Here is a 144,179-nt window from a genome sequence, read left to right on the forward strand (position 1 = left end):
TTTCTCCACCATTATCTTTTTTCACCTCCTTTTCCCATCCCTCTGGAAGTTTCTTTGACAACAGACCTCTTCATTAGGTAGCTGTTCCTTTTGGAAAACAGGTACCACCACCTGGTGCTACTTGGGACTTTCCATCACAGGCCAAAAGGAACAAGAGAGAGCTTGAATGACACCAGGGCCCTATGAAGGCAGGTGCAAGACTATCCTTCCTCTTCGGTGGCCTGGGGTTAGGCGGAAGGGAGGAGAGGACAGGGGTGCAGGGGACGGTTCCAGGCTGGCAGGCAGGCAGGCGCTGCTACCCGGCCCCTGGGAAGACGGGCTTCGGGGGACTCCCGAGTTCCCAAACGTGCGTGTGTGTTGTGTGTTGGTGTGAAGGGGGTGATGAGCCCCGGAGTGCGAAGAGGGTAGGGAAGAGGGCCCTTCACGCTGGCCCCCGCGCCTCTTCGCTCCTAAGCTCCAACCGTCATCAACTTTGTGCTGCTCCCGTTAGATGGCGCCCAAGACTTTCTAACCACTTGTGAAAGCGCGCCTGGCCCTGAACAAAAAGAACCGCGGGTGTGAGTGTGCGTGTGTGTGACTGTCAGGGCGCGGCGTCACGCTGGCACCGTGCGTGGCCCCGTCACGGGTCGGCCGGCCCCCGCGGGGACGCACTCCCTGGCGGGCCCCCGCGCGGCCAGCCCAGAACTCTCGCCTTCGCCCTCCCTCTTCCCACTGGTGCTCGCGCCGGGGGCTCTGGCCGCGCTCCCCGGGGAGGAGCCGGGCGCGGGCTGCGGACAGGGGAAGCTGACTCCGCGGGAGTGAGGGCTCAGGGACGCGCCGCGCGAGAACTGGGGCACGGGCAGGAGCCTCGATACCGCGCTCGTTGCAGCTCCCTTTCCCGCCCTGACTTGCCGCCACAAACAGGGCTCACGTTTTGAGAGACGGGGACAGGTGAAGGAGTGGTTGTGGTTTTAATCGTTTAAATGAAACTGTTGTTCAGGGGAAGGATTGCTAAACTTAGGGCGTGTGTGGGTTCCAACGACTCAGGGCCAACTTTCTGGGGGCCGCCAATGTCGGTGGAGCCTGAGGGATGTCGGACAGGCTTCTTTTTAAAAACCAGAAAGCCCCTGGAGACCCTAGGGTGTACGATGCGAGCGCTAGTTTGAAAATGACTAGTGAGGGATCAGGGGGCAAGCTTTCTCTCCTCCGCCAGGTCCATCGCGCCTTCCACATCCTCCAAGAAAAGTCACGTAACGCTGAGACGATCCCGTCCTCTAGTCCTGTCCTCAATGTCCGTCCGAGCGGACACTGAGCGGAGAGGGGCCGCATCTCTCCCACCCCGGGAATCTGCAGGGACCGAGACCTTCCTTTGTGCGTCCCCTTGGCTGTGAACTTCCCCGCGCGGTAGATTCTCCTTTAAGAAAGTAGCGGTCTCGATGAATATTTAATACTGAGCGCGGCCCGGCGCGCGGGCGGAGGGGAGCCCCCCGGCCCCGGCCCCGCGCGAGCGCTGCGACACCCGCCGGGCCAGCGACCACCAGGGGCTGGCAGGGCCGCGGTCCGGGAGCCGGGCTCCGGGAGGGCGGCGTTGGAGGTCATTTCCATAAGAAAGCTGGAGTCGTGGTTGGCCTGAGGATTTCTAACCGCCCTCCCCCGGAGCCCGGTTTTCTGCAGGAAGCAGGCTCCGGAGCTCAGAGCCTGAAGTGTGCGCTCTTGGCTTGGGTGATGTTAATAAAAGGCAGTTTCAAATGGTGTCCCGACCGAAGCTGGTTTCCCGTCTGGGTGTGGAGTGGAAGGACCGCGCCAGGTGAGTCCAGAACGCGAGGCACCGGCAGGAGGAGCAGGGGGCGAGGAGAGGGAGGGCGAAGGCAAGAGGCGGACGGCACCCTGGCAGAGGAAGTTCTCCGGTAGGTTCCGAAAAGCGGTGCCAGGCTGGGAGGAACGCGGACGCCCAGCACAGAGGAGTCTGTGTGTTGGGCGGGGGGCGGGGGTTGATCGGGGCAGAGAGGTCGCACCACCCAGAGTCAGAGGGGCCGCAGGTGGGAAGGTCTGGCCAGCTTCGCCGTGTCCCTCTCTAAAGACCCGTGGAAACTTTGTCTCGCAACCGCTCACCCTCTTCCAGCGAAGGAATAAAGTGGACTTGCTCAGATACTCGATTCCACTAGCGATTCAGTTCTTTCTGCTTTCACATTGACTTTCTTTTCTGCTTTCCGTGTGAACAGCAGCCATGTGTCCTCAATTCTACAGCATATTAAAAAAAAAAAATCCTAGGTACTGTATGATCCCATCTGGATAAATTAAAACCCAGATCTGTAATGTTTATTCTTAGATAGTTTACAAAAAACAGGAAAAAAATGTGTGAGACACATGTCTGCAAATATAACAAAAGTACTTCCCCTTCTGGTGAACAAGTTGCCTGCAAATGCCTTCCCTTTACTGATTCTGAACCACCTGTACTTCCCCCTGAAACTAAATCGGGTCAGGAATAAATCCACAATCACATCAAGCAATTAAATACCAATTGTGACTATTAATGACTTTATTACTAATGATTGGAGTTGAGGACTCCAACAGTACTTACGGTAATCAAGCTGTTTTTAAATTCTGCTACCCAAGATTTTTATAGCACATCACCCCAATAAAGGAGGTAAGAAGATAAGATGAAGTTTTCAGAGAGTTTTCCAGTAGGTATCCCATAGTCAGTGTTGTTTATTTCTTGCAGTACAGTTTATTGCTACTTCTGGTAAATAATGGAATCTACATTTCTGGCGTGTCAAGTATGCAAAGTGTAATTAATGGTGGTGGTTACAACGTATTTGGTTTGGATGCAGAATTGGGGTGGGGAGGGTTCCTTTTCTCTCCAAGTAGTATGTTAATGCTGAAAACCCCAGAAGATTTTAAAGAAGTGTTTTAAACCTTCAGTTGGGGTATGGGTATCGGGATAGCTGGGAGGCAAGGCAGTGAGGCATGGTCAACTCAGGGGAGCAAAGGAAAAGTAGGAACTTGGTCTACACTTTTAAATGTCTTGTTTGCTTATGGGTTAAAATGGTTTTGGCCACTGGATGAGTGACTGAAAAGAAAAGGTTAGTGAATATAGTCCGTTGGTGTAAAGGTTACTGTGGCTGGATTTATTTATTAGTGAAGATGGTTTGCCACCCTGCACTGCTTCTTTATTAAAAAACCATCTTATTCCAAATGGAAATCCATGCTCACTGCTGGAATGGGAGGGGGAAGCAGGGAGGAAGAGAGGGAATGATCACTGTTGGGAGTCCTTAGCAAGAAGAGAGGAGAGGGCAGCTTGCAGGAGCTCTGGTCAGCCAACATGAAGCAGGCAGCGAAGGGCCCCAGCAGTTGGAGGACTGGCAATTGATCTGGGTGTAGGTCACCTCTGCTCAGTGCCCCATAGTTCAGCCGTTCACATTGACCTGTCAGGACACTGGGTAAGTTAGGGCAATGAATTTCAAGTCTGTTTTGTGGGGGACATCTCCCCAGAACCTCAGCTCCTGGGTGGACGCCCGCAGCAGCAGCAGCAGCAGCAGCAACAGCAGCAGCAGCAGCAGCAGCAGCACACATCTGGTTCTGATGTATTCACCAGGCTGGTATGGAAATGCCCAGGCTGCATGGCAGAAACCTGAGCTGCTTGGGACAAACAAACGTCTCTGCTAAGCAGTGTAAAAGTTTGGGTAGTTTTAGAGTGCTAAGTGGCCCCTTCTCTTGATGTGAAGCACATGCCACCCCCCCCCTCCATAATATTTTGTTAGAGTTAATTGCTCAACAGTGAGGGCATTTCACACCTCATCTAAGGAATACCGCAGAGAAGGAATCCTCCCCAGGTAACAGGATGACACAGGTAACAGTATCCTCACCTGAAAATCCTTACCTGAGTAAAATGGGCCTGGGGTATTCTCCCTGGGGTACTCAGTGGCTCCCCTAGATACAAGCCTCTTTGCCTGTTAGCAACCTACGTAAGACCCCGAGTCCTGACCAGAAAGCTACTACAGCTTCTTCGAGTGGGCAGCCAACCTCAGAGGCAGATATTATGAACCAGACAGCTTCAGATGTTAACAGCAAATTCCCTGCTGTCCCTAAGAACCCAGAGGCACCCTGAGAACAAATGCCTTGCAAACTCTGAGAACCCCATGAAAGAGAGGACCAGAGGCTGACACACAGCTCAGTTAACTCCCAGCACTTTGGCTCTGCCTACCACTAAGCCTGGCATCGGGGAGAGGGGCAGGGCTTGGGAACTGGGCTGAGAAAATCCACTGTTCCCTTTTCTTGGGTCAGCGGCAGACATGCCCAGGACAGCAAATACCTGTGAGGAGGGGCAGGGGTGGAGGGTGGAGCCGGCCCTGTGGTCCTCTTTGGCTGTCCTGGGGCAGGTCTCAGGGGCTGAGCTGAAACACCAGAGCTCTACTAAAGTGCACTGTGAACCTAGGGAGGTGGCCTAGGGCAGAACACCAGAAGCCTTTTGGTCCTTCAGCCCTACCACCACTCCCCTTCACCCCACCCCTTACCTTACTAAGGCCGGCATCACCACCTAGGTCTGAGAGACTTGCTTTCTGAGGAAACCCGGTGGGGAGATCTGGTGAGAGTTGGAGGCCAGTTTCCTGCACTTACAATTTGTTTGGAAATTGACATACAAAGGAAGAGGAGAGCCAGCACCCTAACCCAGATAGGGTCTACATGGTGTCAGAAAACCTCTTTCCTCCTGGTGAACTTCCTGAGACCCCTCCCCCCACCAAGCAGCCCTACACATTGTTCAACATGACAGGTAAGCTGGGAGATGGAGTTTGATCTGTCCCCTGCATCCAAGTAAATACAAATGAATTTTGTTTCTTAAAAAAAATGTGTTATGGCTTTAAACTTTTCCCAGCCAGAATCCACCTAGTTTTGTCAAGGTTTCTTGTCAGCAACCACAGCCCACCCCCACCTCTTTTTCGTTTCTACTTTGTGGCTTAAGTTCGCATTTTAGGAGGGTTTATAAACTGTTGTTTGTGTCAGCAAGCCGTCCTGTCCCCACTCTCACCCCATCTCCCTGGATGCAATTGCAGTTGGAAATCACACACAAAAAAAGCTCTTTTTTAAAATTTTTGCTATTCTTCCTGACAAGAAGAGTTGACAAGACATAGACACATTAAGTTGCATAAAATACAGTGGACTGATCAGCCAAAATGCATCTCATTTGCACTTGTATGTAGCCAGGGGTAGGCGCTTGTGTCACTCAAGGCCTCCAGCCCTCTTTGCCATGCTGGGCTGGCTGGCTGGAATTTCTGAGCAGGCCCCACGGAAGGGTCCATTTGTGAGGTGGCAGCCCCAGCCCAGCCCAGCCCAGGCCAGCAGGGGTGGGGGGAGTTGGGGAGGGCACTGCAGGCCTGGCCTGAGGGCTTGCACCGGCTTTGGCAGACTGTCTGCTCTGGGCAACTGGAGAGGGGGGTGGTGAAGGGGCTAGAAGGCCTGGCAGGGTGGCTGCAGGCTGTTGGATGCCTGGGTCTGCAGCAACTCTGAGGGGCTTGCCCTGGGCAGAATTAAAGAAAAGGGACTCTGTGAAGTAGAGCATTTAGTCATTGACCAGATTTTATATCCACTTCTACCCCATCCCAAAGTTTTGTCCTCTTCATCCGGTTTGTCACCAGCGGAAGGACACCTCTGCCTGATGGATTCCTCCACCTACTCCTAGCCCTGAACTGGCAGAGCCCCGAGCTTCTCACTTCCTGAAAGCCTGCACTGAGCCCCACTCCTGGGCCCTAAGTTCCCAGAGAAATACCTCTCCCATGAACTCAGAGAGGGAGGTGGGAGCTGCACCAGAGCCTTGGGGGAACCTATTGGGGCATTAGGGCGAAGTCATGGGTCATTATGGTGTGGCCCCTCACCACCCACGCACTCTCCTGCCTGGGTCTCAATTCTTCCTGTCCTCAGGTGTTAACAGTGCAATTCCTACCCACCGACTGGAGGCCGCACTCAGATGCGGGTCACCGCCAGGCTTCCCTGCCAGAGGAACTGAGGTCCTCCAAGAGCTCAGCGGGGGCGGCAGAAATGCCCCTGTAGCCGCTGTGAGCGCCCCAACAGTGCATCCCGGGGGCATCCTTTCCACAGTGTCCTGCTTGCTTTCCTTGCAAAAACCATGGTGACAGACCCCGCCATCCCCAACGTGCTTCCTCTCGCCCAGCAGGGAGGCCTGTGACGTGCTTCTGGGCCTCCATCTCCAGGCCCAGACTGCAGCCCACGACCTTTCCCCCGGCCAACCACAGGGGCTAGTATGCGGCCCCAAAAGACCACCGCCTCACCGGGCAGCTGCCTGAAGGACAGACAAGGCCGTGGACTCAGGCGCAGCCATGCACCCAAGCCCGCGGCCGCCGCAGGAGCACAGGGGCCGAGGCTGAGAGGCCTGCCAGCGAGCCCTGCACCATTGACAGCCCGGGCAAGTCTACGGAGTCCAGGGAAACAGTCAACGGACTTTATCCCCGGGAGCTGGGGACAGGCCTGTAAGGTGTGATCCTTTAAAGAGCTTTGGTACTACTTTTGCAGGAATCCTTTGTTACAGCTCTGTCAGCCTGCACGCCCTCAGCTGCTCCCCCTCTCGGGCCTCTCCACCACCCTCCCGTTTCCTCCTTCACTCCCCACTGCGGAGAGGGTCTGGTGCCCGGGATCTGCCCTAAGGAACTGCCCTGCTCAGATCCCCTCCTGCAAAATACTTCTCTCTTTGTTACCATCTCCCCTTCGTGCTTGGGGCAAATGAACTCAGTTTGCACCGCCTTCGCCTTTGGGACAGGTTCTCTTGGAAGAAAAGGCTTTCTAAATGTGACCTCTGGCTGCTGCAGCAGCGGACTCCTGCTGCTGGCTCTCTGGCCACCAGCAAGGGTGACTGGGTGGGCATCACAGGGCGCATGGGTAGGGGGTAACCTGCCCTCCCACAGTAAGGATCTGGGGATTCTGACGAAAAGAGAAGGGTGAGGATAACACAGCTCTGAACTCACTTGGCTTCTACTGGATACAGGGCAACCAGGTCCCACTTTTCGGGGCTACATTGCACATTTAGGTTTGACTCCTCTTAAACCCAAGTACAGCCCTAGGCAAGGTGTTTAACGGAGGCTGCTCTGGCGCACAGGAGGGGCGAGAACGGAGTGTTTTCATGCACAGAAGCTGACACGCATCATCACATATGGCTACACAGGTCCCCACAGTTTTTTCTTTTTATTTAATTTCTCTTCACTCCTTCTTTTTGGGCCATTCTCCCTGCACATAGTCATTAGGAGAAATATCAAATGCGAGCACCTCCCTGCAGAAGGCTCTGTATGTTATGTAACACACATAGGGAGTCCTCAAGTTACCATTTTGCTCCAAATCAGCCAGCACAAGGTTTTGTGACCCGGGTGGGGTGGGGGTGGGGTGTCAGGGTGATGCAAAAGGAGGTGAAGTATTCATTCCCTGGGCCGTTTTATTTCCCTCCTTGAAGCCCCAGCTCAAGGCCCAGGAACAAAGGGGATAGGTAACTGACCCATCTTTTGGTCTCTCTCCCCTCACTTCCATTTCTTCCTCTTTGATAAATAGGGGAAAGCCTGTGGGATCAGGTACCTAGGTAAATGGTGCTGCTCTCCGCTGGCCCCTCCTCACTGAGCAGCAGAAAGCCCATGTTAGGTGCAGGCAGCCTGGGCGTTTGAGAACCCACTACTTCCACTGCCCCAGACCTCACTGGACTCAAGGCTACTTACTCGCTTAGCAACCCTCCTGTTACATCCCTGACAACTATTAAATAGTTCTTGGGAGAGTTAAAGACATTTCTCAGGTTTGAAACATTTAAAGCCCTGTTTAGAAGAAATCATCGAGGAGTGCAAAGTATAACCAATAGGATTGCCTGAGAATGTTTTAAAGATTTCTCCCCCAAAATGTTCATTAAAAATAGTTTGTAGATGTTATTTTGTTCATGGATGGGTTTTTGCCTGCTGTAAGTTACAGATACTCGAGACCAAGCTAGTAAGACCTTTCTTTTCATTTTGGTAGTTTCTGGGTGATATTGTACTTTCTGATTAGTCCTATTTAATTAAAAAATATTTTTTAGGCTCTGCTGGAGGGTTTTCAGCCTTGGAAATATGATTCAAAAATAGATTCTCCACTGGAGATTCTTAAACGGTCTGAGTGGAACAAACCTGCCTGGCCCCTACTTCCACCTCGACGAAGTAGCCCTGGCTGAACTTGGGTAGACTGACAGTGGCAGGTTTTGGCATCTTTTATTTTAGTGCTGGCACAAGGTGAGCTCTTTGAAAATGAATATCTATTCTATTTCAGTGTGCGATGCTCCAGCCGGCTAAATGGGCTTGCCTTCTGTGGAGAGGCAGTCCTGGAGGACAGAACTTACGTGTGATTTCCCAGGAAGCTCCTCATCAGAACACCCATTGTCCTTTTGTTTTTGTATTAAAAAGATGTTTTTGCTTTCCTCTCAGTGTCCTTCCTGTTATTTTGTAGCTACAGCAATGAACTGTGGGGCAGCAGTTACCATTCTTTCTGTCCTTCGTAAACATGCCCTGCACTGGGAACTCACAAAGCCCGAGACATACTTCAGGTGTGTCCTGTGCTTCTGATGTTTACTTAGGACTCATTGGGTCACCTAGAGATTCACACCTGGTTCTGCCTTCCCCTGGACAGCTCTCTCCCAAACAACGCCCCTCTCTTCTTCTCTCCTAACTTGCAGGGGAAGGGGTTTCACTTAGAGAAATCTTCCAGAATTAAAAAAGACTAGACTCCGGTTCTCCAGGTAAGTGATACTGGCTTATACTGGTAACCAGGAAGCCAAGAGCTAGCATATAACTCCTGTCAGAAAGGAGGGAGGGCAGCAGGCACATTTCCACAGACGTTTCTAAAACTATGGCAACTAAGTGAGTTTTACAGCTAAAATTCTGGTATAGTCCCAGCCATCTCAAGTTATTTAAATGTAAGTTCTGTTCCCATGTTACAAACACACACACACACACACACACACACACCACAATACACACACACCAACTAAGGGTATATTACCAGCGCATTTCTGTCGGCCAACTCTGGTGACTGCAACCATGACCAACAAACTTATTTTCTGAAGAGTGAAAAAGAAAAAAAAAAACACCCCAAACCTCTCCATGTCTTGTAAATGGTTATTTTATACTGTTTAACATCCCCACAGACAGGAATTGGCCAGACACTCTCGCTCCTTTTTCTAGGAACAGGTAAATTAACCACTTTCCCTTCCCCTCCCCCAAGACCCAGCTATGTTTAAAAGCTAAAATTTCTCTTTCCAAACGGAGGAAAAAGAACAGATTCCATTAATGAATTACGTACATGGAATGCGGCTAGTCTAGGACAATTATATTTGTAAATAAATGGCTTCCTGTTTATTATGTCCGTTTTACCAAAAAACGAACTTGGATGCCTCTGGAGCACTTAATAAAACAAATATTCAACTTATGGTTTGATTTCCACTTTTTTTTTTTTTTTTTTTTTGGTACTCACTGGAAGGAAATCGAGTTAAATGGCATCAGTTGGGGCGGGGGAGGGGGTTCCATCGTTCTTCCCCTTCCAGGCTGAACGTCTAAAGTTCTCCCTTTTGCCAAAGTGTGAGCGAAGGGGGCAGGCTCCCTGGCAATGCTACTGGAATCAATCTGGAAAGTTTCACTTTTACCCGAGAATCTTTCTAAAGCTGACCACGGCCTCCTTTTGCAGCTTCAAAAGCGAGGCCGTGGCACGATCTTCTCGGCGCGTGCACCGGGCACCGACCAGCCGCCCGACACCCTCGCCTTCCCTGCCGCCCGCGCTGGCCCGCCACCGGCTCAGCGTCGCTGCGCACGCCGGGGGCCCGCAGTCCCTGGGCGGGGGCCGGGAGCGGGAGGGGAACGTGACGCGGCCGAGCGCTGACCGCCACCCCAGCGCTCGCGGGACGCCGGAGTTCGCCGTCGGCGGTCAGCAGAGGCGCGCGGGCCAGGTGCCTCGGGCTGCCCCAGACCTCCGCCCGGACTGCTCCGGCGCGCAGAGCACGCGGCCGAAACTTCACAAAGCCGCCGGCCTCCTCCCGCCCTGCCCCGGCTCCACGGGCCAGTTTCCGAAAGCTCCGCGCTCTCCTGAACAATGCGACCCACACGCACGCGAGGCCAGTCCTGCTTGACCCCTGCTCTCCCCTCCACCGCCACATTCGGGCACATGCTGAACCAGCACAACCCCTTCCCTGCGCTGCTCCCTTGGGGCTAGACTCAGATTGCCCCCCTTACGGAAATCCCAGGCTCCGGCGTGCAGGCTGCTCACGGTCTCTGAAGACTCAGAGGACCCAGCTCCATCTTGACTTTTGCTCCAGGACTCAGCGAGGAGGTGGAGCTCAGAGGGTCGGGCAGCAGGCCCTGCACTCAGACCTTCTGATCTCCACGGTGCGAGGAGAGGGAGGCGGCAACTGGGTTCCCTGGTAGAGGAGGCTGGACCCCAGGACGCAAAGTCCGCCCGCGTCGAGCACAGGTCGACAGGCATTTCTGCCTTCGCTTCCCACCTGCGGTCACAGGGTGAGCGCCAGAACCTCTGGAACCCGAGTCCATCCAAGCCCAGCAACTCCCCCAACCTTCCAAGAAAACTTGCACAACTTTCTATTCTGTCGGTCCTCAATTTTTTAGGTTATCTGCAGCCACCGGCTTCTTGGATTGCTCTGCCAACCGGGAACCCTTTTAGTCTCTAGGGCTCCCAAGGCCAGAGTATTTCCAGAGTACTCATAATTGTTATTATTAGGCTGGGAACCCGAACAGGCTCAGAGAATAGTGCACTGAGGGGGAAGAGTAGAAATGTTGCTGAAAAGGTATATTTCCACCTGTGTTTAAAAAGGTTTCATCGGACAATTATCAGTAACCCCGACAGACAACTCTATCAAAAAATAAAATTTACTACTGCTCTTGAAAAGCCGTTATTTTTACATCGCTTTTAGGAAGATAGATGAACAAAACATTGCGTTTCAAGCCATTTTGATCTGTAATTAAATGGCAGGATCGGTTTGTATTCTCCTACAGCTTTTACAGAAGTTGCAGTGATCCAAAGTCGGGTTGCTGTGTCAGAGTGGCATTTTTATTAATGAGAATACAAAAAGCTTGCATATTCTTAGCCCCGCTTGAATTTAGTTGCTAAGCAACCGCTGTATGGTAATTCATCCGCGAAATTTAAATCTTTGAGAAAGGATCCTGCGTTTTCCTGAATGGTCGCCACGAGGAAAACAACTTGTGGGACTGGCCAGCTGTTAAGGCCTGGCCAGGCCAAGCAGGGATCGGGCCAACCCACCACCGCGCCCGCCACCTCCCCTCCTCGCCGCCGGGCCCTGCCCTGAGTCCCGACAGAAGCTGGGCTTCTGGCGGCCGTCGCCCCAGGTCCCTAGAACCACCCTCCTCTCCGCTCCTCTGATCTCCCATTTCCATGTGAGGCAGGCCCTGCACCTGAGCGAGCCCTCTGCGTCCCTAGGGCTTGAGAGACCAGGCTGCGACTTTCTGCAGCCCCCTGCCCTCACCTGCACACACAGGCGCGCGCGCTAGCACACACACACACACACACACACAGGCTCACACATCGTGTCACTGCAAGAAGGCCAGTTGCCCAGACCCCTCTGAGGTCACTTCCAGAGCCGGCTCTTCCTTGAGGAAGACCCGGCTCATAAAGAACTCAGCCCACAACCCTCCAGAAGGCCAGGAGGCCGCGCTGGCCGGCAGTGACATCATAGGCTCCTGCTCGCCACGCTCGCGCCCACATTTTAGGATACAGGAACAAACACGGATGTGAAATCAAGAATGAAAGAGTAATCTAATTAATAGGCCATGAGCCAGGCTAACAAAATCAAAGAATCTGATTACACAAGTACCCCTCTTGCTATCTCCGCTGCCCCCGCCCCCATCCATCTCTTCCAGCCTCCGCACGATTTCCTCTCCTAGACTGGAAAGTTCAGGAGGCAAACCCAGAGCCCTCTGATTTCCTTATTGAAATCAAGATCAAGCCCTTGGTGGGGCTGCGCGGCCGGGAGGTCACGTGGGTGACCTTCAGGCCCTCAGACCAGCCGCCTGAGGAACTGAGATGATCAAGAGACCTACAGAACTTGGAGAGCTGGACAGGTGGCCCTCGCACTTCGTACATATCACTCTGACACACATCACCACCTGTACTGACCGCTTCTGCTGTCAGGAACAGGACTAGTAGAAAGAGGTTCTTCACTCACAGCCATTTTAAGAGGACTATATTTTTTAAAACACACACACACACAAAACATAACACAACTCTTTTTTCTACATCACCTTGTTTCTTGGTCACTGATAACCTCAAAGTCTGAACTCTCTTTCAACACCCTTCCCGAGGATAGAAGTCTGAACACAGCCAGGTATTAAGTTTTATCACTGATACATAGCATCTGCTCTAATCGGTCCAGTCAGCCACGTGCATTTCATGAAAGAATTCTTTAATTTCTATCCTTCTGCCTTGAAAAAAACCAGGTCCACCTCCTAAATAATTAATTTCAAGCCTGCATGCAGTGCCAATACTTGTTGCATCCATTTTGGAGTGATTAATTACCCTGGAACTTGGGCAAACTAAACTCCATGTGGAGAGAATGTCTCTTCCTTCAATTTAGTTTTGAAAGCTACACGTTATTGATGGATCTTACTCTATTTACATACAAATTGGTGCAAATATGCCCATCTCTTAAAATGCATTTTGTATAAATATATAAAAATGTCATTTTTGATTTAGCTTGAAGAGGTTGATCATTTATTACAAAAATAAACGAATAAATACAACAGTATATTGTTGCTTCCAACAGGATAAATACTTTACAAATATATAATTTAAAAAACAAATTTAATTGTTAAAATTATTTAAAATAGTACACTTATTGATAAAACTATCAATCGTATATACTGCATTTAATATTAGAACCAATTATTCTCTGAATGTTGAAAACCATTCATACAAAACAGATTATGAGCATGGTAATGAGCAAACACTGGAGGCTACAGGGAAGCAGGGGGACTCCCTAAGATCGATAATGAACAGTTCTGTTTTGGAACAAAGAAGTAGTCCTTGGCTGAGTACTTAAAAAGGAAAAATAAAAGGCAGAGCAACAACAGCAAAGTGACTATTTTAAATACACCTTGAATGATTTATCGCCCAGACTTGCAGGGGAAGACCTTTGGGTGAATGGGATGACTGAGGCTTGGACAACGGATCAGGAGCCACAGGGGACCGACTACAAACTATAAATGGGCCTAGTTTGGGATTAGCCAGATTGATGGAACAGAACTTTGTCACTTTCCTTTGGGTTGGAAGGGGAGGAGGGGGGTGGATGGAAATGCAGGAAACAAATGGGCACTTTACGAAGCACAAGACACTTGCTCTGCAAAGGAACACAATGACCAAATTCATTAAAAAGATCTGGTGATATATAACAATATTTTCATTATTTACGTGTGTAACAGTATCAGCCTTAGCACAAAACCTCTCAGTTGTATCTGCTCTCTTTTGTTTTTAACCATGAATTTAATTTTGTAAATACATTCAAAGGGTTGATTTTAAAAAATATGGAGTGCAAGCATTAGCTCACTTTTAAAAATGCAAAATAATGAAATAAAATGGTCTTGCTTTCCCAGATTCCCCAATTAAAAGTTACTCTGTTACCCCTAAGTCAGGGCTTCTTCCAAAGTAATCAGCAAAGGTTCCTTTTTAATAGAAAACAGTGTGAAATCTAATGGTAGCTCTTTTGTCATCAGCCAAATCAAGTAAGCAAATAGCTCCTAGTATTTTAAATAGACCCATTCTCTGTCTAATCAACCACTACTATTCCTGTAGGGAAAACAGGAGTTCACCTCACATGCCAGTAGTATCCACCATATATATATAAAAAAAAACCACACCCAATCCTCAGCTTCCCAATAAGGCCTTCTTTGCTTGCCCCTGTAGACCTTCAAAAAATGATGAAGTTTGTCCCCACCCCACCCCCCACTCCAGGTTGTAAATTTGCTGGGCAGAGTGATTACAACAGCAAGAGAAATAGGGAAACAAGAAAGCCAAGAAAAGTAAATTGTGGTTTCTTGTTTTCATTTTTTTCTTCTCTATGTTTAATAAATATGGCCTTTTTCAGATTTCACAAATCAAAATGATTGTGATTTTTAGTACGATTTGGTGTTTAAAATAATGCAACCCAATACACGGCCATCTGGCTGGGCTTGATTTATGAAAGTGACACAGGGTCTGTCTGGAAGAAATAACTGTTCCTTGTTGCTCTCACAGTTTTCCGGGGTTTTTAACCCCTGCATCGATATCATAGGGAGAGGAAGTGGAGATGAGAGAAGGCAAAAAGGGAATGACAGCTAAATGAGATTAGGGGGAAATTAATCTACAAAAATCACTGCTTTATCACCCCAAAATACTTTTTTTAAAGTACAATATGAAAGGACCCAACGAAGCAGAGACTTTCGCATCTTCAGTACTCACAACCTGAGGCATCACACTTCCATTTTCCCACATTGTAAATATTGATACATTAACATGATAAATGTGACCACTCTGTAGGGTGTATCTAAGGAGTGATCCAAAAAGCTAAAACCCCCAGCACCATTAAAGAAATTACAGAATCACACTAGGGAAAGACCGAAACACAGAAATGTAGAATCTTATGTCTGAGCTGGTAATCACAGAGGGTTATGCAGTGTGGACCATATTCAGGATTTTAGAACTACATTCTTAATTACAGGAAAAGCAAACAAAACAAAAAAAACCCAAAACAGCTTAATAATTTAAACTTAATTACATATAGTTATTAATGGGAAGTAATCGATATAAAATATTTCATAGACTTGTAAGCTATTCTTCACAATTATTAGTCTTCAGAAAAAGAGGAAAGAGACATAGCAATATGGTGGGGGACGAGAAGATAAAGAGGCTGAACTTTGGGGGGGCTCTGTCTTAACTATTAATAAGGAGTTGGCACATTTTTACTGGTGACGTAGTCCAATCTTCTGATAAAGATGGTAAAGGACACAGGTATCCCCAAGAAAAGTACCAGTATTTAGACAATCTCCCCTAAAAACACTAAAAACACCCACTAAAATTAAGGGAGAGAAAAATATTGTGAAATTTACAGTTTACCAAGGAGTGACTACTAAGTTAAAGTACTAGCGGTTTCTGGAATGTCTGTCCTTTACTCTAGATTTCCAAATACACCTTAGGTGGAGAAGGCTCGACTTCACTTCCTCAGCACTATCACTTAAGGATTTGCATTAGTAAAAAAATATTTTCTAAAGAATTCTTTTCTTCCCACACAGTGTTTATGCATCAGACACAGACTATTTCATTCTAACAAATTTATTTTCTCGATCAGCTCTTACGGAATCACTACTCAAATTAAATTACAATCAAATGATCACATCAAAAGATACCCTTATTACCTAACAACTGTCCATATTTTCATTTCATTTTGATTTGTGCTCGTCTGAAAAAAACACGTAATACAAGATCTGGGGAAAAATAAATTACCGTTTTGCAGCAGTTCATAAGTATTCTGAATAAAATATTAAAAGAAGTCATTTAATGAAAATATAAAGCAAATATTTTTAGATCAACAACGGATCTAACAATTCTATATTGCCGTCTTTTGAAAAGTCTGTTTATTAAAACCTACCAAAAACACTGCTTGGAAATGGCAGTATTATATAATCACATCCACAGCACCCATTCAATCAAAGTTGGCAACAGATTGAGGAGCGAAGTCCAAGAAGTGCAGCGGCTGGTGCTCAGTCTTTCTAAATCCCTTTATCTGAGTCAGTCCAGAAATAAAAAATTAAAAATATTAATAAAAAAAATATTAGCGGTGGAATCTTTAGGCATCGCCACCCGAGTGACAGCCGTTGCAGCCGGGGTTGGTGGCCGGGCCTCGCTCCGTGCCCAGTTCACCCGCCAGCGCCCTGGCCCGGCCCGGCCTCTCTCACTGCTCGGCGGATGGACGGATGTCCCCTTCCCCTTGCTCATCCTTCTGCTCTTTCGTGATGCTATTATTTCCAGGGTTATTTGGAGAAAACATGTTTTTTCTTTTGGCTTTGCTCTTCAGTTTGTTAATTTCAGAAGCTGTGAATATTGTTTTTGCTGGAGACTGTACTTTTTTTTTTTCGCCTTCCCATTTCATAGTCAGTTTGTCCCCAAATGACTTTAATATGGCCAAGAAGAACAGGGTTCCGGAGCACAGAGTCATCCCTGATTAAACCCGGTGCCTGTGCTTTCTTTCAGGTGGCTCCCAGGAAAGAAAGTTCCGGTGGGTCACTTTAGGCAGCCCTTTGGAGGGAGGGGCGCTTTTTTCAGAGGAAAGGACGAGGCAGGTGCTAGGTGCTGTCCACCTTCGCCTTGTGGGACTTGTGAGGGTGGGAAAGACCTCCCGAGTGCAGGTTTGGTGCGCTGGGCCTCTTCACCCTTCTTTAAAAAACAAAAACAAGAACCAAAAACGAAACACCACCACAGTATAAACGAGATCTCGCGATCGCCCCCTTTTTCTCTTCCGGTTTTGTTTGTTATATATGTATCTAAAACCGTCTGGGTGTTTATTATGCTTGTTTGTTTTGCCCCTCCTTCCTTGGGTTTCAAAAAATGTCTCCTCGGCCCGTCTCTCTTTCTCTTTTTTTTTTTCCTTCAAAGGCCTGCGTGCCGGTCTTTGGGCTGCGGGGACGGTGGCGGTGGTGACAGCGGCAGCGGAAACGGCAGCGGCGGCCCTCTGGTCGCGGCGCCCCAGCCCTCACTGCACGCTAGTCTGCAGCCCGTGGTGCGGCGGCGGCGTGTCGGCGCTCACGGCGCCCACCTGCGAGTACACGTCGTCCGGCGTCTGCTGTTGGATCCCAGGCGGCGTCATGCGCTTTTCCTTTTGGCGCCGGTTGCAGAACCAGACCCGCACCACCTCCTTCTCGAGCTGCAGGCTGTCGGCCAGGTTGGTGATCTCCTGCGCGGAGGGCTTGGGGCACTTGAGGAAGTGGCTCTCGAGCGCGCCCTTGACGCTCACCTCAATGGAGGTCCGCTTCTTGCGCTTGCGGCCCTGCGCCGCGATCTTGTCGATGCTCGTGGGGCTGCCGGTGCTCGAGTCCGCTTCCTCCAGCCACTTGTTCAGCAGCGGCTTGAGCTTGCACATGTTCTTGAAGCTCAGCTGTAGGGCCTCGAAGCGGCATATGGTGGTCTGCGAGAACACGTTGCCATACAGCGTGCCCAGCGCCAGCCCCACGTCGGCCTGCGTGAAGCCCAGCTTGATGCGCCGCTGCTTGAACTGCTTGGCGAACTGCTCCAGGTCGTCCGACGTCGGCGTGTCCTCGTCCGAGTGCGCGTCGTGGCTGTTGAGCCCTGGCCCCGCGCCGCCGCCGTGGTGCGGGGGGCCCTGCGCGTGGTGCGGGTGCGGCGGGTGCGCGTGCGCGTGGTGGTGGTGGTGGTGGTGGTGTTCGGCCAGCTCGGGCGTGTCCCCGCGCACCAGCCCCGGGTGCACGAGGCTTTGGGCGCCGCCGGCAGCGCCGCCGCCGCCGCCGCCGGGCCCCGGGGGCGCGCTCAGCATGCCGTTCACCGTGAAGCCCCCGGGCTGCGAGTACAGCAGGCTCTGCGGCGGCGGCTGCTGGCCCGCGGCCATGGACGGGAGGTGCGCGGCGGCGGCGGCGGCAGCGGCGGCGGCAGCGGCGGCGGCGGCGGCGCCCCAGCCCCCGGGGTGGCCCTGGTGCGGCGGCGGCGGCGGCCCGAGGTGCGGGGGCCCGCGGTGGTGCAGCGCGGTGCCCGCGTGCAGCTCGTCGCGCCCGGCGCCGCTCTTCACGTCGGGGCCCTGCGGCGGCGGCGGCGGCGGCTGCTGGGGGCTGCCGGCCATGCCCACGGCGCTGCCGGACCACGGCGAGCTCGCCTCCACGGCGGCGGCGGCGGCGGCGGCGGCAGCAGCGGCGGCGTGCGGCAGGGCCGTGACCCACTGGTGCGCGTGGCTGAGCATATGGCCGCCGTTGCTGGCGGCCATGGCCCCCTGCATGAAGTCGCTCTGCACCATCTTGACGGAGGACGGGTCCCCTCGGTAGGCGCCCGAGGTCACGGCGGCGCTGCCGGGCTGCATGCCGCCGCCGCCGCCCCCCGCGCCGCCGCCGCCGCCGCCGCCGCCTCCGCCGCCGCCGCCGGCGCCCGCCGCGTCCGAATGGACGATGGAGCCGGCCGCCAGCAGGCCGTTCCCCGGCAGGTAGGGGTTAGAAGCCGCCGTGGCCATGCCGCTCCGCTCCCGCCACCCCACCGCCGCCACCACCGCCGCCGCCGCCGCCGCCGCGGCCCCCCGCCCCTCCCCCCACTCCCCCGCCCCGGGCCCCTGTCGGCCCCGCGCCTCCGCCGCCGCCGCCGCCGCCGCCGCGGCCCCGGCAGCAGCTGCAAGGCCACTCGGCAGGGCGCAGGGGTCGCCGGCCGGCCTCGGTCAGCAGCCGCGGCCGCAGCCGCAGCGCTCTGGGGAGGGGGGCTCGCTTCTCGGGGCGCGCTCCGTGGCCACCCCCTTCAGGGGGGGTCGTGGCCGCCCCCCAGCCCCGGCGCGTTCGGCTCGCTCCAGTGGGGCTCGGGGCCGGAGCGTCGGGTCCCGCTCCTGCTGAGGTCCCGGCGGGCAGGCGCGGACCGGCCCGGGCGTGGGGCTCGCTCCACCTGCTAAGCGGCGATCTCACGGGAGACAACAAAGAAAGACGCCGTCCCTCGCTTCCGGAACCAAACTGGGGACAGCCCGTAGCCGCCCGCTCCTTCCCCTGGCCGCTGTCCTTGTCCTCAGGAACACATTTTACGCGTTGTCCCTCGGAGTCGTAAAACTTTTCCCGTCCTTGAAGGCGTGGTGATGCTGGCTCCTGCTGTCCCCGTCCGGTCCCTTCAAGTTTTGTTGTGTCCTAGGAAAACTTCTTGCGACGGTGCATTTCTCTGAAGTTGCTATTGCCGGAGCTCTTGGTTACCTCTGCAACAAGAGTCCTTTTTCATTCTCCTCGCAACAGTCACAGTCTGAGGCGACATCTTTCCTTTTGGGCAGAAATGAGGAAACACATATAACAAGGAAAAAAAAATGGAACAGGAGAAAAATGAGGTCGAATGGCTCTGTTACCTTGTTGCTGAAGGTTGGGGTTGGTGTTTTATTTTTTTCCCAGCAGTTGTCTGGAGGAGGAGGAGGAGGAGGAGGAAGAAGAGTGCATTGGTGGAGATGGAGGGGTGTGTGTGCATATAGGGGATCCTGGATACACAACCAACTCCAGTGGGTACGTTGCGCGGCTCGTAGGGCGCGCGGACGGCGCTGGCGCGGGCCCTGCCGGAGCGGAGTTGCCGCGGGAGCTCGCTCGCAGCCCTCGTTCGCGCTCTCTCTTCCTCTCTCACTTTCCCTCTCCCTCCCTCTCTCTCTCCTCTCGCCCGCCCGCCGGCTCGCTCGCGCTCGGATCTGACAGCTCGCTCTCCGTCCCTCCCTCTCAGAGCGGGGACTGTCGAATGTTTACCCTCCGCCGCGAGCGCGCACCCACCACCACACTTTCCCAAATACAAGGAAGTCGAGCGCCAGGGCCCCCGCTGATTGGCTACCCGCTGGGTGATTGGCAGGCCCGGAATGACTGGCTCAGGACGCGAGGCCCCCCCTTCCGGCCGTTCCGATTGGTTGCTTTTTAATTTAGGCAGAGCATCGTAGATGCTGGAAATCTGTCGTCCCCCAGGCTCCCTCCCCCTCTCCACTTTCTCCTCCCTGCCCCTCCCCCGCCGCCCCTTTCGCCGCATCTTAACTCTTAGCGTCCGGCTGAGTCGTCGGCGTCCGCTCGGTGGTTCTGGGCGTTCACTTAGAGGTCTGGGAGGAGGGAAGGAAAGGGGAGAGGAAAGGTAGGGAGTGACGGAAGAAGTTGGGGGTGGGTGGGTGGTGAGAATCAGAAGGAAAACGAAGAGGGGAAAAAATCATGAAAAATAGTCACCTCCCCACTCTACCTAGGACTGCGTGGTGTCGCCGCCCTCCCCACCTCTCCATCCCAGAGATTTGTAAAGCGCGCGGCGAGGATGCACCATCCACGCTAATACCTATAGACAGAGGTGTCCCCAGTGGATTCAAAGTTTCCTTTTTCCTTCACCAGCAGGCCCCCATCTCTGTCTCGGCGGGGGTGGGAAGGGGGAGCTCGCCGCGCCAAGAGCTCGGGTCGTGAGCACGCTCCTTGGAAATCCGCCACCGCAACTTTCCGCAGCCGCCGCGCTCCCGCGGCGGCCCCCTTTGTCTAAGTTCTCGGATGCCATCATCTGGGAAACCTGCAGCCCCGGACCGGCGCGGTGCCCGCGCGTGCGAGACGGACCGCTAGCTGCGGCGGCTGCGCTCCCCCACCCCGCGGCCTCGCTCCCCCGCCTCCCTCCGCTCCCCCCTCCCTCCTCTCTCCTCGGGGATTCAGGCAAGTAGAGTGCGTGCCCTTGCGAGTTTGGAGGGTGCCGGTCCGCGGAGGCAGGCGATGTCTGTGAAACGCAATCAGGCCGACCTTTCCCCATACAGACATCGTAAGTGTATTCCGCCCCAGTGGCTTTAGGAATTCCCGTTCCAGCAGGAGCCCGCCTGAAGAACCGGGGTCCACACGCCGCGCCCTCCACGGTTCATTCTGTGTGTGTGTGTGTGTGTGTGTGTGTGTGGGTGTGTGTGTGTCTGTGCGCGCGCGCATACATATATATATATATTTTTTTTCAGTGTGGTTATTAGTGGTGGGGTTTGCTTGCTCTCTATTCTTAGGCACGGTGTGCTTTTTCTTTCTTTTCTGTCTCCATTGGGTTGATGGAGTGGATGAGGCTGGCGGCGACAAATGTTTTCTCAGCCCCAGCCCGGCTGAAAGAGTTAAGGGGGACGGGCGGGGGAGTGCGCGGGGCAGGCGGGAGAGGCGGGGGTGGGGGACGCGGCCAAGCGGAAACGCTGCACTGAGGAACCTCAGCGAACCAAGGAAAAAGAGAAAGTGGCAACGAAAACAAGGGCAAATTGAACCCTCCTCTGGGATTTCCAATGAACTAACCCAACTCGGACATTCAATAAATACATCGTTCCTAATGAGTGTGCGTGTGCTTGAACCCCGCACCCCGGCTGCGGTGCGGTGCGCCCGCCCGAGCCCCATCCCGCGACCGGCAGCCCCCAGCTCCCGCGGCCCGGGACGTGGATGCGGAGCCGCCGCCGCGCTTCGATTAAAATGTGAACCGGGCTGCCCTCCCCTCCCCTCCCCAGGAATAAGTCCTCTGCTGGGCGCACTTAGGTGAACTCAGGGAAAGCCGGAGAGCCCAGCCGCAGTTACGCAGCTTTTGCGTGATCTCCAGATGAACAGTAGACGCGTAGAATTTATGTAGAATCTTGTCCAGCTCCTGCTTGCCGGGGGAGAGAGCTCGTCGTAGGTAGGTTTTAACAAAACCATTATTGCTAAGGCAGAGATCTGAAAGGCAGCGGTAACCAAACCCCAAACAGCACGGATGTTTTCCTCTGGGTCCCTCTAAGGTCGCTTTTTATATTTATGTATGCGTATATGTATATATAAAAGATGGAACACAGATTTCATTGAATAAATCTTAACATCTCCAGGTGCAGACGTTTGAATAGTCTGTGCCCGCACCCCGTGTTTTCCTTTCCTGCCGATTTTGCTTGGATCCGGCTCAAAAACCGAGAGAGTCTCGTGGTTTTGTTTACACTGAATGGGGAGGATAGGAACAGAGCCATGGGGCCGTCTTTCATTAATATACAGTGAGGATTTTGTCTAAATTACTGCTATGAATTTCACAGTACACGCTTTCAAAAGCAGTCTCAGGTGGCCTGATGAAACGTGATAGCGCCTCTGCAAACAGATCCACTTTCTTTCTTTTCAAGGAGGGTGTGTGTGCGCGAATGGGAAGCCCCCCAAAACCCTGTGCTCCTCGGTAAGAGAAATGCACTTCTGTTCCGAGGTCTGTCCCCTTCGTACCCCCCTTTCCTCCTACTTAGTTCTCCAGTCGCTCCCCAGCCTCCCCCCAGCCCCACCCCACCCGCCCCCTCCCTTTGCGAGTGTGATTGTTTTGTCTGGAAAAAAAATCCAAAGTATATAACAAGGGGAGAACAGTTAGTGCTGATTTTCATTTGCATACATTTTCATATATTTTGGTGAAAATAATAGACTAGTGGAGAGCTGGGCTTAGAGGAGTCAGTGTAAAGGGAAGGCTAAGGAGACATCGTTTCTGGGGAGTCGAGAATATGCCTTCCCCCCCTCCAGTCACCTTATTAAAAAATAATAAAACGTCTTTATTTTAAAGTCTAACCCCGGAAGTTTGCTCGGTAAGTGTTTTTTTATTTTCTTTCCCTGCTTTCTCCCCCCCCCCTTTTCCCCGGTTTATGTATGGTCTTTTAGGTTTGGGAGCTTATTTTCATTGCTTGGGACAAGAGAGAGTTCACAGAGCAACCGTTTTGAAGGAAGGGAGGGAAAGTGTGTTGGGGGGAGAGTAAAACAAAACAAAACAAAACAACCCTGCTACAATATTACATAAAAAGATGGACTCACTCCAAAGCTCCCACAGAAAGGCACTTTTTGGGAGTGGGGGTTGGGGTGGGAAGGGGAACGCTATTAAATTTAATTGTTGATTGTGAGGGGGGAAAAGGCCCTCGAAAAGCAGTGATTAAAAAGCACACAGTATTACAAATATTTCTTGTTTGGGGAATTGAAAAAAAAATCAAGACCAGAGGGAAGAAACTCCCTTTCTGTAGCTAGTGCTGATGTGGTGAATGAACTGTGTGCGCCTGCCTGGGATCGGGGTGAGGGGATTCCTGCTGGGATCAGGGGGATGGAATGGGGGGGGGCTTGGCAAAGGGAGGGCAGAGAGCTGGAGATGCAGGAAGCAGGGAGGAAAGAAGAGGCAGGAAGTCTGTGCACCCCTGATTACTGTCCTTTCTGGGAACCCCGGTTAGTTGCAGCCTCCCAGCTTGGCAGTGAAAGCCCATCCGAAAGAGGGTGATCAATCAAAACTAACCAGGACATCCTACATTTTATTCTTAAAAGAGGCTGGAGCTTGAGCAACGCAAACTAGATTTTACTTTGTTTTCCATATTTGACAACCGGCCTTGCCCCCGCTCCTTACTGACTGCCCCTGGATTTTGCAAAAATTGAGGGTGCAGATCATTAGATAAATGTGGCTGCAGGAAATAGCTAGGCCAAGTCCAAGCCCGTGTGAGCACCTTACCTTCGAGAAATAGGCTGGAGAGGATTCTCAAAGCCTGGTTTTGTTCTTTTTAAAGGAAGCCGCGTCTGGGTGATGAGGGGGTAGACTCAAATGTCTGGAATTTTATTGCACTTTTGTATCCAGAACACCTTGCAATTTAAAATTTGTAATTTCTTTGGCAACAGTTGATGCCAAATCAATGAAATGGTTTGTAAGGAGGGAGGAAGAGGTTTCAGTTGGGGAGGGGGGTAAGAATCGCCAGTTTTCCACTCCTTGTTTACGGGCTTGGCAGACTCGCTTTTGACTGGGGTTAACTCTCTGTGCTCCTTTGGACCAGATGCCATATAGAGCTGCTCCCTGAAGATCATTTGTTTCCTTGATGGGGAACATTTCTGAGCAGAGCATATTGGTTGCCATAGAGAAAGAAATAAAAGGAAGAACACTAGTCACATTAAGCTATATGTTTGTGCACTGGGCTTTAGATAAAAGGACCTTGGTTCAGCCAAAGAGAAGAAGCCAAACTAGAGATTTCTAGCGCCACTAAAACTAGCTTTATTTTGTTTTGGACTTTTACAGTTGAAACATATAAGCTAATTTTGTTGGTTGTTAATTTTATATGACACGGTTTACTGAACAAAATAAACTTTGGAAGTGCTCGGGAGTCGCACTAGGGACTTGACAGCAGGGGGCGCAGTGACTCGCCTTAGCCGGTCCTGAGTAAAATGTAGCTGTTTCAAAAGCAAATCAGCTCCTCCAAACTTGCCAAAGGAACAAACCTTTCTGTGCAGATTCACGATGAAGAGTGAATTCGTTTCATGACGCAGGGTTTTAAGTATGAGGACAATGACTTTCTCATCTCCCACCCACCCTTGTCTGTGAAATGGCCCTGAAAGAAACAGTTCAGAAAAAGATTCGTCCGTTTCTCTCAGTGTAATTTATATAGGAAAACAGAATTGGCTGTGAAAGCAAAAAAAAAACAAAACAAAAAAAAAACAAAAAACAAAAAAAAAACCTTAAAAATATTAAGGTCATGTAATAAGATGCATAAAAGCTACCATTCAGGTTGTAATTTTTTGGGAAAAAGTTAAGAAAATAAAATGCATTCTAAGGTAGTATCTATTAAATAATGAATGTTTTTCAACTTAATACATGCTTTTACTTCTAAATAAAACTCGAGTTCCTGGAGGTTTAGTCAAGGCGTTCAGGATCTCTTTTACACCATTTGATATTTAATGGATACTTTAATTCTTGGTACCTCCTATGGCTGAAGAAAGGTTTTGGATTTATCCTTGAACGAAAGGCTTGTTAGGGAAGAGAAGATACAAAATAGCCATGGGTTAGAGGTAACTGTGGGTTTGAAACTTTGTAGCACAATATTACTTAACACAGTTGAAGAAAAGTTTTAATAGAGCACCAGGTTTCCGCCTCAGAGGTTTTTAGATACTGCCAATAGAGACTGAACTTCATTGTGGTAGAGGAGAAAAAAGATACCTGGAAAACTTCCTAAAATAGTGAAGGGCAAATCCTGACTGGTCCTGAGGAATTAGTTTGTTGCTAACAATTTTCCCAAGGATATTTAGAGAGCATGACTAAGAAAGGGAAGCCATGAGTGACTGGAAGTAAGAAGCTGGCTTCCACACGCTTCAGTAGTTCAACGCACCTGTGACTGTGTCACGGAGCCTGTTAGGAAGGAGCACATTACTTGACGCTCTACTGTTGCCCTGGAAGAAGGGGAGAGGCACCTTATTCTTTCTAACTCTACTCCAATGAACCAGCTTCCAGCCATGAGTTTTTCTTTAAAACTGGCTTTCAAAAGTCCAGGTTTGGCTTTAAATGGCATTTAATCTAGGAGAGTTGCAAGGTTATGGGACTAATGTAAGCAAAGGAGACATTCTGAAAAGCATTTTAATTCCGTGATTTTTGTCCGCAGGCTCTTACATTTAGAGTCAGGAAATGTACTGTCAGGTTTGTGCTAATAAAACAAAGTGGAGAATTGAGGAAACTGTGTAATTTGAGCCCAAACATTGCTTTTTCTTCAGCTCTGTGGACATTTCACACAAAAGACTTCTGGGGGAGATCCACATAAACTGGACAAATGCCTCAAAGCTCTAGCTTACTTTGCACATCAGGGCTTCTAGATGTGTTTAAAAATTATTAAGGAGAAAGAAGACATTTAGCCAGACATTTTGCAGAACACTAGTTAAGCTAAAATTGTACATATTTAGAGCATAATTTCTGTTCCACTTTTCATGAGATCTGTGATTGTATCTTGGCCATTATTTACTTTCCTTTTTTGCAAAGGTACTTAAAAAAATACCCGAAAGAGACAGAATGTTTTCTCCTCATGATATCTATAGTCTTAGGTTACTTAAAGTAGAAGAGACAAAAAATAATAATTCCGGGTAAAGCAACAAGTTAATTTGAGAACTGACACATTACAGAGACTGCGTTAGCATTCTGTAATGATTTGGAGGTGGACATGAACAAGCTGGATATATGAATTAAGATCCAAAATGCTGGGCAAAGCTACAGACTTTTAATTGTTGGGGATGGTGAAATTTGCTTTTGCCAAATGAGAGAATAAAGAACATTACCTGGGTCAAATGCACATAACACAAAGTGGGTATTTACTCATTTGCTTCCAGTTGAGAATGATAAGGTGCTGGGTACCGTAGCAGTGCAGAAACACACTTGCCATTAGCATTTACAAATTAAAATGTTAAGCATACTCACAGCCCACACTGTGTGCCATACACAAAGGAAAGGACTCTCCAGTGGTGGCTTTTGGGTGGAAATGAGTATGGGTCCTCTTGGCAGTGGATGAGTTGTTTCTTGGTCTTGCTAAGTGTTTTTGAAGCATGCGATGATTTCCCCCAGTTCTTTGTATCACTTTGATAACTGATTTATCTGATCTGTAGGGAAGGAGCAAGCACTTAGTTTTCTTAGATGGGTTTGAAGGAGCGATTATAAATTCAAAGGAGCGATTTTTTTACCCTAAAGTAAGAAGCTTTACTTATGATGCTTATAGGACAGCTTTAGACTCGCGGGCATTACAGATTGGGGAATCTAAATTAAGAAGGCATGATAAGTTGGTAATCGAGTGCATGCTTTTCAAACAACCCATTTCCAACAGTTTGCCCACTCTAGCTGCATGCGCACACCTGACAACTCTGGTAATGAAAGCTACCAATCGCTAGGGAAGCCATAGCTGACACAGTGTGATGGACTATTCTTGCCTGCCCCCCTCAGCTGCCCATCCACCCCTCAACGCAATGGTCTTCTTCGAATTTAAATTCACAGGGCTAGGTAATGTGGAGCCTGGCTGACTAATCGGAGTGAGGATGATGATTTAGTAACAAAAACATATGGGTATGTCCTAGGTAGAAAAATATTCCAAGGTCAACTTGAGGTGGGGTGTGTGTGTGTGTGTGTGTGTGTGTGTGTGTGTGTGTGTATTTGTGTCTGTGTTTTTAAAAACAAAACTCAGAAATATTAACTCTGCTTTGCCTGAGGAGTGGTTGGATTTTTTCAGTTTGTGGTCCTAACAGAACTGAACTCTCGTCTCCTTTGGTGACCTGCTCTTGCTACCCCAAACATTCCCTATACATTAAACAGTGTTTCCTATCTAGGTTGGAACCGAGTAGTCTCACGATGGATGATGCATTGTGGCACGTTGTGAAAAGACAACTCTTGCACTTTGGTTTTTTATTATTAGATTTTTAAATATTTGAACTTAGCTATTATCTCTGGAGCTGGGTGCAGATTGCAGTTGGCCAGGCTGAAGTCTGCTCTTTTGGGCAATTCCCTCAAATGGTGCTTCTGTGATTACTTCTCTCCGGTGAATGCTGAAGCTCCCACTTCACTGCCCTGCTTCTTCCCTAGGCCCACCCCAGATGGGTCAGCCTTAGGGGATCTTCAAAAGTGTGGCTGTTTTGTTCACTTTAAAAATACAGTACTAATATTCATGGATATTTGATGCTTCAAATATTCCATGGTTTGCAGCAATATAATTTCAGCCCTAAAATATCTGGCGAAGAGGCTTTGGTGGTAGAACTCAGTGACTTTGCTCACTGTAGCTTTATGCCCCTGGGGTTTGTTTGTACCAAGTTAAAAGTTTTGTGTCCCCTATTGCTTTGAATACTCACCCTCCTCCCAAATTTTCTGCAGGGAGCCTGGTTACTCAATGAAGCCCAAGGGGAGAATCCCAGGCTTCAGTGGTGCTTGACAGACGACAAATCTTAATTTAGTGTTATATCAGAGTGCAAAAATGCTCCAGAAGTCAAGGCGTGTATCGTCTAAATGGCGCAGATTGTGTTCTCTTAATTTTTAATCCACATCGCAAAAACAAACAAAACATCACTCAGAAAAACAGTAACTATTAAAGTATCCTAAGTTCGAAAACACTGTGATTTAATTGGAGGGTCTGGCAAGAGATTCCCTTCCAGGGTTATAAAGTCAGATTGGAACTTGCCCTAGAAAGGTTTGCCTTGGGGAACACCATCACTCACTCGAGTTCTCTATTCCACAGAGGTGGGGGGCCTACTACCCCACACCCCCGTTTATGGCCACCGTAAGCAACTTCTCCCGAATAGGCGGCAACTTGTGGGGGCCTAGGGCCCAGCTCCGCTTGCTTAGACTGCATTTCATTTTATTTAAAGCATAGTCTGCTAATAAAATTAAGAGGATCCCATTATTTCTCTTTTCTCCCTAAGCACCAAGGCACGCAGAGCGGCCTTCAGAAGTCGACTTAGCATCGTTTTTCTACGGAAAGAAAAAATGAAGAGAGATGTTTAGAAAGGGGGGCAAAGGGAGAAGGGTACAGTAAAAGGAGTGAGGTGGAGGAAAAAAGCAGGGAGAGATGGAGGAGACTGGGGACACAGGAGACAAGAGAAAGGAATACAGGGGTGCGGGGCAGCGAAGAGGTAAACGCTGAGTCACCCTAACAGGTCATTAAGTACACAGGAGCGAGATGCCGCAGCCCCGGAAAAGCCGAGTGCAAATAGCACCCCATCTTCTAGGCCTCCTTCGCGTCCCGCGGTAGGAGCGCGGACTTGGAGCTCGGCGCCGCCCGCTCGCCTTTGTCACTGCCTCGGTGCGCGGCCGCGGGCTCCCGCGGTGGGCTTTGTTCTGGCAGAGCAGGGCAGGACCCCTCGCACCAATGTGTCCCCGCCTTCCCCGAGCTGGGGACGGTGGGGGTGGGGACAGCGCGACAGGGACGGGGACCAGAGGAGCGTCGGCCGGCGCCTCCAAGCCTGAGATTTCGTTCCTTTGCTCCTTTTCGTAATTGAGACTTTTCCCCTTGGGGAGGAGGACAGGGTTGCGAGGGAGGAGGGACAGCAGGAAAGGGGACGGGGCTCTGAGCCCAAAGCAAGGACGAGGTACCGCTCTCGAGCCTGCGTCCGCGGATTTGTATTGTATGCAAGGATGAATGCAGGGCTGCATGAGGACAACCGCTGAATTTGGTCCCACGTTTCTGGCCGAGGTTTTGGCAGCTGCAGGGCGCCCAGGTCGGTGCCCGGTTATCCCCTAAGATCTGCTCTCGAGGTGCTTTGGGGCCGCGGGTGGGCGCTGTGGACGCACCCTGAGCCCGGGGGCTGCTCACCGAGAGCGCACAGATCCCGGTCGTGGAGGCCTGTGGCGGGGGACAAAGAGGCAGACACTAGGAGCAAGCAGAGGGCAGGCGCGCACATGCACCCACGCGCGCACCCCACCCAGGGCTCCTCCCCATGAGTCCCCGCGCCTGTGAACCTAGGGATGGATATGCGTCTCGAAAGTTCGCCCGTTGCAGAGCCCGCTCACTCCTCTCACCACTGCATTTACCAAACCGCGTGTGAACGTGTGTCACCTTCTCCCTGGCCACCCCCAAAGGTGTGGGCAGATTGCAAGAGTTGCTGCTCTGTTATTGTTTGTCAAACAGGCCCTTTCTCTGGGGAGAGGGTCGAGGGGCATGTGGCGGACCCCGGGCCAGGATTACATTAATCAAAGCATTATTTCCCCAGAGATGCCAAGCACAAATGAGAGTAAATCCTAATAAAATTGGATCGCGGAGAAATGGTACGCTTTAAGTAATCTGGGCTGCCTGATAAAAATCTCACATTTATAAGATGTGGGTCTTAAAAGAAAATATTCCGCACACCTTGGTTCGGCTGTTGGGTCCGGGTCAGGACGGGGGGTATAGTCACCACCCAAAGCTCAGCTGAACTTCTGGAGTGAGAAAGGGACATGGACACCCCGGAGTTCGAGGTTTCACAAAATCAGGTCGACTCCAAGGGCACTTCTGGCCCTGGGCGCCCCCCCTGGAGTATCTGCAGAGCCGCTGGGCCGGATCGAGTACCCTTCGGTGCCCTCTGGGATCGTGGTCCCCACTTTTCCTCCTCCAGCGAAACTGCAGGGTGCGCAAGTCCCCGAGGATGGGGGCGCAGAGCCCACCGAGCGGGAAAGCGCTGCGCTAGCTGGGCAGGGCCGGGCGCCAGGGCGCCGCGAGCACAACGGATTCCTGGTTCTTCTCGGGCCCCCAGCCCAGGGCTCGCCGCGTCCGCGCGGCCGTGTCTTAGGCGGCCTCGGCTACCCTCGGCCAGGGAAGGGGCTTGCATTTGAGGGTGACTGCTGGGGAGGCCGAGGGCGCAGCCCGCCGGTGAGACTCGTGATACTTTCGGGTCGTCCCAGCCAGGAGTCAAGGCTCGCACTCCATTCGCCTTCGTCCCCCAAGTGGTAGGAAACTCCCCAACGCAGTGAGGGGCTCTGCGAGCACAGAAAAGCAAAGCTCCCCCCCCAACCTCCCCCGCCCCCCCCCGCTCCCGACCCCAGAGCAGTGATTAACCCAAGCAACCCGGAGGCAAACTCCCCGGCAGCTCGAGGCCTCCTGCAGCTGCCGAGGCCGGAAAGCGGACTGCGACGCCTCGCGGCCCCTCATTGGTGACAAGTGTGACAACCTTGTCCCAATCCTGCGGCTGAGCACCAGCCTCAGGATTCCGCCCGACCTTTCGGAGAGGCGCGGAGGCAACCGGCTTCCGTCGGGGTCCTCCACCGGCCCCTCCTCCGCGCCGGGGGCTGGCGGCTGCGTCCCGGCGGGGTGCGAGCGCGCGGGCGCCCCCTGCAGGCCAGCGCCGGAGGAGCCCGCGCGCCGCCCCGGGCGGTGCCAGGCTGCCTGGGGTCCGCGCACCGCCCACGTCCTGGCCCAGCGGGCGCGCACACGCACCCGGCGCCGCGTGCTTTTCCAAACGCGAACTCCCCGCCGCGAAGGAGCGGCGGGCGGAGGCTGAGGGCACCGAGGCTGGCGCGGAGAGGGGTGCAGCGGCGTCAGCCCTCCCCGAATCCCGCCCAACCCAGGTCTGCCGCTCCGCTCCCGCTTCCTCTCCGGTCCGCGCCGTGCATCCCCAGCTGGTGCCGGCGGCTGCGCGCCTCGGTCCCCGCCTGCGGGCTTCGGAGCTCGGAGAGCCGCGCTGTGCGCTCGGCGGTGCTGGGCCGCCTCACCTCATGCAAGCGCGCCTCGGAGGCGCCGCTTCCCCGGCAGTGTGGCGAGGAGAGCGGCTTGGAGCAGTGTGCGTGTGCGAGTGTGGGCGAGGGCGGGTGTGCGGGTGAGTGCGGTGCGCGCGCAGGGCAGGGCAGGAGGCGTTACGGCGTGCTCTGGTGCGAGCGTAACCTTTTCAGCCTTGAGATCTAAATCTGCAACCCTAGATCTCATCCCCCCCCGCCCCCCCATTCTCTACACGTGCGTCTACTTCTTTCGCCTCCATCCCATCTGATTCCCAAAGAGATCCCTCTTGTGGTCCAGGGATATTCACGGACACCCTGACCCAAGTGAGCGAGTGTTAGGCTGAGAGGGACAGTGTTCGCTGAGAAATGCCACGGAGAGCTTTTCCATCGTCCAGCCTGTTCTTTAGACTGAATTTTTCCCTCTGGGAAGCCACGTTTCAGGGGCTTGTGAATCTTCGTCCTCTCTGTCTTGGCTTTAAAAATCGCTTGCGTGGAAGTTGTTTTTATTTTTGGAGGCATAAGGAGGCGGCAGAAATCAACTGAAAAATCACTTTTTGGGTGTTCTGTTATGTACCACTGTCCTCAGCCCCTTTACAATGTACTGGCTTCTTTCCAGTGATGAGAATTTTTTTTGGGGGGGAGGGGTAGAAGTGAAGACACCCACACCTTTTCAGTTTTAAAATAATGACTGCCTTTTCCTCCAGTCTGTGATTTCCATAATTTCATTACAAAACAGGGCTGTCAGTTATCTCTCATTAGAAAAGAGGAAAGCAGACTAGCAGAAGAAAACTTGGGCCAAATGACACTCCCCCTCCTGAAAACATTAACCAGTCCCATCCAGACTGTTCAACTCTCAAGGGAAAAACAGGACAGAGAGAATTCAGAAAAAGGCGAAATGTTTCTCTCTGTCACTGAGAATATGAACCCAATTGCCAAACTGTATTTTTGATAACATGAGATTCAGAGTATCCTAAAAAAAAACTTTATGAATACTTTTAGTTGTCCTCTTTTGGCCCTAATGTTGCTTTCAATAATTTAGAAATTGTGGTGTATATTTTTTGTGTCTTGGATTTATTAATATTCAGTGGTTTTACTATAAGTCATAATTCTTTATAAGCCCTCCTGTCTGGGAGAAAGGTTCGCAGTAAAATTTGCACACATTTAACTCAAGAGAACCTCACCAGCCAGTATCTTGATACAATTTTCACCACTCCTTTTCATAAGAGAATTTGTAGACAGCTAAATTTTAATAAAGAACGTTAATGGTAAAATGTTAATGTTAAAATAGATGAGCTTTTGTCTTTAGAATCAAAGTTCAGCTTTTCTTTGAATTATTTATCAAGCTGTTTGCCCACAGGCCTTCCTAAGAGAAGGGAAAGGTGAAGGGGAGGGTATCACTCATTGATTTAAAGCATATGTGGGCATAAGGTTATAAAACTAGCCTTTTGGAAAACAATAAATAAGTAAACCACATCTATAAACACCCACCTTTGGGACTGTGAAAAAAAGAAAACCTAATTACTTTCATAGAATACAGCACTTGGTTAACAGTTAAGTAGAATATTGTATGGCAGTCCTTAGAAACTCCTCCTACTTCGGTATAGAACCCTTGGTAATGCACACATATTTATACATGATGTAAATATACATATGCACATGAGTAGATGTTTATGTACATAATGTAACAAAATATATACATACCCCAAGTGAATACATTTGCATATAACAAGCCCATGTGTAGTATACCAAGCTTCTGCGATTAACAATGCATTCTGTGACAGATAGTCTTAAAATAAGAGGAAGAGTGAGTAAATCTTAATGCTATTAAAAACAAATTCTAAATTTTGTTTTGAAATCTGAATTGTGCCAATTGTACATGACACCACAGAAATCTATAACTAACACATGCACAGTATTAATATTTTACACACACCCCATTTAAAAGTAAAAGTGTTATGAACTTTTATTTTACATAAAATAAAAAAATACTTCAGAATGCACATTTAAAATATAAACGTTCTATCTGAATTCACTTATTTTTTTGTCTCCACCCCCTCCCCCACCTGCAAATTAAATACTGTTGTCTTGGAACAAAAATTATATCCTGGACACAATGAAAGAGAACGTTAGTTTTGTTTTCCATTCTACTGTAAAGAAAACATTTTTAAGTAGTTTAGTTTTGTGGGCTTTTATATCATTAAAAGACTTTGAGTGGTCTAGTGATAATGCAAAGTGTAAAAGCAAATGTGAAGCATATATTTATACTTGAAATGATTTGTATAATATGGGATGACATGTTACTTATTTGCTTCTTGTTAGATAGTATTTTGAATCTTTGCATTTTCAAAGGCTTTTTGGGGGGTTAAAATTAGAATTGCACTTAAAATGAATACATTGGCAAGAACCCAATGCTCATTTGTGCTGAGCAAATGTAAAGAAATGTTACACTTTAACAGTTATTTGTCCTAGTTGATAAAGGAATCAAAAATAAAATTTTGAAATTTTCTTGAAGCCCATGATAGAAGGAGATCTCTCATGTAATGAGAGTTATTTTTACTAACGTTATAAAATATTTTGTTGGCTTTTCTATGTTTATGTAAATGTATATTTCTTTACTGAAAACATATATGATGTTTATGATGGCATTTATTCCCACATGGAATTTATTGCTTATTTATTTCAGAGAGAATGTTTCAAAGACTGGTGTCTCATGGGTGGTGTCTAAATATTAGTATGAGCTTTAGTAATGAAAATTAAAATCAGTTTTGTCCAACTGCCTTTTCAGTTTTTTTTTTCCCTTCATCTCTTAAAAAGTTTGAAGTTACAAGTGAAATTTTCTAAAAAGAGTATTTCTCGGAAAGAGGTACATTTAACTTGAGATGGGGTTTAAAATCAACTGCAAAAATAGGTCTTTTATTTTAGAAAGTTTTCTATCTGATGGTGTGCTGTGACATAAGGAAGCATAAGCTATAAATGATTTTAAAAAGAACAATGTTCATGCAAAAAATTGGATGAAGAGTTATTCTATACAAAAATGTAAAATAATCTTTTTTGTTGATTTAATTAATGAAGTGGGTAAAGGACTATTTTAGTAGGCTCAAGTTACACACATAGAAAGATTTGTACAAATAAATATTTTGGCATCCTGTGGCCTAAAAGCAGACTCAACTATAATATAGCAAATAAAACTCTCCAGAATGTAGACATCCAAGATTCAATTTCATTAAAAATTTGGCAGTTAAAGAAAAGAAGAAAAAATGCTTATTGAGTCAGGGCAACTATAAAATGTTGACAGACCTTAAGTTTCATATCTAACTAGGCTCTTAGAAAACTGCTAGGATATTGGTGAAGTACACAGGTTATTCTGTCAAACAATTTTACATAGTGAATTATCTTTTCAGTACCTTCAAATTTAAACTCCCCATTTTATAGACTACCCATTTCCAACCAACTTCCCCTCCCTCCCTCCTTTTCTCTTTCTTTCTTTTTCAAGTCTATAAGCAGTTGGGTGAGGTTAATTTAGTAAGGTTCAGAGATACCCAAGGGGGATTTAAGGTATTCAGCCTCAATGTTTAGACATTATCAATGACACACATTGAGGTAAGATGTATCTGTGTTCTCTCAAAACATTTATTTTCTTTCCTCAACCAACTACCAGCGTCTTTTAAAGAGAGAACCAGGCAACGTCTACTGAAGGCAAAATAAATCGGAGAATTGAATTAATTATCTGGAGAATTCAGGCATTGCTGCTTTCCCTTCCACCTACCTATTAAGAAAAGAAAAAAAAAGACATAGTGAAATTTGAACAATCTAGATTGGCTATCTATAGTGATTCAAATTGTAAGATAGCAGCTATTTCTATAAGCTATTGCTTGACTCCTTAGTCTCTCAGTGTTCCCAGAGATGGAGCACACACCTGAATGGACCTTCAGTTGAGACATTTACCAGATTTAAATAAAGAGAGTTAAGGGGCCTGACTTGCCAGGTTTGGCTGAGAACATTGATTGAAGTTATTAGATAATTGTTCACCTTTCTACTTAGCCCCATGAGAGGAGACACACACATATATTATAAAATACTTTAAATTAATATTAAATAGTCCAACTGGGATTGCTAGAGTTATTTACATTTAGCAATGGATTAAAATGTTAACATCATACATTTAATGAATTAGAATCTTAGTCTCCTTGTATGCCCTGACTTGGGGAAATGTTAGCTGAACACATTTTCAAGGATCTTTTAGGGAGAACAATTTTCTCAGTTTAATTTGGTGAATTGAAAGGTACAACCCCTTTACTTCCTGTGGGGGACAAAAATCAAGAGAATAAGAGAGGACAATGTTATATATTGTAGATGGTAATTAGACCCATAGACTATTTTAAAGTAGTTTTTTGTAGAGTAGGATAAGATTGAGCATGATTTGGGTTTAGTCTAAATACAATTTGTAAACATTAATTACAGGGGATTTTAAAAAAAAGGTATCTAATCACAAATATTATTTAAAAAATAGTGCCTTTTTCAAATATTTCTGGGAAATTATGTCACTGCATTTCACATTCATCTAATTAAACAACTGAAGTATTTTTCTAACCCATAAAGCGTGAATACTCCAAGAACAAATAGAAATGTATGATAGATAAAAAAAAAATGTTGCTAATTTCATATTTGCTGTAATTCAAGGAGGGGGTAACCAGGTGAAAATGATGGGCTGGTAATGCTTTATAAAGTCATTTTATTACATTAACAGTAATTATGTTTTTTGTATTAACCTTAGAAAAAGTGTGATAACCTATCAAAATTTTTAATGATTCCTATTCCTAGACGCATATAAAAACAGGGAAGTACTTGATAGCTTTAATATCTGCACAGAAATTAAACATATAGAAAGATTTAATGAATAAATGAATGAAGGATGTTTAACAACAGGGCAGTTAGACCTCAGATTGTACTTTTGCTGATTGTAACTTAGTCATCCTATGCTATTTTCCCCCTTGAGCCTCCAAAAACGTATGCAATGTGAAATTGTTACAGAATTACTAATTATTTCTCACTCCAGACCGTTTTCAATAAAGTGATGCCATTCACTGAAGATTTATGGTAAAACAAGACAATAGATTTATTAGGAAGTTCTCCTGTCATAAGAATTTACAAGAATTTTTGGAAATAATAAATACCTAGAGGAATATTTTCTTTTTTGCTTCTTCCTTTCTTCATTTTAAAGTTAGGGCCTTATTCTCAATGTTGGCCGTTGATCACGGTGGAGGCTGTTGAGAGGTAGCCATGTAATTTCTTTATCTTTCACCTGCAAATTACACACATTATTTTGCAGCTCAAAATAAGCATTCGCAATGAGTTGGATTCAGTAAATGTCTTTCACAGCATTAGTACAGAACCGAGGTACAAAAGAATATTAATCTAATACATTCCAAAATTCAAATACTTGTGATTAATAAGCATTATTATCTATAAATAAGGCCCTAATGATACTTTGGCAGTGTTGTAAACACAAGAATCAGAGGCAATTATTGTCATTATTGTTCGGCAAGTACTTCCCATGAATACCAAATGGGTATTGCTGTCCAGCTACTTGGCAAGTAAGGTTCCTATAAAGAAACAGATGTTGGCCAATCAGGACTGGCTGCTATTAACTGCCCTTAGCCCTAAAGGCAGTCCCGAAACAGAGAGAGAGAGAGAGAGAGAGAGAGAGAAAGAGAGAGAGAGAGAGAACGACAGCCCAAGATATTAAAACAGTGTTAACACGATTTAAAAAAAAACACACCCTTTATATTAAATATAAAGGCATCTTGAAAAATAATGCTGTTCTCCAACACTGAGTTTGGTGAATTGGCTGTATTAGCAGCCATTGTGTGGCCGAAGGAAGTAAAGATCTCATTTGTGAGGCTCTAGACCCAGTATGATGAGGTGCCCTTGAAGTCTAATCAGTGGACAACAAAAAATAAACTGCAACTACAGGAATAACCCTTCAAAGAGCATAGATGTGACCACGTCTTTATCATTTTTCCCTTCCTGAGGCCACACAGAGCTGACTCCCTTCTATTAGGCAGACTAGCCCACCAGGCCCAGTTCCAACACCGTGTGTGTGTGTGTGTGTGTGTGTGTGTGTGTGTGGTGTGTGTGGTGTGGGGGGAAGCTGCTGCAGTACACGTTAAAGCAAGTTGCTCACACTCAGACAACTCGACACAGGCCCCTAGCCACACATTTGCTCTGCTCTCTGGGTCTTAGAAGTCAAGGCAGAGCCGGCTTTGGCTGGGTCAATGAGCTGATTTTAGCTTGCAGTCCTAGTAAATTCAGTGGTGTTGGGTAACAGCTAAAGTGGTTTTTGTGGAGAAGAGGAAAAGCATGTTGTGTACATTTTCCTAAGGGATAGGTGCATGAAGCATCAAATATAGATTTGTTGTCTATTTTCAAATCTTGTGCCAAGCCTTATGCTTTAAAGATGTTACAGATCTGCATGGCGGGGGTTGAGAAAGTGTCGAATTGGTTCCCCAAGGCGTGGGAGAAACTTAGAGAGGAGTGGGGTGGCAGTGCGGTAGGTGATGTTGCCAAGAAGCACCCTTTTTGCCAACCGTTGTTGTTGGCTGTCAGTTCTAGCGGGCGTGTTCTTTATGGAGAAGGCATTGTTGAATGGGGTGAGTGAGGTTGTTCAGTGTGGACCCCCCCATCCCCCGACCCCAACCTGCGACAGACACCCTCTTTATCATCACTGCACGCTTGATCAGATTCCCCCTTCTTGCCCTCAGGGAATCGAAACGGAAGGGATTTCATTACTCTCACAATAAACTGGCAGGGGAACAAGGGTGATGGTCAATCTCTGAAATTTTCCTCCAGTTCCTTCTGAAAATGTCCTTGCCACCCTCAGCTGGGACAGTCATGGGAGCATGGTGGCTGCACGTAGCTGGGCTCCAAAGCCATGGCTGACAGAGGCTGTGAGGTTGTTGCTTGGGTCCTGGGCACTTTCTCCTTCCATTTTCAACCCCTCTGAGTGGGCAGGAGGGAGAATGTCCACCAGAATTTAGCAGCCTGTGTTCAGTCTCTGCAGTCTCTGCGTATGGGGAGATGAGAAAAGGTGAACTCTTCCGAGCAAGTCTTCCCTCGTTTCCATGCATAATGACTCAAACGAGAATCTCTATAATGACAACAACAATAATAATGACACAATTTTACTAAGCTCTTAGCAGGTAGTGAGTATCAAAACATGCACCTTATGGTCATTGTCCTGTTTAAGCCTCTGAACACCCTTTGAAGTACAGCTGAAGTACAGGTTTGACAGATGAGTCCACTGCGGCATATGGGGCTGAGTCACTGCCAAGGTCACGTGGTGCAGGTACCCAGTTGTGAAGGTCAGTCATGTCTCTTAGAGACAGTGTGCTTTTCACAGCACTGCTTTACTGCTTCCAAACTCTTGGAGACCCTTCTGCTTTCTCCCTTTCTTGGAGTTCCCCAGATGTCTCCCCTTTGGGGCCACCTCTGTGCTAGCTTTCGAAGCAGTCCTATGACATTGTGAGTGCAGCCGCCCTACCAGTGTCTTATCAAAACAAACATGTACAGGCTCTTTAAGGCTTCCTTCACACCGTTACTACAGTCAGCCACATCTCCCAGCCCTATGTGATCATGAGAACAGAGGAAGGCTTGCCATAGTAACCTGAAATGATTTGGTTTGGGTGGTCCATTTATACTGAAGTATAGCCAGTTATGATAAGGGTCTCTGAAAGTGCATATGTGTACATCTGTGAACTCTTGCATTAAATGCACATATAGTGACATGTCAGTCTCTCTCTATATGAGCACTCTGGGGAAGAAAATAACCCACTGATGGGAAGCAACGTCCCTAAACATGATGGTGACTATTGACTCTGGTGATTGTCCTTACTTCCAGACTGGGACTGCTGTGGCTGGTTCTGTTCTTTACTGTGCTCCGCTCACGAACACCTTTGCAGCGACAGTGTGGAGACCTCACAGCCACAGGCAGAGCCACTGTCTTAAACCTCCTCACTGGTCTTGGTGTCTTTTGGGAGACAGTGGAGCTGTTTCAGGAGAGCCCAGGATAAAAGAGTGAGGGTGGATTCTGTGTTCCACGGGAGCTGTGAAGCTGGGCATTGCTCCTCCATCCACTGACCCGGGAGTTGAGCAAACGCTGGTTCCCGGCTAGAGGGAAAGAATGTGGTTTTTTGTTTGGGGTCTAAGAGGGAATAATCAGCTATGGAACTTTGAGAAACACTGGTACTCCACTCACAGCAACTGTGACATAAAGATTGAAAAAAAACCTTAATAATGATTTCATTCTAAATGAAATCATTGCTGCCACTGGCCCCCAAAGGTCAAAATGTTATTTGGAAAGGTCAAAGTGAAAAGGTCACTCGGCTCTCAGAAAATAACTTTCCCCCATCAATTAATTAGTTATTAATTAGTTAATATTCTGCTTCATTCCAGGAAATAATTTTAAGCAGTTTATAAAAAAATACATGACAGAAAGAAACTACCGTGGAAAAAGTGAGCCAGGGTAAAATCAGAATAAACTGCTGCGTACCCTCAAATGTTGCACGTGGCTTAGAAATGTTAGAAAGTCACACACAATGAACTGAGATGGGGTTTGCTTTCTCTGTAGCAAAAAATATATTAAAAATTTAAAAAGAGCTTTATAATAAGCTATTCATCTGTTAACTTTTATTTAAAAAGACACTGTTTTCAAGATGAACTATCAGTTTACATCTGACTTGAATATACTTCCTAAACATCTTTGACGTATTTAACCTCAAAGAAAATGTTCTAAGCGGAATTTACTACGATATCTTTTGTATTAACAGTAAAAACGTCAATCTTGAGTCCATTAGAATTTTATATTGGAGAAATAGCATGATGATTTTTTTTTGGACAATTTTTAATGCTAGCAATTGGCATTTTACTTCTTATATTTGCTTCCCATAAGATAATTTGACAGTTTGCAAAATATAGATCACGTCTGTTTCTTCCCAGTACATCCCAGGGAATCAATAAATGATATATATTTTACTGTTTCTTCTTCTTCTTCTTCTACTGTCTTTGTTTTTGTGTTTTTGTTTAGGTAGTCAAGAGGCAGGTAATATAAAGAGCTCAGTAAATGTCCTAGCATTCAGGAATATATAAATTCATGCACTAAGCCACAACTAGTGTAGTGACTTGGTTGTCTCGTATAACACTTTTGGTATCAGTTTTCTCGTCTGTTAAATCAGGGTATGGGATTTAGTTGATCTTTAAGTTGCCTTTTAGTTATAAAATTCTGTGTTTTGAGTTTTCTGTCATCTAGAGAATCCATTAATGTAAGTGCACTTTTTAAATATCTAGTTCTGTTTCAATTGAGGTAGAACTTGCATGTAAAGAAGAACAGAGGGCATTCTATTATGCAGTGTAAATCAAGAAAATGAAAATGTATCCATTGACAACATTTGTATTTTTACCTGTTACAGACCTGTGCCATCTCTTTGAATACAATACACTTTTATGCCCCATTAAAGCATGCTTGACATAGCTTTCAACTACTTGCAAATGCTGAGAAGTTGAAAAACATAACATTTACAAAAGATACATCTGGTGCATATTTATATGACTTGGAATAGGGAATCATTTAAATACTGCTGAGCCATCTCCATATTAGGAGAAAAGATATTGCATGTCCATATGTGAAATCGGTAGTAAAATACATGTAGGTTCAAATTTTTCTTATGCATTTTTTTTACTTGACACATGTTAAAAATGTGGAAATATTGATTAGGGTGTAATTTATCTATTTGAGTTGTTGGAATCGATTCTTCCCTGAAGTGAATAGATTACATCATTAAATCTAGTTTAGATTCTAGAGGAAATAAGTTTTGAAAGGGGTTAAAAGTAGCACTTTCTAGTCAGAAAAGTGGCTTTTTCATGGGCGGGAGTTCTTAATCTGGGTTCCTGAACCCATTAAGCGTCCAGAGGTGATCTTCAGGGATTTTGTGAACCTCCTGAGTTTATATGCAAACATTTGTGTGTATATATATGCATGTGATCTTTTTTTAATCATTATTTTTAATTGAATTTATTGGGGTGACAATGGTTGGTAAAATTACGTAAGTTTCGAGTGTGTGTTTCTATAATACATCATCTATATATCACATTGTGTGCTTACCACCCAGAGGATCTTCCCCCCCAACCCCCGGAAAAAATTTAACTTACGTCAGTATCTCAAAGAGGTTTATGACCCTGGTGTAGTGGAAAGACTTGGAATCATAAGAAATACTTGGGGGTTTCCCTGACTCGTTGTTTAACCTGCCTTCCATAGCCACCTACTTTCTGCAGACCTTATCTGTAAAATAAAAGGGTTGCACTAGGAAATCTCAGATGCCCTTCCCAACAACGAGCAGTCTGTGGTTCTGAGTCAGAAACTTGCCTCCATTTACCTAAATACTTAAGCTATGCCCTCAGTATTTGTTCTCCACTGCATTCATTTGTAGGTTGTTATTGTGGAGTTTCTGTGTAGAATACAGGCGAGGTTATGCTGAAGAGTGAGTAGGGCTGCATACATATTAAGCTGGGAAAAAGCACACCTAAAAATTGTACAGCTCTTCTAGAATGCCATGTGGTGCAGCATATGAAATAGAACTTGTACCCTCCAGCTCACACACACTTTAATTAATGTTATGGGCTGTGCTTTAAACTGAGAAAGTGAGAAAATCAAGGTTAAGGACGCTCTGTTTCTTACTATGTAGAAGGAAAAAAAGAGACAGCTATGTAAATTAAGGAGTTCGTATCTCCTTGTCAATGTCTTATCTGTTGTCAGTTTGAATGATTTCTAAATCAGAAAAATGCTGAAGATCTGTTTTCCCATCACTTTTGAGCCTAAGGAATTTGGAGTTGGAGTTCTGAGCCAGGAAGCAGTCCTGTTTTGAATTCAGAGGCTCCACTGCTGAGCACAGATGCCAAACTGATGATAAATTCCAAAAGGTTCAGCTTGATATTTCAACTCCAGAGGTCAGAGAAGAATTCCTGGGAGTGGGCAGATGAAAAATAGCAAAGGTGGCCAGGGAGTCTCCAGTGGTAATACCAGGAGAATAGCATCTCAACAGGCTTTGGCGACGTGATCAGCCAGGAGAGACCCACCTTTACTAAGTAGAACATTGTTGTAGTGGGCACTGGTGGCCTCAGGCTATAAGGTACCTCTAAATTTCTGTACATTTGTCGTGGTGCAGCTCCAACATCCTCAAGGCTTTCTGAATTTTTCACTCTATAGTTAGTATGGGGTTACATAGACCCAACTTCCAAAGCTGATAGGATCTATTGTGAAAAAAAAATCCTTAATTTGAGGGGTATTAATTGGACATATTTCCCCAGGTTTTTCTTTTCTTTTCAAGCCCTTATGATCAGTCTTACCAGGGTAGCAGCTGTGAGTGTGGACTAACCCCACATTCACCCGACAAACCAGATTCCAACCTCAGAGGCAGGCACCCACCCCCACCGTTCTTTCCTTCTCTTTCCTCAGATACTTTTCTACATTGCAGATGTGTTAAAACTCTTTCAATATAACAAGAGATGGTAACTTTTTCTGAGTTCAAATCCCCACGGAGACTATTTTTCTGGGAGGATGGCTTGAAAGGGTCGCGCAGAGCTGAGATGTCAGCAGTCAGGAACTTCATAAGAAATCTGACTTAAATCACATATAGTGATGTATATTGATGACATTAAGAAATTTGAGAAGATTGGGATTTATTTATTATTAATTCATACTTCTAATAGTTAACAGAACTTTTTATGACCAATTGAAATGACAAAAAAGGACACAATGAAGGACTGAAATATCAAAGACCGAATTTGGATGAGGAATGAAACAAAAGTTTTTTTTTTTTAAATGACCATCACTCTCGTGTTCTAAAGCCTTATCCAAACCAGAAATACATCCTGCACTGAATATTTCCTTAGGTGATTAAGTTATTGATCTGCCTCTTCCTGTGATTTACCCTGATGCAAAGATACTCAACCCCAGTGTCGAGAAATCTCAAAAGGTGGGCGATCAGAGTAAATCTGGCTAATCATGTTGTGTTTTCACCTTTGGAAGGAAGGAAGGAAGGAAGGAAAGGAAATAAAAGACTGCTAACTTTTGATGCCATTTTGTCTCCATTGGGAGAGATTTGAATGATGGGAGCAGTCCTGTCCAGTATTCTCCCCCCCCCCCCCTTTCTCCCAAGCCCCTCCCAGCAAGGTGCAGTGACTCTAGTGGTATGATAAACGAAGCTTGAGCTTTCTACCTAGGAATATTCTCGTGGGAAACTCTGAGCATATTAATAAAGCAGCCACAATAAAATTGAATGGCATGCCATCTATAACCTTAGCTGGTTTAGGTTTAACTATCACCCCTTCAGTCAACACTATATTTCTTTATTTATATGTGTATACATGGGGTTAATATTATTTGATGAAAGTATCATAATGACCTTGGAAACAGAAATGAAATAAACTGTGTCAAAAGCTCCTGAGGAAAAAAAAAACTGCCTTATGGGTCAAAAAAGTCCTGTTACCTTTACAGTGACTCAGTGTGGCTGGGCCGCTGGATATCATGACTTCCCTTGCAACGGAGGGTGATAGAGAAACAAACATACAAACAAAGGATCTCTGACATTCTTTTGCAATGCTCCTTACTCAGACTTTTTCAAGTCCCTTCCCTAAAGCCCTGGTATTCCCACTGTACTTGACATATATTATTTTGGTTTGCAAACACCATTTGTTTATTGTGATAATTTTTTTGGTTGGATAGTGTTATTCAGAACTGAGGGGTGAAACTCCACATTGGAGAGGTGATACGTGTGCATACATGAGAATTGGGACCCGTTAGCTTGATATCTAGTCTGGGGTCAGTCTAGAGAATCTTTTCTTATGTCTCTTGAACTTTTATATATTAATTTTATTAATCATTTAGGTGAAGTCCAGGATAATTTTGCTAAGTAAATATGAAATAGTAAATATGAATGGAAAAAAATCAAATATTCTGCTACCTCACTCCTCTTCAGTGAAGGCACTGAGACCAGACATCTAAATGAGTCTTCCATAGACACTATGTAGAAAATATAACCACGAAATTACAAAAAATGACCCAGGACAGTTAGGATACTATATTCTTACGTTCTGGGCTGGAAAGTATTATTTTAAATACAGAAACTTTTTTTTTCTTTTCTTTTTTTACTAGTAGTTCTAAGCCTAGTATAAAAGGTCTTAAATTTCTTATTTTCCTCATATTACCAACCAGGAAGATTTTTGTGATGGAAAAGATTACTAAAAGATAAGGGCATGTGACTTTTAAAGGTATGATTCTCCATAAGAAAGGCATGGGCAACTAAATTATCCAAATAAAGTGGCATGAGTTATAAAATTATCACTTTAACTTTGGGAATTTATGGGTGAATATTCAATATGAACGTTCATATTGCAGATCCAGAATTTAAGAAAAGCCGTTTTGCTAATAATGTGCCATGAGGAAGCAGTGCAAATTAATTAATATTGAGGAAAGCCCATATGTGTCTATATCTTAAAAATGTTGGCCTGTTTGCACTGAAATGAGTGACAATTCAGCTATAAATTCCAGTGAAGTCCGTGAACCAGTGAACTCAGTAAACAAATTAAGTAGGGCTAAAATTTTTTAAAAAATGTATGGTTCAAGTATGAAAATCAAAGCATTCTATGAAGGAATATGGACCAAGGAATATCCCCCAAGATGAGGAATTTCTTGTGATACCATTTACAAAGCAGTGAAGTAAGAGATTGCAAACTTTTTTTTGGGGGGGGTAATTATTTGGGTGTGACTTTGGGTATGTAAAATAGGAAAATAACTGGGGAAAAAGATTTCACTAAAAATCCGGAAGTTTGCAACAAAAATATTGTTTAGAAACCTGATATTTTTAAACGTTAAAAGGCTTTTCTTTTTCTTATTTTGGCTATGCCTTTTGAAGTAGCTAATATATTTATCAGAATTCTTAACCTGAGTCAGATGATTTGGTCCTTTGTAAATTTTCTAGGGTTTCTGGTGCCTATTTCAGCTGGTTTTCTAAGGAGACTGTATGTATTTACTTTCTGCAGAAATAATGTTGACCATTTCAAACCGCTATTTTGCTATTTGGATATTCTTCCCTTTCATTGTTTAAAGTCAATCTCCCAGAAATCTTTCCACATTTGCTTTTCTTTGCTTTACTCTATGGTCCCCTTCTTTCCCAGTGGTATAGCACTGGGATTTTTTTCTCTGCCCCACCATTGAATTTCCCTGTCAATGTTCCTTATGCGTCTACCTACGACTATCCTTTATCCATAACACCCTTATCTCTGGCTGTTCTTTGCTTTTCTGGCTATTAGATGTTGTTTCTTCCTATAGAGATTTCCTAAGCTGTTGGAAATTTCAAACCAATATATGTTAATGGACAACTAACTAACTTTTCATGTAGTTTACATTAAACTTTGAATTGGACTTGCTCCCTAATTTCTTTTTCACAGTTGCTCAGTCTTGCCCTCTCTTCCAGATGGGCACAGGCCGTCTTTTTGTCCTCACTCGCCTGTCCAGATCCTTCTTTGTCTGGTAAGCCATGGTTACATTGAAGAAACTCTAGGTTGAGCGTTCTGCCTAGCCAGCTTAACATGGCAGTTTAGTACATTCTTCTCATCAGCTAAGTAGAGAACACCACCGCATGCATCCTTTTCGGAACAGACTTGGCTAGTAGCAGGAAGACCCCTCAGATGGGAGGTGGTACTGTGTGTGTTTTGAGTCAACGGACAGAGAGGGTTCTGACGAGGGCTCTCCACGTACCCCAGTTTGTGTCACCCTGGGTAAACTGCTAAATTCTCTTCACCTCTCTTCATTTTTAGAGATAATAACACCCAACTCGTAGGGTTTTTCTGTGAATTTTGTACTTGGTGTAGTTCCAGTAAGTGTTAGTTCCCTCTGTACTTACCTGTGCAGAGACCTCAGAAAACTTAAAGCGGTAGAAGGTACACACAACAGACACAGTGGATGAGGTGGAAGCAACGCGTGGAAAAAATAATGCCATTAACACTTTGAGTGTTTTAAAGCACACTTATATCATCGATTTCATTTTATCTTTACAATGACCTGAGGTCTGGTGAGGATCCAAGCGCCTCCGTAGGGAACTGGGGTGTCTCTTTGGGCCACTGACGCAATGAGATTAATTTAGGAGGAAAGAAATGCCCACTAAAAAGCCACATGGATATTATGAAGGTAATGGCTAGTAAGAGATCATCTTGAGTGTGGAAAATCAGAGCCATTCAGCCTCGTAGAAAAGAGAAGTTTTATGTTTCATTTCCAAGTTCAGAGAAAAGAAAACCTTTCCTTTTCTTTCCTCTTTGTTGTTGTTGGCAAGGCTCCGTAAGACTGCAACTCACATATAAGACACACTGGGCCAAATTTTCAAAGAGCCTCTATACTTTGCATGTGTTAGATTTTCATGCATAGCTGCAGCTCTGGGTGGTGGTAGTTTGTGGGGCGGAGGGGGGTGGGCACAGATGGGCTTTTCACATTTGCCACCTCACTTTGAATGTGATAATGTACTAATTTTGTGAGATTTGGTTTTCTTTAAAAGTAGAGTTCCTTAAGGAGTCTTATATCTTGCGCAGTGCGGTCTTGAAGTGAACAGTTCTCAAAGCGATAAGGCATCTGAGTCCGTCTGCCTGGATAGTGGCAAGAAGGTGGTTTGTTGCTTGAAATAGAACTTAGTCAAAAGAAAGTTCCAAATTTTCCTGCAGTTTTGTGTGGGCTAGAGTGACTTTCAGTTGCTTGCAGGTCATGTTATACCTTTCTCCTAAGCACTTTTTGTATAGTCACTAGGCAGTGGTTAAATGTCTGAGTTAGTGATTAGATAAGAGAGAGGCTTGAGGGCTCAGTTTCTTCTTAGAAAGACAAATTTGTTCTTTCTGATGTGACCACCAGTGACTTTAAACCCCTTGTTTTAGCTAGTTGCCATCTGTATCTGTTAGGATAGAGATGGTTATGCTCTGGTAGCAAATCACCATTAAAACCTCAGTGGCTTCAAACAGCGAGTTTATTTCTTGATTCCATGGCGCGTGCACTGTGGGTCAGAAGGGGTGTCTGCCCGCTGTAGACATGTAGGGGCTTAGGATGATGGAGCTTCCTTTCTAAAACTGTTTCCACATTCACCGTAGTCAGAGAAGGGAGCATGGTGACCTTTGCCCTGTCTCTTAAAGCTTCTGTCCAGAAGTGACACCTGCCATTTCTCACATTTCATTGGTCAAAATAGTCACATGACCATGTGTAACTTCAAAGTCTTTGGGGACATTCAATCCTACTGTAAGCCTAGAAGGAGAAGAGAAATATTAATAAACTGCCTGTGACTTCCTCATCATCCATTAAACACAACCGCACTGGGAAAGGATTTCTCTGTGTTATTGGTAATTACCACCACTGGTAGTAGAATTTCTCTTCCCCAGACACTTTCGAGCATTAGTTTAAAAAAAAAAGAAAAAAAAAGTGTTGTCACATATCTCCACAATACTCCCCATGAAGTGAATGTTCTGCATCCTTAGAATCTTACAATGCAGCCGCTTCAAGGACTTTTGATACTTTGAAATACTTTTAGTGACAATGAATATGACGAAAATAATAGTGAAGAATCAAAACTCACCCACAGAGAGAAATACATCCCTTAAGCAGTTGCTTTAACTCTACTTTTCTCCCTTTCTTTCGAAAGTGCCTTTCAAGTCTTAATCAAAGAACATCTTTGTGATCAGAGTCATCAACATTTGGTGGATGAGGAAGTTAGGACTCAGAGAAGATGGGGAGAATAGACTTCTCAAGTCTCCGATGCATAAGTTAAAGTGTTTAATTCATTTGGGGGGGATTTGACTGTAAGTGCCACCAGCACTACCACCACCGTCAACACCACCACCATCACCATCACCACCATCACCATCACCAGTTCTTCCCTTACTGCCACCATCTATCATTATAAACACACACTTGTGTGACCCACATGTTTCTCTTCAGAGCATCATGGAAACCAGAAAATTAGGTAGGAATTTTAGCAATTAAGTTTGTTTTTTTCTACATATTGCATAATCCAGGAATTATTTAAAAGGTCATGGAAGAAAAGTGGCAACTCAGAACTGTCCTGGGGATTGGGTTTGAACCAAACCCATCTTTCTCATTCTTCAATTTGTCTTTTTTTTTTTTTTTTCATTTTGATTTCCTTCCTGTGGTACTTTCTCTCCTTCAAACTTGAAAGAGAACCAGAGCTATAAAAACAACATACTCCATGACCTTCAGGTCCCTGAAAGGGGCTATGTATTGCTGTAGCATGCCCTTTAACTCTTACCACATACGTCACTCAGGTTTACCCCTTTGAAGTGCACAGGTATGGCCAGGATTTCCAAAGTTGGGGCGGTTATTCCTGCCAAACTCTGCTCAATAATGGGCAGGGGGAAAGACCAGTCCAAAGTGAAGTGGCATAATTGCCCAGGGAAACAGAATGATTTGGGAGAATCATTGCAATCGACAGGTCTCACTTCGTGAATTCACCTGTCCGCTCTGATTTGGGTGTGATGTTCCAGGCCTCGGGAAACAGTATTCAGGGTGGGCTTTTTCTGGAGTAGATTTTTCACTGCCCACTGCGCTGTGGAGATCAAGGTTCTGTCATAATCTCTGGTTTATGTGGGAAAGATGGCATCTTGGACCCTTGCCCATGGCCTGTGTAGTTTTAACAACCCTTTGCAAAGCCTCCAGGCATTTGTGTCTGTAAACCCCCATGCTGGCTGAGGTAATGGTGAAGAGCAGAGAGATTCTGGCCCAAAGCTAAAGCTCTAGAGCTTTACCCCTCCCTCGCCAAATATTAACAAAACAAGGATGTTATTAAATTACCAATCCTGGCTCCAACTGAATATTTGCCAAGAATTCCATGCTTCTACTTCACATAATAGGTTTCCTTTTTCTTTTGGGGCTTTGTTTTCTGAATCAGTTTACTTCTTCGTGGTCCTATAATCACCAAATGGAATTCTCTCCATCTTTCATCCTTCATCATTAGGGGGAAAATACAGTATCATTTTCTGGCAAGAAATAAATATCTCAAAATGAAAGACAATATTTAGTGACCAAAACCCCCAAATCTCCCAAGAATACTATTTTTCTGATGAATCAGAACTGGAAGCGATTAAGGGCTCAGTGCATTAAAACAACGAGCGCTCACATCTATTCCTTCATTTTCATAAGAAAATCAAACATCGTCTTTTAAGTAAGTGGGGGGCTGCTTCACAAATCTTTTAAGTCAGCCATAGATAAGTGTATTGGCATGGTTTGAGGAAACATATAGAGGAAATTAAAAATGTTTATTTTATTGAACTAATATTCCCTGCTGGAGATTAAAGTAGCAAATTGAGCCCAAAACTCTAAGATAGATAAAATTCAACACTTTAGTTTTTATTTATTTAGTTCCTCCCTGTCAACTTGAACTTGAATAGAAGTTTTAAATTGTAACTTACTAAATGCTTATAAGAACGTTCCTTCGGTATAAAATGGGGCTGTCTCAGATTGTATTTTCAGATAAAAATGTGCTTAGTCTGATTTTATTTGAATTGGTCGATTTTTTTTAATAGATTTAGAACTTGAAATTCCTGAGAATCTTTAGGTTCACTAAAATTTTGGAATGTTGTTGACAATTATGATGTGAAGTTGTCAATTTTGTTGTATATTTTGATCATGGCAGTTTGGAAAGTTCTTCATGCCATTTTGTAATGTATTTCATAAGAAACCATTCTTAAAGGCATCATTTAGAAATCAGGACTGGCTATTTTCATTTTAGACTGTTATCTTCTTAGCTATTTTAATCATAGCGCGCTGTTTAAGCTTGGTTGTGGTAAGTGTAATCATCAGTGTCGTCTTCTTGGATGTAGATTAATTTTTATTTTACATTTATCAAGGAATGGATATCTAGAATACAGGCTAGATTCCACTGAGATAGCCATGTTTTTCTCAGGAGGTAGATAGTAGCTGCTGTAGTTAAGTTTCAATGAGTAGCTACTATGTTCTGGGCAACAGACTGAAGAATTTTCTGTCCATTATTTCATTAGATGTGGAGACAGTTACTGTTTTACATTTTACAGGTGAGGAAATTGACAACTCAAAGAAGGTGCCTAACTTTTCCAGAGGCCCCTCGCTGGCAAGTGGCAGAACTGGGGTGCTCCTGAAATACCAGGTTGGTTCATTCCACCAGATGTTGTGGGATTTCTCTTACAACAGGCAGAGATCTAAGTATTTAAAGATGGTTGTCAAAATCCTGGGGTGGAAGGTGGTAAGTGCAAAATGCAAGGCTCTATTCCCATCGTCTTCCACTTCATAGAAATTCTCCTGCAAAACAACCAGGCATTTCAAGCAGGCTTTTCCATGGAAAAGCTAGCGTGGGCACACATTCAATTCAATTCCCAGTGCGCTTTCTCATAGAGGTTCTTCCACAAGATTACAAAGACTGGGAACTTAGCCCATTACTCATATTTAAAAAAAAGTTATTCTGGGTTCTTTCAGGGCCATATCAGTTTCAAAGATCGCTGTCAGGGTGGGAGCAACTGAAGTTGAAATGGACTGAATGCTAAATGTAGCCTCAGAGCGGAAACTGTTCTGCAGAGTTGAAAAGTCGGTGGAATATTCATAGAAATGTAATCCGAGCACAGGATACTGAGTCAGTGTCAAAACTTTGTTCCAAACCATATTTGCTATTTGTAAAACTGGCTCCTCTGGCGTGTGCTGGGGATAAGGTAAGAGGGTGGAGTGGGGTGGGTTACAGCATGCCTGGAGCCAGGGCTGCGGGGCAGTGTGTGGGGGGGGTCTTCTCCCTAGGGAGGGAGGGTCTCTTTCCACAGGAATTAGGGTTCTGGGGGCAGGGATAGGTAATGGGGTCCAGCCGTTCCCACTCCAAGAGGGCCATCAATGCCTCAGATATGGAAACCTTTCCTTCATGTTGCCACCTAAATTTTGTGTTTGATTGCAAAATAGAAACTATGGAGTAATCTATACAAAAACCATGGTGCAGTGTTTTGCAAGTGCAGAAATGACAGCATTTGCTTTTTCCTTGCAAGTCTCCTGCTCAGGATTTGATTAAAAAAAATCATGGTGATGTAGATTCTGATGAGCATCATCTTCAGATGCTGGAATTATGTCTTAAATGTAACCAAAGGGATCATCTACTGATGACCCGAATTTCCTTTCAAGAATTAACAAATCTCTCTCATTTCTTCCCCCTAGGAACTCTACTCATCTGTAGTTAATCTAAGAATTAACATTTAGCAAATTATTGCTTCAGTGCCTTAAATGAGGTACGTGCCTGGTGGCTCAGTTGATTGGAAGCCTGTGCTAATGAGGTCACGAGTTCAGTCCCCAGGAGGGCCGGTTCACTTGACCATGGTCCCCCTTCGAACCTCAGCTAGGCCTCCAAATGAACACTGGTCACAAGTGGCCTTCTGGGGAAGAATCAACAGAAATTGTGGGAAAAAATTGTGGGAAAAAAACAACTCAAAGCAGATGCCTTGAGTTAACTTAGAATATGACAGTGTTCCCGTGGGGGAACAAAATGGTACCCTAGAGACTGCAAAGACTTCTTGCAGACTGTATGTGTGCCACACTTCCTGGAGGTGGCTTCTGTGCTGGGAAAACCGGCTTTGATGTGCGTGGGAGGTTCCAGTTGTGCAAGTTAAAGGGGAATATCATCCAGGAACTGTAGGAGGCTGGATGCTTATTCAAGAGGCACACTCAGAGTGGCTCTTTAGGGGAATTTCGTTGAGTTTTCACTGATCACTTATTTAAAAGATGGACCATTTGGGGCTTTACAATGAATATCTATAGTCATGTAACACATGGGACCATTTCTCCCACAGCCCAGGCCTCTCTAGCCATTTGTCTCAGGCTGGCAGGAGACACAGTAACCATGCGATTTAAGAGCACGGGTAAATCTCACTCTGCTTTCTCTCCATTGTCCACTCTCAGGAACCACCATTTTCAGGTCCAGGTCCAGTTCTGAGGCTACATCTCACCCAAGAGTGACCGGATCCATTGATATCCTCTGAGGCCATTTCTTGGGGTTAGGGAAGAGTAATGCCTAATGAGCTCCAGCTGTGCTCAGTGGCATTCACTGTTGAAACCAGCAACCCCCACTGGCTTTCTCCCATTTACCAAAAATCCCTTCTCCAGAGCAGTGGCCTCTTCTTCTTCTTCTTCTTCTTCTCCTCCTCCTCCTCCTCCTCCTCCTCCTCCTCCTCCTTCTTCTTCTTCTTCTTCTTCTTCTTTTAAAATTTTAGATGAACTTAATCACTGCATTCCTATCACTTAGCAGAATGTGTTGTATCTGGTAGGATTTCAACAACTATCTGTTGGAAGAATGAGTGGATGAAAGAATCAAATGTTGAACTGGTTCCATTGAGACAGGGCAACTTTTTTAATGTTATCATTTTCTTGTCTTTCTCTCTACAAAATTACACATGATTATTTAAAATAATTTAGAAAATAGTGATGAGCAGATATCAAGAAAATAAAATTACCCATAATGCCATCACTTGGAGATAACCTTTCTTGACATTTTGGGGTGTGTGATATTTATATCTACATGTATATCTACTATTATATGGAACTTAGATAATACATATTGTTGTGTAACTTTTTTTTTACCTACAGTAGAAAATTTTGCATGATATTTTACATTCTTTCACATTATTTTAAATTTTTTCAGAGCATTTTATTGCATGACTTCAACTGAATCGGTCACATATTAAAATATCCTTGTTGCTTAAACTTTCTGCCTCGCTTTGTTTATCTCCTTGGGATAAATGTTTATGAGAGCGATTGCAGGGCTCCATGGTTTTCTAACTCACTATGTGTTGGCAAGTTATCAGTCACAGAGGCATCACCGATATGTACTCCTGCCTGGAATAATCCAGTGCACTGCCTCTCTCCTCCTTTGCTGAACAGTCAGTATTATCATTCTTCTAAATATTTGCTAATTCACCAGTCAAAAGTACATCAATGTTTTTATGCTTTGCACTTCTTTTATTAAGAGTGAAACTGACTGTTTTTTTATGTGGCCATTTTAATGTCTTCTTTGCAAATTGCCTGCTAATGTCTTTTAAGACCCATATGTTTGGGGGGGGGCAGTGTACTTACTCCTTTCTATTTCCTAGGGCTATTGTAAGAATTAGTTGAAGTAATCTATTTGTGTATGTTTAAAACCTACAAAGCAACACACAAATGTGTTGATCAAATTTGCAATGTGGTAGGGTGAGGGTCAGTAGGAATAGTCACTTGCAGACAAATGGGCTGAGTAAATGGGTACAGAGCGAAGACTTAGGTAAGCTTTGAAGAGGAGGGATGGAGAGAGTGACACCTGTGGAGAAAGGGAAAGAGGCCTTGGCCCAGAGATTTGTTAGTTTGAGAAGGTCACTGGAAATAGACAAGGTCAGAAATAATAGAGGGGCTGTTGGCTCGAAATGTGAGCCAATTAGAAACAGAAGGAAGCTAGAGGGCCAAGGAGTGACGGGAAACCAGAGACTGTGCCCGGGGGTGGTCTGTGGTCTGGGGTTGGGGGTTGGGTGGGAGGGGGACAGGCATCTCCTCAAATGTCCCCCAACTAGCAACCGAGAAGAGAAAACACCAGCAGTGCCTCCTCTCTAAAGACTCACCTGAATTCCAATGTGACCAAGGCAGGTGCGTTTAAGGACAGAAAGGGAAACATGTGCTGCTGCACACAGGTGTGGTCCTCTGGCCAGAGCACACCTGTGCTCTCCACTAAGTGTCTGGAGTAACCACACCTGGGAAAGGCAAGTAAACTACATAAATGGCTGGTATTTAAAGAAAAAATGCTGCCCTAAAGTTCCCCTGGAATGTAAATGACGCCACTTATGTAAACTTATATGTAATATAATTATATATGAATATATCATTATATATAAGTATATTAAACAGAAATCATTCTATACATTGTGTATATATTACACTATATAATTATATAAGTAATTCATGAATATAGGCATGGTAAATGGGACAGGGCGAAAGAATTATCTTTGCTTTTATTCACATTTTTAAGGGTTGTGTCACTGGTTACAATTAGTATATATTCTTTAATTTGAAAATGATCCAATAAATAATATTTAAGACTAAAAAGGTGTGTGTGTTGAGTGTGGCTGGCCACTCTCCACTCTGCAGCACGGCAGGGAATTCATTTGGCAACAGGAGCTGAAGTTCTAGGCTGTCACTGGAGCCCGTGCTCACTCAGACAGAGGAGCCCCAGGAAGCACCTGAGAGTAACACCTGGGCCCCGCAGGGCACCGAACTCACTGCCATCTCACACTTTGATGACAGGGGGAAGCTGTGCCTCCTTGGCAGGCAGGACCCTGGCCAACAGGTAAGACATTTGCCAGGCTGGGAGTAAACACAGGCCTTCCTTCCAGATCAGGTGTGCAGCACTGTCTTGTAGGGAGGAGGCACAGATTAATTGCAGCAGAAAGAACTTGAGCTTGGTGGAGGAGGGAAAATGAGAACTTTTCTCCTTTAGTTCAAGGGCTGCCACTGCAGCCGATGCCACCAAGTACCTGACTGGGGTGTTATGTTATTTTACACCAGGTAGAGCTGCTTTATGGCATCACTGTTTCCTGTGTCCTGCATGTGCCAGACACTGCGCTGGGGCCTGGGGACAAAGTGAGGGAACGAGACTGAGCTGATCTCTGACTTTCTGGAGGTTGTAGTTGAGTTGGGGGAGATGAATGGCACATGAGGGGACAAACAGTCGGAGTGTCACACATGGTAGTGACTGCTCTGAAGGAAACCGAAAGGGGCAGGAAGATCAGGGCTGGGCCATGTTGAGTGTGGAGGTAATGGAAGGTCTCTTGGAAGAGAGGACATCTGAGCAGGAATGAAGAGATGGGGCCAGCAGGTGAATAACCAGTCCGGGGAGAGGGAGACCCAGGGGGCGGGACTCCAGCTCCGCTTCTTCAAAGTGTGTCTGAAGGGCAGTGAGCATGTGGAAGTTGGTCAACATGAGGTCTGAGAGGCCAGCAGGCGTCAGGTCCTGCCTGGCCTCAGACCTGTCCATGTTAAGGAGTTTGACTTTATCCTAAGTGCAAAGACCAGGTAAAGTGTGCTTAGAAACCCAACATAATAATGCAGAGCCTGAGCCTCAACTCAGCCTATGTAAGGATTTGTTGAGTGACTGCAAAATACATAAAAAGTGATGTTCCGTGCTCAGAAAACATCTTATTTTATTTTATGTTTAAACTTTGGTTCTGACTGTTATCACTTGAAACATCACTCCCGTTTAGATTTATTTTCGCTAAAAGACTGAGCCACAATGATGAGAATACATCAAAAAGTCTGATGTTGAGAAACGTGCCTGGAATTAAAGGAAAGGTTAATGAGACGCGGTCCCTGCAGCCTGGGTTGTATGAAGCGCTTTCATAGATGAGGTCCTGTCCCGTCTTTATCATCATCCAGCATGCTAGACTGAGCGGGCAGTACAAGTGTCTGCGTGGTGCACATGAGGAAGCAGCCTCAGAGAAGTGACAAAAGACTGGCTGTCCCTGTGAGCAGTCCCAGGAACAGTGTCTCTGTTTTAGTGAACTTTCTGTGAGCCCAGGGCAAACGGTGTCCACAGTGGGCACACAGGTTTCCTGGGCTCCTTCTGGTGGCCTCAGTGGCTCTTGCTGTAGGAGTCTGTAGGAACAGGAGGGAGCTCACCGGTGGTCATGGTCGGCTCCCGTTACCACTGAGGGACAGCTGGGGCCCCTGACTGGTATCTGCTCACCAGGTAGACAGGGACTAGGGCCCCTAATCTCACTCTGTGATCACTCAGTAGCCACATCCTACACCTCTTTAGGGCTCCCACATCTCGAGGTTAGGGAAAGGCACAAGGAGATCAATGGAAGATGCCACGTCTTCCTCCCATCCCAACACTTAATAATATGGAGCATGATGATTTGGGATGTGCTACCTACCTATAGATCAACACCTAGGTCCTCTGTCATCCTGGAGTCCTTCCTATCCTGCTCTTCATCCTTGGACTTGTGTCCAAGGAGTCTACTGTGATCACTAGAATCACTTTTGTTCTCTGAGGTTCAGAGAGGGACATCAACATTTTGGGACACACACATGTGGCATTCAGACTAGCTAGTGCAGATTGCCAGCTGCCTTGGATTCTGCATTTCCTGGCAGGATCCCAGAAGGAACTCTTTGGGGCAAAACGATTCTTTTGCAACTTAACCATCAACATGTGGCATACAGTATTCCCTGTCTGAGCTTGAATACAAGGAAACCCATCATCTTTGAGCTCTAGCTCTTCAGAAAAATGGCAGCTGCCGCCAGACATAAACATGACACTTGAAATTGGCAGACACCTGGGAGTTAGTGTGAGGTAGAGAAACAAACACAGGCTTTGGGGCTGGTAGATCTGGGTTCCAGATCAGCTCTGCACTTACTGTTGTGGGATCTTGGAATAGACAATTTGTATGATCTCTGTGAGGCCCCTTTCTCCATCTTTAAAATGGGGGTAATACAGTCTGCCTCATGATGTATTGGTGAGGATTAGAAGAGGAGAATTAAAATATCTGGCACACAAGAGACACTCAAGAAACTTTAGTGTCTCCGTTCCTTTACCCTCAATAATTTAATAAATCCTTCCAAAAATAGGACATTCTTTCAAGTAGAACCCTACCCATTTTTTTGTTGATGGGACATCCAAAAGGATATCAGATTCCTTTGTTTGGTTTGTGGTAAGTTGACTTTGCACTTTAAAAGGGAAAAAAAGGAAACCAGTAGTACCTCAAACAATGAGCCTTTTAAAAGTCTGCATTGGACTCCAATTTCAAAGAATATTCTTATTAACATACGTTTTTATAAATGGAGCACTGCTCATCAAATATTTATAAGTGGTAGCCTGAGAAGCCAGCGCAGTGCTTGGCAAGCCTAGGGACATTTCCCACATGCACTGTGGGATGGCATAGGCAGGGGAGACCGTTTAATTTGTGACATGGTTTGGGGGCTCCAGCGTGAGCTAGTCTTGGCATGGTTTCTCCCGGCTATGGGCCTGTTCTGGAGCCTTTCAGGACTCCCACACAGCCCATCCTTGCAGGAGACTCCCTTTGAAGTCCCCGGGAGTTCTTTGAATGGAAAACATACACAACGGGGTGTTGATGCAAATAAGAATCAGGCCTGATGTACGTGGGGAATAAAGGTGCTTCTTACCCCAAGTGTTAGCTCTTTAGCCCAGAACTAAGATTTGATTATTAAATAAAAGAGCCCCACCCACCCTGGCCACAATCTTCCACCCCAGGCCTACTATCCGTGTGCTCAGGAACTGATGAACCTGCTAATCACCTGCGAGTTTAATTAAGCAACAGGTATAGACAGTGCAGGGCTCTGTTTTTACTTTAAACATATCAACATGATAAACATTCTCAATTCTAGGGCAACTTGCTAAATAAAAAAAATAAACACTACCATCTTTTGAAATATCACTCATCAAGGGTGATGATTTAGAAAAGTATCTCTATTACAGATATTTTTGTGGTTGGAAATGCAATTGCCCATGGAACACAAAGCTGCAATTTGTAGACAGGTTAAGTAAATTAAATCACTCACTGTCTTTTTTTTTTTTTTCCTCCAATGGCTTTAAAAGTTAAAGTAATTTGGAAAGAAAATGCTCAGTTTGAATTGGTTTGTAATATCTGTTAATGATCTTTAAAAAAATCCACTTATTCACAATCTTGTCCCCGAGGGAATTCCAGCGTGCTATCAGAAAAATTTCTAAAGTCTGAAATGTCATTAGCTGGTGATTTCTTTGAAGTAGAAAGCCCTGAAAAAATAAATTATATAAGGTATACAAGTGCACAGGACAATCACTTTGATGAATAATATCTATGTTTTTCATACCTAAAAATGCAACAATTGAAATCCAAGCTGCTAACTGCAGCTGCTCCTTGCCAAGGAGCTGTCTTTGGAATTACCTCAGTGTACCGTGTTTCCCCGAAAATAAGACCTAGCCAGACAATCAGCTCTAATGCATCTTTTGGAGCAAAAATTAATGTTAAAACCTGGGCTTATTTTACTATAAGACTGGGTATAATATATAATATAATATAATATAATATAATATAATATAATATAATATAATATAATATAATACTGGGTCTTATATTAATTTTTGCTCCAAAAGACTCAGTAGAGCTGATTGTCTGGCTAGGTCTTATTTTCGGGGAAACATCCCTGCTCTGTTTATTCTGCACATATATTGAGATCTCCCCTATATTTCTAGATTGTTGTTGCAAAAACAGTAGTGTTAGGAACAATTTTGATGATATTCCTGTGTTTACCTTTTGGAAACACAAGGTGTTGCCTAAATACAGGCCTACAGGTGTTGTCACCCAGGATTAAAACAATGGCTTGTTTCAATGCAGCCTCCTGGGTCCCAAAGCCAGGTGCCGTGAGCGGAGGTGCAAGTACTACATAGCCCCTCCGATGGCTCCATATTAGATAACAGGACTGTGAAACGCTACACCGAAGGGAAAATTTTCTCCCTGACCCCAGCTGGCTATCAGTTTTTGCCTGGAAGCAGGGGAGTCTTTGTAATACAATATTAGTCAGTGTAACTGCAGAGGCTGGTTTGGCTGCTATAAATAACTTTTTTTTTTTGACGGAGGAGTTGGATTTTACTAAACTACTGGCTACAGGTTAATTATATGTTTCATAAGAAAGCATTTCCTTGTAGCCAGCCTAAATTTGTTACCTTTTAATCTTGCTTTATATAATATGGCTGGAATTATACAGGAGTCTCCAGCAGGCCCTACATTGTTGTCACTATTTTGTACATTGGGCCTTTAACGTTTTTTTTTTTTTTTTCCTCACCTCTTAGCTAAACTGCAAAGAGTCCCAGTTTTATTTGCTTTCCCTCAGGGAGAAGGCATTCTCTTTTCCTTAATTCAGCTGACCTCTGATCACGTGTGGTTCTTCTTTTCTGCTCTGTGACAGACATTAAAAGAGCAACCTGAACACAGGTAAGAACAAACGACTGATTGAGTTTATTAAACATATGCTATAAAATTTTCTGTGTTAGTCCCTCTTTTTACTTCACCCAAGAAATGGCAAACAGCATCTGAAACTTTATTTAAAGCTTTTTTGGGGTTCCACGTATGGAAGATTGCAAAGAGCAGAAGCGTGCAACTCGATGCATGACCCTGAGTAAACTCGTCCTATAACCACCTCCCTCCCCTCAAGATGAGAAAGAGAACATGGCCAATGTTTCTGATTGCCCCCTGATGAAACTCCCTTTTCCTCCACTGAGATAACCATTACCCTGACTTCTGACACCATTTGAACTTCGTATAAATGGAATAATATGGTAGGTGTTCAGTCTGGTTATGTTGTTGGGTGTAATTATAGTGTAGTTTCCTTCTGTTGTGTCAATAATATACCACAGTTTACCCATTTTACCCTTGATGAATATTTGGGTTGTTTTCAGTTTGGGGCTGTTTCAGAGAGTGCTGCTGTAAACTTTCCTGTCCACATCCCTTGTGGGTGTGTGCATACATTTCTGTTGGGTACATCGACTAAAGGGAAAGTTACTAAGTTGTACCTGGTGACTACACTCAGCTTTAATAATGTCAAAGAATTTTCCAAAGAAGCTGTACTAGTTCCCACTCCCACCAGCAATGGGTGAGGGTTATGTTTCTCTCCATCCTTGTTAACATTTGGTGTTCTTAGTCTTTTTGATTGTGGTCATTCTGGTGGTATGCAGTTCAATCTCACTGTGGTTATAATTTGATTTCTCAGATTATTGACAAGTTGAGCATCTTTTTTGGTCATTTGGCTATTTTGTGAATGGGCTTTTCAAGTGTCTGGTTAATTTTTCTATTGCATTGTTCATCTTTTCTGGTTGATTTGTGGGAGATATTTCTATATTCTTGATATGATCCCTTTTTGGTAATATATATTGCAAATATCATATACCACTCTGAGCTTAACTTTTCACTCTCTTCATGGTATCTTTGAATGAACAGAAGATTTTAATTTTAGTGCAGTCTAATTTATCAGTCTTTTCCTTTATAGTTAGTGCTCTCAATATCCTATTTACGAGAACTTTGATTACCTCAAGGCCATGTTTAAAAGATCCTTTTATATTATCTTCTGGAGCGTCATTGTTTCATCTTTTACATTTAGATCTATAACCCACATGGCATTGATTTTTTTTTTTTGTATATGGAGTGAGGTTGGGATCAAATTTATTTTTTCCTCCATGATATACACTTACCCGACACCGTTAAGGGAAAACACTTCCTTTACTCAGTGCTCTGCAGTGATGCTTTTGTCATAAATGAAGCACTCACTTATTTATAGAATGATGACATGACTTGTTTTTCCTTCTTTCTGTTAGTGTGGTGTATCATTCCATAGGTTTTTAAATGTTAAGCCAATCTTGCATTTTGGGCGAAGCCCAACTTGGTTAGGATGCATTATTTACTTTATGTATTGCTGCACGTTTTGATAATTTTTACAACAATGTATATGAGGTCGGACAATCAAGTTCGCGAACTCATCCTAGAAAAAGTGCTCCATCCCTCATTGCTGAATATCACTACGGTCACCTTCAAAGGACTCCCCTTAGGAAGCTATGCACCCCCTTCAGTGCCTAGTTCACCCTTCAAAGCAATTTTGGAACTCTTTTTTCTGGAATAACCATCAGAGCTGTCATCGTATTACCCTTGATGTCCTGAACGTCATCAAAATGTCTTCCTTTCAATATTTCCTTATCTTCAGGTAAAGAAAGAAGTCACTGGGGGCCAGATCAAGTGAGTAGGGAGGGTGTTCCAATACAGCTATTTGTTTACTGGCTATAAACTCCCTTACAGACAGTGCCATGTAAGCTGGTGCATTGTCGTGATGCAAGAGCCATGAATTGTTGGCAAAAAGTTCAGGTCGTCTAACTTTTTTATTTTTTTATTTTTTTTTTGTCTAACTTTTTCACGCAGCCTTTTCAGCACTTCCAAATAGTACACTTGATTAACTGTTTGTCCCATTGATACAAATTCATAATGAATATTTCTTCTGACATCAAAAAAAAGGTTAGCAACATCATTGCAACAAGTTCGCGAACTTAATTGTCAGGCCTCATATAAGTGAAAGTTACCGGTAATTTTCCTTTAGTGTGATGTCCTTGTCAGGTGTCTTATCAAGATTCAACTGGCTTGTAAAACAAGTTGAGAGATGTCTTCTTTACATTCTTTAAAAAACTAAAACACAATGAGTCTAATGTAAATATAGAAATTAAAATATATGTAGTTTGTCCTAAGTATATCATTCAGGCTTTTCAGAGAAACAGAACCAATAGGATATGTATAGGTAGACCTATATAAGAGGAGATTTATTATAGGAATTCGCTACCATAGTTATGGAGGCTGAGAAGTCCTGCGACCTGCCATCTGCAAGCTGGAGAACCAGGACAGGGATGGTGTGACTCAGTCTAAGTCTGAAAGCCAGAGAATAGCGGGGCAGCGGGGGAGGGATGGGGCTGGTGGTGTAAGTCCTGGTTGGATTTTGAAGTCCCAAGAACCAGAAGCTTTGATGTTCAAGGGCAGGAGAAGATGAATACCCCAGCTTAAGCGGAGAGAAAATTCACCCTATCTTGGCTTTTCTGTTCTATTCAGGCTTTCTGTGGATTGGATAATGCCCACTGCACTGGGAAGGGAGATCTTTCCTCAGTCTACCAATTCAAATGCTGATCTCCTCCATAAATACCCTCACAGACACACCCAGAAATAATCTTTTGCCAGCTACCTGGGCATTCCTGAACCCAGTCAGCCACCACAGTAAGTATTCACCACAGTTTCCTTTCATTCCAGGCTTCTATGTATTCTAACTTAGACGTGTGGCAGGAAACTCTTTTTGTGTGAATTTTGCATGAGTAAGTAAATAGAAGTTAGACTCTGTTCTAGGAGTTTTCACATGGTACGCAGCAGTATGCTCATGTGCCCAAGGCTGAAATTGGTTACTGCGTCTCAATTCCGGAATCCATGATCTAGGTCCATCCCGCGTTTAAGGGAGAACTTATGAGAGGACAAGGTTTTTGGATGTATGACAAGCATTCAGTTAAAACACCTACTCCCCACTGAGATTCTTCAAAGCCAATTTCATCTCCTACTTTTGACCCCTTCAGTCACTTAAAAAAAAAATCTCCTTCAATGCTGTATATCTCATACCTCACCCACCTCTCCATTCCTAGTTATGGTTGTCCTAGTTCAAGGCCTATCACCCCATCTGGGCTGTGGCATTTGGGACACCTAGTCTCCATTTCAGCATCTTCTCGACCATCCAAATGCTTGCTCTAAGATGGAAAGCTGTCCATGTTAGTCCATCATTGAAAACTGTTTGGTGGCTCTTCCTTGCTTTACAAGTTGAAGTCCAGGCTCAACAACATGGCACAAAAATTTTTTATGTGACCTGGCTCTTGCTTCCCTCGCCAGCCTGCTCTCTTGCTTCATGATCCAGCAGCTCTTGCAGTCTCCAGTATATCACCTGGGATTCTTTGTGTCCCAGCTTTTGCATATGCTAATCTTTCTCCATGGAATAGAGTGTCCATATCTTTCCTCTGGATAATCCATTCTTACCAGTCAGCTCAGGCCAGATACCCTTGACCCCACTTAGCTGGTACTGCATGGGCTCTTTTCTGCCAATGCCTCTGTCTCTGTGATTAGACTGTGACCTCTTTGCAGGCATGGGCTGGTCATCGATGGCTATCCATAACTCGCTGTGTGCTGGTGGGTAACAGGTGCTCAATAAACATTTATAGATTCAAATAGAAGGAACAACACTGACTATTTGACTATTTTGAGTTTCACTTCATCTCTTTTTGGAAGCCTGAGATGGAATAAAAAGACCAAAATGCCATTTTATTAAGTAAAATGATCAAAAGGGAGGCTGGGAGGCAAACACTATGGAAAATCTGCATACACAACCTCTTCCTGTATGATTAAATTCAGTTCAAATGATTAAAATTCTACTATGATGGAATCTGCTTTTTGTAGAATAGATGACTAACAGGGATATATATATATATATATATATATATATATATATATATATATATATATATATATATTCTCCCCCGCAAGAGGAACAAATCTAAACAATATACTCAAAAAATTTAAGTGAAAAAAAATCTATTTAAAAGGCAAATTCACTAATATTCTCCCCATTTCTCTTATTAATAAAAGGGTTTACACAGAAACTCTACAAGAAATTGTGTGAGATTCACAAGGATCGTTAAACTCTCTACTAGACATTCACTTTCACATTGTAAAATTAGTTATACACTCAGAATGGTATCACATAAAAATGGAGTTTCTGGGGCTCTTATATATGAATGGGTTTTAGTTGCACAGTGGTGCCATTCATGTTATTTGGCCCATTTATTGCAAGTACATTCTAAATTTGGCCTTAATTATTTTTCCTTTCACAAAAATATTTTGTGGGATCTTTTTGAGCCCTGACTACTTCCTTCTTGCCCCTTAAAACAGAATCCAGGAGCGTTATTTTTGTTCTCTTCTAATTAAAATAATTGCTTGGTTCCTTTTAACTAGATTCATGCAGTTATTAGCCTAACACATGGATGGGTGCCATGAGGTGCTTGAGAAACAAAATGCAAAGTGGTCATGTAGCTTCACATGAAAAAGACTCTGTGGTGCCAAGGAGCATTATTTCCTTTTAGCCGGCATTTTATAAGGGCCTTTAGTAAACCTGGCCCCCCATACCCTTACTAAAGGACTATTAAGTGAAAGAATAGTTCTATTTTCTTTATTAGGTATACAGCAAACGCAGTATAATTTGAAGAGGGGCACTTGATATGCTGGGTATGGCGCAAAGACCTGGGGTCTGGTTTTACTCTCTGCCCCTGCTTTGTCTTTCAGAATAACTGGAACTGAATGATAAATGCTCCAGGTCTCTCTTCCAGTTGGTCTTTTTCAGAGGGCAGTGGAGGCAGAGGGATGAAAGTGCCTGGATAGATGTGTTAATCAAGAGTTGTCAGGACCCTGACTCTGAAAGGAAGTGTTAAAATCATGTTTTTAACATCAAGACTGTTTTCAAAGTTGATGTAGTCCAAGGGTTTGGCAAACAAAGGCCCACAGGCTCAATCTGACCTGTTGCCTAGTTTTGTAAATAAATGTTTAAGGGAACACACCCATTTGTTCCTGTACTGTCCACTGCTGCTTTTGCACTTCAATATGGAGCAGTAGTGACAGAGGCCATGAAGCCTGAAAGATTTACTATTTGGTCCTTTACAGAAATTTTTTTGCTGATGCTTGATATAGTCTACCTAATTCACTGAGTATCTACTAAACACCCACTCCATGATGAGAAATATACTTGTAGGAATTTTTATAGTGGTCCTCATTTGGTGAAATGCTGAGGGCCTTGGTAATGTACTATGTTATGAATGTTTAGTATAGGTGTACAGATAGCAGAAAGTGAGAAGGATTTGGGGAAAGTAAGACGGATTTGGGGCAAGGAGTCATGGCTTGAGAAAAGGTTCTGCCATTATGGTCTTAGTGGCAAGTAACTGACCATGGCTGGGCTCTTCCCTTTGTCTGCTGCCTGGAAAAGAAGGTGTGGTCACAGCTGGAACTTCTGGCTTGAAGTGCACCTTTATTAATTATTCAAGATCGTCTAATCAACATTATGGACCTCTGCTTCCACGCCAGATGATTGGTACCCTTTGCCACCAGTTGGTGGTTGGGAAGGTCAAGTAAGAGAACATGAGCCCACGTATTTTCTAAACCATATGGTTCTATATTTGTGGCATAGATATTATCTATAAAAACATTAGAATAAGTGTTATTTCTCTTTGGCATGTGAGAAATGAGACTCAGATAGCCTACCCAAGATCAAAAGTAAGTCAGGAGAAGGGCTGAAAGCTAGGTCTCCTGGACTTAAGTCACTGCTCTTTTCAGCATATTACGTGCTTCTTTATTATCATGCTTCTTTCCATGGTTTCAGAAACGCTCCATTCTTTAGGACATTTCTTCATTCATTCGTTTACTATTCAACATTGTTTAAGAGCCTGCTGTGAACTGGAAAAAGAGCTGAATTTTTCAGAGAGAGTGATGACTATACAAAGAAAAGTTGGAAGACTTGTAGAACAATTTTGTTCTTGGACCCCATGACTGGAATCTGCAAAGGTACACAGATTCTTCTCTTGATTTCTCCTATGCTGCCCAAGGAGTTGGCCCTTATTTGTGATACTATGAAGAAAGAGAGAGCAGATGGGATGGGAAAGGGAGAACTATACTGTCACTCAACAAAATGTTGTCTGACTTGTTGTTTTATGTTGTGTGTGTGCCCTCACACGTGCACCCATCTATGTGTGCGTACATACCATGAAAAAAAAGAGAAAGAGGGATACTGAAATGTCGATAGCAGGTTGTACCACAAACTAAATGATAGAGACAATCTAGGTTTGGGAGATTTGGAAGTTAAGATTTTGTGCATAAAGTCCAAGAAAATTCTTTAAGGGGAATTTTCAGATATGAATTGTCCAATTGAGTGACGTGTAAAACATGCCTGTTGTGGACTTTACCATACTGTTAAAGACAATCTCCATTCAGGTTGTATTCATTCAATGGCTTGTCTTGTAATATTTGAAATGATAATTATCAAATGCACCTGGAGGAAGCAGCTTCCACCAAAATACTGAATTTGCCTTCTCATGGTAGGACAGCTGAAGTTCTTGAAAGTTTCTGTTTTTGGTACCTTGTCCCTTTAACAGGGAAGTTCACCAGTATTTTCCTCCTGTTCAATGTCGTTGGCTACTAGTTCTTTTCAGGTTTATCTGTGAACCTAAAAGTCACATGATTTTCTGAAACAAAGGTGCCAATGAAGTTGCCTCATAAAAATAGCAACCTTCTAGAATCTTCTGTTGTACAGTTGTCACCTGCAAAGACCTCTGAGAGTCACAGTAAAAAATCCTGCACATTCTCCTCTCTCCCCACCACATAAGTCAGTCCCAACCCTGCTGACTGAATTTGGAAGTGGTATCTGATTCTGCAATTCATCCGTAAAGCTGTGTTACTTCTTCGATATTCCCAGGACCCAGGACACTGCTGTTTTGATAACTGTAATTTGTTCAGCACACAAAAAGTATATTCATGGCAGGAGTTAGCAGTGATACAGATAACAGTTTTCATCTGTAAGAAATTTGTAAGCATTAACTAATTTATTTCACTTTCCTATAGTGGAGTGCATTTTCTTCCATTTGCTGTGGGGAAACCCTTCTTATTCTAATTCCAATCTTTTAGCAGGTATTCTACTGAAAAATTGTCACCAGGCTGGAAATGTTTTGTAGAGGGGAAATAAATCTTTCAACACAGTGTAAAATTCCACCAAAATAGATGACCTCTATTTCCTCAGTGTATAAGCTTATTTTTAAGTGATTAAGCAATGCTCTGGAAAAAAGTTAAATTTCTTTGAAAAGTATAGGAACTGTTACTGTATTACAACTTCTACTGTTACTGCCATTAGTGTGTACAGGTTTCCTAATGGTTTACATATATTGCTTGGTGTCCCCCAAAAAGGAGAGCTTGAGGGAAGCCTCATGGCTGTCTCTTTTGTGGAGAGTTCATTCCAAGAGTAGGAGGAGTTTGGGGGAACGAGATGAAAGGAGCAAATACAAGGGTGTTACTGATGTGTCCCCAACTTGTTATGAAGCGAAACTGATTGCTCAATTCTCTGGACTGCGGTAGGCTAAGTATTGACATCCACAGGAACACCTGTATCCTAATCCTGGAACCTGTGAATGTTATTTGCCAAAGAGTTTGCAGATATGATTAAGGATTTTGAGATGGAGATTACTTTGGATTATCTGGGTAGGTCCTAAATCCAATTGTAAACATCTTTATAAGACGGAGGCAGAGGCAAAGGCAGAGGAGGATTTGAATCACAGGGCAGTGTGGTCATGGAGGCAGAGGTTGGAGTGATGTGGTCACAGACCAAGGAATGTCGGTAGTCGCCCAAAGTTGCAAGAGACAAGGAAGGGACCCTTGAGCCTCTGGAGGGAGCACAGCCACTGCTGACATCATGATGTGGGCCCGTGACGCTGATGGCAAACTTCTGGACTCTAGAACTGTAAGATAATGCATTTCTGTGTTTTAAGCCCTCAAATTTGTGGCAATTTGGTAGAGCAGCACAGGAAATTAATACAGGGACCATCGTCTCAGAGCATAACCTACTAGGTCTCAGGACAGACTGACTGAGTGGAGGGAGAGGAAGGAAGGGAAAAGAATTTATTTTCAGAGACTAATCAGTCTCTGATTAGTCAACGATTTTCCTTATGGGACATCAATACCCCTTCACTTCCACTCTTACCTCCAGATTGAGCACTGAGTTTTGCTGGAGTGTCTCATGCTTCAGAGATAACAGGAAAGCCCAGGTAAGAGAGCAGAGGCTAGTCAAGAGGACACAAAAAGTTGTGCCCCATGAAATCTACTACATGGAAACTGTGGTGAAACAAGGAAGTGGCAGTGTGTGGCCAGAGCAGTGTCACCACCTGAGAGGTAGCATATAAGGAGGGTCTGAAGCAATTACTTCCTCAGTCCTCCTCACAACCCCATGTGGCAGGGAAGATATAATTTCTTCAGCAGGTCCTCTTCTTCCAATCTTGAATCCTGTTAGCTTTGGTGCTCACTGTCATTCAGGTCTGCACGTCTCACCTTCAGATGCAGTAACTGAAATCTCTTCCTTCAGTTGAGTCAAAACCCACCATCACATAGCACTTTACAGTTGGCTCTGGTTTTACTTCTTGACGCACATGACACAGGGCTAAGTGTTACATATGAAAGTGCTCTCCAAATATGTGAAGACAGTTTTTATCCTTTCTTCCCTCACGAGGCAAGGCACTCACTCTCCATTCCGTCAACTCCGGAGTTGTGAGGTTTGTGGCTGGTGGCTATGCCAGTTCCTCCTGTGGACATGTAGTTTGCCTCCTTGCTGCCTCACAGGGATGCTCACAGAATGCACTAGAACTCCAGGTATGGTCTGCTCAAGCACACAGGGGTCTTGCCTTCTTGGTTCCTACGTCACTAATGTAGCCAGAGATGGATTTTATTTTATTTAAAATTTTGGCAAGCACATCACTTTTAGTTGTACTACACACAGTGTTGATTAAAACGCCCTCTTCTTATGCTGGGTACAGACGACTGTATGGAAGCATATGTTAGTACTAAAGGTGACCTAAGAGCCCTAAGGAATTCATCAATTTGCAAGTGGTGTTACTGTAGAGCAAAGGTCAAGAGGGCAGCTCATGTATTGGCACATAAGTATCTATAGTTTTATGCAGAATAGAAGTCAGTCAGTGATTCTTACGGTCAGTACCAACCAGCCAGACTGAGGAGTGTTCTCAGCCAGCCTGCCCTACCACCACCCTTCTTCCTCACACCGACTGACCAACTAACCCCAGTTTGGAGCACCTTCCAGCCTGGAGGAAATCTCCCCAGGGCGAAGTGTTCCCTCTTCTTGTCTCTTAGCAGGCAGCACTGATTTGGGTTCTGTTTCTGGTCCAATCCAAGTAGAATCTTCTGCAAGAAGAGCAATTACCGTGGACTAAAAAGGCCAGTATGGACAGGCTCTTTACATCCATTATTTCTCATCTTCACAGCAACTCTGCAAGGTAGATATTACACTCTTCATTTTACAATAAAGAAATTAAGGCTTGGTTCAAAGTAACTTTTCCAAGGTCGTAGTGTAGCAGACATAAGGTTCTGACTCCAGCAGCTCAGACTTTCTGCTCTACCACGTGGTAGCCAAAATGATGTTGAAGCTGTAGGAAAGGGAATGGGGGAGGCGCCTTGGACCTCCGCAGGTGGACCAAACCTGGATCAGAGCCTTCTGGCCCGCTGAAGGAGCTGGATAGCAGAATTGGCATGAAATGGCTCAGCTTCTGTAGCTTCTCCCTTGTGACTGGGTCTTCTAGTGTCATATATGTTAGTGTCATATATGTCATATATGAAATGAAGCCCTGCCACATTCTGGCCCAGCATCTCCAGTTCATAAACATGGCTGTTTCTTTGACCCAATATCTAGTCACTAAGTGCCTTGTGGGTCTCTTGAGCCAAGACAGGATAGGATGGAAGGACAGAAGCCCTTGGTGTAGGTCGTGTAGCCTGTGAGTATGGGTTTGAATTAAAGGTCTTAAGTCTTTATTTGAATTAAAGTCTTAAGTTTGAATTAAAGGTCTTAATCTGGTCCTGCAGAGGAGCCAATGGCATTTGAACTTCCTCTGGGCTGCCTACCCAGACTAAGATGTTTTTGACTCATGAGGTGGGATAATATTTTATGAAACACCATCCAACATTTTGCCTCTATTTCCTTTTCACCTTTACCTCCTTCAAACAGCTAGGCCCGTGCCTACTCATTCTTTGGGGGAAGGAAGTGACATTTCTAAATGAGTCTTCTCCTGGTTGTGGCAGATTCTTTAGGTTGACACCCTCAGTCCCCTCTTTAACCCCTTTCTAACTGGTAATTACTTGCGAAGGAGGTTAGAAAGCTAAAAACTCACCTTTCCAGACCACCCTTCAAATTGGGGTAGACAGATGTCTCTAGTGTTGACCTGTGAAAAGCTATGGTCTGTTGTAGCCACTTCTTTCACTTCCAGCTTTTTCCTGCTTGGAGGGCATGTGATGCCCAGGGGACACCTGCCTTTGCTAAACAGTGGCCTTGTTGGAGGGTGGAAAGTGCCTGGTGTCTTGATTGCATCTTTGAGCACTGTGCCAGATTTTTCTGTTGTGTTCCATAATAAGTGTGTATTTGGTCAAGCCTCTCTTGTTGGATTTCTGTGATATTCATCCAAATGTAAGTGTTACCCAACATCTTGTTTTATTTTGCTACAGCCTTGATTCTTAGGGGAACAGAAAGGCCTTAGAGTCTACTTAAAGACTTGAGAGAACAAGTCTGTGGGGACATTTCTCATTCATGATAGTGGGGGTGTAGGGAGGAGATCTGTCCTTGCCATCTTGACACCTACAAAGGGGCCGTAAAGCTGGATGAAAACTGATGTCTGAGGACCAGGTGGGGGGACTGGGTGACATCGCAGAGGTTGCCTGGATGGACACATGGCATCAAACACCTGTGGCCTTTCTCCTACCAAGTCTTAGAACTAAAGAATCCCTAGAACTTAGCCATAACTTAAGTGAAGGTGAGGCTCCAAGACTGAGTTTTGGCCACCCTTGAAGAATAACACTTCCAAATAGAAACTAAATTAGTGAAAAATTATATTTTTGACTTAACTATGTACCGTGTTGAGTGGGTAGTAGACTTACTGGGGTTATCACTTTGTAAGTTATGTAAATATCTGATCACCATGTTGTTCTGTATGCCTGAAACTAATAAACATTTTTTTTTTAAAGGAACAAAAAGTGATTTTTATAACCTCCCGACGTTGTGGACCGAGGTTTGTATTAGGATGAGTAGAACACAGAGAAGCACTCTTGAAGAGGTTAATGGGATGAGTCCCGCTGGAGTGGGCCCTCAGGTCGGCCTGCCTTCCACGGCGTGGGAGCCAACAGAGGAGGCCACTGGACTGGAGGGTAGGGCAGGGCGGCCGCAGGTCACAGTTTCCTGGATCTGGGAGCCGACCTCTGTGACTGACCCCTTGTTCTCTCACAGTCTGTGACGTGCCCAGGACTCGTTCCATCATACAGGTGGATTCAAGGTGGAGATTTGGGGAGGGTGGGCAGACGGGATGTTTGTCTCTGTCCCCATGGACATGTTGCTGATCACTGCTGAGACAGGGGGGTACTCAGCCAATTGGCTTTAAATTTGGAGATGTTTATAATTAAGCCAAATCATTTCCTGCCTTCCTTTAAGCTCACCACTTTTTCTCCTTTCTATTCAATTCAATTCCGTTCACTTGAGCAGCAGCACCTCCTGGGTAGGCTGTCTGGCTCCCAGTTGCTCTCTAACACCTAAAAACTGTGTGACCTTGGGTAACGTACTTCACGTATGTCTGCATCATCTGTAACTCTGAGCCTACATCACACGGTTGTAGGAAGGGCAAAGGCCTCGGAACTGGCAGGCACACAGCTCACGGTCAGTGCATGTGTGAGTGTCACTTGGTGCTCTAACCCCAGGGACCCCGGTCAGGTGTCCCTGGGCAACCCCGCTGTGCCCTAGGAACCAATGGGCACACCACGATGAAAGAGCTACGTCACTAGCTACAGCTTTCCTTCTGGCAAGAGCAGTGAGCAACAAGTCCACGTTGACTGCCAGGGTGGCTGCTGAATAGCCTTCTTTTTTGCATTTTGTTTGAGAGGAGGACGTTTGCATTCACTCACTCCCCTTGTATTTCCTTGAAAATGGCATTACTGAACCCGGAGAAGGAGACCTTAGGCTCCCACCCTGTAGGGGCCTCCATTGGATTGTACCACCGGGTTAAACCCCCCATCAGAAAGTCAAGCACAGTTGGAGTAAGCCTTTGAAAATCAAACTCCTAACCGTATCATTTATAGTCACACTTTATGTCTTTGGCTCAGTTCTAATCGTTTTCCTACTGATGAGGATGATTCTCCTTCTCCTCCTAATGGGCATCGTCGGGGGATCCTACCCCAGCCCCTTACGCCCAGAAAGGGTTCTCAATGACGGTTGGTTTCACTCCAATGAGCTCCTCCCTTTCATTATGCTGAAATCATATTTCTAGGGGACAGAGATGAATGCTGTGTAGGTATCTGATTAAACTGCCTATTGTTTTAAATCTATTTTTACAGAGACTTTTCTTCCAATAGTCATTCAATGACACATCACTTTAAAAATTATATCTGTATTGGTGGTTTTGTCTATTGTGTTTATGTAACATGCGTGTGTGTGCCATGTGCGCACACACACGTGTGAGCATGTGTTAACCCAGGGATCCCTTGTCATGATGGATATGTCATTAACAATTATGAAAGAATTGCCACTTTACAAAAAGCAAAGCAGGGTACACATTTTACTGACCAGTTAAAAAAATTGCACAGTTGTGTAAAACACCAAATACACAAACTACACAAAAATGAAAAAGTACAAGGAAACGCTATTCAGCAAAGGCTTTCTCCCTGAGTGACAGGCGCTCCGTTGTCATGGGCACTTTAGCAGGGCTCTCTCCCAGGTCATTTTCCTAATATTTTGCTTTTCAGCAGGGTCGGGGAACAAGACTGCGAATGTGTCGCTCCTTGCCCACTGCCATTAGTCTTTAAGTTTCTTGCCCCCACTTTACCTAAAGAATAATGCCTCCCCCAGAATTACACAAAAATCAATGGCAGAGTTAATTGAAATAGGGATCTCTTAATGTTTTCCTCTTTCTTAAGTGATTGCTTGGTTTCTAAAAAGTGAAGTTTAACTCAAAGGATAGCTTTAATTGTGGGTGAGTGAATTGGTAAGAGAGAGAAAGTAGAGGCAGATAATTTTCCAAGTGACTGAAGGACAGTATTGACATTTAGGATTTCATTTCCTTTCCAGTTTTACATTGGGGCTTAAGGGATGAGAGGAATGACCAGGCCATTTCCATGGCAAAGCCCATGCTTGTTGTTTCCTTAAAGGGCTGGAAATGCTTTGAGAAACACAGATGCTTCCCTTTCCTCCCAGGGGGCCAGAGAGAGCAAGAGGGAAGAAGGAAAGAGGTAGAGGAGTCTCCGACCACTGGAAGGTGGCCAGCTTCTTCATTTTAATGATTCTACCTTTCTGATGATTGAGGTATTCATGTGATAGCTACTTGGGCCTGTCAGTGGCTTAGTACCAGCAATACTTTTTCTATGTAAGCTCTTTATAACATGCAAAGTAAACTCTACTTCACTGGATTGTCACATCAATTTGCTGAGGCAAATGGGACCAATATTTTCATGTCTATTTTGTAGAAAAAGAAGCTGAAGCTCCAATGGATTAGAATTTGCCGAAGATGACCCAACCTGTGACAGGTGGGATGTGTACAGGTTCAGGGTTTTAGGAGGAAGAGAGTGTGGGTTGAGGGCCAGGCACTCACCTTGATGGAATTCCCTGTGCTGGGGAGGGCAAGGCTCATCTTCAGGCAGTGGGGACCCACGGGACATCCCTAGAGTGCCCTCAGCTAGTGCCAATCCAGCCACTGGACACTGCAATTCAGAATGCTGCTTCCAACTCTTGTATCTGTAGCTTCCAAAATATTCAGACAAAGGACTCCAAAAGGCATCTGGTCAAACTTTGCTAGGGGAAAAAACTTATCCTCTGATTCCTAAAGCCCCAAGTCAGGGATTTGATTATGCTTATCATGATCTCAACTTCCACCGCTCCAAATGTGATTAGTTTTGTAATGAGTTAATGTCATTACCTGTCATCAAATCCAGACAACGTTGGTCTCTAAAACCTTCCGTGGCCGAGAAACCCACAACCTGACATCTTTCCACTGTTCAACACAGAGTTTCTTTAATAATCCTGGCAACTTTTCCCTCATTCCTAGACCACGGGTCTGAAAGTTGGGAGAAAGATGGATTTCTTGTATTTTTCTAAGGCAATTTAAAATTCTTCGGTCCGTTTCCCAAAATTTTCTTCACTCCAAGCAAAGCACAAATATAATCTTTTTAGCAAATCTTATACCCCACCATATTTTCCTTTATATATATATTGGCTATAGTTTGCTTTGGGCGGAATGGCCAAAATAAGAACCAGTTTATTGTGGGGAAATACCCCATTAAGGGCTATTTTTCACCTTATGTAAAATGTTGCTTATCTTATTATTACTGATTTGTTGTTAAATACTGGGCAAATTGTTTTTTTCTTTGCTCCTGTGCAGTCAATCAATACATATTCTCCGAGTGCCTATTGTGTGTAGGTACAAGGGACCCAGCAGGGGACAGACTAGCTAAGTCCCTGTCCTCCGGGAGCTTACATTCTAGTGGGGGCAGGTACAGCTAAGAGTAAAGTGTACAGTGTGTGGGCTGGATATTTTCCACTTGTCCCTCAGACCCCTCTCTCTCCTTTTGTGCCCTGCTATGTGGCGAACCCTGCGGAAGTAGGTCAGTATAGGTGGCATCAATGTCTTCCTTGCCCTCAGGGTCTGGCTGGGTTGGGAGCTGAGAACTGAGGAGTGAGACAGTGAAGTCAGGGTCCTGATTCTCCTGTCTCCACTGCTGGCCTGAGGGTGACACAATTGCTTTTCTGTCGGTAGAAATCACCCCTCTCCAATGCTGCTTCAAGCCTAGGGGTGGTAACTGCTCACCACAGTTTTGGTTTTCTTAACCCTAATGACACCTCTGTAAACAGAATCTTCACTAGCTGCCCCCAGTCACTCATGTGAATGGGCCATCTGTTTTCCTCTGGGATGCAGAATGCCACAGTAGGTTAGAAGGCAGTGCCATGGGAAAAAAATGTCATTTCTTCCATGCCCCAGTTCATCAGCAATACTGCTTACTGTCACCTGCATGCTTTTGGACTAAATGTCATCACACTTCAGGCTGCATTGCTCCCAGTGACTCAATTACTTCTTGATAAGCCACGTGATTCATCATCATTACACATCATAAAACAAGGTCACCTCCCTTGCAGGCCCTCTGAAGGCAGCAGTTGTGTTCCGTGATGACTGGCCAATCCTCAGCACCTCATGCAGGGTGAGGGCGACAGAGACCTGCTCATCTGTAGAGCAGTTCAGCAAGCTGACAGCAACCTACATACAGGAAGGGGTCCCAGCACCACAGGGGCCCCTGAAACCCATCCCACCAAGCTTACCCCTTGCCCTTTGAGCCCTGTCTTTGCTCTGTGCTCACTGGGCCACTTGTACGTCCCCAGCCCACCATGCATTTTATTCCACTGTAATAAAGACCCAGTTCAAAATCCCCTTGGAAGCCTCCACTAGTTTCATCAGTTTGAGGAAAGGGGACTTTATCCTTTTTTTCTAAATAGTTATATATTTTTATTTTTATTTATTATTATTTTTTATTTTCTTAATAATGAAAAAATGCGTGCTGACCAAAGGAAACATAAAATCCAGACGTTCAAAAGAGTCATCTTACTCTCATATCTAAGTACCACAAACATTTTGGATGTGTTCAGGGGGGCTTTATCTTTTGGGGGAAGCACATTTATACCTAATCAAGCCACCTCTGTTGACTGGTGCCTTTTTGTTTTCTAAAGAACTTTTATAGATTCTTGGCCTCCTTCGCCTGCCCAATTCACACTGGCCTGAATGGTCCACTTAAGCCAAACCAAGCATTTTCCTTGACTGCGTTTAAGCTTGTTGCTTAGGTTTGTGGAGTGAATCTGGGCTCTGTGCTCTGCCGTTCATGGCAGCTCCTCTCCTTGAAAAAAGGCTCCAAGGATTCAGATGGTCTGGAGTATGCCCCGTGTGTGTGGGTGGTTTATATACTTATCACTTTCCTCTGGAAACCCCTGATGGATGCCATCCGGTCAAGGAACTTTGCTTCTCTGTTGAAGATTTTCAGGTTACTCCAAAACTTCCCCCCTAGAGACTTCAGTGTGTATTAAGGCCACACTAAGTTTTCCTGTGCAAAAAGCCCTTGAAATAGGAAGTTCCCCATTTCTCTTGATGATAAAAGTGATGCAGAAAGAAAAGCAAACATAGCAGTTTCGTTACCTGATGGTACTTATTAGTTAGCTCTCCTCAGAAACATCACTGAGCGATTTCATGTGGATTTCAGTTATACTCTGGGGGAATCTGTCGACAAACCCACTGAGTGGACGCCATTCATGTGTACACTTTTTTCATCTGTAATAGATGAAATAAGGATAATATTCTTCATCTGATAATGCACTCAAGAATCATTCAATATAAGTTTAAAACTCTCAGTTTCCAGCAGCCTATTAAAGAAAAACCAACACAACACCAGTCTGGCTAAAAAATATCCTCAGGAAACCAGCCTGGAAGAACAGAGGGTGAAATATGAATGAGCTATTTAGCTTTTCTTGGAAAACGGCATAATTCTCAGAGGAATGAAAGGCTAAACATTCCCCAGATTTTTGTCAGGCACATGTGCCAGTCCACAAAGTGCTGGAACCCCAAACACAGAATCTGGATTGATTTCAACTTCAGTAATTCAGGTGTTTGTGGCATAGAATAAACACCACCCAGAAGGCAGCATCCTGAGTTACCAGAAGTTCCAGTGTGCAATATAATTTTAGGCAACATTTTCAGCTTCTACATAGGGATAGTGTGAGTTGGTCATACAGTCCACATAAGCAGATTATTATTGTTTTTTATTTTATTTTACTATTTAAAAAAGAAATATCAAGTCAACGAATGTTCGGGAGGACTAATTTGCTGAATTAATTTTATTTTCTAGAGTTGTGTAGACCTAACTTTAATCTGATATCTCCATTTCGATAACCAAATGGAGTGTTTGTTGAGCAGTCCCACTGTGTAGATGTGACAAGCTAAGGGAACACAACGTAGTGTCTACTACTTTCAGGTGTCTACTACTTGCAATCTAACCAAGGAGACTGGACAAATGCTTATGAAACAATCAGTTCAGGTTCTCAGAGACACCAAAGAGGTATGTCTGTCTCCCTCACTCTAAATTAGAGCAATGGGCACTGAGGTCAATTGCTTTTTGCATGTTTTTTTTTTGCATGGTGAGTGAAGAACTGAATGGGAAAATTTGGGTACAAAATCAAAAATGGGGGCAGCCGGATGGTTCAGTTGGTCAGAGCACATGCTCTTAACAACAAAAATGGGGGCAGCCAGATGGTTCAGTTGGTCAGAGCACATGCTTTTAACAACAAGGTTGCTGGTTTAATTCCTGCATGGGATGGTGGGCTGTGCCCCTGCAACCAGATTGAAAATGACGACTGAGCTCCGCCCTCCACAACTAGATTGAAGGACAATGACTTGACTTGGAGCTGATAGGTCCTGAAAAAAACACACTGTTACCCAATAAAACAAAACAAAACAAAACAAAAATGCATCTGGGTGTTTCTGAGTTTCAGAGCCAACGAGGAGGGAAAGGATTGAGCGTACTGGTATCTCAGTGGTTATGCTGGCTGTGGTAAGTGCACCCCTGAGGTCCTGCTGCCTCCTCCAGCTCCCATGAGTTCTTCAGTATGGTGAGAATCTTTGTCTTTCCATCATAGACAGTCCGCACACAGGCTCCGCTACCCTGGGGCATGTCCCAGGAAGTTTTCTACACAGAACGGAATCTAGGGACACGTGGCAGATGGCTGTTTCCCCCCAAATCCATTTTTTCCTTTCTCCCTGGACATGAAGTCAATCAGCTAGAGACTCTACCTCTCAACCTCCCTTTCAGGACATAGACTAAAGTATTGCCTATGAAATGTGAGAAGAAGTGATATGTGCAACTTCTGTTTCACGTCTTAACGGGAAATTGCTCTTCTTAGACTTCCCGTGAGCTGGAATCTGGATGAGCTGGCACCCCCATTAAACCAAGCAGGTGCATACTGCCCAGCAGAATAGAGGAACAACCATAGAGGAAGAATGTGGATCTCATCGTTACTGTGTGAAACAGGACATCCTGCCATCCTGGAGTGTCCAGCTCCAGAGTGTTATGTAAAAGAAAAGGCAATTCAATTTAGGGAGCCACTGTATTTCAGGGTCTATTTAATAGGAGAGCAGAGGTTTTTACCCTGAATAATACAGAACATTTGTGGGCTGGGAAGAAGAGTGTGGATTTCCAGGCAATACCTCGTCTTCCTTCATTCTTTCCTGTTTTCCTTCCTTCCACAAGTTTTTATTGGGCACCATCTCTGTGTAAGTAACATGCAAGTTGCTGGTGATGGTAAACAAAAGAGCCATGTCCCTCTCCTCCTGCAGCCTACATTCTAGTAAGATGGATAGATAAGCACACGTAGACAGACATAAAATTAAAAGACCTGCAGACTGGAATATGTGTTGTGATGGCTATAAACTTGGGTCTGGAGTAGAGATGGACGGGCGAGAGAAAGCTACTTGAGATAGCATGACCCAGGGGAGCCTCTGGGTGGAGGTGGTGTTTCAGTGGAGCCCTACTGGAAGACAAGAAGACAGGCCAGACATGCTTGGTGTGGAGCCCACAATTCCAAGTGGAAAGGAGCATGTGCAAAGGCCCTGGGACAAGGAAGAACTTTTAGAGCACAAGGACCTGAAGACAGGAATGAAGAGTAAAGAGAAGCACAATAGGAGATTGGCAATATGAGTGGCGGCTTGGTCTTGGTTTTACTCTCAGTGTATCAAAAAGCTATTGAAGATTAATGAAAAGAGTCTCTCTCTCTCTCTCTCTCTCTCTCTCTCTCTCTCTCTCTCTCTCACACACACACACTCTGTCTCTCTGTAATTCACTTAATTGCTGTTTAAGATCATTTTTACTGCTTTATGGAGAAAGAACTGTGAAAAGGTAACAATTTCTACAGTTGCCACAGGCTGTAGTAGTCCGGGCAGTGGAAGTTGGGAAAGGTTATTAAAAAAAATCACAGAAGAATGTCTCTAATCACATGATATTTGAATTCTGTTAAAAAAGAAGTCCAAGCCAGTGGTTTTAAGAGTTAAGTTAGAAGAGGGTTTCTTAGGCAGTATGCTGTCCAATTCCAAGCAGGCTAGGAAATGCTGGTTTAGAATTTAGTGGTGCTGTCATCTTGTCAGCATTTGTAGTTTTTGGTTGTGGGTGAGGCTGTTGAAAGGGGGTCTCCCTGGAGACACCGAGTACTGCTGTTTCTGTGGGCTGCAAGAGTTGTCGCGATGGGGCTTTGGAAAGCTTCTAAGGGGCTTGGCCTTTGGAATTTCTACGTCTGGTTTAGAGATAGTAAAGAATGCAATGGAAATATTTTAATTTATAAAACCTTCCCAGACTATCAAAGCCACCGATTTTTCTCAAGCAAGGGAGGCCAGTATTTAAGAACCACTATTTCCTTCAAATATTAATTTTCCTAAGTGAGATTTTGCCTCCTACAGAGCAATATCCTGACTCCTTTTGAAATAACTATTAACAAGTAAGTTATTTCAGGAAGGAAACGGTACAGTTTTCAGACTTGCAGATATCAATACAGTTATTCTTGGGTTTTCTTTCTAAGGCTTTATTTTCTCACAGCTTTACTGAGATATAATTGACATATAACACTGAAAGTTCAGGAGTGTAACGTGTGGATGTTATACATGTATATTGCAGATTTCTGAGGTTTTTAACACTGTCCTCAAAAATAGGAAATTGTTGCTCTCCCTCTCTCTCTCTCTCTCTCTCTCTCTCTCTCTCTCTCTCTCTCTCTCTTTTTTTTTTAAAGAGAAGTTATATCAGGGTCTGAAATAGTCTAAATTGGGTATATTACAAGAGATTCCCTTTTGTTGGGTTGTTTTCTGCATATCTAAGAAATCCACCAAGAAGTCCAAGTTTCAAATTTGCACATCAGGAAATGGTTAGTGTGCCCCAGTCTCGCCTTACAGACCTGCTGAGGAGGCAAACCTTCTTTTCTCTTCCCTTCCCCCAGCCCCTCCTGTCCATCTCTCACCCCAAAATGTTCTCTGGGAATCGGGGTATGCTTGACTGCCCCTGGAGAATGGCTGGCCATCATCACAGCTGCTGCCTTGAATCAGGCGGGGAGCAGGCTCTCCTGGGGGCGGGAGGAGGGAAGAGGGAAGTGTGGGGTCAGACATGGCTGGATTTCCTATGGCAAAGTTTCCTTGTGTGTCTTTCTTTCTCTGCTCCAAAAAGAGCCTGTGGAAGTGGCCTGGGGAGTCAGATCAAAGGTACTGGGCTAGAGCCAAAGCCTGACTTCTCCCGGCCAGGAACTCCACATTCTCCAGTCTCCATTTCTGTCCTGTTGAAAGTGATAGGGAAGGTTAATGAGATTAACATGGCCAAACACTGCACGCTTCCGAGAAGGACGGAGCCAGATACGTGCTGTTTACTGCTAAAATACTGGCCAGGCCATTCCAATTGGGGACGTTTTATTTATTTCCTCTAGGAAAACTTAATTGTTTTTATTTGACAATTCAAAATACTGTGTATTCAGGACTCGTCCCAGTAGTGACTGCTAAGGTAAATGCCTGCTGAGTCAATGAATGAATGTCCTTTTCTATTTTGCTTCCGACCTTTCACCAGTTTGGCCCAATGCTTGCCATTTTTCCAAATATATGGTGATTAATATTTTCTAAGATAGGCCTTGTTATTCAGAAAATAAGTATGATGAAATTGGTAAAATGAAGAAATAGTTAAGTACAAAGACTAAACCCTGTGCCAAGTTCAAAGATGAAGTATCTCTTTGGCTGGAGATTATCTGAATGAAACGTTTCTGAGAAAAATGAAGATGGAAACGTTTGTGTGTATGCATGTGGTTGTGTTTGCGAGTATTTTAGAATATGAAATATAAGCGGAAGGAAGAATAAATTTTGGTAAATCTATAAAATAGCCACTTTAAACTTTAGGAGAGTTTAAAAGGCAATTTCTTTTTAAGGGGCAATTCCTAATTCCCCACATAAAAGTATGGGAATTGAATGGTAAATCCTTCTCTTGCCGACGAGACCCCTGAAAAGAGGTATGAGAAAGAGTTACTGTTCCATTTCCATTCATGTCTCTTGAAAGCCCATGGATGTGAAACTGCCCTGGAACACGCAGCCCTGGGTTTCAAAGCTGCCCGGATGACTTTTCAGAAATGATCTATTGTGGCGCTTTGTTTTGTCCGGGTCGCCCTCGTTTTGTTCTGCTGTGGCTGTATCACTCTTCTGCCGCTGCCATTAATCCACCCTGTCTACTCCTTCTTATTCAGAGGCACATTGTACCCTTTGCTCTGCACAGGGAGCTGGGGGATGAGATGGCTGAAAGGCTCAGCATTGCTGCGGAGAGAGAGACCAAGAGAGACAAGGGGAGGGGAGCCACGAGTGGGGATACTGGGTGCACAGCCTCACCTGGATGGTGGGGAGCTTAGAAAGAAAAGAGCAGGGAATGGGGGGCGAGCAGAGCAAGTGATGTGAATAGGCTTTATCCATCTGTTGGGAGCCTGGGCAAGTTGGAAAGAAACCTTTCCTGTACACTTTATTTTAGCTCTCTGTCTGAGCTCTTTGGTGAGGCACTGGAATCAGCAGCTTGTGTCGCCTGCAAATGAGGCTGCCCTTATTTTTCCGTTTTGATTGGATTCACTCACTCTAGTTGGACATTTAGGCTCTGTGTGGCCCAAGCGTTGTCAGACTGGGATTAAATGGTAAAAGAGTAGAGTGAGTCGTCAACCAAGAAAATGAAATCTGGAATGTGTTGTTTGCTTAGTAACTCAAATTTGGTTTCCATCCTTATGTCCTCTTGGAAATTTTGTGATATTTAGTTATACTTTAAATAGGGAATAGCCTCCTTTTACACCTCCACTCTGTCCAATGCATCACTCAGTTTTAATAGTGCAAAGGGACTGTCCCGAAGTCCCGAAGTGTCCTGTGACATGCTGGGTTCTAAAGTAGTAAAAAAACATATCCCAAATATCAGTGGCTTAACATAATGGGCTGCTGTTCTCCCTGCACTTTCAGTGGGGCCAGCAGGGGCTGTGTTTAGCACTGTTGGTCAGAAGCCCCGAGCAACGGAGGGTTACTCTTTACACATGAGTCCATGATCTCCATGAGAGGAAGAAGGCACCTCTCAAGGCTGTCACACTGGCAATGAAATCTCTGGCTCAGGTGAGGACTCCCCTAAAACCTAGTTAGTTCAATGACTGCACCCGACTCCGATGTCCAGGAAGAAGAGAAGACCCAGCCGCCTGCCGGGATCTAACCTGTACATGTTTTCAGGGAGAAACTGAGGCTGCATGACAAACAACAAACACAGCAACAAAACATTTCCAAAATTTAGCTGAATCAGAAAAGTCAGGAATTAAGTGTCTGGAACACAATATGATTAGCTCCAGCCTCCACTGCCATTTGAGCTGCGGGACTTTAGGCAAATTACACAACATACTGCGTCTTCATTTCATTACTGATAAAGTGAATCAGTGGGTTTAGATCGGTGGTTCTCAAACCTGAGTGGGCTTTAGATCTCTGAGAGTACTCATTAAAGTGTTAGCTGCAGGGCCTCTGATGCTCTGAGTCCCCGGAGTCTCTGATCCTGCAGGTTTGGGGTTGGGTCCAAGACTGCGTATCTCACGGGTTCCCAGGGGACGCTGATACTGCTGGTCCAGCAACCCCACTCTGAAATGGTCTTTAGATCATCTCTAGGGTTGGTCTTTAGATGATCTCTATAGCTAGCAAAGTCAACTCTAGGGGATGAGGTGGAATTAGCTGATGAGTTGAGTAATAGCTATGGCAATGTTTTCATGTTGAAATTTGACTGGAAAATGATTCACCAGAGGGTCCTAACCCTTCACCTTCTTTGAAAGCACATTTGCATGTTGGGTTGACACACATAGTTTAAAGACACATCTCAATTACAAGATGTGGTCCAGACAGCTGCCCTTGTGGGGACAGAGACGGCCACTAAACTCTGAGCAATTACTTAAAATTAGACTTGTCAAATTTGTTTAGGGTGACCAGGTAAGTACATACATTGACCCAGTGTCAGTCTTCCTGGAGAGACGTTGTAATGATTTTGTATATCAGTCAAAGTATTCAAATACTAATGCTGCCTTCATGCCTTAATCACCATTCTAGTCAGATGTCATTTCTAGAAGCCCTTGGGGATTTGCCTCCCTTAATGATTCTTCAATACCCAAACCAAGCATTCTTTAATTGGTGTAAATTGAGCAGCGTTGCAGTGCAAACAAGGAGAGGTCACTCTGATCAATGATTCTGTGCATGTCTATTGAAAAGTCATTGCCATTAGATCAAGTAACAAATCCTTAACTCCGTTCATTTCAGTTCACGGAGATGGCAAAACTGTTCCTACTTAAGTCATCATGCTAGGGAAGCATGGAGTAAGTTGTGATTCCAAACTCCTAGCTTTTAGGGAAAGGGTTAAAAAATCCGTCATAAAAAATACTCTGTTCCGATGTCAGAAACCACATTCAGGAGCTTTTTTTGAGAACTCAACTAGATACATAAATGTCTAACCACTATGTTGTACACCTGAAACTAATATAATATTGTATGTCAACTATAATTGAAAAAAATTAAAAAAGAGAATGAGAACTCAAGTAGAAATGAAGTGATGAAGTGTTTCTATCCTCTGGCAATTTGGTGTCTGTCTGTCTTCCTATTTGTTAATTAGAAACAACATAAAATTTTGGTTAACTTGTCAAGCCATTTTTCCCATGATTTGTTTGTTTGTTTGTTTGTTTCTGATAGTGCGTGATCCATGTACTCATACATCCAAGCTGTGGTCAGGTAACATGAAACAGGTGTTCCTTCTCCTTTTAATGTGATTGAAAAACTCAAGGCACTATACTTAAGAAGCCAAGTAAAAATCCTTCTCATAAATGTGTCATTCTCGCTTTTCACTCTCTTGTCTTCCTATCAACTCTGTCAAATTGATTATTTATTATTAAGGTGAGAAGAAAAGGAAGCAACAGGCCCATCACACACTCCTGGCCCAGATCTGCCAGTCTCCTGCTCCCTTGGATGAGAAAACAGTGATGATACAAGGTGTAGTGGCGATGCGTGTTCATTTTAATCTATCCGGTCTTTGACAAAATGGGCTGGTTCTTGGGGGCAATCTTTCAAGTTCATTTAAGTTTGAGTTTTAGAACAGTCCAGGGCAGAACACTTAAAATGAGTAGAGAGGAAGAGTGAGGGAACTGTCAGCTTTCTTGACAACCTTTGTTCACAAGCTTGGATTTAAAGGGGAGCTTTTGTGGGGATGCTTGTTTGGGTAGCCTGTCCCCACAGAGTGTACTGTAATGTACACACATCTAGCAGAAAGTATATTGCTTCATTTTCAATGACCTGGCCAAAGGTTTTGAGGAATGTGGGGTAAACCTTATGAAGACCTTGGGGGCACGTTGGACTCAGGAGTTACTTATGGAGCCCAACTGGAGGGGTATAGGTGGAATGACAGCCCATAACCATCTTCCTGTTTCTCCTCAGTAGTCTCATGAAATGGAATAGCACCCTTAAAATAAAAGCACATTTGTGTTGGGAAGCCAAAGCTGATCAATATTTCTCCATTGGGATCAACTCTGAAAGAGCAGAGTTGAAAATGGTCTGCAGAAATGGTCTCTCTCCCACATTTTTGAGGGGCCGCTTAGAATCTGCAGTAGTGTGGCTCCCTATCCCTCCTGTTTCATTTCTGTCACCTTTTCTCTTATGGACACGATTAGCTGGCTTTCCTCAGCCCTGCAATGGGCACGTTGAACTTGAGAGTAAAATCCTTGGTTCTAATCCTGGCTTTTTCCCTTAGAAATCATGTTACCTCTCTGGGTTTTGTTTTCACCATCTGCAAAACGATGTGGTTGAATTAGGTGAACTCTAAGATCCCTTCAAAATTTAACAGCTGAACAGTTATTTTCTCCAACACCGACTCTCATGGAAATGAAGGGAAGAGAACCCACAGTATATTTCTTTGGAGTCCGTGGTCTGACTCACTCATAGAAATCAGCCTCTAAACCAGTGCTTCCCAGGTTTTAATGCGCATCCCAATTGCCTGGAATCATGAGAAAAGGAAGATGAAGAGTTCATGAGAAAATGAAGATTGTCATTCAGTGTGTCCGGGTTGGTGGCTGAGCTTCTGCTTTTCTGACAGCTGTCAGGTGATGCAGCATGACTTTGAGTAACAAGGTCTCAGTCAAGGAGCTCAGTGAAGCTGAGGGGTGGGTCCGCCTTGCTCGGCGCTGGACCCCTAGCTCAGCCTGTCTCAGAGTATAGTCACACCGTGTTTGAGAAAATGATGACTGGGGGGGATTCAGAGAGAAGGATAAGCAGTGGGCTACTGATCTTAGAGTCAGATATCATCCTCATCATCTCCCATTTGACTCCCACTGGATTGGAGGGCTCCATCACAGAACTGGCCCCTTGCTGTCCTGAGAGCAGTGGGTGGAGAGGTCAGAAACAGGGGAGGCTCTGGAGAGGAAAGCGGGGCCTCCACTCCCCAAGTGCCAGCTCCTGACTCATTACCCAGCGGCCACCGCTCTCAGGCACACACTTTTACATGCTATATTTTCCCCATTGATTTCTCTTTGATGTCCATTTCAACCAGAGCAAATTATTTGGCGGCAGTGAAGAGTTCCGCAGAGCACGACTGAGGCTAAGACATCACTGTATTATGGAAGGAGCACTGGTCTGGGACGCAAACTCTCTGGGTATAATTCTGGCTGGCCCACTGATTCGGGCAATGGATGACAGTCCATCAAATGCTCTGAGCTCTAGAGCTTTTCCAACCTAACTGTTCGCAGGAGATGATGTTTGTGAAGGGCCTGTGCAAATGCAACAGGTACGATGAACGTGAGTTTGAGTTTGTCTTTGCTGTACCAGGCATGGCCCTCTCGGGAGGCCAGAGTTCACACCTGCTGCTCCTCTTATCACCCAGGACCCTCTCAGGTGTGAACACAAATGAGGAAGTTCTCTCTCCCTCTGTCCCCACCCCGGTTCTTTGACACACACATGCACAGACACATACACAAACACACACAGACACACACACAGACACACATACTCACACACACGGAAATGTTTGCTTTTTGTATGTAATCTAGTTTTAGTGCCGAATTTCCCAAACTTTACTGATAAGAATAAATGTGGCCCCTTGTTAGTCTCCCGGAGTACCAGGCCTGTCCCCTGGGGTGGGAGCTGGGGTCAATCCTCCTGCCCATACTCTTTCTGTCTGTCTTTTTTTTCTTCCTGATTTTAAAAATTAGTTTCAGGTGCACAAGACAAAGTAATACTTAGACGTTTATCATTTATATCCCTCACACTGTGGACCCCCCTCCCCCCATCCACTATCTCTCTGACATCTCACCGAGCCATCACATTTCCACTGTCTCCACTCCCAATGCTGTACTCCACCTCTTGTAAGTATATATATATATATATATATATATATATATATATATATATATATGAATTATAGTCGGCATTCATTATTGTTCAGCTTCAGGTGTACATTGCAGTGATCAGGCATCTACATCTTCCCTGAGGTTGTCTCCCAAATGGGACACGTGTCCATTGGATACCCTACAAAATCTTCACAACATTATTGATTACGTTCCCCAAATTAATTTTCAAAACCCCGTGGTCATCTTGTGGTTACCGACTATGGAAAACAGTATGGAGGTATCTCGAAAATCTGAAAACGGAACTACCTTTTTGATCCAGCAATTCCACTCCTAGGTATCTATCCGGAGAAACCCAAAACTCCAATTCAAAAATCTTTATGCACTCCTATGTTTATTGCAGCACTATACACAATAGCCAAGACATGGAAACAACCGAAATGCTCATCAGTAGATGACTGGATTAAGAAACTGTGGTACATGTATACAATGGCATATTACTCAGCCATAAAGAAGAAAGAAATCTTACCATTTGCAACAACATGGATGGACCTAGAGAACATTATGTTAAGTGAAATAAGTCAGACAGAGAAAGACAAGTACCATATGATCTCACTTATATGCAGAATCTAAAGAAGAGAATAAGTGAATGAACTAATCAGAAACAGTTTAGGAGACAAAGAGGAAAAACTGAGGGTTGTTAGATGGACGGGGGGGGTGGGGATAAGGGGGAAGGTGAGGGGACTAGAAAACAGTCGGTAACCTCTTTGTCTTTTGAAAGAGCTCCAGTTGGTTTTTATTTTCAGAGATGTTTAGGAAACAGTATTTAGTGCAGAGTTCCCCACTTGGCTGCCCTTTGGATAACCTGGGGAGTTTTCAAAAGTCCCCGCATCCAGGCTACACCCCAGATCATAACATATGGGGAGGACACCGGCCAATGGTAATGTGTGATGCTCCCCAGAGTTCCCATGGGCAGTCAGGTTAAGAATCTCTGGTGTGATCCCCATGGACTCCTCTAGTCCAAGGAAGAAGTCGAGAAGCCCACCGACTTGTCTGTAGGCCAGTGACTCACTAACGTGAGCGCACATTAGAATCATCAGGCACCTTTGGAAAACTCGGTAGCTAGGTCACACTTCATACCAATTAAGTCAGAATGTCTGGGGGTGGGAGCCTGGAATCAGGATTTTTTAAAGATTCCAGGTGATGCCAACGTGTAACCCAGATGCTACTTGAGTGTAAGTGTTAGTGATGAAGCAAAGGACCCATGTCCTCATCTTTGCTGCTACTGAGGACGTGCTGCTTTTCACCCTTTCATCACCCCTATGTCTACGGGGGAATCCTCCCAGCCTTTGCAAAGACTTCTCAGCAGTGGGCCGCAACAAGTCCCCCCTTAGCACCAAGCAGGAGGCGCATCAGTCTACGAGGCTAGAAGACACCACATGCTGACCTACGAGAGCGGTTTTCCTAGCTTGTACAGTGTTTTTCTTACTGGAGGTAAAATTCACATAACATAAAATTAACCACTTTAAAGTGTACAATTCAGAGGCATTTTGTCCATTCACAATGATGTGCAACCACTACCCATGTCTCGTTTCAAAAGCTTTTCATTAACCCAGAAAAACACACCATAGTTATCAATTCCTCCCCATGTCCCTGCCCCCGCCCCAGCCCCACAACCACAAATCTGATTTTACTCTATATGGATACCTCTTCTGAGTATTTCATACACATGGACTCATACAATATGTGATCTTTAGTGTCCTCTTTCACTTCACATATGTTTTCAAGGTTCATCGTGTTGTAGCATGTTTCAGTACTTTATGCTTTTTCATGGCTGAGTAATACTCCATTTCAGTACTCCATGCCTTTTCATGGCTGAGTAATACACCTTTGCCTGTGTTTGTAAAAGTTTTTGTGGACACAACTATGCCCATCGATTCATCTCCTCTCCATGGATGCTTTCAGGCGTCAGTGCTGAAGTTGAGTAGTTGTGACCGAGAGCATATTCACTGTTTGGCTCTTCCCAGAAAAAACTTTTTGTTGATTCCTGTTCTAAATGCTATTGCTAGGGAACTTTATCATAATTCTAAGTATGGAAATTCTAAAGTTTCACCAGAATTTATTTTTTTATGACATAATATTAAAGCTCAGCTGGATGAACGGAAATGATAGAAAGGCTATGGAAATCTGGTAAAAGAAGAGTAGTTGGAGAAGACTTACCCTACAAGATAGGAAATATGTCACAAAGCTCTAATAGGCAAAGGACGTGGTGCTACTGCAGAAATAGGCAGGCCATGGAAAAGACTGGAAAGTGGAGAAAGGGCAAAAACATATGATAGAGGTGGTATTTCGTGCCAGTTGGGAAGAGATAGGTCACTCAGTAGAGAATGTTGGACAACTCTCATTGAGACTGCCCATTGAGACTGTAGAAATCATGAAGCTGGATTTCTCCTTTACTCCTTTGAAATAAATTCCAGAGGAATAAAATATTTAAATATGTAAGAAAGAAACTAAAAATATCAGAAGAATATATTGATGACTATCTAAACAATATTGTAATAGAGTCTTTTAAGCTTGACAAAAGACTATATAAAGCAACGAATTGATTAATTTGATAAGATTGGCTACAATGTGAAACTTTTGTACAGCAAAAGTACTATAAGTAAAGCTTAAAGATAAAAAAAAATTAGACTGGGAAAAGTATTTTTTCTTCTTTTTTTGTTATAGACAAATGGCTAATGTCTCAAATAGTAAAAATAAAACTCTGGTAAATGAATGAGAATCTGAACAGTACAAAATAAATAAGGGGGAAATATACGAACTAACAAGAATGCAATGAATGCAGATTGTCAGAAGGCATAATACTGTGGGTGTTCAACCTTGTAAGTAATTAATGTAATGTAAATTTAAACAAGACGTCATTTTTATTGTTGATTTGGTTGACAAAGATGAAAAAAATTGAGGATCTCCAGTGATGGTAAGTGTGGAGTAAAGGGCTGTCTAATATATTGATATATTCAATATTTTTGGAAGGAAATCTGGTGGTATAAATCACATTTTAAAATGTAGATACCTTTTGACCCAGCAAGCTGACACCTTGGACATCTGATGTATAGAAAATTAACATAAAGATGTTTCTTGTGGACCTCATGAGTGAAAACTAGCACCATAAACAACAGAAAAAAAAAGTTCCTTGCTGCAGTGAAAAGCTCAATTCTCACCAGTAGGTTTTTAAAAAATACAATTTATCGAGGTCTGATTGACGTGTAAAATCTGTACATATTTGATGTGTACAACTGCATGAGATGTATACCATGAAACCATTACCAACAACATCAAGACCATCGACATACCTATCACCTCCCAAAGTTTCCTCCCATCCCCTTTATTATTATGTCTCCTTCTTCTCCTTCTCTTTCTTTTTCTCTTTCTCCTCCTCCTCCTCCTCCTCCTCCTCCTCCTCCTCCTCCTCCTTCTTTTTCTTGTGGTCAGAACACTTACCTTAAGATCTACTCTCGCAGCACATTTTAAGTACACAATGAGAATTGTTAGCTGTAGGCATTATGCTGTACGGTAGATCTCCAGAACTGACCTCTCTGACATAACTGAAACTTTGCGTTCTTTGACCATTACCTCTTCATTCCTCCTGCCAGGCATGATTTGATAAAATAAGTTGTGATATGTCTATATGATGGGTTTCAAAGAAGCCTTGTAAATGAGGTAGAATTTTCAACCTGGATAGAGATTCTAAGTACTCTGCTTGTTCTTTAGCAAGTTTGTAATTATGTTTGTCTTCCTGGATCCATTAAGTGCAAAATAATGCACCCAGTTGTCAACCGCATGAAAATGATGGCTATTACATACTTTAAAAATTTTTACGTATTATTTATTACTAGTTAGAGACATTACATTTAACATTATAGCAATTAAGACTTGAAACATAAATCCATGTTTTAGAACCATGGACTTAAGTTTGTGTTTATGTGTATATGTGTTTGTGCATGTGCACATAGTTGTGTGCATGTGTGTGTGCATGCATGTGTGTGTGCATGCCTGTGCACTGTGTGCATGCATGCCTGTGAGTGTCAGGTCCCTGGGAAGCCTAACATCCGGCTGAGGCTGCTTTCACACCCCAGTCGCCAAGAGAAGTTGCTGTTCCTTTTAAGACGGATTCAGGGGAATTAATAAACCAAGTAAGGGCATGAACTCTGTGTCCCTGAGGATAAAACCTTTCTATTTGGAAGACGCCTTTACCTTCTGAATGGGATGTGAATGCCAAGGAAAACCACAGATAAGTCTGATAAAATTTGAAATTTGGCAACAGACTCCGCAATCATTACTCAACCTTTTGGAAATTCTTGCCTTCCTTTTCCTGTTATTCTGGAGCCGTGTCCACCTCTTCTGCTCTTTGGGAATCAGTTCCACCTGGTAACTCTGCTCCTGCCCGCCCACCCCACTCTCCACTTTACCTCCTTCCCTCTTGTTGGTCTGGTACAAAAGGCCATGGCTGTCCCCAAATGCATGGTGCTGCTGGTCCTCCTAACAGGTACAGGAGTTTATTAAAGGATAGGTTGTCTTCGAGCAGTAATCGCCAAGCTGTTATGGTTGCTCACCCTTATCACTAAAATATTTTGAGCATAAACTTCCAATATATACTCACTGATTGGTTGATGGGTTGATTGTACTAACAGATTATATACATTATAAAATAGACATGAGGGTGAAAATAAAAATGATGAGATTAAAAAATAAATAGATGTTCTAATCTTTTCTCTCCATATCCTACGGGGGTCCTTTGGTGACCAGTAGACCAGAGGTGGAAAAGGCTTTTCAAGTCTAACTTTTGGGGCATCAAGGGCACTGCAAACTCTTTACCTCTCCTCAAGGGCCACGCTTCTTTCCACCGTGATCTGCCATGTCCAAGCTGCCCACTGGGCTTCTGTGAACCGCAGGAAATAAGGTGCTCCAGCCAATGATCCGAACGATTGTTTCTCTCGCCGTTTCTTTCACCCTCGCCCCTCACTTGAAGGCATCATTGCTGCTCTTTGAGCTACACGTGTGTCCCCTTTCATGCGCCCTCTGTTTCTTGGTTAGGACTCATACTGGGCCAACTGAATCTTAAACCATGCAGGTAGTTCCAGCCCCCCTCCTCTCCTTCGTGGGCAGAGCTCCTGTTTGGGGGTATGCTGCTTCTTCAGCCATCTTGGACTTGGACTTTTTTGCCTAAAACTGTAGAAACACTGGCTTTAATCCATCTTGAGTTAATTTTTGTATATGTTGTATTAGGTTGGTGCAAAAGTAATTGCTGTTTAAAAGGTTAAAAATAATTACAAAAACTGCAATTACTTTTGCACCAACCTAATAAAATAAGGATCCAACTTCATTATTTTGCATGTGGGTATCTAGTTTTCTCATTACCATTTGTTGAAGAAACTGTGCTTACTCCATTGAGTGACCTTGGCAACATTTTTAAAAGTCATTTGACCATATATGTGAGAGTTTACTTCTGGGCTCTCTATTCTATTTTATTGGTTTATGCCTGTTTTTATGCCAGTATGACATTGTTTTGATTATCGTAACTTTGTAATATGTTTCTAAATCAGGAAGTGTGAGTCCTTAAAACTTTGTTCTTTTTCAAAATAGTTTTGGCTATTTGGGATCTATTGAGATTCCATATTGATTTTAGGATTTTTTTTCTATTTCTGCAACAAATGTCTTCGGGATTCTATAGGAATTGGATCGAAACTGTAAACTGCTTTGGATAGTGTTGACCTCTTACTAATATTGTCTTTCAATTCAACAATAAGACTTTCCATTTATTTGTGTCTTCTTTAATTTCTTTTAGCAATGTTTTGTAGTTTTCAGCACATAAGGCTTTCACCTACTTGGTTAGGTTTATTCCTAGGTATTTTATTCTTTTTTATGTTATTGTAAATGGAATTGTCTTCTTAATTGCATTTTTGGGTTGTTCATTGTTAGTGTATAGAAACACACTGATATTTGCATGTTAATTTTCTATCCTGATACTTTGCTGAATTCATTTATTAGTTCTAATAGTTCTTTTGTGTGTGTGTGTGTGGGGGGGGTGGTTTTGAGGGTTTTCTACATTTAAGATCATGTCATCTGTGAACAAAGGTAATTATACTTCTTCCTTTCTCATTTATATGCTTACTTTCTTTTTCTTGACTGACTGACCTGGTTAGCACTTTCAGTACTATGTTCAATACAAGTGGTAAGACTGGATATCCTTCTTTTGTTCCTGATCTGAGAGAAAACACGTTCAATACTTTGGGTCTTTAACCATAGCGTATGATGTTTGCTATGGGCTTTTCATATATGACCTTTTTACATTGAGGTAGTTTCCTTTTGTACATAGCTTGTTGGATTTTTCTTGTCATAAAAGAATGATGAATGTTTTCAATTTTTCTGCATTAGTTAAGAAAATCATGTAATTTTTGTTTTTCATTTGTCAATGTGGTATATGTCTCCCCTTCTTCACATGCTTTTTGGATCTCTTTAAATATTTCTTCCCAACTTTTAGCTCTCTGATAATACCCTCAGTTTTTAGCGAAACTGTGGGTAAGGATTTTTGTCAATATGTTATGTATGTTGTGATATATTAATTTTTAAAATGCATTTGATTTTTCCAGCGCTCGCTCTTCATTCTGAGCTTTAAGAGAACATGATTCTGTTCTTTTATGATCACCAAACTCTCTATTCACAAAACTTTTCTGTGAGTTTTCTTTGGACTCTTCTTTATTTTTAATCTCTTCTCAAGTCCCCAAGTAACCTCCTGTATGTCCCTCAAGAAATTCATCCTGAAATCTTTTTCTTTTCTGTGAAACGGTATGTTGACTTACCAGTGAGATGAATTAAAGCAACAGTAACTGAAGCTCAACATTCCCCTGCATGCCAATACCACCTCCTTATGTTGGGTGTTTTCTGAGTCTATACAACTTAGATGAAGGTCTTAAGCTTATCTCTGGTTACTAGTGAAAAAAAAAAGAAAAAGAAAGAAACAAAGAAACAAAACATAATAACTGGACCAAGCAGACATTTGGTAGGATAAAAGTTTTATTTTTAAGGTCAAACTATACTTTAAAACTTAAGGCTATTTTATCAAGGTTTTATTTATAGATATAATCAATTCCATTCAGAGAGAAATGCTTGATGAATTAGATCATGAATAAAAACAACAACAACATGGAACAAAATTGTAAGGACATAAAGCATGAGAAATGTCTTGTCCTTTCTGATATTTGTGATTCCCAAGTTCTGTTTCTTGGACAGGCTGTGAGTAGGCAGAGTTCAGGGTAAAATACAGGGGGAATAGCATAAGATTGATCATGAAATGCTGTCTTACCACAATTATTTTCTAAATACAGCCATAATTACACTTAACTGTTATTAGTATATATCACAGTGATGTTAATGAAAATGACATGTCTAATATGGAAAATTTACATAAAGCTGTCTCTTGGAGGGCGATGAAAGCTAGCTGAAAAGAAAATTCAAAACTTCAGCTTGGACATTTTCTAATTAGGTAATTGGCAATTGGATCTTATTTTACCTTTTTATGTTGAGAGGTAATGTTATTTTTTAGGATCAAAAGCCTTTCCGCTCTCATGAGTGTCAAAGTAATAAATAAGTTTCTGTCTAAAACTATTATTTTATGGGTAAAATAGATCAGTCTTTGTGCCAGTATTATAAAATTCTGGTTTTAATAATCTAAAATTATGAGGTCTACATAGAATTTCTGTGAGAAACACACACAGAAATCCAGTATCTTACAAAATTATTTATATTTCACTCATGTCTTAATTCTATTTTTAGTAAAACAATGATTAGTAGACACAAATTGTATTGTGAAGCCTTGGTCAGTATGTAATAAATGATTTATCATTACCTACAGCGCTAGAAATGCCTTATCCTGTGAAAACAGGGCTAGAAAAATGAGATATGCAGGACAGCCCCAAATTCCTGTGTTTTCTGAAATTGCCAAGCAAATAGGAACCATCCAGATCCTCTGAGGAACTATGTTTAACCCATTCAAATCTCCTGTATGAACTCAGGTTTTCTGCCCTTCAGACTCTGGTTATGACCGCTGAGGCCACTCAGGAGTTACAGGCATGACATAAGCTTATCATACTCTGTATTTTATGCAACTAAGCTATAGGAGTATCAAACTTACCTTCAAAATCTTGGCTTTGTGGTTTTAAAAATCCCAAACAATAATTCTTCTGGAACAGCTCTTTCAAGATCTTAGCTTGGACGGTCCAACTCCCAAGGGCGATTTGTGGCAGGATAATCTCTCATAAAGGTGTTAGGCTCTATCTTATTTCACGTTAGGTCCAAGCTCTTTTCTGGCAACACTGTTTCTGGGTACAGCCATGTGATTACATCCAAGGAATAGATGGAGTTAGGGACTGGTCGAAGAACAAACTTAAACTTATAGGTGTGATCCAAAGGGAGATAAAAAAGTGTCAGTGTCTGAAGAATCATAATAGATAATATGAGTATTAATTTAAAAAGTTACACTGACAACAAATAAAACAAGTATATGGAGCCCCGTAGTTACTGAAAACCATGATGCTGTAAAGCTCAGAAAGAGAAATAAGAGTCTCTGGGCCCACGCAAAGGATCCCCGAAGTCCTTGTCATGCTCTTGCCCAATATTTGTTCAATCAGTATCATCCTTTTAGGATTTCTGTTGACATAGGGAAGTAAGGGACTTTAGCTCCCTGCTGCTTCAGGAACTCTTGATCCACATGTCCCCTGACCATCACAGACAGGAACACAGTATACACCTAAGGCTTGGTCCATCACCAGTCAATTAACCCAGTTCAGGAACTGGTCAAGTGGCTTGGTAGGGGTGGCCAGTTGATATCCAGTCCTGTCCCACAGTGGATGTGACCATCTGTCTACCCTCTTCTCTGATAGCTGGGCTTCCAGAATGCAGATCTTGGGCCACCCCCTACCCCGACACACAGCGCTAAGTTTGCTTGGAATGGGGGACATCTGGGAAGTCTTCCTGTAGCAATCTCCAGAGGCTGACTGAGATAAACAGGCTTCACAAATTGGATTGACTAGACAATGAAATATTTATTGTAATTCCTCCTTTTTTTTTTTTTTTTGAAGTTCAGCATTCCTTGTCATCCCTGGGCTGAAGCCTGTGTACATGAGAGGAATTCACAATTAGATCAGAAGTGGCCTGCTCCCACTTACTGATGACCTCAACCTGCAGCAGGCAGAAGGCAAGTGATTGTATCTGCATACATGCAGATGTTTTTCACTTTCTAAAATTTTTAAAATAAAACAGGAAAGTCCATGAAACAAAAGGAAGCAACCCAGAAAACCAGCTTGTGTGATCGTCTTTCATTAATTCTTGGTGTATGAAGTATTTTCTGACATGGATGAAAACCGAGGCAAATAACTTTGATGTTGCTTTAAAATAGACGTTTGCTATGAATAATGTTTAGTTTTAAAGTAGTGATTTTTTTATTTACCTTGAATGTCTACTAAAAGCCAATGGAGAACTGTGGGATTATTCAGCTAATTCAGACCAAAACGCTGATTTCCCTTTAAATAGTGAAGTAATGGAAGAAAAATCTAGCTGTTATACATCTGACTTGTGTGATTAGTGAGCAAGGACTGTTTCTGTGTTCGTTGACAAAGTCTTTGTTGTATCGTCAAGTCAAGTCACATATCAGTGGAAAAGCATTGCAGACTTGTTATAAAAGAGGGTTTCAGCTTTCTGCCAAGAGTGGACAACTGTCTTCAATGCCCACGCTAATTAGTAATTTGGCTTCTAAATGTTTCAGTCAATCAGTAGTCAACACTGACAGAGAAAGATGAAGTTTCCTCATCTGGGTATAAGATGTCTCCTGTTTTGGGCAGTTCCAGCTCCTGCCATTCCCCAAGGGGTCCCACAGTTCAGTGAACCTCCTTGATATTCCCAAACCTGTCCGGATGGTTTCCTCCTCCATGATTTTCCATCTGCTGTGTGCTCCTTTCTTCTCTCTTAGGGCAACGTCTTGACGGGAACCCCCTATGGGAACCCCCTACTTCTATCCTCACCTCCTCCTTTTTGCCTTTCTGATCCATCCGACTTCTACCACATCCCACGCTGAGAAAGGCCTCTCTCCGTTGGGATCCAATTTCATCCTATTCCCGCCTTTAAAATATCACTTTTCTCCTTTCACCAGCCACACACATTTACTGAGAGCCTCCCTTGCTGTAGTTCCTGCTTGGGTGGTGAGAATTACAGACAGTCCCTGCCCTCACGGGGCTCATATTCTACTTGAGGAGAAAGATAATAAACACACATATGAAATGATGCCAGGTAATGCAATGACAAAAATATTGAGAGGTTTTTCTCGTCTGACTTTCCCAGAACACTGTGAACTCTGAGAGCAAGGACTGGTGAATCTAGCTGAGATGGAAATTCGCATATCAGATGTCAATAGATGGTGAATTAAAGGAGAATTTAGTGCACTTTTAACTATGTCCCCCCACATCTTCCCAGCACTGGAGGACGTAAAAGAAATAAAAGTTTGTTTTACTTTACAGTTGGAAAGTTTTCTCTTCTCAAGAAATATCTTTGTGACATTTTCAGAAATAATAAGGAATCTTCCATCTGACTAGGAAACAACAAGCAGTTTATATAGAAAGGCACATTGTTAGAAACATCTGCCTGTCAATTGATTCATCATTCACCCATGAGACATGTAAAAAATGATGGTTCTGTGCTACAGGTTTTTATTTCTATTAAATTCTGTGGCATACAATCTTGAAGAAACATTTGTAGTCAATATTTGGTAAAAAGTCCGATTCAATCAAGTAAATAAAGCATTAGAAAAAATTATTTCATTTCTTTGCTAAACTAAAGCCATTAAGACTAATACAAGTAGAATTGAGGAAAAGGATATTTAAAACAAAACAAAACAAAACAGTGAGATCCATTTCACATTTGCATTTTAAAATTAATTGCTGCCCTAATTATTCATCAGTAAAAGCATAAATTAAGCAAATATAACTTAGAGTAAGCTTTCAGACACCCACAGGATTCTCCCCTCAAGAGTAAATTGTCATAATGGTTCAGTGTGGTTTATTTTTGCTGTCTCTTCTATGATTGAGGAAAGAGAAAATTGGAAATGGAGTCTTATGGAAATGAAAAAGACCCTCCAGAGAAAGAGACAGACACAGGTAGGTACTTTCAATTTTCCCTTGAAGGTGTGAGAGGGTAACAACCAATAAAGAATGTTGGGGGCCAAGGAACTGCTTTGAAAGTACTGAAATTGCACTTCCATTAATATTAAGTGCAACTCCATGACCCCAATGTGCAACCAACAGGTGAAAAATGCAGTGAAGCAGGGGTGTTATTCATCTTGTTTTGGGTAGATACCGTGTTTCCCCGAAACTAAGACCTAGCTGGACCATCAGCTCTAATGTGTCTTTTGGAGCAAAAATTAATATAAGACCAGGTATTATATTATTATATTATATTATATTATATTATATTATATTATATTATATTATATTATATTATATTATATTATATTAATTATATTTATTATATTACATTATATTATACTATATTATATAAGACCGGGTCTGTGGGGACAGAGTCCCAGAGAGCAGTTTCCAGGCTCTCGGCCTCACGTGGAAAGGTGCTGGCTCAGGTAGTAAATGGCCATCAACTGTGATTGGATGGCCATCAGCCGTGGCTAGTTGGCCGTCAGCTGTAACCAGTGAGCCATTGGCCACTAATATAACTGCCGTGGTTACGCTAGCAGAAAGAAATGGGGGCTAGCAAGAAGATGGAGGCTGAGCTAGCAAGCACGGATTGCAGTTAGCACGGCGGATTATAGTTAGCAAATGGAGTTAAATGGAGTCAGTTGGTTGGCAGAAAAGCGGAGAGCAGGTCACACGTCATGTGAATTCAGACTCCAGTGGGACTGGAGGTGTGTGTATAGTGGTGTGACTCCCCTACCTATGGCTCCGTGGGTGTTCCTTTTTGGCCTCACCATATCCTGCGTTCTTATGTCGGGAGCGGGAGCAGAGATCCCACAGGCCGCCCTGCATGACAGAGTCTTATATTAGTTTTTGCTCCAAAAGATGCATTAGAGCTGATTATTAGGCTAGGTCTTATTTTTGGGGAAATATGGTAGGATTGACTGATTTGAGTCTTTGCTTTATTTGCTTTCCTTTATACCATGTCAGTGGAGCTCTAGGCATCTAGCACAGCTGGAATATTTTTTCTGTCACACAATCAGACATGTATTGTTGGCGAGCTCTCTCAAAAGCTTATAAAACAACACAATAATGTTAAATAACAAAAAGCTCCAACTCTCAATGACTTAAATAAACTGTCACTTATGCTCACGCTCCCTGGGCTATAGGTCAGCTGTGGCTTGGCTGATCTAGGCTGGGTTCAACTAGGCAACTCTTCTCCAGGTATGTGCTATAGGTGGGCCAGTTGGGACAACTCTGCTTTATTACTCTACCACAGGTTGAGCTCAGGTCTGTTGCACCTGTCTCTCATTCTGCAAGGATCATCTGAGGACATAGAACTATCTGACTCACGATCTTTTCAAGGCAGAAGTGGAAGCTCTCAGAGGAGTGGGTATAAACATACACCTTAAAGCCTAGGCTCCAAATCGGCATATGGGTGTGTCTGCCCACCTTTCATTGGAAGCCCCAAAGTCAAGGTGAATATCAGTGGGATGAGAAAGTAAATCCTTCCCATGAAGGGGAGTGTGTGTTTGTGTCGGGTGGGGAGAGAAGTAAAAAATAATTTTACTGAAAAATAATTTAATTTACCATAACTCTCCATCTTTAAAGGAAGACCTTCATTTTCTGATTTGGGCCTTTACACATGAATTATTTAAAGTTTGCCTTTTTCCCTCATGGGTTTGTTAATTATAAGTATGTTAGATTAGCCAGAACGATCTCTCAGTAAGACAGATACATGGAAGATTTAGAAAGCTCCATGGATGAACCTCTAGCAACAGCAGGCGGGTGCAGCCCAGAAGAATCTTCACCTTGCTGTTTGAAGAAGGGTCCATGGGATGTGGTTCTGCAGGTCTCACTTGGCTTCGGGGCTGCGCATTGAGCTGCCTGATACACACCAGACGAGCAGGAATTCTGCCTCAGCAGATGTGTGCATGACTTCACTGCTCCGATTTCAGCATCACCTCTCCCCTGTCACCAACAGGCAACCCACAGCAAAGGATGTTTTTTCTGATCATTTTGCACTCATTAAATGCAGCTGTCACAACAGTGGATGCGAGGATGCGTGCAAAAGTTTTCTGCCACGTCAACATAAAGCTGAAAAGCTTTTTAGAAAAGAGCCGAAACCTTTGAAGCCTATTCTCAAGGAATATTGGAAAGACTACCTTTTGTTGTTGACAATTGAAAGTGTTCCCTTGCAACACAAATTCAATCTTGGCCCAGACGAAAGAAGCATCAGCCATCAAAATTTTGCCGCAGAAAGCAGTTGGCCAACGAGTTGGGGTTCAATTGTACTATTCCTGCGTCTGAATGACCTAGAGGCTCCATACTTACCAGACTGGCTGATCTCTGCTAATGGTTTTAATGGGGCGGATTAGTTCCCTGACTCTCAAAGAAATGTTATGAGAATGAAATAAGCGGACACCAACAACATACCCCATTAGAGACGTAAAACAAACAAAGGGATTCTGGAGCCATAACACAAACCTACTGGATTAGCCTCTCTAGGTGGAGGTGACAGCCTTCTGCGATTTTAGTGCAGTCATCAGAATCCATTTCACTGATCCCCAGACCTGCATGGAAACCAGCAAAAGAACTATATTCAGTAATGTGTTTCTTGATGTAGCACCTCCTGAACTTTCCTGCTGTTTACTAAGTGTCAGTCGTAACCTCTTGACCAGCTAAAAAGTTGACCCTGGCTTTTGTTCCTCTGAGAAGCCTTCCATTGGTTCCCCCTGGGCCGGATAATGGGGCCATCAGCAGCGTTCCCTTCAGAGCCATTGCCCACCTCAATTGTGATCACAGTGGTGATCACTCTCTCCCTGTGATGGCATCATCTGTTCATGCGTCCTCACCAGACTGGGATTTTGAGAGTAAAGGCTGGGTTTATCATCATATGTGTTTGGCCTTAACAGTGTAACACGGGGTTCGGCCAAAAAAATGGTGAAGGACAGAAGGGAGGGAAGAAGGGAGGAAGGAGAGCAACAGCATCAGATGATTTCGAGGGGTGGGTGGGCACATCTTGCAGCCAGATGTTGCTTGTCCACATCAGGTAACACAGAGGCAGATGTTTCAGTCTCCCCGCCTCCAGCTCCTCTTACCTCTTGGCACACTTTGCAGGGTCCTGGGCACATGGCTGGTGATTATTGGTTAGGTAAGAAGAGAAGCCCTTATCTCCTGATGGAGTTTATTGTCAGGGTCCAGCCAGGAAAAATCTACCTCTCTAGATGCTTCGAAACCGGATATTTCCTAACTCTTGGTCTCCACCTTAGTTCCCCTTGGGACAAAGTCTAATAGGGGGCAGGGGAATGTTACCGGCCAAGTCCAGCCCCACAACCACAAGCAGAGAAGAGCAGGGACAGTGGCTTGGAGATCTGCACCGTGAGAACCAAGTGGCCGAGCTGTCTGCTGTTCGGTTTTCTCTCCCATCACAAGACGTAGTGCACATTGAAATGATTCAGAGCCAGCTGCACAAGCTATGGGTATGGTGACTCCATCCTCTTTGCTGTGCAGTCTTCTGACATGGGATGATATCACGGGTGACAGCAAGGCAATAAAAATATAAGAAATTGAGATGCTCTCTCCACCATGACACACCGGTGAGGACATTCAAAGACCAGAGAGAAAGGATGAATTTAAAGGCGCCGTGGAGGGAAACCTAGAATTCTCCAGTGTTTCAGTTCCTGTACTAGGCACTGACCGCGGAGCTGGAATGAGGTGTAAGGGAAACGGCTGAGGGGAAGAAAGTGCTGAGCCTGGAGTGTGTTTCACTGTGTTAGGTGAGACCAGGAGGGAGAAGGAGCCCATCGTCGACACCAGGCTCTACCGGCGCCTGCAAAAGAATTCACTTACTGGTTGCTTTGTTTACACACCAGTATGCGGTGACTAGATTTTCTTATTAATTTGAATTTATTTGATCTACTTTATAAGTTCTTTATCAGCAAGTCAGGAAGCCTTGGTAGTGTGTGTGCTGTGTGCAAGAAACCTCTGTCAGGAATGCCCTGCTGCCTGGTTGTTGCATGGTTGGCTCCTTCTCTTCATTCTACCACTCACCTTGAATGAATGTCCCCCTCCACAGAAGTGGTCCTTCATGATCCAATTTGCAGTTGGTCTCTTCTTCTCCATCCTTTCTTATCTTAGACCTTGTTATTTTCCCTGCCTACAACACTAATTATAATTCATAATTGGTTCATTTACTGTTTGATTATTTGCTTCCTCCTGAAGGTGTGGGCCTGTGTCTATATCCTGAGGCTAGCACAGTGCCTGGCATATCATAGAGATGACAAATGAGCATGACGAAATAAATATGCATAAAGCACATGAGGAGATGTGCTCTTTTCTTAAAGACTTCCTAATATTGGGAGGAGACATATATCCAATCAAGTAACAAAACAAGACATTGCAAGACAATTCCTTTTTAGAGGGACAACAATAGCTCTAATAGAAAGGGCAGTAGGTGATCTCAGCAATTGAGTCGGTAGGTTCCATTGTTCTTCAGTTTTGGAGAAGGATGAGCAGAGCAGCAGAGTGGGTTGGTGATAGTGGGTTTGTGGTAGAAAGAGGACCAGCATCCATCAACTTCTGCACAATTCTCTTCTTCCTCACTGTGACTTTTTGACCTCTAGTCAAAATGTATGTGTGTGTGTGGTCTCAACCTGACTCAGCAGATAATTTTGGTGTCATGCAAAACACGCATGATATTCAGTGAGCAGCACTGTACTGTATCTTCTGGTCTGTCTCATTTTGTTTCCGTCCCCAACGGTTGCTCCCTACAGCCAAGGGGACTGTGCTATGTCCTTCCTTATGCCTCTGTCAACCTCCTGGGTGACAGTATCTTACACCCATCCCATAGGTGACATAGACAGTATTTAACTATATTATTCGTTCCTTTCTTAGGAGTTCTGTATATATACCTTTAATTTTAATAAGGAAGCATTCACAGTTCAGTATAATTGGAAACATTTTTGAGTATTTCCTGAAAACTCTGGAGAATAATCCAGAGCACCTCGGGATGTGGTAAAACCAAGCCTGGATCTTAGAGTGCTAACAGTGCTTGCCTAGAAGGAGCCCCTGAACATGGGAGCTTACATGAAGGAAGTGCCCACGTCCTGGAGTTAGGGCGGGCAACCACCTAGCATGGTGAGGACCACCCCAGACTCAGGAGGCTTTACAACTTATTTTTTCATTAATGAATGCTTCAGAAAATACACTGTCCCTAATTCCCTTCTTTGAAAGATGGAAACTTTAATGTGCAGTTAATTAAATGTTGTGTTGATTTGCAAGCCCTGAGCTCTCAGAGGCCTCGGGGAGGTAAAGGCAAGTTTAGAAATCAAACAACTGGAGGACTGGCTGTCCCCGATCTGACCACAGAGCGAGCGGCATTGTTTGCTCCAGACGCCTGGGAGGCGTTCAAGGCGCCCCTGTGGCCCAGACCTGCGTTCTGGGCCTGGTGATGCCCATCCCGTGTGTTTACAGTGGAGAGGACCAGACCCGAGCTCTGAGCTCTGGGAGGAGGAGCCGGGCCCAACCCTACCTCTCTCTCTGTGCCGCCTTGCATTCAGAGGCATTCTTTTTTTCTTTTTTTCCCCCTAGTGCTTCAGCACTACTGTGTACTGAGAGGAGCTGTGTCATGCTGGAATTCTTTTCACAACAAACTAAAGAAGCCAGCTGTGGCACTGGATGCAGTCCACGAAGCTGCAGGTTTCTTATGCGCAGACACTTACAGGGGAGCAGTTCAGCGGTTACGGTGGGCTTGCTGTGTGAAAACCAGTCCCTGCTGGGCTGGGCGGCATGGGCATCCGAACAAGGGTGGGTGAAGGTGGACCCACACTGGAAACTGAGGGAGAAGATGGCTTGCTGGAAATTCAAGTACTCAGGATCAGAGGACGAGTGGGGAAGGGCCACAGAGCTTACCTTCCCTCACTCCCATTTTATAGACGGGGAAATGTCGTCAAGAAATTCAGTAGCTTGATTTTGCAAGAGGAAGTATGGTTTGCTCCAAATAACTCGCACCTGTTAACAGTGACAAACTTATCATCCATTTGGCCCTGGCTAAAGGCACAGCGTATGTAGTTACCAAATGACAACTTGCAGGGTTATCTGCCACCAGAGCACGTTTTCTTCAACTCCACGCCTGCCAAGAACAAAGTACCAATACCTGATTAAAATATGCTTGCTTATCATTTTGGCATCCGAGTTCCTTCCTTGTAACTCTTCTGTGTGGTCATCTTGTTTTGATGCCCTAAAGAGCTGGCAGATTCTCGGATTGACTTGGGAAAGTGTTGGCAGTGCTACTATATTCTTATTATGAATAAAAAATTTAAACCCAAGCTGATAAACATATTTTTTTTCACACTGAATTCATCAGGAATACATTAACATTTTCTAAAAGGTAAAGACAGAAAAAATAAAAGAATTGAAAGGAGAAAATTAGGATGTATTTGGCCATTAGGCTCCCTGTTTCCATCAGCTCCTGTTCGTGAGCCAGAACTTTACCCCATGTAACTAACACTCGGGGGATTAGCCTATGGAATAATTATCACCCCTGATGAACAGGATAAGAGTTTGTTCCCGTGTGTGTGCAGAGCCATTCATCCCAAGAAAGAAATCTGGAGTGAAAGCTCAGAGCATATTTTGCATAGGTCCTGTAAAAGGATCCAGGCAAAACAGGCTTTGCAACATTAGTTATGATCATATATGGAAAAAACAGTTACTTTATGTGGTGACATATGGCTGAGTTGGTACCATGCCCAGGAATCTCAATGGCCCCCCTTCCCCCGCCGGCCCCAGAAGGGTGAGCCCTGGCTTCGTCCTTCGCCCCCATCGTCACCGGGACCAACAGCACAGGCAGCTTGTGGAGAGATCACCGGTAAAGTGAAATCCCACCCACGTGTGCCAAGACCAAAGCTGCTGTTGGGCTCTGGCAGTTGGCAGGTGCTACTGTCCCCGTCTGTGATAATAATTATTCCTAAATCAGGGAAATTATGAATGGAGCCCAAACCCATCTGCTTAAAATTCAAGCACGGTAACATTTCATAGTAAACAACAATGACAAAAATGCAGGAACACTTTTATTGTAGGGTGATTCCATCCTTAAATTATGGAAATTTAACCTTGTTCGGATAATAGTCTATTACCAGTAAATGCATTTCCAAAATTTCTAACATGGCCCAGCAAATAAATTGAGTTTTGTTAGGGAAGAGACAGAGGACTGCGACCACTTGAGCGCATGATATTCATTCATCTACTCATTCGTTTATCTGACCAATATTTGATTCAATTAAACATCCCTGAGTACCAGCTCTGTACTCAGCATCAGGGACACAAAATAATCTTTACTTCCAAGGAGTCCAGTCTTGTGGGGAGGACAGAGACTTACAGCCAAGCTACTGAGTGGCACAAGCTTTAGCCATGAGGAGACCTCCAAGGGAGGAGTGAGAAACGCCTTGCGACTGGCCCATGAAGTTGGGGAGGACATACACCTAAGTGACACTGGGAGCTGGATGGAGGTGGGAGAGGGCAGTGCCTTTGAGACCCGCCCATCAAGTTGAGACTCTTGCCTCAGCTGCTTCCTATCTGTCTACAAATGATAGACTCTTTCAAGTCTTGGCTTCCTCACTCTTCAAACAAGGAGGGCAATGCATCCTGCAGTGATGTTGTGAGGGTTCACTGGGAAATTTTATGGAAAGAGCTTGGGCGAGGGGTGCCCTGGTGGCAGAGAGTACTCAGAGGGTGTAGTGTGGTATTACTGGGTGCCAGGCCTTGGAAGGCAGCCCCCCGCGGATGTGGCGGGTCTTCAGTAGGGGGAAGACACTCTTAGATTTGTGTTGCATAAAGAATACTTTAAAGACATTTTAGTAAATGGATTAGGGGAGAGACAGGTGGAGGGCAGTAAGGTGCAGGCTGCAAGACCACTAAGGTGGTGACTGAGGCGTGCTGGACAAGCAGTTCTAAAGGCCAGTCTTGAGCCAGGGAGAGGGATGGGAGAGGGAGGAATGAATTATGACACATTTGGAAAGTGTGAGAGTGAGAGTGAGAGCTACACAGAGACATAGAGCAAGATGGGGGGATGTCAGCGATGAGGTTGATGGTGATGACACTGAGGTGAAGAATAGGGCAAGGAGTGGACTGAATGAAAAGGGTGTGAAGAGGAGAGCCACCTCCCATTTCACAGAGCTCTGCTGCAGGTGCAGGAAGGCAGTGATGATCCAAACAGATGGGATTCCCGTCCTCATGCCGCTTCCCATCAGGAGAGGAGCTTTGGCGGACTAAAACCGTTTTCTCCAACTGTGGCCTGAGAGGTTTAATCTTTTGCTAGAGGCATTCCAGGCAGACAGGTGGATGCGATGTGAGTATAAGAGGCTCATCTTCCATATTGAAGCCACAGATGTTCTGCCTTCTGGTAGCACTTCTCTTGGCCTTGGCTATTCTCAGGAGACCAGCTCCAGGTTCTTCCACAAAAAACCTGCTCCTGGGGAAATGCAAAGAATGTGATTCGAAGAAGAGTTGCCATTTCTTACAGGTTAGTGCAGACTCTTCCGCAGTCCAAACCAATGATTTCTGTAATTAGTGTTGTGATTTTAGCCTATGTTCCTTCAGTATTTTGCAATGAACATTGATTGAGCACTCAGTATGGGGGAAGGGACTGGGCTGGAGGCCCGCAAGTGCTTTACTTTATCTAAACTCCACCATGACATGTTATGAGGGCAGATAGTATTTGAGAATCTTTGTGCTATAGGTGAGGGCAGCTGCAGCTCAGACAGGTTAAATAACTGGTTCCTGATCACACAGCTAGTCATGGCTGGAGATGGTTTTGGAGCCTTGATCCTTGGATTCTGAGAACAGAACTCATTATATTATAGCTTATTGTCTCCCATATTTCTTGATTTTCAGTGATGGTATTGTTCACCCTTGTTGGGCACTTCAGCAAAGGAATAGGAGTTTTGGGGGAAGCTCAAGGAAGAAGTACTACTAGGTGGAGAGAGAGGCTAGTACCAAGTTCATGGGCTATTTGTAAATCATAGTAGCCCTCTTCTCACATTCAAGTAGCATCCTCCATGCACTTGGAATTTTCCCCCTCTGAAACAGTGATGTGCAGCATGCAGTCCTTATGCTTTAGGAATACAACCCCTGATCTAAGAATTTCAGGAACAAAAAACTTCATTCAGATTGTCGACCCCTTGGAACATGCGCTCATTCAAGTTCAAGCTGTAGCTGGTCCTCTAGCAGTGGCTGACCCTGGCAGACAGGGGCCTAGGAACCCACCACCAGCCCAGAATGAGCTCTAGATGGGGGCTGACACCAGAGATATGACATCTAAGGCCATGTGCATGTAGCTGGTGTCCCAGTTTGGGGTCAAGAGTCAAAGAGACATAGATCTTGCCACACACAACCTCAAGGAAGAATCCATCAAGATGTTTGTTCCCTTTTCACTATTTTATAAGTAGTTAGTGGAGAAGGAAACTCACATAGAAAGCATTTTGAACTCTTCCTTCCCTGTGCTGTCATTCTCCTTGGGACACTTCTAAATCCCCACCCAAAGGATAGGTGTCCCTCTATCTCCTCCACAGCTTCAGCAACTAGAAATCAACCATGGATCTAACTTTTGTGTCCCTGTTCTCGCATTGAACTCTGGTGCTTATATATTTTTAATTAGTTTACTCTTTAATATTTAATGAGAGACCATTTCTCTCTAAGATCCTTCCGTTTATCCTCCGTTTTCACTAATCGTAGTGCATAAAAATGTGTTCAAAACATGAAAAATATGAAATTCTGCGTTTCTTGCTATTTTTGGCCATTTCCCCTCCCCTTGCTTGCCCCCCGACCCCCAAAACAGCCAATAAGTCCTTCATGAATAGGGCAGAAATAAAGGAGTGTTTGAGGCTTGAGGCTATTTTCAGATGCTGAAACATATTCTATATATGTGTATTATATATGTAACTCATTAAAATATGTGGATAATAAACATTTTTATTTTTTCTGAATTGTATTTCATGCAAAAATCACATCATACTTTAATTTTTTAATTAAAATTTATTGGGATGACAATGGTTAGTAAAATTATATAGGCTTCAAGTGTACAATTCTGTAATACCAAAGGAATAAGACAAACAAATAAAGAAACGAAAACTCATAGACACAGACAATAGTTTAGTGGTTCCAGAGGGTAACAGGGGAGAGGGGTGGTAGATGAGAGCAAAAGGGGTCAAATATATGGTGATGGAAGGAGAACTGATTCTGGGTGGTGAACACACAATATGATATATAGATGATGTATGACAGAATCACAGTTTAATTTTCTTTTTTTAAGCTAAAGGAGTTCATCAATACCAAGCCAGTATTCTTTCTTTCTTTCTTTCTTTCTTTTTTTTTTTTTTTAAGATTTTATGGGGCAGGGGAACAGGACTTTATTGGGAACAGTGTGTACTTCCAGGACTTTTTCCAAGTCAAGTTGTTGTCTTTTCAATCTTGGTTGTGGAAGGCAAAGCTCAGCTCCAGATCCAGTTGCTGTTGTTAGTTGCAGGGGGTACAGCCCACCATCCCTTGTGGGAGTCAAGGAGTCGAACAGGCACCCTTATGATTGAGAGCTCACTGGCCCATGTGGGAATCAAACTGGCAGCCTTGGTCATGAGGAGCACGGAGCTCCAACTGCCTGAGCCACCGGGCCGCCCCCATACTTTAAATTTTTAATGGCAAGTATGAGAAGAGCTACTGGTGAAGAAAGGTCACTTCAAATGGCCACCAGCTCTGGCAGAAGATGGTAGATTGTATTTGGATTCCAGGAAACAAGAGCTGCCTATGTCTATGGATTAGGAGGCAATAGGAAGATGACTCACCCCATCCAGCAGTGGAGGTGTGTCTCGTGCCTCCTGCCAATGAGAGAGGGTTCTTTGCCATCTCAGGGTCCTGGGCTTCAGATGACTGGAAGACAAGAGTGGTGGGAAAAGTGATGGTCAACAGAGACAACCTAGATGAGCTTCCTCCTTGGTTTCCTGCTCAAGAGGGCAGCGACAGGATTCTACTCCCTCCCTGGTCTGCATTCAGTGAATTCTCTTTCAGATACAATCTTAGCTCTAAGATTGTATCCCCAAAATATTCTTATAGGATGCACTTCTGCCTCCTTCTACCATTTCTGATAACTTTAGGTTAATAAACTGGGCCTGATATTATTAAATCAAATTCAAAGATAAGTGAATGATGATGAGAGACATACAGATATCATTCTCAGTGTGTGGCTTTCAGTTAGTTAACTAACGGGCTACTAAGAAGAAATATGGAAAGCATTCACAAGGGAAGTTGGTGGTGATGCTTGCTTGTGAGGTCTGGATTACTGGATTGGCCTTTGTTTCCAGTTAGATTTTGAGAGGTCGTTGTATCAGAGTTTGTCACGTGGGTCAGGAGCTAACTATGCTCCATCGTTCCCAGGTGTAAAGACCATCATGGTTTGGTAGGCTTCCTGCTTGAAGGAATGTTAGTGAGGGATTCGAGCCATGAGGTTGGTCAGGTGATGGTCACTGATGTGCTTAGCGTGAATGGCCCTCTGGGGGCTTTGGCCCTCTATATGGACAGACACTGAGTCTATGGCTGACTGGGGTCACTGCTCAAATGGATGCTGTGACTTTCTTAGTAAGAGCATGGGCTGAAGGGAATTGGTGAGAACTCACCGGTCACTAAAGATGGGCTGTGCCCTGCTTTGGCCTTTGAATTGCTTCTTTGTACAAGTTAACACAGTTCTTATATATGGAAAAAAAAATACAATTTAGACCCAAAGACCTGGAAACTTTGATATTAGCACCGCTGCAGGTTTTTAATCCCCTCAGAGGCAGGGATCATGACCTCCAATCTCTGTGTTTCATGTAGCATCTAATAAGGACCAGTGCTTGTAGGAGGCTCCACCCTAACAGGCATTTTCACACCCACTTTTACGCCAACCATCAGCCTGGGAGGAATGTGTGGTTGTTATTATCCTGTTTATTGTGTAGCTCAAAAACTGAGACAGAGTGCTTTTCAGTGGTTCTCTCAAGATCCCACAATTGGCAAGTGCAGAGCTGGCTTTTGGCCTTCGGCCTTTGAGAGCACACTCTACCCTCCTTCCCAAGACGACATTTCGGGGTCCTGGGGACAACGTGAGAGGTGGGGGGACTTGACTCATTGCTTTCCTCATAAGCGGATGCCTTTGAGAGGATGGCAAGCCACAGCCTGTGCAGAGAGATGACAATCTACAGAAATGGTGGAGCCTTCCACAGAAGGAAGCCACAGGCCTGCTAATGTCCTAATAATCCTTATCATCAGGACCTCCTTTCTTTCTATGGAACCTAAATCCTTCTCACTCAAGTTTAAGCCACTAGCTCCTCACATCCTACTAGATGGGGATAAAGAACAGCTGGTTGCAATATTCTATGTGTAAATCCACAGTTCTTTGAGAAATGAACACACACACCCACCCGTACACACCCTTCCCCACCCCCGAACAACCCAATTCCCCTGCACGCCTTCACTGCAGTAGTAAAAAGCTCAGAGTTCTGCTTTTAGGATTATTTTTTGTCCTTTGAAAAATATTCCTTAGATTAAATATAAATTAACTTTCAATTTCTCAAAAATAATATTTCCTAGATGATACAATTTCCATATATATATTTGACAGTGAAATAGTGGGTCCTTAAATTATGGGGTTTTGGAAGTCTTGCCAATAAACTTGAAATTAGGAATTAGAACATCTTCCTATAGAAAAGCAAAGTGTCCATGAACCTTTAGAGTTATGGTATATTGTCTCTCTGAATCTTAAAGCATTAAGAACTGGGTTTTTAGATTGGGAAAAACGTATACATCATAGCAGGTTGTACTAAGTAAGAGGATAAGCTGCAGTGCTTGGCTCTGTTCTATTATTATTTCCATTATGGATTCCTTTTGTTTGTTTGTATGAGATTCTATTCGGAAAGGAGCCAGGACTTTCTAAGTAAACAGTTGACTTCCAGTTGGACAATGCCCAGAGCAGTGGGCATGGGTGGGAAGAGGTGAGGAGAGGGCGGCCCCACAGCAGTAGGAACCACTGGGATTAGAACAAAACCTTCCTGCTTCTTCTTAGCTGCCCCAACTGCTTCTACTCCTGGCGCCAGTCTTTACTATTAATATCACAACTATCAGCGCGATGCAGAAACATGAGGAAATGAGAAAGCTTGTGGAGAGGCCCATAAGGTGAGTACAGATTTCTGGGGAAGGAAGTCACTTTGCTGCAAAGGAGAGAAGGTAAGAAGGATACAAAGGAGAGAAGAAAGGGAGAGAGGAACAGAGAAGAACAGAGAGAGAGGAAAGGTGTGAGAGGAAGGGGGAATGAGACAGGCAGGCATACAGCTGTCAGTTTCTGGGAAAAGAAGCATTTCTGCTTTTAACAGTGACAACTCAAGGCAGAAGCGCATGAGGGCTGCTGAAAATCTGCTCAGTGGATTCAGCCCCACCAAGAGTTGGCAGTTCGTACCCCATCCCACCCCTCTCACCTTGCTCTCTGCCTAGGTAATGAAGGTGGGAATGGGGTCGCACAGTAGACTGCGCTCGTCCATGTCCTTGATAGTTCCTACGTTCTCTCTCTCCATCCCTGTCCTGACAGAACTAGTTTAGGATCTCCTCAGCCTTCTCTCCCTCTAGCTCCATCCCACTTCTACTTCCTGTCCTCTGGGCCTTTGTAGCTGCTCCTGTCGCACAGACCAGGTGCCCCAAGCCTTTCATGCTCCAGCTTGTGGCCTATGCCTGCCTTGCCAGCTGCCCTTCCTGCCACGCTGACCTTGAACCTGGTGCTTTGGCCACCCAGAAGCATTGGTGGTTTCCCCAAACCAACCAATCTTCCTTAGGGGCATTCACATGCTATTTCCTCCATCTGGATGGACTAGGAGCTCACAGAAGCGCCAGGCATGCGCTATGCTTTAACCCTCTGAGGTGGGCCCCAGCATCATCTCCATTTTCTGGAGAACTAAACCAAAGCCTAGAAAGGTTCATGGGCTCAAGGAAGTCTTGCTCAGGTGGAAAACTGTATTAGGTAAGGAAAGCGAGAAAAAGACCCGACATACAGTTAGTGCCTACTATGTACCGGGCTACGCTAGGCACAGATACGCGTTCCAGATCTAAAATGCTGTGATCTGAGTGCCAAGCTGTCATATTTTTCTAGAATAGAGATTTCTGATCAATGTTTAGTTAGAGAAGAGACGTTCTGTCTTCTGCAGACTTTGTTTTTTAAGCCACAGCATTTTCTGGTGTGATAAATGAAGGAGTTTGTCTCGCCTGTCTCTTTTCCCATTGTCAGTCTTCTTTTTTGTTCCTTAGCTTGCAGCTGTTGTCTGTCTTTGAGTCACATGGAACCACTTGCAGGAAGAGCTCTAGAGAATTTGGGAAGAAAGAGGAGGGAGGAAAGACAAAAGGTGCATTTTTCTTTTTTTCAAAAAGCAGGAAAACATAAGGAAAATAAAGGTGTTCTCAAGTTAGTCGCCTGCAGCCTTGTCAGGTAACATTTCTTTAGATGGTTTTGTTTCCCCTTCCCTTAGCTGGCTGTTTGTCAGATTTTGACATCTTTTTGGGGACAGGGACATGAAAGTGAACTGCAGGTCAAAGCCAGGAATTAGGGATTCTAAGATTTTAGGGTTCTAGGAATTAGGGGTCCTTTGTCTGATAGCCTCACTTCTTTGTGTCTGTGCTTTTAGAGGGAGCAGGTAAGGCCGGTTTACCATTCCAGTCACATCGTCCTCCCCTGGATGACAGTATCACACCTTCATCCATCCATTTACATTTCAAACTGTTACCCACCTGCTCTTGATTAATTATTTAGTAATGTTGGTCACTTGTGAGTTTTTCTGAGCTCATATTTTACGTAAAAGGGCCAATCTTTTTTTATCCAAATCTTCTTTCCCTGAATCCTTGTATAGTTTTCTAAATGAAATGCTATGTATTCTGTCTGAGCCACTGGCACCTGAGCTATTAGCCTCCCTTCCTTGGAGCAGTGCACGTGGACGTGCAGTTCACAGGGTCTGAGTCCGTGTGCCTGGCTCCTTACCTACTTGCCTCTAAGCTTGGCCAACTTCTCATCACAGGAACTCCACTTTTTAATAAGTCAATGAAGGGGTTTGGAGCCTCGAGGCCTCTCCTATCTTTAATTATTGATGGAGTCTATGAAAAGCAGTGGAAGGTACAGGGGCTTTAGAATTCAAGAGAGTTGGGGTGTCTCCCCTGGCTCTGGCATTTATTAGTGAGACATGGAGTAAATTACCTAATCTGTCTGAGACTTACTTTCTTTACTTCCACAATGGGTATGAAAACAGATACGGGGCAGGGTGTTAAGTAGAATGCATGAAGCAACAGCAACAACACTTCCTGACTGTGGGCCCCGAGGTAGATGGTGTACCAAGGATTTAATCTTGACCCTCTCAAACAATGCAAGTAGAGAATTGGCACGGAAGCAACCCTCCAGAGCAGCAGGCAGTTTGTGATGGTGATATCTTCACCCCATGTAAAATTCTTACCAAGACTGATGTGGAATGGTGGGAGAACTCCACAGTAAAACAACCTCAGTTCTCTGAGATGGGAACCTGGGGTCTGTCCTTTGAACCATTGAATTCCAATTCTAACCCTTATTTGTTGTATGATTTTGAAAAAATTATTTAATTATCTCAGGCCTCCATTTCATCATCTCCAAAATGGTCCCGATACTGTAGAGAAAATTAAATACTAATGCAGTAAGCACCTGGCACATAGTAGGCAATCAATAAATGATTGTTCTTTCTTGACATCATAACAAATTAACATCCATTCATAAATCAGCTCTGATCAATTCTCACAAAAAAGAAAAAAGAAGGAAAGTTTAGATATTGCTATATTGTTACTCAAAGTCTTATTAACTTTTAAAGAAAAGAGAGTGCAGCCTTCATCACGTAAGAAAACTGGATCTACTGTTTTTTGGCAAGGAAAAACAAAAGCATGAAGACACTGACGTTGATTCCTTGTGCATATTGTATCTCATTTCCCTGTTTTACAGTTTTCAGACACCAAAAGTCCATCTGTTTCTAAAGACCTTTCTAGTTTCTACAAAAGAAAACACCGTCTAGCTATAGTGGTGCTGTTTCATTTGGCTGACTGAAGGCCCCTTTGTATGCTGTCCTGCTGGCGTGTGCACGAAGCCAGGATGCTGATTTATGGCTGCCTCTGCCCTGGCAGGTTAACCTCCATCACAGGTCGCCCTGCTCTGTTAATTTCATCACAACCTTCCCCTGGCTCCTCGGTGGTGAAATCACAACAGAGAAGAACACGTAGCTTGATGCCCATTGCTCATTTACGTGCACGTGAAAAGAACAGCCAAGATGTCCCGGACACTGGAGCCCTTCCTTCTTCAGTGTTTATTCAGTCCTGAATCCGTCTGCGAGCTACTGATCTAGAAGTCCACTGAATGCACAGCACACTCTATTACTTGATGGAGAGGCCTGTGCTTGAGAACATTAAAATTCTGACTTATTTTTCCAGCCCCAGCCTTTTTTTTGTTGTCTCCTTTTGTTGATTCATTCTAAACTACACACTTCCTATTTCAGTTCAAATGTTCCCTTACTCTTGAGAGGCAGAGAGAGTAAACTTTGTGCTTTTCAGCACCTGGGGAAGCCTTCTTCAGGCCTCCTTCCTCCAGGTTTGCATTGCAGCCCCCCAAACCCACCTCCCAGCTGTCCTTGGGTTAGGTCTCAGGTGCAGCTCAAATCTCTCTATGAGATGGCAGGCGCTTCAGTGATGGAAGTGTGGTTGGCACCTCTCAGGGCCTCCATTTCCTCAATGTGAAATACCAAGAATGATATCTTCTATGCCTACTTCCTAAGAGTTGTTATGAAGATGAAATGGAATACCTGTTAAGGCTGGTGAAAGAAGAAAAGAGCACAAACACACAGGTGTTGAAAGAAATCCCTGCCAACTAAATAATAGATGAGTTGGACTCCCAGACCCGAAGTGGTCACAGGAGGAGGTGTGGAGGCCTGACCTCTGTCCTCTGTCAAGTAACCTCCCATCCGTCATGGAAAATAATGGCAGGTGGAATGACCAGGGTCCCGAGTGCCACCTGGCTGGAACCACTTCCCTGCCCCTTCCATTCTTTTTCTCTGGCCTGGTCGGCAGCAGGATCCACTGTGCCAGCAGGCGGTATCTTCAAGACTTGGCATCTGAATGTGCAGGGTGGATGCTGCCAACCTGGGCCATTGTAAGCAGCCGTCGTGCATTCACTGATCACCTAAGGGTTTTTCTGATTCACGCTGGGTGAGCCATAGAGAATGCTGAGCTTGTGTTTGGGATAACTCTTCTGGATGAAGGGAGGCCAGAAGCCTTTTTCAAATACTAATAATTTTTTGTATGTATTTCCATGCTTCTTGGGGCAGATCAAGGCAAAATCGTGAAGCTTTGTCTTGGCTTCCATTTGTGTTTTTATTAAATCTGTGGGAACTGTTACAATATCCAGATAAGATGGACAGTAGTAGGACTGACATTCAATCTTCATTTTGATGAGCATTTAAATGGGAGTGAGATTCTAACACTGTTCAAATGAGATTAATGATGTAATAAATGCTAGCGTAATTGAGACAGAATATAATGAACAGCCAAGGCTTGTTGAAATGTCATCAAGGGCCACATAGGTAGTGTGAGTTAGTACTATTGAGGATTAAGTTTGACTCTGCATAAATGAGACCCAGAGTAAGTGTAGCTTCAGCAAGATAGAGGTTTATTTCCATTTTACATAAGAATCTGGAGGTAGATGGTCAAGGGTTCTGCTACTCTCCCCCTCCTCTCCTTTCTCTTTCTCCTCTGGAGTGACGGTGACTTTATTTGTGTAGCACACTAGCCTCCAGTGTTGTCCATTTTCCATCTGTTGCTCCTTCTTCTTTCTTGTGGTTTCATGTCAGCTTCCATTCCCAAGAAGACCTCTGGGTCCAAGATGACAACTCTAGAGCTGCCCATGGTATCTGCATTCTTTCCAGTAAGAAAAAGAGATGGAGATACGACGAAGGGTAGGTGCCTGTTGTTTATTAAGGAAGGTTCCCAGGAGCTCCTACACAACACTTTCACTTATATCCCATTTTGCCTGAGCCATAGTCACGTGGCCACACCTAGCTGTCTCTATTCTGCTGGCCAAGGACTATGGAAGAAGTGGTAAACATACTGGGGACCATTCATAGTCTCTGCCATTTCTCAGGGCTTCTGGGAAGTGCCTTTTGCCTTCCCTTCATCTCCACATCTCTACTCCACTAAGATTTCTCAACAGCATCAAGTCTTTCATCAAGACAAGTGGACTGTCTTATGCTGTGACTTTCTCCAGGTCACCTATAGCATTCCTTGTGCTAGTTCTTTCCCCCAAGTAATCCCCCAAGCCAGCCGAGCTGGAATCACAGTGATTCATCTCCCAGATACCATTTCTTTCTGGTGTCCATATTCACAGAGGGCTGTAACTATTATAGCAGCTAACATTTACTGAAGCTTACTACACACCAGGATAGCCCTAGGAGATAAGTGCTCTTAATAGAAATGAGAGACTGAAGCCAGGATACATGCTAGTGCGCGTGTACTGCCTAGCTCTGGGGCTAACCATTATGTAACACTGTCTCTCCTTTACCCCATGTGTTCTCTAGGTAGGACCAGTCACAATGATGATTCCTGTGGAGGAGGCACATTTCTCTGGGTCCTGGCTCTCAGAGTATGTGTGTATGAGACATGGTGATGAGGTGGAAGAAGCTAGACTAAATTCTCAAATGAACAGTAGGCAATCTGGTAAGTTCTATAAGAGGGGAAAGTAGTCGACTTTTGCTGTAGGCATCTAGGAGATGTAATGTGAAGGCTTTAGAAGGGGCACTATAAAATGAGTTAATTACTTTACCCCAGCTAGATCTTCTTTCCCGTGGCATAGCTGGAGGCTGTCACCAGCCCCATTCCAGTACACATAAAGTCATTTCCCTATGGTGGCCAAGTGTCAGTGGGGCTCCTGCCCTTAAAGATCTGGCCAGACTTGACTGGAATCCTCACTCCATGGTCTCACCAAACCCAGACCACTTCCTGCAATGGCTTTTTCTTCGCACCTGCTTCCTTAAGCCTCTTTTTTGCTTCAGTCCTGAATGCTACCTTCCTAGTCCACATCAATGTTTTTATCAAAGGTCACTCTTGCACATGTCACTTCCGAGTTTAGTCGTTTATCAAAGACAAAGGGGATTTCCCAGGCAGGTCCTATCTCAGGGAAGGAGGTCTGCTGTCCCACACAACTTGACATTTTCCTTCCTCCTCCAGAGAAACTTCAGCTTTATTTGTCTAACACACGATTCCTTCACATTTGTGAATTTATAGCCAACCTCTAATTAAAGTGTATTTCTTACCAATCACTGATTCATCATGCTATAAGAGATTCTGGAGAATTAAAGTTTCCTTCTCGTGCTGCTCTTGATTTTTTGGTGGCTATATTGATACAGCAGAAATTAATGTGTAACTTCGGGTAAAAAAGAGATCACAGGATACTCCTGGAAGCTGATAATGAAAAAGCCTTGGCCGCTCCAGTGGGTCTGAAAGACAGGGTCTTGGGATCACAGTGAGCTCATTGTCCTTGAAGTAGCAGGATTTTCTTCAATCTTCAGAAGTCGCACTCACTAACAGTTGTAAAGATGGTTGTAAGAGAAACCTCTCCACAGTGTAAGAGTTTGGACATTAGTGGAAGTGGTAGAGATGCCTAGTGCTTTCCATATCTGGTGTCTCTTCATTCCTGAGCATGCGAGAAGACTCAAGCAGCCCTGAAAGTAGTAGGAGACCATGAGACTCGTACTGCTCAATGGGCTCTGAGCGAAGAGATGGCTCATTTGTGGTCTGAAGCAGATGGCTCATTTTTGGTCCTGTGAGCCAGTTGTGGAAATGTTAGTATTGTAAGACTGGAGGAGCCTGGATCCCTGAGACACTAGATAGTTGAGCGACCTGCATTGACTTTGCATGCACAAGATATAAGCATCTATTAGGTGATGCATACTGAATGGAAACTCTGACAGAATAGCCCCTGCTATTTTGGCCTTTCTTTGTTACCATAGTATAGCACTGCATGTCCCAACAAATACAGATAACAATGAATGTATAGATTTTACTCAGCTCTACCACTGAGATGCTCTTGAAGGTCTAATAGATTCCAAAGGTTTGATGGTCAGGGAACGTTTGGGAATTAGAAGAAATTAAGGATTTTCTGTATCCTTTACTTATTTATTTATTTTTTCTTAAGTGTCCCGCATTTCAAAGAGACTGGGTGATAGGGTGACAGGTACTCAATAGAAACACCAATAAACAAAATTGGAGAGAAGCATTTGGTAGGATGATTACTCAACCCCCCTCGAGCCTCTGCTTGCCTAATTGATATGCTGTTCTGGAACAATTCTGCCTGACGTGGGTGCTCCATGGGCTAGGGAAAAGGAGAGTGTGGTGCTGAATCTGTGTACTACCATTCTACCTTTCACAGCAGCCAAGAATCCAGGTTTTGTTTCCATTAATAGTCATCAAACATAAAAATTAAACACATACCATACCAAACTAGAAAATCCCTGGAGGATACTCTGTGTCCATTCTCTTCAAGTCTGCAATATGTTATGAATATTGACAAAGTGGGACTACTGCTTAGAGAAGTAGGAGAGGGGCAGGTCACCCCATAGATGATTAGGGTAGCAGGGAATTCACATATTTTGCTCTTGGAAGCTTAAAGAATGCCAAATACAGTGTCTATTACAGCACTAAGTCAATATTTATTGATTAAATAGTGACTATGAGTTAAGAATGAACATGTCAATTACCAGTAGAGATTGTTGTTTAGAAACTTATTTGGGTTATGGAGAAAAAGGGCGTGAATCCCTGTCAATACTATCTCCTCCAGCACAGTTCACCCACTGCCACAGAGAATGGCAAGATCTGAGATGCCTCAGCCTACATACGTTGATGATCCCAGTTTAATTCTTTGTCCTGTATTCACTGTGCTATTCCTTTGGAGAGAGACAATGCAGCCACAGAGGAGCAGCTGGCTACATCTGCCTCCATCCTTTCTAGTGATGAGCCAATCTGCTGATGAAAGTGCATGTGAGCAATTCTAACCACATGTGCTGCTTCTAGAAAACCCCTTTATATAGGAGGAAGCATGAAAGTAACAATGGAATATAAGAGGATGTACTTCATTAAAAAGGAAACCTCTTTCTAACTGCCGGACAAAGAGCCAGAGGTTCCGTCTAAACACATTTCGCCCCTCTAATCTGACTTATGAAGTTTCATCTTCAGAGATGGAGAGGGCCCTCTTGAGCTGATAGCTCTCAGAGGGGGAAAGGTTTGCTCCCTCAACAAGGAGCTTTAGGTGCTGCCCGTGTGTTCAGTGTTCTTGTCTCTGGCAGGTGAATTCTCACAGGTTCCCAGGGCTATTATACCAGTTCTCCAGGTGGGTGAGCTGCCAACATTTACTTGGGTTATTGAGAAAGGAGAGAGTAAGTGAAATCATTCTACTTTTTTCTTCCGAGGATGCTCTCCAGGAAGATCCTAGTTAGCCTGACTCAGAGAGCAACAGCCTGTCATACGCCTGTAATATCTTGTGATGGTCACGTTTCCCACTACTGTGACTTCCTGTCTGCTTTTGAAATAAATGACTAGAATCTAAAGTTATTCTAGCATTGACTATAGGGGTCTCAGGATTTCCATGACTAGTTTTCTTAAAGATGAATACTGGGAAGAGTTTGGCAGCAAGCTAAGATGAGGAAGGAGCACTAGAATGGGAGTCCAAAGGAATTGTAAACTGGGGCAAGTTTTTCACCTTTCTGAACCTTATTCTCATCAACTCTAAATAAGAGAGTGGACTAAAGATTTTTCTAACTACCAAGTCCTATGAGTCTAAGAAACTGCTCCAGAGGTGAAAACACATACTGGCCAACGTGTGTTTGTACACTCCTCCCTCATGCTTTTGTAGACTAGTTTGAGAAAGTTCTGAGTTCATCTAGTAATTGCACTATCTTAATTTCATATTGAAGACACAATTTCAACAACTTAACCATAAGACTCACACACTGGCTGACTTCCAGACTTCTCCTAACAAAGCAGATTAATTAATCCAGACAATTACTGTCAAGCCTCCATATCACAAAGCAAAGGAGCAAGGCTGGAAATTCTCTGAGAAATTTGTTTTATTGTACAGCTGATATGGTTAATTTGAGAGACCTCAGTGGGATATTTTCATTAATGATTTCAGTAACTATTACATTTTGATACTGTTGGTTGGGTAGAAATCTATTAAAACTATTAAGTTTTGGTCAATTTACCAATAGGAAAGATGAGCATTAAGCATTATTCTAGCTTTTTTTTTCCTTCTAGAACTACAGCAATTAGAGAAATCATATCATGAGACTGGGAAAAATTAATCAGCCAATCCCAGCCCAAAAGTAGTCGAAAAACAAACCATTAATACACTTCAAATCAAACAGAGGCTTACTGATATGCAAAGTGTTATATAGTAAGGCTTAAGAAATGAAACAGACAGGATATAAAATTTCCACATACATATCTTTCAACAAGGACTTTTGCTCTGCATGGCTCCAGGACCTTCATAAAATTGAGAGGTGACCAGTAGCTCTATAAATAGAGCAAGTAGGGACAATTAGATTCTCAGGGCACATCCTCGTATCTCTTTCACTCACTTCAGACTCACAGTTATAGATTTTTCTCTTTATAATTTCATGTTTATCATCCACAGAGGAGGCTGAATACAGCATTTTGACAGAGGAATCTGAAATAGCTACTATTCTAGATTCTGTTCATTTTTCTTGACTATACAAATGCTTTAGTTTTTACTTTGATTACTGTCACATTGGTCAAGCTTTTTTTTTTTTAATGGAGTATATACATTTTGTTGAAAAGTCAATCACCAAATTCATGTTGCTGAGGTACCTTTCAAATGTTCAAGTTATAGATGGCTTAATTTATATACTTTACTCCAAAGTGAAAATTCTGGCATTCTCATTAGCTTTCTCACAAAACAAGCCTCCTCCCAAAAAAAACAAAGAAAGAAAAGAAAAAAAGAAAACAGCTTCCCCAACACACATGAAAACCAAATTTTATGAGGATCCAAGACCAGCCAGGAAACTTTAGCAAAGACTAGTTTTCAGAATGGCAAATCTTGGTTGTACAAAGGACATTGCTAAACTTCTGGGTTGGAAGGTATCCTGATCTACCTAATTCTATTTATGAAATTGCATATGTTCTTTGAAACTCCATTTAGCTCCAGCTCTTTCAGCTCGAGATGGAAACCATATGTGTATCTAAGGCCCGTATGTTTGGGCTTGGAGAGGAGAGCCTTAGATTTTGTTTTGATTTCCAACTCAGCAACCTTTTCAGATTTGGAGGCGTCCTGGGTACATCCTTGACGCTCTGTGTCACACAGCAATATTTTTATTATCTATTATTCTTCTTAGATGAATCCCATTTCCATATTCTTAAAAAGGTGTTGTGGCCTTCCATTTTCAAACGGTTGTTCTAAGGAAAACAGAGATTTGAAGTAACATTGGGGAAAATTCAGGCTTACAATCTTATACTACTTAAACAAAATAGTATTTTGTTTATTGTGTATTTGAATACATTAGGTCTTCTTTTTTCTTAGATTCATTATTTCTTTTGTGTAGTGTGGACTTTGGCTTTTTCTGAAGATGTATCCCAAAATTGTGGGTGTACCCCAGTGTGAAGATGGCTGGCTGTCCACCAAATATATTTCCCACTCTTTCAAGGTAATAATTTAGTTTTAGTTGGGCATGTGGCCTCTCAGCTAGGGACTATGTTTCAAGCCTCACTTACAGGCATGTGTTTAATTCTTGCCAATGAAATGTGAGCCAAAGTGATAGGAGACATTTCTAGGCCTACACATAACATTTCCCTTTGCTTGGTACTAAAATACAGAACAGCCCACAACTGGCTTTGAACATGAAGGTGATGGCAGTATCCTGGGGGATGGTGGAGAAACAGGATGGAAGGAACTTCAGCCCTTTAATGTCTGCAAGGAGCAGAGCTGCCTGCAGGCCCACCCTGGACCACTGGGTTAGAAATAAAACAAGTTTCTTTGTCCTTAAAATTAGCTTTTTACCCTAAAATATGTATAAACCTTTGAGCTCATGCATCATAATTTAAGGAAAAGAAATCCTTTTCTGCATGGAACCAAGAGAGGGTCTTTGGCTGTGCTGTCCTGTGTTCAACAGGAAATCAGTTTTCTGAGCAAACATATATATTGATCCATTCAGGAAAAAAATGGCACATCTGGTTACTTGGCCTCATGGTATTTAGAGTCAGAAGGAATGTTTATTCAATATAGAAACTCTTTATTCATGTTTTTTGTTGGGTGATTATTTAATCTCTATTCATGAAATCTCTATTCATGAAATTTCATCACTGTATGAAAGTATCTTTTTAATGAGAGTGCAGATAGATAAAAATGAGGAGCTAAGTGCATAAGATTTTCCTGGAAGCATGATGGACAGGGAGCTCTTCTCACTTGCTCACCTCTCTAGGGGGCGGGCTTTGGTACCCAACACCTGGGCTTTGGCACCCAACACCTGGGCTTTGGCAGGTGAAATCCCGTGGGACCTTGGTGTGTGTGTGAGATTTTACCTGGCTTCATCTCAGTTCCCTCAGCTATAAAATGGCAATGATGATGCCCACATCATTCACTTTTCTGCTTGATAGGTCATAGAAATAATATCTATATGTTATCTGACACAATAAATAATGATTTACATTCATTGGTTGATGGCAGGTTCTTACAGGTTCTCATTGCTGATGTCAGTTACCAGGTGTGGGTTGTGAGGGCAAAGATGAAGACCAGTGTTTCCATGAGAGTGAATGAGTCACAGCTGCACTTAAGATTGGCTTCCATCTGATTTAGTCAAGATTTAGAAGAACCAAGACGTGCCGTGGCTTTGAAAGATCTTGAAAAGTTAAGATGTTTTTCAGCATAACAGAAACAAAGTTCTCTGTCTCTATTTTTTCATTTTTCACATTATTCCAAGATTTTTTATTTGACTCTATGCATTGTATTTGATTGATATGATGTAGTTCAAGGAAACGTTTGAATAATCAAATACACTGTTCAGTGGGACTGTTAGTAGTGCTTGGGGGTTGTTTATAATGGTATTGAATATTGGAAAAAAAAGCACTGTTTGGGTGTTTTGTAGACAAATTTCACATGTCTTTGTTGTTGTTGTTGTTGCATTGTATAGTTTAATAGGTTGTGGAGTACAATAGAGGGCTTTTTGCAAAGCCTGGTAAGTAGTAAGAAACAATAACCTATGATGATAAAGATAGTTACTGCTGTGATGAAATTTCTATTTAGTCTTCCACGTACTTTGATTTTGAAGACAAATCATCATGATCGGGCTTAAGCCCATCTTAAACCTGCTTTTGGAATGGTTTTCAATTACAGTCTCTAGACCATCTGAGAACCTTGAGAATCACTCCTTTGGCCTGGAATTATGTCGGGTGTGGTTTTAGAAAATCAGTTGATTGAGAAGTTTGGCAATAGTTGAAATGAGCATCCTCAAATTATAGTGGGCTCAGTAATTGATTTGGGCAGTCAAATGATCAAGGTAGAAAAGTTGATGAATTGATTTACTACAGTAATCAGAGTGAATTAAAAAATTGAATGAAATGAATGAGTGGCTGGGCCCAGTTTGCTGGTTGTATGTAGATATTTCTACTTTGTGGTCGATTGTTTTCATGAATTTATACGTGAAATAGCTGTGTTTGTATACAAAAATAAAGTAGATGAAGTAATTACATGGAATTCAACTTCCCACTCTTTACCCATCACCTGACTAATTTACATTAATGATTCATAATAGTAAATAAAAATTGAGTACTGAATTATCTGAGTACAGAAATGAGTATATGAATTTGCAAAACTATATGTATGCACAGTGATGAATTTATTCATTTGGTAAGACTAAAGCAAACACTGTAGGTATATCCTGCATGGAGCAGTTGGTTTCTTTGACTCTGTGGATACCAGCTGTAACCAAAACCTGAGCAACCATCTGGTACTTGTCTGTCATTTGCCTTCAAGGAGGAATAGCAGTGTGGAAGAGAGGTAGATTGGTGCATTGCTATCATTATTCCAGGTAAGACAACTTGAGTTATATGCCCTTCTATTGTAGATCAAGAATGCCATCATCCTATCTGAAGGATATGTCTCTGAGTTTTTGTCCCATAGCTCAGGCTGCCCTCAGTTTCTCATCTCTTAAATGTTGGGTTTCATCATGATAGCTTCTGGGCCATTGGAATTTTTTCATTAGACTCCCATCCTAGGAAATCTCATCCATTCCTGTGGCTTGTGTTTCATTTAGTCTGCACAACTGCACCCTCCAGTGCAGACCTTTCTCCTAAACTTCAGATGCATCTTCAGATTCACTTATTTATTAACATCTCCATTTGAATGTCTCAGGGCCCCTCACATTCAAAATGTATAAATCTGACTTTCATTGCTTCCTCACCTTTCCTTCCTAAATCTGCATTTCCAACTCTATCTAGGTGCCCAAGATTCCCCTTCTCTTAACTCCTCCCTACAATCAATCAATCAATCAATCAATCAATCAATCAATCACTCTTCAGTCAAATATCCATCACCTCTGGCATCATTTTATTTCATGCCACCATCATTTCCCAACTGGCCTTTCAAATTTCCCATGTGTCCTCCTGCTGGAAGAGTCATGCAATTCTCCTGCTCATACTTGGCCTTCATTGATTTTACTGTATTTTGCCATGTATAATACACTCCTGTGTATAATGTGCACCAATGTTTTTGGGTCAAACTTTCAGGGAAAAAAAATCTTTCCTTTTAATATTCTAATTCAAAGTTTTATTTGTTTACATTTAGGTACTTGTTTTTTGTATTATAAAGGAATTTTAGCATTTATTTTCTAATATATTATGGTACAAGAAATTTTATGTGACAAATAATTACAAAACACAAGAACAGAAACAAGTACAAGAAATTTTATGCACCAGTAACAAATTTATGATATTTATACATCATAGAAGGCCAAGAACTCTTCGTTGTTGCAAGTTTATCATAAGGTCAACAAAATTGATTATCGTATTCTATAGTATTATTTTGCATATGGATATTGTTATTGATTTCTGGAATTATACTTTTAACTCATAAGCATAAATAAAATAATTAAAAACATTTATGTAGATATGGAATTAATACTACCCATACGCATCCTTATTTTTCCCTCACAAATTTGGGCAAAAATTGCACATCATACATGGCAAATTATGGTACCTTGGTTTGTAGTCCAGTTCTTGTCTGTGTGATGCTTGTCTCTTTCTGTAAATGTAGCTCCATGACAGCATGCACTGGGCCCATTTTTTGTTTGCACTGTCTGAATACCTAGCATAGAGTACAAATTCAGTTCATATTTATTAAATGAATAATTGATGCACCCTGGCTTCTTGTTACAGCCTCATCACCAATCTCTCTCGGGTCTTGCTCTTTACTCCATTTGCCATGTTGCAAAACAGAATGAACATTTTAAAGCACATCTCAGCATGCCATGTCCCTACATATCTTTCAATGCTTCGTAAAGTCTGAACCTCTCTATGTACCTCAACCTTTCATGATTTGGTACCCACCAATGTCTCCAATCTTATTTCTTTTATTTTTGCTGTTTGCCTCCCTCCTGTCTCTCATTTCCATCTTCCTCCTACTCCAAAACCTCCTAGCCTTGCTAACTCATCCTCATCCTTTAGATCTCAACTTAAATGTCACCTGTCAGGAATCTTTTTGTGACTCTCGAAGGTGCTTCATGACCCTGCTTTGTGCCTCTACAGTAATTTGCATGTGTAATAGCATCCTGAATTATACCCTGGGATTGTTAAATTCTCTCTCCACTGTACTCTAGAGGGTAGAGTTCAGTGCCTGGGACAAAGTAGGTGATCAACACTTGGGACTAAGTGTTCATAGCTCATAGCAAGAGGATGCTTGGTGCTTTTGTGGTCCAGGGCTCTGTTTCAGAGTGATGGCGAGTTAGGACTCGTGTAGACTTATGACCACCTTGGGTCAGTGTGTCCTAGAAAATTTCCTCTCAACCTAACTGGATTCTTCTGATCCTGTTGGGATGCCCACAGTAATAATTAATAAGAAAGAGGGTGAGAAGTAAGGGGAAAGTAATAGGGTACAATGAGGAAGGAGGAGTGAGGGTGAAGACTAGATAAACATATATAGCAACAGCACAAAAGACAGTGATAAAGAGCCAGCAGTGTTATCACTCATTATATTCTGAGAGATTTGTAATCTAAATCATTCCAGTGACAACATTACGGTGTGACAGAGTTCCCTGACTTTGTTTCATTGGGATGTGATTGCTATATGAAAATGGTAAAATTCTTTTGTACATTTGGGGATATTAATCTTTTCTTTTTTTAAAAGATTTTATTGGGGAAGGGGAACAGGACTTTATTGGGGAACAGTGTGTACTTCCAGGACTTTTTTTCAGTCAAGTTGTTGTCCTTTCAGTCTTAGTTGTGGAGGGCGCAGCTCAGCTCCAGGTCCAGTTGTCATTGCTAGTTGCATGGGGTGCAGCCCACCATCCCTTGTGTGAGTCGAACCGGCAACCTTGTGGTTGTGAGCCCGCGCTCCAACCAACTGAGCCATCCGGGAAGCAGCTCAGCTCAAGGTGCTGCTTTCAATCTTAGTTGCAGGGGGTGGAGCCCACCATCCCTTGCGGGACTCGAGGAATTGAACTGGCATCCTTGTGGTTGAGAGACCACTGGCCCATGTGGGAATCGAACCAGCAGCCTTAGGAGTTAGGAGCATGGAGCTTTAACTGCCTGAGCCACCGGGCTGGCCCAGGGATATTAATCTTAATTGTAATTATTTGTAATTCTTAATTCTAATTCTGGCAAATCACAGAACTGCCTGTTTCTGTTCTTTCATTTTTCTCACGCAGCTTAGTCAGAGTTGGGTTTTCAGTGATAACTTGCCCTTTTGGCACTCAGGTTAATTTTTAGAGAAGCTCAAGCTTGGTTAATATTTAAAAATTTGAAGTATAATGCACTAGGACTCCTTTTTTCACTTATTTTTAACTTTCAGGAAATTGTGCCACTTAACTGAAATTTCCATGCATAGTCAGAGCCTAAACTAAAACTGTTTTTAGGAACTTAATATGAACTAAAATGAGCTAACTCATTTCAGATACTATTCAGGATATTATTTGTAATTTATGAATAACATTTCAGAGTTTTTCTAGTTATTAGTAAATCAAAATACCTAAATCTAAAGGCCCAAAAATATGTGGATATAAAGGTAAGAGAATTTAAAAATATAGACAAACAAAAAAAGAAAATACTGTTAATCAGTCACTTGGTAATTGATGAATAAATTTTAATTCTGATCTTCTATATACTGAAGATTTATCTTTAGCCCCAGTAAGGCTATATCAACATTTAATAGTGAGGTATGCACTGAGACCAATAAAAGTTAATTGTATAATTAGTTCATTTTAGTCCAGTTCAACTGACACTTCTTTTAAAACAATGTTTGTGTAGTTTTCTAGTCAAGATGGTGGAGAAGGTAAATGTTGTGCTTGCCTCCTCTCATGACTACATCAAAATTACAACTAAACTATGGAACAACCATCATGGAGAATCACCCAAAGTCTAGGTGAACTAAAGTTTTACAATTAAGGACATACAGAAGCAGCCACCTTGAGACTGGTAGGAGGGGTGGAGACTGGAACAGGTTGGCCCTCCACTCACCTGTGGCTGTTAAAAATTGGGAGGGATTTCTTGGCTGTGGAGGTGCCCCCTGAAAAGCGAGGGGTCCCAGCCACACAACAGTCTCCCCAGTCCAGGGTCCCAGTGCTAGGGAGAGAAGTCCTCATAATTGCTAGCTGTGAAAACTAGTGGAGATTGTGGTTCAGTGAAATGGAGGGTTGCTCGATTCCCAGGTGTTCCTCTTAAAGAGCCTACACACAGACTTACTCACTGATGGACTCACTCTCTCTGAGCTCCAGTGCTGCAGCAGCAACTCAAATGGTGCCAGGGACATACAGGGAGGAACTGAATTGTCTGGTGACAGGGCGAGGGCTAGAGGGGCCGCTTTCTCCCAGACAGTAGGGCTGGCAGAGTCCAGTTTCTTTGTTCATCCCTCCCCATTCCTGGGGTATAGACACAGATGGCTACCATATCTGAGTCTCCATCAACCAGCTAACACCTTTGGTTCACTCCACCCTGGTGATTCCCTGGGATTCCACCTCACCCAAATTTTGGGTACACCCAGGCTACTTCTAGTGGCTTTCCCGTACAAATGGCCTGTCTTGGCTCATGCTTCAGACTTTCCTAAAATCTCTCAAACGTTCACAAAGCCCAAAGAAGCAGCATCTGGCTTCAGTGTGTCCTAAATCTCCTGCTGAGCAACCATAAGCCTGGCACTAGAGACAGCTGGCCTTGGTTCATGGCTTGGCCTCGCAAGGCACCCCAAAGCCCAGTGTGGGTTGTGGCAATCTGCAGATTGCTTTGTGGTTCATGCCAGGTGGCTTTAGGCATAGACTGCAGCTGAACTTGGTCTGTGGAGGGGCCCATCATAGGAGGTCCCGGGGCCAGTATGCCCATTGGCCAGCTTCTGAATGAGCTGGAGAATTACTTAGCCATCCCCAAGGATGACACACCCAAAGGGAAGACTAGGCAGGCACCAGAGCCCTGCTAAAGCAAATCCTGCTCTTTAGTATCAGCCCCTGCACAATAGCGCCTCCACTGTAGTCATAGCCTATCCTCACAATTAATCTGCCCAAGGGTCAATCTCTCTCACTGACATGCAAACAGCACCAAGGCTCAGCTACAATAGGAGGGCACTCACAACACACACAAGGGACACACCTGGAGCACCCAGCACTGGTGACCAGGTAGACTGTGCCACTGAGACCCACAGTACACCTACTACATAAGGCCACTCTAATAAGACCAGGAGGCATAGCAGCCTTGGCTAATACATAGAAACAAACACTGGGAGGGAGGCAGCCAAAATGCGGAGACAAAGAAACATGTCCCAAATAAAAGAACAGAACAAAGCTCCAGAAAAAGAACTAAACAAAATCGAGACAAGGAATTTACCAGATGCAGAGTTTAAAACATTGGTTATAAGGATGTTCAGAGATCTCAGGGAGAACTGCAACAAAGAGATAGGAAACATAAAAATGGAGATAGAAAACATGAAAAAAAAAACCAGTCAGAAATAAGGAATACAATAACTGAAACGAAGAATAAATTAGAGGGAATCAACAGTAAATTAGATGAAGCAGAGGACTGAATCAACTATTTAGAAGATATGGTAGCATAAAACATCCGATCAGAACAGCAAAAAGAAAAAAGAATCCAAAAACAGTGAGGATACTTTAAGGGGCCTCTAGGACAACATCAAGCATATCAACAGTCACAACATGGGGGTAATCAGAAGGGGAAGAGAGTGAGCAAGTAATTGAAAACGTATTTGAAGAAATAATGAAAGAAAACTTCCTTAACCTGGTACAGGAAATAGACGCTTCTATGCACAGAAGCATAGAGATTCCCAAACAAGTTGAAGCCAAACAGGCCCACACCAGGATATATCATAATTAAAATAGCAAATATTAAAGACAAAGTGAGAGACTTAAAAACAGCAAGAGAAAAGCAGTTAGTTACTGACAAGGGAGCACCCATAAGTCTGTCAGCTAATTTCTCAACAGAAGCTTTGCAGGCCAGAAGGGATTGGCATTAAACGTTCAAAGGGATGAAAAGCAAGGACTTACAAACATGATTACTCTACCTAGCAAAGCTATCATTTAGAATCAAAGGACAGATAAAGAGTTTCTCAGACAAGGAAAAGCTAAAGTAGTTCATCAACACCAAACTAGTATTACAAGGAATGTTAGAGGGATTTCTTTAAGATGAAAAAAATAGGAATAATAAAATGGTAATAACTACACACCTTTCAACAATTGCTTTAAATATAAATGGATTAAATGTTCCAGTCAAAAGAGAGGGTGGGTGAGTGGATTAGAAAACAAAACCCTTTCATATGCTGCCTATAAGAAATTTCAGACTGAAAGACACACACAGCCTGAAAGAAAAGTGATGAAAACAGATATTTCGTGAAAATAGAAATGAAGAAAAAAAACAAAAAACCAAACAAATAAAACCTGGTATAGCAATACTTATACCAGACAAAATGGACTTTAAAACAAAGGCTATAATAAGAGACAAAAAAAAGACCCAGTAATCTTACTTCTGGGTATTTATCTGAAGAAACCCAAAACGCTACTTTGAGGGGATGTGTGCGTCCATACGTTCATTGCAGCATTGTTTACAATGGCCAAGATGTGGAGGCAGCCTGGGTGTCTATCCATGGATGAATGGATAAAGAGAATTTTGTAAGCTGTTGCAAATTTTTTCAACTAAACAAACTCAAATATGGTGATACTTAAAAATCTTTTGTACGTATTATTGAATAGATTGAGACACACTGAAGAGTATCAGAAAAATTAATTCTTAGTGAACTAAAAACACCCTTGAAATTTAAGGAGACATTCTTCCTAGAGAATACTGACTTTTGAAAAAGAATAATGAAATGGATAAATTTGTCTTTGAAATTTAACCTTATGCTGTCTTGGACCTGGAAGATATATATTGAAACATATTTTGAAAAAGAATATGTGTATTTATTTTTTAAAATAAAGATTGTATATATTTAAGTTGAACTTTATGATTTTCTATACATGTACATAGTGAAATGATTACTACAGTCAAGTTAATTAACATAATCTTCTTACATAGTTATCATTTTTTGTGTATGTGTGTGATGAGAGCATCTGAAATCTACTCTTTTGACAAATTTCCAGTATTCAACTGTATTATTAACTATAATACATATTATACATTATTTGATATAATATATATCAACAGTATTATTAACTATAGTCATCATATTGTACATTAGATCTCTAAGTTTATTCATCCAGCATAATTGCAACTTCGTATCTTTTGACTAACTTCTCCCTTTTCCCCCAACTTCCTGCCCCTGGTAACCACCCTTCCACTTTCCACCTGTGTGTAGTTGGCTTTTTTAGATTCTATATATAAATGAGATATGCACCTTTTTTCTTTCTGCCTTATTTCTGTCTGCCTTATTTCACATAGCATTATGTCTTCCAAATTCATTCACGTTGTTTCAAAAGTAACAGGATTTCCTTCCTTTTAAGGCTGAATAATATTCGTGTGTGTGTGTGTGTGTGTGTGTGTGTGTGTGACAATTTCTTTATCCATTCATCTGTCAACAGACACTTAGGTTGTTTTCATCTCATGGCTATTGTGAATAATGCTGCAATGAACATGGGAGCACAAACATCTCTTTGAGGTACTGATTCCATTTCCTTTGGGAAGATACTCAAGAGGGGGATTGCTGGAGCATATGGCAGTTCCATTTTTAGTTTTTTGAGGACTATCCATACTGTTTTCCATAATTGCTGTACCAATTTACATTCCCACCAACAATGTTAAAAGGTTTCCTTTTCTCCACGTTCTTGGCAACACTTGTTATCTTTTACTTTTTTTGGATAATAACCATTCTAATAGGTGTGAGGTGACACCTCATTGTGGTTTTGATTTAATTCAGCAAACATTTCTGGAATTCCTACTCTCTTGCAGATACTGAGATAGTTGCTAGATATAAAAAGATGACCATACTTGTCTTTGCTTTTGAAAAATCTCAGAATCTGCGGTGTGAGACATGTTTAATTTCCTATGGCTGCTGTAACAAATTACCAATAACTTAGTGGTTTACTGAAAACACACATTTGTTATTTTATAGTTTTGACAGTCAATGTCTGAAATGGGTCTCCCAGGGCATAAAGCAAAGCATCAGAATGACTGTGTTCCCTTTGGAGGCTCTAGGGGAGAATCCGTCCCTTGCCTTTTCCAGCTTCTCGAGGCCATCTGCAATCCTTGCCTCATGGCTGCACTGCTCTGATCTCTGTTTGTGTTGTCTTATCTCCTTTCCTGACTCAGATACTCCTGTCTATAAAGACCCTTGTGATTACACAGGACTGCACTGGATAATCCAGGATATTCTCCCCATCTCAAGAGCCTTAATTTAGTCACATTTGCAATGTTCCTTTTGCCATGTAAGGGAACATATGCTTTCGAATGCAGACATCTTTGGGGACCATTATTCAGCTTGTTACATAATGTAAACCACTAAACCATCATGTGCCTTTTTGTACGTACATAGTCATGCGCTTCCCGTTCTTTAAATAGTGGGCAGGAAGCTGATACAATTCTATAAACCATGTCCAGTCCGCACAAACGGAAGCACAATGTGATGAGCACTGTAAGATAAGCCCTGAAAAGCATTACTAAGGAGAAAATGGTGGAAGTAAAGGCTTTGGACTGTAGGTGATGTTGAAACGTGGAGTTGAAATATAATATGAGTCCGTCCATTAGAGAACTGGATATGTCAAGGCATTCAGGTATGAAGGAGTTTGGTGTTTATGGAGGTGGCAAGTAGTTGGGTTTGGTGTAAATGAGAGAGAGAGTGTGTGTGTGTGTGTGTGTGTGTGTGTAAGGGGCTGGGAGCCAGGACTGGGGGTCATGGATGACTGGAGGTCTCATACTGAGCGAGGAGAGAACAGCACTTGGGTGATATTCTCAGGGCAGATGAACATTTGTGGGACGGCCAGAGGAAGTGGAGGGAGTGAAAGAGACCAGGAAAATAATGACAAGGTGGCAGAAGATACTGGAGAAATTGGTCTCACGGAGCCCAGGAAAAAAGTTCCAATCAGCATAGATGTTTGCTGCTGCATTTTTTATTTCCTGAGATGGGAAAAATGCTATATTTTAGTCTATAAGATTTGTTTCTTCTTATAAAGTAAGAAACCTTCAAGGGAAGTCAATGAAAAAAAAAGCAGCCAATTAATGTTTTGCTCCTGAAACTTGGTTTAGACCAACCAATAGCCATAGCACGAACCTGGTGCTGTTGTGAAGGCCCACTTACTCCAAAAACTTGCTTCAAATGATGCTTTCTCCAAGCTGGTCTCAAGTTTTAACCTTCTATCATAATTTTAATGGCTAAATCATTGTGAAAAATCAGATGATAAAATGTCAGAGATGAGAGAGACAGACTTTATAGAGTAAAAAATAAAAATAGAAGCATTGAGGCAATTGTTCGGGTGATTTAAGCAAAAAGTTCTAATTTTTTTTAATAACCCAAAGATTTCAGATGCATGGAAAACTTTATATTGAGATTATTTAGAAAATAGATTCAGGACACTAGAATCTATGGGTGAGGGCTTCCAGAAATGAAATTTGCATTTTTCTAAATTGTCTTATTTTACTAAGAATAGTGGTGAAAGGTGTAAATTTGAAAGTCAGCTTGCCTGGGTTCACACCCTGGCCCAGCTCCACTGATGGATGACTTTGGTCCAGTTCCTTGGCTTCTCTGTGCCACAGTTTCTTCATCTGCGATATGGGAATAATGATATTCCGTCTTAGTTTAGATGTTTCTGGAGGCCGAGCATGAGCAAAGGGATCTGTCTGAGTTGCTTGTACAAGAAAGGCATCCTAGAGAACAGGAGTACAGACAGGGGAAGTGAGACAGGGAGAGAAAAAAGGTCAAGCCGAGGATGTACTTGTTAGGGTGACCACTGCGGTGGGGGGCAGATTGCTCCAGTGCCTGGGACTTCCTCTGTCTAGTAAAGAGGCCACATGTGACATGGCAACTGTGATTGGCTAAGTTTACATTGGTTTCCAGGCATCTGCCAAGTCCCATCTGGTTTCTGCAGGACCCAGAAAGGTGAACTTTAGTGAGAACATGATGGGAACCACAGCCCCTGCCACCTTTAATCCTGGACGGTGGCAATGATTTCTGTAGTTTCTCCTTGGATGCAGTATTGCTTCTGGTTTCCTATCTTGTGTGTGTGTGTGTGTGTATGTGTGTGTGTGTGTGTGTTTGTGTGTGTGTGTTGTCTGGGTAGTTCAGGAATGTCTACCTTTTCTTTACACCCCAGTGGGTCTTGCTCCACAGTAAATAACCAATGTCTGTCAGTTGCTAAGGTTAGGTATCCCAGTGACATTCTAGCAGTCCAGGGAAATGGCTGCAGGCTGGCCGTTTTCTCATCATCAGAGGGACCTGGGCCAGATCTCTGCATCACCTGCCTCACTTTATCTGGGGTCCTTAATTACCCTGTTTTCATCAGCCCTGGAAAGGCTGGCTAATCCCTTTCCCAGGGCACAGCTAACTCCGGCTAACGGTCTCCTGGGGGATTTTTATTGTATGTATTTACAGGGATGTCAGAGTCCTCCCTCAAGAGGACTAAGAGTCCCCTTCAACCAATGGCCTGTGGTTTGTGAGGTGACTTAGTTCTGAAAACTGGGGAGGAGGTTGCGTGCAAATTTCCATTATAATGGCTGATGTCAGTCTTCTGTTCATCATTTATTATTATTACTATAATATTATTATTTTTTATTTTATTTTTTTTCATTTTCCTCATGTTTTATTATCAGATCCTGTTTTTTAAAAAAAATTTATTGGGGTGACAATTGTTAATGAAATTACATAATTTCAGGTGTACAATTCTGTATTACATCATCTATAAATCCCATTGTGTGTTCACCACCCAGAGCCAGTTCTTCTTCCATCACCATATATTTGATTCCCTTTACCCTCATCTCCCTCCCCCTACCCCCTTACCCTCTGGTAACCACTAAAATATTGTCTCTGTCTATGAGTTTTTGTTTCTCATTTGTTTGTTTTGTTCTTTTGTTGTTTTTGGTTTATATACCACATATCAGTGAAATCATAGGGTCTCTGCTTTTTCTGTATGACTTATTTCGCTTAGCATTATACTCTCAAGATCCATCCATGTTGTCACAAATGTTCCTATATCATCTTTCCTTAATGCCGAATAGTATTCCATTGTGTATATATACTACAACTTCTTTATCCATTCATCTATCGAAGGACATTTTGGTTGTTTCTATGTCTTGGCCACCGTAAATAAAGCTGCAATGAACATTGGAGCACACGTGTCTTTATGTATAAATGATTTCAAATTTTTTGGGTAGATACCCAGGAGAGGGATTGCTGGGTCATATGGTAATTCTATTTGTACTTTTTTGAGGAAACTCCACACTGCCTTCCATAGCGGCTGCACCAGTCTGCATTCCCACCAACAGTGTATGAGGGTTCCTTTTTCTCCACAGTCTCGCCAACACTTGTTGCTATTTGTCTTGTTGATGATAGCCATTCTGACTGGGGTGAGGTGATATCTCATTGTGGTTTTTATTTGCATTTCTCTGATGATTAGTGATGTTGAGCATTTTTTCATACGTCTATTTGCCATTTGTATGTCTTCTTTGGAGAAATGTCTCTTCAGGTCCTCTGCCCATTTTTCAATTGGGTTGTTTGTTTTTTTGTTGTTGAGTTTCATGAGTTCCTTGTATATTTTGGATATTAGACCCTTATTGGAGGCACTGTTTGCAAAAATCTTCTCCCATTCAGTTGGTTGCCTCATTATTTTGTCGATGGTTTCTTTTGCTGTGCAGAAACTTTTAAGTTTCATATAGTCCCATTTGTTTATTTTAGCTTTTACTTCCATTGCCTTTGGAGTCATAAAATGCTCTTTGAACCCAAGGTCCATAAGTTTAGTACCTATGTTTTCTTCTATGCAGTTTATTGTGTCAGGTTTTATGCTTAAGTCTTTGATCCATTTTGAATTAATTTTGGTACATGGTGACAGATAACAGTCCAGTTTCATTCTTTTGCACGTGGCTATCCAATTCTCCCAGCACCGTTTATTGAAGAGGTTGTCTTTCCTCCATTGTATGTTTTTAGCTTCTTTGTCAAAAATTGTCTGTCCATATTTATGTGGTTTTATTTCTGGGTTCTCAGTTCTATTCCGTTGGTCTATGTATCTGTTTTTCTGCCAATACCATGCTGTTTTGATTATTGTAGCCCTGTAGTACACGCTAAAGTCAGGCAGTGTGATACCTCCAGCATTGTTCTTTTTTCTTAAGATTGCTTTGTCTATTCGGGGTCTTTTGTGGTTCCAAACAAACCTGATGATTTTTTTGTTCTATTTTTTTAAAAAATGCCATTGGGATTTTGATGGGGATTGCATTAAGTCTTTATATTGCTTTGGGTAATATGGCCATTTTAACTATGTTGATTCTTCCAATCCATGAGCATGGAATGTCTTTCCATTTCTTTGTGTCTTCTTCAATTTCTTTCAAAAATGTCTTATAGTTCTCAGCATATAAACCCTTCACATCCTTGGTTAAGTTTATTCCTAGGTATTTTATTCTTTTTGCTGCAATTGCAAAGGGAATTGTTTTTTGTATTTCTTTTTCTGAGATTTCATTGTTAGTATATAGGAATGCAATGGACTTTTGTACGTTGATTTTGTAGCCAGCAACTTTACTGTATTCGTTGATTGTTTCTAATAGCTTTTTGGTGGAGTCTTTAGGGTTTTCTATATATAGCATCATGTCATCTGCAAAGAGTGATATTTTAACTTCTTCATTCCCAATTTGGATGCCTTTTATTTCTTTCTCTTGCCTGATGGCTCTGGCAAGGACTTCCAACACTATGTTGAAAAGCAGAGGTGGTAGGGGAGAGCCCTGTCGTGTTCCTGAACGCAGAGCAAAGGGCTTCAGTTTTTCACCATTAATTATGAGATTAGCTGAGGGCTTGTCATAGATGGCCTTTATTATGTTAAGGTATTTTCCTTCTATACCTATTTTATTAAGTGTTTTAATCATAAATGGATGTTGTATCTTGTCAAATGCTTTCTCTGCATCAATTGATATAATGATATGATTTTTGTCCTTTATTTTGTTTATGTGATGTATCACATTGATGGATTTGTGGATATTGAACCATCCTTGTACCCCAGGGATGAACCCCACTTGGTCGTGATGAATAATCTTTTTAATGCATTGTTGTATTCAATTTGCTAAAATTTTGTTTAGGATTTTTGCATCAGTATTCATCAGAGATATAGGTCTGTAGTTTTCTTTTTTTGTGTTGTCCTGACCAGGTTTTGGTATCAGGGTAATGTTGGCCTCATAAAATGAGTTAGGGAGTACTGACTCTTCTTCAATTTTTTGGAAGAGTTTGAGCAGGATTGGTATTAGATCCTCTTTGAAGATTTGGTAGAATTCACTAGTGAAGCCATCTGGTCCAGGACTTTTGCTTTTGGGAAGGTTTTGGATGACTGATTCAATTTCTTTACTGGTGACAGGTCTGTTTAGATTTTCCAGTTCTTCATGGTTCAGCCTTGGAAGGCTATATGTTTCTAAGAACTTGTCCATTTTTTCTAGGTTATTGAATTTGGTGGCATATAGTCCTTCATAGTATTCTTGCATGATCCTTTGTATTTGTGTGATGTCCGTGATAACTTCCCCTTTTTCATTTCTGATTTTGTTAATTAGTGTCTTCTCTCTTTTTATCTTAGTGAGTCTAACCAAGGGTTTGTCGATTTTATTAATTTTTTCAAAGAACCAGCTCTTTGTCACATTAATTTTTTCTATTGTCTTTTTGTTCTCTATTTCATTGAGCTCTGCTCTGATTTTTGTTATTTCCTTTCTTCTGCTGACCTTGGGTTTCACTTGTTCTTCTTTTTCTAGTTCTTTAAGGTGTAACATGAGGTTATTTATTTGGGATTTTTCTTGTTTCTTGAGATAGGCCTGTAATGATATAAATTTCCCTCTTAAAACTGCTTTCGCCGCATCCCAAAAATTTTGGTAGCATGTGTTTTCATTGTCATTTGTTTCTATGTATCTTTTGATGTCTCCTCTAATTTCTTCTTTGACCCAGTCGTTCTTTAAAAGTATGTTGTTTAATCTCCATGTATTTGTGTTTTTTCCTGCTTTCTTTTTGCAGTTGATATCCAATTTCAAAGCCTTGTGAGCAGAGAATATGCTTGGTATGATTTCAATCTTCTTAAATTTGCTGAGGCTGCTTTTATGTCCCAATATATGGTCTATCCTTGAGAGTGTTCCATGTACACTCGAAAAGAATGTATAGTCTGATGTTTTAGGATGAAGTGCTCTATATTATTTTTAATGTATAAGTTGGCTAGCACCCCGGTTGGGTATTATTTGGCCCTCAGAATGCTATGATCTATTAGCTGCTGCCAGTTCCCTAGAGGTCAAGGTGTCCTGGTTGCCTCCTAGCTTTGCCTCCCATTGCAGTCGTTACTGCTGATAGTGATGCTTCCCTGCCTCTGTTGTTCTAGAATTGTGACACCCCCACTGATACCGGGGCATCTGGTCCCAGTGCTGCTGCTTCTCCTGCCATGGCTGCAGAGAACAGCAGTACTAAGCTGCACCAAGAAGCTGCGTCCTCCGCAGGGCACAGGGTCTGGCTGCAGTCTCTCTAGACCAGGTGTGTCCAAACTGCGGCCCGCAATCCATTGTTAATTGGCCTGCAGAAAATTCCAAAAATATATTTAGTTTACTTAAATAAACTAGGTGAGGCAATACGTACTTCACCTCGAGTGAGTGGCGCTGCTGTTTGTGTATTTTACCGCATATGGCCCTTGGTGAAAAACGTTGAAAAATGTTTAAACACTCCTGGTCTAGACTCTTCCCTTAAATCCTTTAGGATGTTCCTCACTCCTTGAGCTTCTGATTCTTCCTCACCTCTCTGCCAAGATGATTCTCTTATGTCTGTTTCTTTAGCTGCAGGCCATTGCCTTGTTCTAAGTTCAAGAAACCATCAAAAGCAGGGACGAGGACTCACGTCAACACTCTCTCCCCAGTGCAGCCAGAAGTTCGGTAGGCCCTGTCCTCACACATCCTGGTTTCTGCAGGTACACAGTCTCCAGTTTTTGCAGTCCTTCCAGTGGGTGAGCTCTTTGTGTTCACATCAGGGACTTTGTCTTCCCATGCAGCCTCAGTGGAGACAAGGAGGGGTGGCAGCAGGAAGCAGCTCTCAAGGGCAACAAGCATCATCGTAAGACAAATACTCCCTAGATGAGACCTCACAGGCCTACAGGCAGGGGCAGGCTGCTCTTTTCTATCGAGAGGGAGGGCACTGCTTCTGCCAGGGCAGAGGGTTCAAGGAAATCTGTGGGTCAAGTGTCTCAGGCTCAGTGGCCCAAACCCACCCCCTTCCCTGATTTCAGCACGCGAGGTCTGCCTTGGCTGTGTCCTTGGGTCTCCCCTACAACCTGCCGCCATTACTAAGAATGTGAAGGCGATTCTCAGCCATGTCCCTTGCGGTTTTTTCTCCTGCCCTGCTGTCCTAGAAAGTTTTTTGCTTTTGAGACTGCCTTGAGGAGAGAGCTGACTGATCTGAACCTGCTGTTTTACTTTTTTAACTTCTTTCTAGCCGTTTAAAAATGATGGACTTTATTTTTTAGGGCAGTTTTAGGTTTATAGAAAAACTGAGCAGAAAGTACAGAGTTCCTTGTGTCCCCTCCACCCATCCCCCAGCCTCCATCCCCTGACACGGTTTGCTCCATCAGTAACAGCTTGCATTAATGTGGTGCCTCGGTTAAAATTGATGAGCTGATGCCCATCGGCTCAATAACATCGATAGTATCAAAAATACTGATAATATTGTTAACTAAAGTCCATAGTTTTCATGAGAGTTCACTCTCTGTGTGGTATATTCAGTGGATTTTGACAAATGCACAGTGGCAAGTGTTTTTTTTTTTTTTTCCAAGATTTCCACAGCAATGGACAAAACTCCCTCCACATTTACAGTGACCATTTAAGTGCCATGGTTTTTATTAACCTGTACGTTACCTTCCACCTGTCCCACATCCCAATCCATCACAGGAGGAGCCCCAGGGATGGGGATAAGACCACCCACTTACCTGTAGTCATGGCATCCTTACTGCCATCTGATGGGCCAGTGATCCAGTTCCAATGTCTGATTCTGAGCATCTGCTTTCTAGGGCTGCCCTGTTACCAACCATCCCAGCTGGGACCCACCTGCAAGCAGAGGCCAGAAACAAAGGAGGACGTGTGAATTGTTTAAAGGAGCAGAAGTGGGGAGCCAGGGGAGAGAGGCCTGGAAGGAAGGAGAACCCCAATCAGAGGGGCTGCATGCTGGCAACTCAGGCCCCGGAACCTTGTGAGATGTGTCTGGGAACTGTCTGCTTTTGGTCCCAGGATGGTTGGTACCCTTGCACTTCTCATGCATCTGTGCGAGAGCTGAGCAGGGGTCTGTGGACTCACCTGCAACATTGGAGGAGTCTGGACAGGAGATATGAGGTGTGAGGAGCAGCAGTGAAGCCCTGTCATATTGAACTTGAGCAGAAAGGCTTGCAGCCCACAGCAGCAGTATTGGACTGGTGTGCATGGACAGGATTGGAGATTGTAATACACACAGGATTGGTATATACAGTTGAAATGAATGTGTGTGCAGCACTCAGAGCATTGGTGGTATACAGTAACCTCTGAGGAAATGTTAGCTGTGACGGTGACGGTGAGGATGATGAAGATGATGATGATAATGAGATGATGATGATGATTATTTTTATAGGGAGCAAACAGAACCAAGCAGCATGTTGAGTGTGCTAGTCTCTCTCCTGGAAAGCTGTCCTATACTATAAAAGGTCACTAATGTTTTGTTCCCTGATGTCAGACAGTTTGGAGGCAGCCTATAGTCTGACTCTGGTCCCTCGCACAGTTCCAATGTGTAAACTTCCTGGCTATCAATGCCTTGTGTCGGGGGCTGCACTGTCCTGTCGGCTTCAGCTCCTACCACGCTCCCTGGCCCACTGCTAATTCTCAGGGTCACCCTGGAGAGTGACAGCCATTAGTTAGTCCTGCCATTTGGTGCACCTGCAGAAGTTGCTGGTCCTGTAGAAGAGTTAAAAGCTCCTATTGTCCAGGGGTTGCCACCATTTTAGTCTGAGTATGGACAGGGTGAATTTGGAATGTGGTCTCGGCCTACATTTAGACCAGAGCCTTGTGGAGCTGAATCTGAAGAGGAGAGAATGGAGGTGGGAGGACATGGAGCACCTAGAGGGGGCACCAGTCATGTATGTGAGACGCTGTCACTGAACTGTGCTCTGGGGGCACCATTCATGCGGACTCCATGCGAATGGTGTCCTTGGAGGTGAGCAATGGCTGCCTTGGTCTGGTGGCCAGTGGCTCTGCCTGCCCTTGGCCAGGTCACAGGGGAGAGCTAAACTCTCCCAGGTACCTATGGCCTTGCTCACAGGACTCACCAACACGCCTTTGTCATCTGTTCTAAGTTTTTCAAGCTCTTCACTTTAATGGTCAAGCAGCTTCTTTAGACCCCAAGTATAGACAGTATCTTATTCCTCGTCGGTGTGTCAATTTCTGGTATACTTTTCCACAGCATGCCACTTCCATAAAATAAAGACCAAAACTGGAAAGCTACATTGTCAGAAATAAGGAGCAAAATTTTCATTGAATCTTTTTTATCTTGGCTTAATGACATAAAAGATAACTTTGGAGAGTAAGAGGGGAAGGGGTGGTAGATGAGGGTAAAGAGGATCAAATATATGGTGATGGAAGGAGAACTGACTCTGGGTGGTGAACACACAATGGGATTTATAGATGACGTAATACTGAATTGTACACCTGAAATCTATGCAACTTTACTAACAATTGTCACCCCAATAAACTTTAATTAAAAACAAAACAAAACAAAACAAAAAGATAACTTATCGGTTAAAGAAATATTTCTAAGGATATTTCCAAATATTTCAAATATTTTCTAATCTTATTATTAACTTATTTCACTTGATAGCTTTTTTGTTAGGAGTACGGAGAGATAGAAACACCTCATGGCTAAACATCCTATGAATTAAATATTATGACTGGGTTGAATACAAATTACAAGAGTTTAAAGATTAAATACAAATTACAGGGACTTAAGATGTATGTGTTCACAATTGTTTTTAAATATAAGACAATTTGATTCTAGATCATATTAAGCCTAGATCAGTTCAACAGAAATCCTATTTGGAATCGGTATATGTTACAACAGTTGCCAGGATAATAGATAGCTTCTGCCTATTTCACCAAAATATAGTATTTTTTTTCTGTTAAAGGAAAGAAATACATTTGTTGGCCACAATGAGTTGTAAAGAGGTTTTATAAATGTGGGTGTGCCTCGAATTAAGAAAGCCAGACATTTAAATAGTTGACCTTACAGAGCACGTAAATTAGAGGGTAATTACTTAAATGTTCTTCAGTTTGTGAAAGGATTTACAACAGGGTTCCTCTAAATAGCTAACTCTCTAGTGAATTGAAATTACTAGTTGTGTGTGCTTTAAAATTAATTCTTTTTTTTTAATGTAACACACCTGTTACATAAAACAAGGTGAGTCAGAGTTAAGAAAAGCTGAAAGATTTTTCCCTTGGTAAGCACATTTTTAGGCTGCATCATAACCCATATTTACCAAGACTCCTTTTGGGAAGAGGTATATTTTTCAGCAACAAACCACAAAGTCAATGCTGAGATCATTTCGGCTGTAGCTACTTGCAGTGGGGGTGGTGCGGGCCCTCCAAGTTCATCCTGGTGGTAGTAGTGTCCCTGGCCTTCAGGTGAGGGTGAGGGGAAAGTGAATACTCTGTGGTGCTCAGGGCCACCCAGGGCTGAGCCCTTCTGTCTTGGAGTGGGAAGGAGAATGGGTGTGGGAATGACCCCAGATGGTGAAGATCAGTGAAGAATGGAAGAAAGCCTTGACCTTGATTGGAATCAGCTCTGTGACCCTGAGCAAAGGTTTCACCCTCCTAGCCTTGGTTGTATCACTTTTTAAAAGGACTTGGAAATTCATCCAACGATGAAAAGTTCTTCCCTTTAAGACTGCTGGTCTCACTACCTACACCTACAATAGATCTAAGGTACATTTAAAAACCAAATCTCGGGCTGGCTGGAAGGCTCAGTTGGTTAGAGCGCCAGCTGTGAACAACAAGGTTGCCAGTTTGGCCAGTAGCTGCACCCTCCACAACTAGATTGAAGACAATAAGCTGCCACTGAGCTTCTGGAGGGGTGGCCAGCTAGGACAATGACTTGGAGCTGATGGGATCTGGAGAAACACACTGTTCTCCAATTAAAAAAAAATTAAAAGAAAAGAAAAAGAAGAGACAAATTTTTCTTCAGAAGAGACAAATTATTAATGACATGGGGGGCAGGGACAATAAATTAAAAAATAAAATAAAGTAACTAAAGACCAAATCTCATGAATATTATTCTACAGGAAGTTGATCTTTTGAAATCATGGACAAATTCCTGCCTTGTGGTACCTTATAGGTGGCTTGACTTTCTGCCTGTACTCCAGCTTGTTGAACTTGAGGTCTGTGAGACTTGGCCTATAGTGTGTGCCTTCAACTGGACCAGTCTGTCTTTTGGGGCAGGAAGAATAACTTCAGGATGGAGGCCCAAATTCATTGTTTCCAAGTTTTGGTCCACTGCTGTTTATCAATCCAAGGTAAAATGTACGTCATTCATTTATTTAAGGAGTGTTTCTGTCTCTTATCTTATTCTAATAACTGTTGTAGCCACTGGGCATAGAGAAGTCAATGAGACACAAAATACCTGTCCTAGTTGAGGGAGATAGACAGTAAATAAAGCAAACAGATCTAGAATTGTTCTTGGAAAATTACAAAACTATGGAGAATGTAGTATGTTTTTCATATAGTCATATGAACTTAAGGTAAAATATTGCCTATATACCAAGATCATATTTCTCTTAGTATTTAGCATTAAAATTTCTAAAATTTTATATTTATCAAATAATTGTGGCATTGTTTAGTGATAGATACAAAATTTAGCAAAACGAAAAGTTGATGTGTTGAGGCAGGCTCCCAGATAGCCTCAATGATTTCATCTTGTGGTACTCACAAGCTTGTGGAATATCAGTATTAGGGTTTGGCTGTGGGAACGATAGTTACTTCTGAGATTCATTTCTAAAAGTGTGGTTTGCATCTTGGCCACTTTCTTTGTATTGGATCTGGAGGAAATCAGCTGCCATGTTGTGAACCTTCCTGTGGAGAAGACTGAGGCCTCTGTGAGTAGCCAGGGAAGAAATAAGGCCATTGCCAACCGCCACACAAGTGAGCAAGGACCAAAGTCCTTCAGTGAAGCCTTCAGATTGCTGCAGCCCCAGCTTATGTAGCATCTGCCACCGGTTGGGGACTAGAGCTCACTTTCGAGGGTGAATGATAGGATGACTAAATGTGCCCGTATTTCCTCTATGCAATAATAGTTTCCCTCCTGATGCCCACGTGGAGACAGACAGCACCCTCTGATCCACGGAGTTCCTAAGCAAATGTCAGCATTATTTTTCAAAGTGGAGGCTGGGTGCCCAGCACTCCCATGACAGTATCAACTATAATAAGGATAATCAATGAGTTCTTCTGCTTCCTTAAGTGCCCAGGGGATGCAGTAAGAGTGATGCTTCTCTTGCAGCATAGAGGGCTGAAGGGAGGTGTCTCTGAAGGCTAAAGCAGGTCCACTGTGGCCCTGCTTCTCCAGTGAGGCCCCAGAGGACAAGCCCAGTCCTAGAAATCAATCAACCAACTGATCAGCAGGTGTGTTTCCAGCAAGGTTTGCCCTTGGACAACTTGGGTGGTGGGCAGGGTCCCATCATTTGTGCAGACCTGAACCATTTTGGAAATTAGGTTGGATCCAGTTTCAGCTAAAATAGCCAAGAATTCCTCCTGCACTTGGATTTTACAACATGGAAAGTTAGGCTGACACTGGAGAGGAAAAGTGGGGAGGCAAAGAGAGCATAGGATTTGGAGCTGGACCAATCTGTATTTGGGTTCTAACTTAAGCACGTTATTGACCTTGGCCAAAGTGCTTAATATCACTGAGCCTCAGTTTCTTCCTCATGCAATAATGCCAACTTCCAAGTGCTGTACTGAGGATTAATTAGGACAAGTGTGACACACAGAACACAGGCATAATTATAGTACACTGGCTGTGTTTGTATAATGAACTTAGATGATAAATGTTTTGAAGAACGTTTTCAATGTTGTTTTCCTGTTCCCTGCATCACACTCAGCTCAGGGTCCTCTCTGACATCATTGCCTCTTCTATTGGGGACATCTTTCATCCTCTTTTTGTCTGTCTATATCTTATTTATCCTTCAGTTCCCTTTCTCTCCAATCCCTATTGATTTCCCAATCTCTCTCCCCATCTCTCCATCTCTATCTTTGTGCCTCATCTGGATTGAGCTCTCCTATCCTAGAGTTAGTAATTGTACACAGTGTTTGTATCTGTGTCTCCCTCCTCCCACTCTGCTTGAGTGTCTTTGAGCAAAGGGATCATGTCTTGGACATGGAAGAACTCAGGCTATATGAAAAATAGATGCTGACTGGTGGCCTTAAAAATGGAACTATTATGAATGTAGAGGAAATACTTTTCTTAAGTGCAGCACCCAAATTCATGAAGGGAGTATGTGGAGGGTGGCACCTGCAAC

At 43.5% G+C, this 144,179-nt stretch overlaps 3 protein-coding genes and 1 long non-coding RNA gene across 6 annotated transcripts; 2 read left to right on the forward strand and 2 right to left on the reverse strand.

Moving 5' to 3' along the window:
• The first annotated feature begins 1,077 nt into the window (after positions 1–1,077).
• LOC308505851 (uncharacterized protein) lies at positions 1,078–11,009 on the forward strand. 3 transcript variants are annotated; one of them, XM_081068599.1, is made up of 3 exons: positions 4,343–4,750; positions 5,896–6,029; positions 6,149–11,009. In XM_081068599.1, the coding sequence occupies exon 3, from the start codon at positions 9,482–9,484 to the stop codon at positions 10,109–10,111; it is 630 nt and encodes a 209-aa protein (XP_080924725.1). In that variant the 5' UTR covers positions 4,343–4,750; positions 5,896–6,029; positions 6,149–9,481; the 3' UTR covers positions 10,112–11,009. The 3 variants fall into 3 exon arrangements, with proteins under 3 accessions (XP_080924724.1, XP_080924725.1, XP_080924726.1); XM_081068598.1 differs by lacking the exons at positions 4,343–4,750; positions 5,896–6,029 and adding an exon at positions 1,078–1,786; XM_081068600.1 differs by lacking the exon at positions 5,896–6,029 and having other exon boundaries at positions 4,722–4,750.
• A 1,677-nt stretch (positions 11,010–12,686) lies between these two features.
• On the reverse strand, positions 12,687–18,211 carry POU3F3 (POU class 3 homeobox 3; the record flags this gene model as incomplete). The annotated part of the gene is made up of 1 exon (XM_081068596.1): positions 12,687–18,211. One exon carries the CDS (start codon positions 18,209–18,211, stop codon positions 16,733–16,735), a length of 1,479 nt encoding a protein of 492 aa, XP_080924722.1. The 3' UTR covers positions 12,687–16,732.
• Positions 18,212–18,360: 149 nt separating this feature from the next.
• On the reverse strand, positions 18,361–20,756 carry LOC308505850 (uncharacterized protein). The gene is made up of 3 exons (XM_081068597.1): positions 20,014–20,756; positions 19,070–19,789; positions 18,361–18,986 (listed from the first exon to the last, which is right to left on the reverse strand). The coding sequence occupies exons 2-3, from the start codon at positions 19,720–19,722 to the stop codon at positions 18,920–18,922; spliced, it is 720 nt and encodes a 239-aa protein (XP_080924723.1). The 5' UTR covers positions 19,723–19,789; positions 20,014–20,756; the 3' UTR covers positions 18,361–18,919.
• A 1,358-nt stretch (positions 20,757–22,114) lies between these two features.
• LOC308505505 lies at positions 22,115–71,464 on the forward strand. Its single transcript, XR_013994568.1, has 5 exons — positions 22,115–22,252; positions 49,735–49,826; positions 61,300–61,461; positions 64,646–64,827; positions 70,045–71,464. It is a non-coding gene; the product is annotated as an uncharacterized lncRNA (long non-coding RNA).
• Positions 71,465–144,179: the final 72,715 nt, after the last annotated feature.

The sequence above is a fragment of the Rhinolophus hipposideros genome (assembly GCF_964194185.1).
Source record: "Rhinolophus hipposideros genome assembly, chromosome: 12".
Classification (NCBI taxonomy): domain Eukaryota; kingdom Metazoa; phylum Chordata; class Mammalia; order Chiroptera; family Rhinolophidae; genus Rhinolophus; species Rhinolophus hipposideros.

Excerpts from the sequence above, each read along its gene's own strand:
- LOC308505851 (XM_081068598.1), top strand. The coding sequence starts at position 9,482 with ATGGCATCAGTTGGGGCGGGGGAGGGGGTTCCATCGTTCTTCCCCTTC.
- LOC308505850 (XM_081068597.1), bottom strand. The coding sequence starts at position 19,722 with ATGCGGCGAAAGGGGCGGCGGGGGAGGGGCAGGGAGGAGAAAGTGGAG. Across the intron at positions 18,987-19,069 it reads CCCCAACCTTCAGCAACAAG|GAAAGATGTCGCCTCAGACT; the intron begins GTAACAGAGCCA and ends TCTGCCCAAAAG.